We start from the raw sequence: 144179 nt of genomic DNA on the forward strand, positions 1-144179 counted from the left end.
CTAAAATGGCAGCCAAATGGGTACCCCAGCTTCCGAACTGCTACTTTTTCAGTTTCACAGATCTCAGAATCTGAGCTCTGCCCCCAACAGGGTGCCTCAGCTCACCAGGTGGCAACGCACATCGTCAGCTTGCCAGCAACCTCTTCTGAATTACTGAGTTTCAGTATAATGTTGGTTGGTACAGGTTTCACTCAACCTACCAATTGTGTCCAGCCATTCTCATAATGAATGCTACCCTTCTCTCTTAAATGTTCCTTCTCCAGCCTCCATCTCCACTTAGTAAAAAAAAGTGATAAATAGAAACTATTCCTAAGGATGAAACTTTCCCTTCTCATCTCCGTTTCCCATAAATGGACCGCCAGATTCATCTGACAAAGAAAGCAGTCTCCCACCCCACAAAAAAAAAACTTGCCTCCTCTCCATCTTTCCCGGTACCTGTCTCCTTCCCCAGTCTTCAACTTTCTTGTGGACACAGGTCAAGAAAACTATTACTCCAGAAAACCAAGAATGGCCTTAGCTAATAATTCCTTTTCAAAAGAAAACGTTTGGGGCCCGCGGAGCACTGCGGCGCAGCGGACTGAGTGTCCTGCCTTGCCCGGGGCTGCAGGGGTGCCCTGGACGGTGCGCTAGACAGTGGTTGTGCGGGCGCAGACCCAGCCCTGGAGAGGGAGCCCAGCCGCCTGTTCCGGGGGCGCGGGAGTCCGCAGTGCAGCCACACCTTCCCGACTCGCGGAGGAGGAAACCAAGGCCACGACCCACCCTCCCAGTGCGACGCCCGGGGCAGCCCTTTGTCCAGCCCGGCTTCCTGCTCCCGGCCCCGCGCGCTCCCGCCCGCCCGCGCGCGCTGCTGACGCGGCCGGGAGGAATGCGTTTCCGCAGGGAGCGGGCGGCGGGGCGGGGCGGAGAGGCCGGCTAGGGTCGCTGGCGGCGGGAGGCGGCTCCGGCCCGCGAGTCCCCGCCCCGCCATGGAGGAGGAGGAGCTGCCGCGCCCGAGACCGGAGGCCCGGCTCCCGCGGAGAACCGAGCGGAGCGCGGAGGAGCAGGCCCGAGCCAGCTCGGCCCGGAGCCACGGGGAAGGTAGGGCCGGGGCCGGGGCCGGCGCGGGCGGGCGGCGGGCCTCGGTCGGGGGCGGGTGGGCTGCAGCCGGAGGGGCGGAAATGCGGGCCGCCCGCGCTCTCGGAAGGTCCCCGCCGCCTCCACGCCCCGCAGTGGCCGCCAGGGGAGGGTCGGTTCCGGGTGCCTCCCCTCGGGGCCGGGACTGGGTGCGGGGACCGGGGCGCCCGCCGGTCCGAGTGGTCGCGTTGCCGCGTGGCCCCGCTCCCCGCGCGGCTGTGGGCGCGCCGGCGGGAGCCAGTGGAGGCCGCTCCAGACCGGCGGCCCCCGGCGGTGCACTTCCCCGGTCGAGGAGTTGTCCGCGTGTCCTGCGCGCGGCGGCGGCGCGGCTCTCGCCCGCGGGAAGTGCGGGCCCGGCGGCGGGCGGTGCAGGCGCGGCCCAATGCTCTCGCCCTCCGGGTGGGGAGCCGCGCTCAGTTCCCGGCCCTACGCTCCGGGCGCGTTCTCACGGGGCGCCCCTTCCCTTTCCGACGCCCTGGGCCGGTTCACTATGTGTCATTTCTTAGGCTTCATGATGACCAGTGCTGTTTGAAGCAGGACCAGTGTTTAATCGCTAAGCAGTTTTTATTGGATCAAATTTGTGCTTTTGAGTCAAAACCTAGCCCAAGTTTGTGTGATCACTGGTAAATGATACTTTGGGCTTCCGTTTTCTCGTCTCCAAAATGGGAACAAGACTACCTACACCAACAACAAAAGTAATAATTGTTGTAATAACGACAGTGAGGACTTTCCTTAGCTCTGTGCGCTTTATCGGTGTTCTCATGTAATCTTGAAACCGATCCAATGCGGCAGGATCTGTTTCATCCCCATTTGTAAAATGGGGAAACTGAGGCACAGGGATCATAAGTAAACAATTTACATGTGGTCGTCCCGCTGGTGAATATAGAAGCCATAGCATGTAGCCAAGAGCCCGTGTTTGAGTCACAGGTCACTTTTGGTAACTGCAGTACAGTTGTGAAGATCAAATGTAGAAACTGTAAAACACTTAGATTCGATGCTTAAGAGTTGATTCCTCATCCCTTCTTGGTATATTGCAAAGGTTTTTAAAACTCAATTACATAGCATGTAATTAATAACCTCATTGGTAAGTTTTTGTCGGGTCTGCATCCACATACATACTTAGTTTACAAAATTGCTGGATGGTTTTGACTTCAGATGGCACAGAAATAACATGCTAAAAGGATTTTGATTAGGCATCGTTTTTCAACAACACACCACCTTTAATGTAGATTGTACAGTTGACCACTTTTACGAGTGATTAAGGAATTTTAACTTAAGTTACCTGGTCTACATTTGGGGTCATCATGGTCCAGAGTGGGCAAGACTCATCGGAGAGTCCCACTATAATGTTCATGTTTTTAAATAATTTTGGCTCAGTGATCAATATTAAATGAGTGACTGAAGATGAAATGATAAAGAGAAAACATATGAACCAAAGTGGTATTTTGGTCACAGTCATTTGAGAAGAAAGCCATTTTACTTACCCTAAAATTTGGTATAAAATGGAAGGTGTTGTTAGAATGCTAGTTTAAAAGACGGGATGTGGTTAATACTTCTATACATAGAAAGCAAATAAACTAACAAGTCATCTGTGTTGACTTCACAGATCTAAATTTTTAAGTTTTTATTGTATTAAGATTGTTTTCTAAATCTCCCTCAACTTTCTGCCCATGAAAAGTATAGAATCAACAATGCTGAAAATTCTGGGTTTAGTAATATTAACAAGCTTTCTTCTTAACTTGCTGGTTGCTAATTAAAATCTGCCCCTATTTGCCACCATTGAGTGAATATGCAGTTCTATATTCATAACAATAAATTCCGAACTCTAGGAGCGACTCTGGGGAAGGACATCTGGTTGCTTTATAAAATGAAAATTAACCAAATAGTTTAACATGGTGCAGGTTTCCATGGAATGCTCGGCACTTTATTACTCGCCACTTTGTATCTTTATTGTTTGGCCTCTTGACAAATAAGTAGTGGCTCACAGCATGGGACCGCAGCATTATAGTCTATCTAAAGAAAGTTTTTCTTTAATATCCTGTCAGTACACTGGCTAACTCTTAACTGCACTGCTAGAGTGATGAGATCAAACACCTAACTGCTAAATATTTCAGCACTTTGAGGTCTGAGAATTTCAATTTCTGAATGTGTAACCAGCTGAACTTATCTGAGGATTCACACTGGCTGTAGTTGGAAAGTTAGGATCGGTCAGGTTGTGAGTACACCATAGAGGATTATATAGTTAAAATATGTAAATGTCTCTTACATTAGTAGGTCTGTTCTGATTTTGGTTATATACTGTGGGATTTTTCTCTTTTGTGTTGTTGCAGAGGTGGGAGTCTTCTTGGGTAGGGAGGATGCATTGACAGGGATAAAGGTGGGAATCTAAAAGGTCATGAAATAGCAGTATCTACAGATGTAGAAAGTTGACAACTGTTACAGTGTGCACCTCAGTTAAAGGCAGTGCAGTGCACAGCCTTAGACCAGCGGTTCTCAACCTGTGGGTCGCGACGAACGACCAAAACACAGGGGTCTTAGACTATTTCAGTTGGTAAGTGAAAAGAATGTGACTTTTCAGGGGCTGTGTGCAAAGGGGTCCAAACCATACTTGGTAAATTCTCATCTTTTTAAAGATGGCTCATTCTAAGACTTTTACACAGTTTATTTTTATTAATGGAATAATAAAGTGTGGGTTTTTAGAAGTCAATTACCTTTAAACTTTTTTTTGTGACTTTAGAAGATAAGGTTAACTGTTTAGCAATATGCTAAAATTCATGCGTATACCATCTCATCGTGAAATACGTGTGGGCTAGGTCTGGGTAGATGCAAAGGAGTCTAAAAAAGCATTTCCCTTCCCCAGGTTCTAATTTCTTTGTGTGACAGTTCAGTGAGTGATTTAAGTGTTTGTGGGTTTTCCCTTTGATTGGCATGCATGAGGTTGAAGCCAGACCTGGTAGTCTTCTAAGACAATTCGAGGAGCAGTTTGATGCAGTCAAGGTTTCTTGATTGAGAGGTGGAAAACCTGGCTTTCATGCAAGCACCACCATTGCCTTTCTCTGGAAGCTTAGTGAAAACATTTCACCCCATGGTTTCTGTGTCTACACCAGAAAGTAGTGGTCTCTGTCTCCCTCATTCTGTGAGCAGAAGGCTACCTCCTGCTTAGCTTGAGCAGTGCAGAGAGTAGCTCTTCTCTGTCCCCCACGAAGACCATTTTCTTGTGTCCTCACCAGAGATGGGGAGGAGCTGTGCCTAGTGATCATCTAGAGAACACCTGACAGTGCTAACCAGGCAAATCCAGTACTGTCAGCTCTTTGTGGGGACATGGCTCTGTGATCCATTGCATTTTAACCTGTATATTGAGTGGCTGTTACCCAGAAAATGCCAAGCTGAATGGGTGAACAAGAGGTTTGACATGGGCATTGCTGTTATGTATATTGTGGAGTTGGGACAAGTTGTGTGCCATCGAAGGAGACATAACAAATACCAAAGAATATTTTATACAGTGTGCCATATCAAATAATATTCTCTAATAGGTTTGGAGAAAACTATCAGCCCTGGGGGAAGTGGTGAGGGGAAGGCGTTGTAGTGGAGCTTGCCATGGTGAGAGCAAAGCTAGGGATGACGGATGGGTCTCTAAGGACAGTGTGGTTACAAAGCAGAACCCAGTCTGATTTAGCAAATATTGTGTGACTACTTTTACAATTGAAGACCTAGATTCTTGCCCTCCAGCCATGGTGTAGTGAGGTTCACAGCCGCACACAGTTAGCTACAGTAGAAGTTTATGATAGAATTAAAATAACACTCTTACTGAGCATCACTAAAGATCTGTTGTTTACTGGACTAGGCACTATGAAGATGTTTTTTGACCACAAAGAAAGGAATAGTTAATTCTGCTTATTGTGGTTGGTGAAGAGGTGAAGAGATGAAGAGCCAATGAAGGCCAAAAAACCCCCCAAAAAACCAGAAAGGTAGAAGAAAAATTAGTATTTAAGTTTGTTGTAGGGAATGTAATTTCAGTGGAGTGATGAGGAAAGTACTTACATGAAAAAAAATTTTTGGAATGTACCATATGAAGTATGCATGTCACAGGCCAGTGTACATATTTATTGAATGAATATGGAAGTAACTTAGCTTTCATATTCTATGAAATAGGGGTAGTAATTTATTAGCTGTCCAGTGTTTTCTAGCTTATGTATGATTTATTTCATAGTATGATTTTAATGCTTCTTTAGAGAGGTGCTGGTGGGTCATACTTGATTATTGCAGGAGGAGGTTGTAGTTTGTAAAAGTGCATTTAATGTTATGTTACAGTAGGAAAACACAACAGAAACAATAGGAGATGGATGTGTGCTTATTAAAGAAGCATGGGTTTGAAAAGATTAGGAACCATTTATTAGCTAGTCACTTAGGTTCTTCTGTTTGGAGGCCTACGACCTGTGAATGAGTTGAAAACTAAGAAGAAAATTCAATTAATCAAGTAAACTGGTCTGTACATCACTATAGAGACATTTGTTGCTAAGAGCATTTATATTCATGGTCATATTTTATTCTTACAACAATTCTGAGGTAGATATTATTCCCAGCTTAATGCTTCGTAAAATGAGAAAAAGTTATTTCTCCCTATGTTTAGTTAAGTTTTAAAACATTATACATTTAGGCCCTGGCCGGTTGGCTCAGTGATAGAGCGTCGGCCTGGCGTGCAGAAGTCCCGGGTTTGATTCCCGGCCAGGGCACACAGGAGAAGCGCCCATCTGCTTCTCCACCCCTTCCCCTCTCCTTCCTCTCTCTCTCTCTCTCTCTCTCTCTCTCTCTCTCTCTCTCTCTCTCTCTCTTCCCCTCCCTCAGCGAGGCTCCATTGGAGCAAAGACGCCCCGGGCGCTGGGGATGGCTCCTTGGCCTCCGCCCCAGGCGCTAGAGTGGCTCTGGTCGCAACAGAGTGAAGCCCGGGAGGGGCAGAGCATGGCCCCCTGGTGGGCGTGCCGGGTGGATCCCGGTCGGGCGCATGCGGGAGTCTGTCTGACTGTCTCTCCCCGTTTCCAGCTTCAGAAAAATACAAAAATAAATAAATAAATAAAACATTATACATTTAAATTATACCCAGTGCTGCTTTTTCTCCTCCACTGCAGGGCAGAGGGGAGATATGGCAAATGATGTCAGCATTTATTAAAGTTTTGGTCAAGTAAGAATTTTGGGGTGATCTACCTAAAGGGAGGCTAAAACGACACAATCTGGGATTGTAGCTTCTCACTCTCCTTGTTTGAAATTATGTAGGAGAATCTTGCTTTCAAGTGCTTACTGATTGATACCACTAATCTAATATGGATGGATAACTGATTTTGCTAGTTCCATTCACAATTATTTTTGTAAATTTCCTCAAAGTAAAATATCCTAACTGTAAGAAGAGTCACTAAGTTTTTCTTTTCCCCTCACAGGGAAAGGCAGGCTCTACAGACACAGCAAGTGTAGAAGGAACAGCTGTCAAGGCTGGTTGGAAGCAAGTTGTTTGCTTGGTAATGTCTTAACTTTTTTGAGTGGAAGGAGGAGCTGGGAAGAATTGAGTTCAGGCAACTTTTCGTGCTGGGTTTGCATCAGCCCTTAATAAAATGACTTATCGTTTTGTTTAAGTTTATTTTTCTGCTTGTGTTTAAAGTCTGTCCTTCTGCAGTCTTGGAGTTTACTTTGTGCCCCTTCACCAATTTTGTTTTTTAATTTAATACTTTTCCCACTCCTTACACAAGGTTATCCATTTTCTGAGCGTTGTGGTGGTATACCAGTTGTCCACAGTGGTAGTCAACCTGGTCCCTACCGCCCACTAGTGGGCGTTCCAGCTTTCATGGTGGGCGGTAGCGGAGCAACCAAAGTATAAATAAAAAGATAGATTTAACTAATGTAAGTTGTTTTATAAAGATTTATTCTGCCAAACTTAGCGAAAATCCGACATAAAGTACTTGGTAAGTAATTATTATTATATGCTTTAACATGCTGTAACTCTGCTTTATAAATTTTATAAAGTTAAGTTACTTCCCTACTTTATAAATCAGCATTACTGTGGAACGGGTGGGTGGTTAGAAAATTTTACTGACAGAGACACAAAAGTGGGAGGTAGGTGTAAAAGGGTTGACTACCCCTGGTTAGATCACCATGGATTGTATCAAAATGTATCTAGTTGTTTTGTGTTAGTTTAAATTCTGTGAGGCTTTTCCTGTCTCTTTGATTCTGTTCCTTGTGTTGATAAGCTCTATAGAGCATTTCAGCGTAAATTTCTGTCCTTAGCTCTGCACTTTCCTTACAGTTTTTGATCACTGTTAGATCTACTTGAGATCATAAATTCATCTAGATTTTTCTCCTATTTTCAGAAAAGATTCTTCACTTCCTTTAACTTTTTGACCTGACAGTTTTTCCTAGTTCAGTTTTATGCCCTTCTCTCCCTGCACTTTCCATGTACTTACCTTGGAGGCGTTATACTTGCCCACATGCAGTATATCCATTCAGGCGTACCTTTCCCTGGCACATTGTGGGCTGGGTGCTGGGTGGTGATGATTGATCTTCCTCCCATGTGTTCATTTTCCTGGGGAAGTTGGGTATGCTGTCTTCAGTTGCTGTTCTGTCATTTCCTTAGGTAGTAGCCCTGTTAAGAGCTATTTTTAGGCCTGACCAGGCGGTGGCGCAGTGGATAGAGCGTCGGACTGGGATGCAGAGGACCCAGGTTCGAGACCCTGAGGTCGCCAGCTTGAGCTGGGCTCATCTGGTTTGAGCAAAAGTCTACCAGCTTGAACCCAAGGTCGCTGGGTCCAACAAGGGGTTACTCAGTCTGCTGAAGGCCCATGGTCAAGGCACATATGAGAAAGCAATCAATGAACAACGAAGGTGTTGCAAGCGCAATGAAAAACTAATGATTGATGCTTCTCATTTCTCTCCGTTCCTGTCTGTCTGTCTCTGTCTATCCCTTGCTCTGACTCACTCTCTGTCTCTGTAATAAATAAATAAATAAATAAATAAGAAATAACGACTTAAAAAAAATACTTTAAAGAGCTATTTTTAGGTTTCACATTCCTTTAGGAACCTGTAGCTTTGGAGCAGTGAAACCTCTGTTGTTGGCAGCCTCAGGCTGGTGTTACCATCGGCTAAGAAGGGGTCTGCTCAGAAAAACTTCTTGTTTTCTGGGTGAGAGTAATGAAGTTCAGGAAGTTTTCCAGGTAAGGTACTGTTCTTGTCACCCACGGAGGGTGGAAAGAGCGTCACCGGAGCTGTCAGTTGCATCTTTGACTTGGAGTACTTATCCTCTCCTTTTTCCTGGTCTCTAGTTTTTCCTTCCTTCTTCATCCCTTCTTCTAAGTTTTTGTTAATCATTAATTCTTACTTAATATTTGGGCCATAAACATTTCTATGATTACCTCCACATACCTTTTCCTATCAGACAAGGGAGAACAGTTTGGGTTTTGCACTTCCTGTGAGGAGAAAGGTGCTCTCCCTCCCGGCTCTCACCCTCTCTTTTGGGGCGTATGTAGCTGGAGGTCAGCAGGGTTTCTCAGATATAGGCGTCCCCCATGGCTCTCCGCGTGGGGGAAGCAGGGTGCACACAGCCCTCCAGCCCCGGTCAGGGCCTCAGGTAAATTGCAGCCCAGATGATGGCTTGACTGCAACCTGAAAGAGACCCTGGGCCAGAGCTACCCAGCTAAGATTCCCCTGGATTCCTGACTCAGAAACTGAAACACAGTAAATGTTTCAAGCTGCTAAATTTGGGGTTCCTTTGTTATGGAACAGTAGATAACTAGAACAGAGGCATTGTCCACAAAGTAAGGGAGATTAACAGTTGCACCTGGAAATGATAGTCGATTCGCAGGTTAGAGCCAGGAGTGCCCCTGGCTACCTGTGCTTTTGTTGACGGTGTTCTGAGAGGCTGAGCAATGGCAGAGCTTCCCAAACAGCTTTGCTCATTGGAAACCTACTTAACGGAGAAAGCATGGGCATTTATTTGAAGCAGATGGGGTAGATATCCCAGCTCTGTTACTTATACAGGATGGGGCAAAAGCAGCTTTACAATTGTGAGTACATGACGGAGTTGATTCTTGTATTATTATTTATTCTTGTGTTACATATTTTTATATGAACAACTGTAAACCTACTTTTGCCCACCCTTGTATGCCGGGCACATGGTAGATATGCAGTAAATACTTATTGACTTGAATTTAATTAGTTATATTGAATAAAAATATGTCCTTGTGCAGATATTTTTATGAGCAGAACTCTTTTGCAGATGACTCCTTTTTATATGAGTTGGCTTCTGGGCACCTTATTTTAAACCTTGAGATAAATGTAATTTACCACATTTTCCTAAAGTAATTTTTCTCTAAAGGGTGATTGTTTAATTTCTACAAATATAGTGCATGTAAAGTTTTTACAGATTTTAATCTGTAAATGTAAAAGGAAATGCCAAATGAGTTATTTGTGACATCATTAAACACATTAATAAATAATAAATATGTACTAAGAGTTTGAATGGGACATAAAACCATACTTAACCTTGAAGAAATGAGGTGAGTTTATAGCAGGGATTAAAAAACAATTAGGTACAATTTTTGCCAGTGTGAACACTTGCACATATTTGTGGGTGTTAACCACTAAAATGAGATTATTTGGGGGAGATGCTTAAGATTCTTTATTATTCAAAGAATGAATTCTGACTCCTTAGATAAAATTGAATATGGTAGAATAGGATATTAGGATGAACTGCTTTTGTAGGAATGAGACATACTGTAAAACCTATCAGAGTATACTCATGAAATTTAAGAATTAAAATAACTTTTGTTAACCTGACCAGGTGGTGGCGCAGTGGATAGAGTGTCGGACTGGGACCCAGAAGACCCAGGTTCAAAACCCTGAGGTTGCCGTCTTGAGTGCAGGCTCATCTGGTTTGAGCATAGCTCACCAGCTCGAACCCAAAGTCACTGGCTTGAGCAAGGGGTCACTCGGTCTGCTGCAGCCCCCCAGTCAGGGCACATATGAGAAAGCAGTATTTGAACAACTGAGGTGCTGCAACTAAGAATTGATGCTTCTCATCTTTCTCCCTCCCTTTCTGTCTGTCCCTATATGTCCCTCTCTCTATCTCTCTGTCACACACACACACAAATAACTTTTGTTAGCCTCCATTCACTTTGAAGGCCTAAGAAATAAACTCATCAAACGTTTTTTAGGTCCTTTTCATTTTTGTGTTCTGAGTCAGTTTTAGCACTGGAAGGATGTTCTTTCCTTTAAAATAGTGACTAAGTTGGCTGTCAGAAAATTACTGTATTTCCCTATGTATAAGATGCACCTTAATATTGGGGCCCGAAATTTGAAAATAAAGTTATTGAATTCAAATTTATTCATCATAAAATTCATACAACTCCTCATCTATGTCAAAACTCCCATCCATTAGCTTGTCCTCATCTGTGTCTTATGATGAATCACTGTCTTCATTATTGCCTCGTCCTCAGTTCCATCTATGGCATTTGGAATGCCACACTTCTTAAATGACTTGATAACAGTCTCAATCTTGATATTATCCCAGGATCTTTACACCCAGATACAAACTTCTCCTATAGTTGGTTTCTTCACTTGTCCTGCTGGTGTCAAATTGTCCCCAGAAGACTTGATCCATTGGTTTCATTTGTCTCTCATGGCAGCTTTGAAGGGTTTGTTAATGCTGACATCAAGTGGTTGGAGATGGGATGTCAAGCCTCCAGGTATGACGGCAAATTTTGTTTTTGGCTCTGCAGCAATCTTCTTTGTGTTTGTTGTTAGAAAGCACATTAGATAGAATATTCCTACTTAGGTGTGGAACTTAAAATAAGTATCTAATTATACTTGTTAAAATAATTAGCATCTAATTAATATAATAATTAGCATTGGATTAAACTTTATTATTTGATATTGTATCAAAATAAGTACTGTATGAGTGGCAACATTGTTTACAGTTTTATTTTTGACCCTTATATCTTGTCCTTTCTAACATATCTTGTGTCTCCCTTAGGGTACATCAGTCCAAAGTTTTCTGGTTTTAATTATGATTGAAAAAAGCTAACCATTCAAACATAGTTACTTTCTTATTCAATCAAGTTTGTTGTTGAACACCAGCCATAATATGTATTAATGATAACAGCAGTACTTAGGCAGTGCTTACAGTGTGCCAAAACTTGCTTTTAATTTATCAACTTATTTAAACTTCAGGTAACCCTTATAATGCAAGGACTGTTGTCTCTAGAGGAAACCAAAGTATAGATTAAATAATTTGCCATTATCTCCTACTTAGGTAGTAGCTGATCAGAGATTTGAATTCATGCATCTGCTTCCACAGTCTAACCAGCAATTTTCAGCCTTTTTCATTGCATGACACACATAACTAATTACTAAAATTCTGCAGCACACCAAAATTTTTATTTTTTGCCGATCTGACAAAAAAAAATAGTTATAAATGGACTCACTCACACTGGACAGTTATTGTGTTGTCTGTTGTTATTTTTTTTTTTATTTGACAATCTAAGGAGAAAGAGATCAGTGCCCCTGACTAAATAGGTAGTATATGTTTTAACAATTCTTAAGCACACCAGCTGAAAATCTGCACTCATAGCTCTTTGTCATGAATTGTCACGTAGTGGTGGTTACAATACATTGCTTGCCCGTGTTAAGCTTACTGTTTGTTTGGTTTTTTTTGAGACTTCTGCATATTTTCCAGTTACCCATATCTATAGTTCCCTCATTTATTAAATATTAAGATGCTGTGCTAGATAAAGGAGACATGAAGAAATAACTTAGATGGCAGCTGCTAAGGCACAGCTGTGGTACACATCTACAGTAGGTAGGGAAGAGCTACATGTGTCTTAAATACTAAATCTTTTAAGCCAAGCTGCTTTATACTTGTTTTACTCTATGTATATGTGTTTAGAGGGGACTCACCTGGTATAAATCAGCCTCCAATTCTTTTCATCTTTAGGGGCTCAGTAATGTCTTCAGCGACACTTCTCCTACTCTGGCCTACCAGTTTTTCCGACCCAGTCCAGTCCAGTGGCCTCTGTGTACTGTGTTAGAAACCTGTTCTGGTCTCTCGCACCTGGCCACCACTCTGGCCTTGCTGCTGGGAGCAGCTCTGTGACTCACTTCTGGCTCACTGCATCGTGCCTCCAGCGCTTCCCTTAGCCCCTGGGGCTTCCCTGGCAAGCTCCTGGCTGTGGCCTTCTGCAGCAGCCTTCTAGGCAGGTGCACTGTTGTTCTTAGAAGTGTGGGGGTTAATGTCCCTTGGGGCAAGCTTAGCATTTGGGACTGTAATTGCTAAAAACCCACTTTTGCATGTGCTTCTCCAGTGGAAAGACTTTATACACTTCTCAAAACTTCTCAGCAAGGTCAGGCCCCTAGGCACCTCCTGCAAGTAAGTCAGGTATCCTGGGGTTGGCTTTTTCTCTTTTCTGGGTTCTCTGTCTTGGTACCTCTCTCCTGGGGTCACCTTCTGAATACATTGCCCGCCTGGACTCCTGTTCTTGTCTCAGGCTTTGCTTTCGGGAAGAACCCTGCCTAAAACAAGTAGCCCCTGTAACTACAGTTTCTCTTAGCCCTTCTTACCCAAGCCTGCCTATCTGAACATTAGAGCCTCTGCTTACCTCCCAGCTTTTCCCCTCGTGTCATGTGAGCCCCGCCTCTCAGCTGCCCGGTGTGTGCACTTGAGCCCCGCCTCTCAGCTTCCCGGTGTGTGCACGTGAGCCCCGCCTCTCAGCTGCCCGGTGTGTGCACGACAGCCTCGCCTCTCAGCTTCCCGGTGTGTGCACGTGAGCCCCGCATCTCAGCTTCCCGGTGTGTGCACGTGAGCCCCGCCTCTCAGCTGCCCGGTGTGTGCACGACAGCCTCGCCTCTCAGCTTCCCGGTGTGTGCACGTGAGCCCCGCATCTCAGCTTCCCGGTGTGTGCACGTGAGCCCCGCCTCTCAGCTGCCCGGTGTGTGCACTTGAGCCCCGCCTCTCAGCTGCCCGGTGTGTGCACGGCAGCCCCGCCTCTCAGCTGTCTGGCATGGTCTCGAGGCCTTTGACTTTGTCCTCCTCTTTGTGTTAACTGTCAGTCCGCTCCCTGGTGCACCCCTTCTGCACTTGCTCTGTACACTGGGGGGTTGAGTCAGTGATTTCTAGTGGTGGTCTGAGAACCTGTGGGAGGTTGTCTCAGTAATCTGAGCATTTCTACACAATTTCTAAATATAATTTTGTGCATTTGTGCCAACAATTATAATAATAAACAACATGTGGATGGTACTGAGTAATTATTTCAGTGCCTGTGTTTGTATTTGCTGTTATGTGTAAGTTAATTTTGGTTCATAGAGTATAAGAACTGGGAGCTTGAGACTTTTTATATCTAGCTTTAAGTTGGCTTATACATACTTAAATGAATTGAAAATTGTTATCACTAGGGTATCCATAGTAACCCTTTACTATTAAAAGAGGGTCTGCAACCTCACTAATCTGAGAAACTCCTCTTTCCTGGGCTTCTGAGTGATGCCGGAGAGAAGAAATGTTGTGCAGTTTAATATACCGTATTTTTCGCTCCATAAGATGCACTTTTCCCCCCCAAAAGTGGAGGAGAAAATGCCCGTGTGTCTTATGGAGCAAAAAATACAGTATTTTGTTAAATATTTTAACATACCATTTGGTTCAGAATATTTTTTTTTCTTATTTTCCTCCTTAAAATGATAGGTGTGTCTTATGGTCATGGAGTGAAAAATACGGTAGTCAGGCAACAGTATTAGAGCATAGACTTGGTTCCAATCACTTCAAGGTATGGTACATGAGGAAGACTTCAAGGCCCTGTCTCCTTGGGGCCTAGAGCCCATTGGGGAGATGAGTATTAACAAGTCATTTCAAGTGAAACGAGTGTTACAGTTGTCCCTTTATGAATTAGAGTGCCATTACCTGCTGGGTTCTTGGCACTGCTCTGTAACTCTGTTGCGCTGTCCTGCTGTCTGCCCCCTCCTGGCACTGCGCTGTCCTGATGTCTGCCCCCTCCTCCTGGCACTGCGCTGTCCTGCTGTCTGCCCCTTCCTGGCACTGCGCTGTCCTGATGTCTGCCCCCTCCTCCTGGCACTGCGCTGTCCTGATGTCTGCCCCCTCCTCCTGGCACTGCGCTGTCCTGATGTCTGCCCCCTCCTCCTGGCACTGCGCTGTCCTGATGTCTGCCCCCTCCTGGCACTGCCCTGTCCTGATGTCTGCCCCCTCCTCCTGGCACTGCGCTGTCCTGATGTCTGCCCCCTCCTCTTGGCACTGCGCTGTCCTGATGTCTGCCCCCTCCTCCTGGCACTGCGCTGTCCTGATGTCTGCCCCCTCCTCCTGGCACTGCGCTGTCCTGATGTCTGCCCCCTCCTGGCACTGCCCTGTCCTGATGTCTGCCCCCTCCTCCTGGCACTGCGCTGTCCTGATGTCTGCCCCCTCCTCCTGGCACTGCGCTGTCCTGATGTCTGCCCCCTCCTGGCACTGCCCTGTCCTGATGTCTGCCCCCTCCTCCTGGCACTGCGCTGTCCTGCTGTCTGCCCCCTCCTGGCACTGCGCTGTCCTGATGTCTGCCCCCTCCTCCTGGCATTGCGCTGTCCTGCTGTCTGCCCCTTCCTGGCACTGCGCTGTCCTGATGTCTGCCCCCTCCTCCTGGCACTGCGCTGTCCTGATGTCTGCCCCCTCCTGGCACTGCCCTGTCCTGCTGTCTGCCCCCTCCTCCTGGCACTGCGCTGTCCTGATGTCTGCCCCCTCCTCCTGGCACTGCGCTGTCCTGATGTCTGCCCCCTCCTCCTGGCACTGCGCTGTCCTGATGTCTGCCCCCTCCTCCTGGCACTGCCCTGTCCTGCTGTCTGCCCCCTCCTGGCACTGCGCTGTCCTGATGTCTGCCCCCTCCTCCTGGCACAGTCCTTACTTTCTATTTCAGGAGCACCGCTGGGTGTGACCTGGAGTCTTCGCAATCTCTCTCCCATGCCCTGACTTAGTGAGGAGCCAGCCCGTAAGGCCAGTACTAGCGGCCGTCACAGCCACCATTCAGGTGCAGGTTTACATTAGATTCAGATAGATGGTAATGAAACTGTGGAGCAGAAAACTTGTGGGCCATTCCTTTTACTCTAGTCTCGCACCGGGCAGGTTAGTAAACACAAACACACAGGGCTCCAAAACTCACTCATTCAGTGCTCACAAAGCTACTGACACATCCGGGTTTTTCTAGAATCAAAGGCCCCTACCAGCTCAGTCCCCTCTGGTTCCCCATCTTCTCTCTCCACAAACTGGCTTCTTCAGCACCCCGCCATCTTGGCTGCCTCTCTGCAAAAATGGCTTCCTCTTCCTTAACCAACTTTTCTTGGCACGAAAACCCCTCCTCCAGCACACTTTACCATAACCAAGCCCTTCCGAAGCAGGAAGGTAATCAGCCATTTTACGTGGGCAGTGGCCATTTTTAACAATAAAAGTGAGCAAAGTCAAATAACACTAATTTTACAAAATTATTTGCCCAACACAGCCCAACTACAGAGGATGGAGGCTCGTGCCCCGGAGGACACCTGTCTGCCCAGGGAGGCCTGGCCCTCAGTTGCTTTTACTGTCTTCCCTGTGTCTGCCCCTCTTCAGGCGTGCTCTCAGCTCCCGTCTCTTCCTAAGAATTCTTTCGTTCCTGTACGGCCAGGAGCCATTGCTGTGGCCTTCAGGGTCAGGGTGGACTTGGACAGATGGTACAGGAACTGTGGAGTTGGAAAATTGTGGGCCATCCTCCTGCCAATGCAAAATACAAGTGAGCAAACCTAAACACATTTTACAAACTTATTTGCCCAACACTTCCTAATCTCATTCATTTTCCTAATTTCAGCTGCCACCTGTCTCGTGACAGCTGTGGTGTATCTCCTGAGACCCAGAACCCTGACACACAGTCCACATCCCTAAAACAGCAGTTGTCATCTCCCTAAAACAGCAGTTGTCATTTCCCGACTTCATTCTTCTGTCTTTGTTTGAAAGGGAAGATTCCCCCCCTTCCTGTCTAACAATATAGCTCCTACTCTGCTACCTCCTCATCGCTCAGTCGTCTATCCCTCCCGTCTGAATTCGGACATTATCACCTTTTGAGCCTTGGCCATCAGTGTTGGATTTGTCATGGGGATCCGATCCTCTCTTGCCCTCCTGTCCTCCACCCACTAATTTCCTGCTGTGTATGTGCTGTTACATCCCTGCCTGGCCCCGGGCTCCTCAGGGTCCTCCTAACAACGAAGTCTGACCTCTTGAGTGGGACTGTGCAAGCCTTTGTCCCAGCTCCTCCTGCCCTGCTGGCCTCTTTCTCTTGTCTCCCACTTGTAATTTAAGCCTCAGAAACAGTTAAGGACTTTAAGATTCTTTTTAGCCTTGATGATGTTTTAAAATTTTAACATAATTGATACTTAATGTAGAAAATTACAGGGATTAAATGATCACTCATTTCACCTACCAGATTTAACTACAAATAACACATAAATATATATATTTTTGCTGGTCTTTCCTCTAAAGACAGAAAGAGGGAGACCATTCCATTAGTGGGTCGGTAGTCACCCCAACGTATACTGTGTTGAGAAACGAGATAGAAGGCGCCCTTGTGCTTGCCTAGAGCGCTTGTACTCATTGGGCAACCATTTCCTGAGCGTCTGTGTCACAGCCGGCATGCTGTCACGGGAAGCCTGTGTCACCTGGCCAGTCGTGGGTCCTCTGTGTCCTTGTTCTTATCTCCGCTGCAGACACCACAGCATCATGTCGTAACTGTTTGAATTTTTGTCTTTGAACTGGAAACTCCTTGAGATTGTGACCTTTGTATATCTAGAGAGGACACAGAACCTGACTTGGCTGTTTGAGGGAGAGAAACCAGTCATCTGGGCGGGCTGAGTGGAGGTTTCAGGAGACTGGTGGAATGTCTTAAATGTTGCTTTGTGTGAATTTTATTGGTGGTAAACTGCTGGGACTCCCCAGGGCATTTTGTGGGTGGTTGGATTTTTGAATGAATGAATGCATGCAGAGAGTAAGGTAAGGCCTGGGAAGATTTCTTTTGCAGGAGCAGTTTTACACGCATGGGAGCAAGTGGACACCCCTATTAGCCAGTGAGGAAGTAGCAGGAGGCTGTGAAGTGGAGACCAGTGTATTCTAGACCTTTGATTATGAGGAGGAGACAGGCAGTGGGGTTAGGAAAACACCTGAAGGCACTACACCCTGTTGGCCCTGCCTGTAAGCTGTTCTGTGTGAGGTGTTACTGCTGGGAAACTCCTCAGAGCAGCTGTTCTCTGTGTAAGAATTTCTGGGAGCCCAGCACAGTCCCCCCACCCATTCAGACTGTGTGTTTAGGCCTCAGGTGGGCCCCCAGGTATATCTGATGAGGGTGTTCCCCTAGGCCAGTGGTCCTCAACCTTTTTTGGGCCATGGACCAGTTTAATGTCAGAAAATATTTTCACGGAATGGCCTTTAGGGTGGGATGGATAAGTGCACAAAATAAAATTATGCGACCTGCGTGAAAACTGGTTATTTTTAAATATAATTGTCAAACTTACGAGACAAGCATCAGGAGTGAGTCTGGTCATTTTTTAAAAATAAAACATTGTTCAGACTTAAATATAAATAAAACGGAAATAATGTAAGTTATTTATTCTTTCTCTGCGGACCAGTACCAAATGGCCCACGGACGTAAAGGTCCGCGGCCCCGGGGGTTGGGACCACTGCCCTAGGCCACACTTGAGAAGTGCTGCCTTAGGAGGGTTGAAGTAGAGGCAGCTGCGGGTGGTTCCATTCTTCCCTGCCTGCATGCACAAGTGTCCCGTGCCTGTGAAGGCTGCAGGGCTGTGTGGGGAGCCTTCTGGGCCTCTCTCCCCTCCCCTTCACTGTCCAGCTCTGCCCTGACTCCAGCCTGCTGTCTACACCGTCTCTGCCCTGACTCCAGCCTGCTGTCTACACCGTCTCTGCCCTGACTCCAGCCTGCTGTCTACACCGTCTCTGCCCTGACTCCAGCCTGCTGTCTACACTGTCTTGTCCTCCTAGCTCTTCTTTCTGCTCCCTTGCTGTCTTCTGTCTCCCACGAGAAGCTTGGCCTTCCTCTCGTAGCTGGTGACCGTGCCTTTTTCCGCTGACCTGGCCTGCGTGGCTCCCGCGGCTGTCCTGTTCCCTTGGCCGCCCTCAGCGCCCCAGCCACGACTCGCCTGCCTGCTGCTGGGTTTGGAGCTCTTCCGGAAGCCTGAGGGTTTAGAAAGGCTGGGTTTTGGCTTGACTTGGTTTACAGAAGGACAAAGGCATTTCAAATAATACTTTAAAACCATGTAACCTAAGAATGTTAGGAAACATTTTCTGTTACCTAGTAACTTCATCTTAGTGGTGATTCTCTGAATTGTATAATACTTTAAGGGGTTTCTCAAGGTGGTCCAGTGGTCCTTGACATAGCCTAGCAAATACCCTGAAGAAACATGGACAGTCCATGTATGGCCTTTGTGCTGAAACTGCCCTCGATGCCCTGTTTGTCAGAGGCACATATTTCCTGGGGAATCTTAATGTTCCGGGTCCTTTTAGTCACAGCTTTGGAACTGGTAGCATTGAGTTGCCTAGAATTATGGTCTATGTGTGAATTTATTACACATCACACCTCTTAGGCAGCCTTAAAAGGTGAACTGTCGGGCATTTCACAGGGATGTGTAAGCAGAACTGGAAGCTGCCCACATCACAGGGCTGGCTGGGCTGCACGCAGTCGCAGTGTCAGTGTCAGGCCGTGCCCGTGGCCTGGCTGTCCTCTGGGAGCAGGCAGAGGCCGGCGCTAGTCCCCCACTGGAAAGGCGGGTTCCCCAGCCGGAAGGGCGGCATCCAGCACTCTGACAGGCGCAGAAGAAGCTCTCTGGGAGCTGGGGGATTGCATCCAGGAACGCAAGCGCTGAAGACGGAGGCTTTTAAAGTAAATATTTTTACTCAATGAAGGAAATTTACCAAGTAAACAGTTTGCACAGTTACCCTGTCATAATTGTTTTTATTAAAGAAGCAAAAAGAGGAAAAGACTGACAGTTTAAAAACCAGTAAACCCATTGTCTATGTCAGGGGTCCCCAAACTTTTTACACAGAGGGCCAGTTCACTGTCCCTCAGACCATTGGAGGGCCGCCACATACAGTGCTCCTCTCACTGACCACCAATGAAAGAGGTGGCCCTTCTGGAAGTGCGGTGGGGGGCCGGATAAATGGCCTCAGGGGGCCGCAGTTTGGGGACGCCTGGTCTATGTTATGCTTATGACTTTGTCATCTCCAGATCTGTTTGGTTACTCTATACACTGTTACAGTTGCAAATGTGCCATCTTAATGTGTACCTTGCACCCAAAATTATTCTGTAAACCTCTTTTGTTTTTTGGGGTTTTTTTAGAGAGAGAGAGAGACAGGAAGAGCAAGACATGAGAAGCATTAACTCCTAGTTGTGTCATTTTAGTTACTCATTGATTGCTTCTCTATGTGCCTTGACAGGGGCAGGGCTTGGTCAGGGGAGCTCCAGCTGAGCCAGGAACCCCTTCCTCAAGCCAGCAACTATGGGGCCATGTCGATGACCCCACGCTCAAGCCAGCGACCTTCAGGTTTTGAATCTGGGTCCTCAGCGTCTTAGATCATCGCTCTATCCACTGCACCACCACCAGTCAGGCAGTTCTGTAAACCTTTTGATATTACTTGAGTAATATCTTAGGACTCTAATAGATCCCATTAAGTTGTAGTTGGCTGTTTCCTTGTTTAGGGATACAAGATGTTTGCACTTTTTCCTATTCTAAATATACAGGCTGGGCAAAGTAGGTTTACTGTTTTAAGTACATGAACAGTTTATTTCTGTGTCATTGTTTATCAATTATTGTATTAATTTTCATACAAACAGCGGTAAGCCTGCTGTTGCTGACCCAAGTTCTGTACTAAATGTGAGTGTGCATATGTGTCCCCTTCTATGGTTTCAGTTACTTCCTTCTTCAGAGGGATTCCCAGTAGTTAGGTTACTAAGTCAGAGAAGCACTGTTTTTCATGGGTTTTGATGCAGGTTGTTAACTTATTTCTTCCCCAAATTATACTCATTTACAGAGCCATGTCTGGTGTGTCTCAGCCTTCTGCAGCAAGTTTTGTTGAGTATTTTTTTAAAAACCCCTTTTTTTGCTTGCTAGTTCACCTTCTGTTGTTTTAATTTTTACTTGTTTGGTAACAAGTAAAATTCCCCCCCACCTTTTTTTGGTCTGTATTTGTTTTGTTTTATATTTGGGAGGGGCAGATATTTATGCATGATTAATTAGCTGCTAGTCCAAAGCCATGAGGAGTTACAGGGTAGGGTCAGCGACCTGTGGCTGCAGCCGTCCTTGACCAACTCTGGAAAGTCACAGATAATAGAGTGAGCGCTTGAGTTCACCAGACTGTTAGTAATTTTTCTTTAGAGATTCTGGAAGACACTCAGACCTCTTTTGCCTCTTATACGCTCCCACCTTTTTTAAACTCTAGTTTGTAGATCTGGAAGTCTTAGGGAGTTAGAACTAAGTAGCTTATGAATTCCATGCATAAAAGTTCATTTTCTTAAAAAAGAGAAATAATTATAAAAGATAAAAAAATTGAGTCAGGGCATTTGGTCTTAGCCTTAGGAGAAATAAAAAACTGTTGAAAAATTGTAAGAGGATGAAACAGTCAGGATTTTGACAAGTTCACTCAAACTAACATTCAGTGTGGAAGCGCCGGGCATCAGTGCTCCTGTGTGGACTGCAGGAACCACTGCTGATAACAGGTGGAGGTCTCCCTGCACAAAGACTGTTAATGGCTTTTCTGGTGTTAGGGGGTACTTGACACTGGTTGTTTTTGAGGCATGGTTAATTAAATGTTGGAATATATTTGATTTGGATAAAAGCAAAAACGGATTTTGGGGATCAGGAATGAAAGTGATTTTAGTTGGAGGTGGGAGATGTACTTGGGAAGGAAAAGTAGGTGATGGAGTGGAGAGAGAGAAAGGTTGGAGAAAAAATGACATGTGAAATACTGTGTTTTTAAAATCAGTGGAAGATAAGGTGGGTGGGAATGTTTATGTTTAATGTATTTTTTAATATAATGTGCATTTTATATTTCAGATGAATTTACAACTGATTTTCTGGGTTGGACTGATCAGTCCTGTTTGCCATGTGTTTGGCCAAGCAGGTAAGAAAGAACCCTATTTGTCTTCTCATTTCAGTGTCTTGTGTTGCTTTTTGACCAGCTATATTCTGGAGAACCTAAATGAGGTCCTGCAGATCCATCTGACAGGCCTGCGGTCCTATCACTCAGAGGGCAGGGTAGGGTCCTTACAGTGGCTGCCAGGCTTCACAGCGCCCTCACCTCTGCCCCCCACCCATGATGAGACACTACAGCAGGGGTCCCCAAACTACAGCCCGTGGGCCGCATGCGGCCCCCTGAGGCCATTTATCTGGCCCCCGTCACACTTCTGGAAGGGGCACCTCATTCATTGGTGGTCATTGAGAGGAGGAGTACTGTATGTGGCGGCACCGCAAAGCGCAGCATTGCTCACGTACAGCACTACTTCCAGTGACGCAGGATGCACGTGTCACAGCTCCAGAAGCGCGTCATATCACTTGTTACGGCTAGCAGTGACAAATATGGAATTGGACATTGACCATCTCATTAGCCAAAAGCAGACCCATATTCCCATTGAAATACTGGTCAGTTTGTTGATTTAAATTTGCTTGTTCTTTATTTTAAATATTGTATTTGTTCCCGTTTTGTTTTTTTACTTTAAAATAAGGTATGTGCAGTGTGCATAGGGATTTGTTCATAGTTTTTTTTTATAGTCTGGCCCTCCAATGGTCTGAGGGACAGTGAACTGGCCCCCTGTGTAAAAAGTTTGGGGACCCCTGCACTACAGTGATAGAAATAAATGCAGTACAAGAAACACCTTCTGAGAATGTAATGGAGTGTTTGAGTGTAGGAAAAGCAAAGACATGTAATATACTTAGAGGAAAGATAGTGAAAGTGTAGAATGGTGGACTATGGACTATCCATTATAGCCTTAAAAAATGAAACCAGGAACAACCAACTTTCTAGAAGATGTCCTACCCTTTGATCAAAAAGTTTTGCAAAATGTGGGCATCGTTAGAAGAATGGAAAATAAAGCCAAATCCAAAACTGTTTTTAATTATAAACTGTGGTGCATCCACATCTGAAGTAATAGAATATCCAATTCTATTCTCCAAATCTTAAAAACACACCACATAGAATAATTACTTGATCTTGGGATGGGAAGGACTTAGAACACAGAAAAATGAAGAAACCATAAAAAAGAAATAATTGATAAATTTGAATTTTATAAAACTAACAACATACAAATCCCAAAACATATGTCAAAACACCATCAACAGTAAGACACTAAACAAAGGTTTAATTTCATTATCATGTGTAGAGATCCAGTAAAAACAGATGAACATAATAGAAAACTTTGCAAAAGACAAAATAGAAAATTTACAAAAGATGTGGTCAGTACAGGTATGAAAAAATGAAACCTTAAATAACTGACAGTTGAATCAATATTCTTGTAATTTATACCTGTTAAACGAGTAAAAAAAAATCTGTATTAAAAAAGTACTCAGTGCTGTTGAAGGTGTAATGAAATGGTATTTATTTACTGCTTGTCATAGTAGTAGTTTGGGGTAGAAGTTAGTGTGTACTAAGAATTTAAAAGCATTAATGCTCTTCAGTTTGGTGTTTTTAAGAATTGATGTTAGAGAAGCAGAGTTGTGCATTATAAGAATGGTCATCAGAGTGGGTGCGTCTGAGTGTGAGTGGGTTTTAGGGGCTCATGCTGCATGTGAGAGCCAAGCTTGTGTGAACATAATGAAATATATTAAAAGCCATATTTTTGAAGAATTTATAATGAAACACGATAAATTATAAAAAGTAGTATGCAAAATGTATATTCTCAATTTCATTGAAATAATGTCTGTATAGTCATGCCTCCTTGCTATTTTTTATCTGTATAAAAAGGCCGGAAAGAAGGACAAAACTACTTTAGATTTTAATAGTTCACTGCTCACAAAAATTAAGGGATATTTTAACGCTTCATTTTTGAAATATCCCCTAATTTTTGTGAGCAGTGTAGTTTGAGCAGATTTGTGGGTGATTTTTAGGGTTTTTTAAAAATATATTTTGATGTATTTTTCAATTATTATTATTTTTTTTGTATTTTTCCGAAGTTGGAAACGGGGAGGCAGTCAGACAGACTCCCACATGCGCCCCACCGGGATCCACCCGGCACGCTCACCAGGGGGCGATGCTCTGCCCATCTTGGGGCTTCGCTCTGCCGCAATCAGAGCTATTCTAGCACCTGAGGCAGAGGCCACAGAGCCATCCTCAGCGCCTGGGCAAACTTTGCTCCAATGGAGCCTTGGCTGCGGGAGGGGAAGAGAGAGACAGAGAGGAAGGAGAAGGGGAGGGGTGGAGAAGCAGATGGGCGCTTCTCCTGTGTGCCCTGGCCGGGAATCGAACCCGAGAGTCCCACACGCCAGGCTGACGCTCTACCACTGAGCCAACCGGCCAGGGCCCAAATTTTCTATGATGATAATAATCAGAAAAGACACATTGGAAACCATACCCGTGCTTCCCACATGTAAGGCATGCTGATACATTTTCTACGATAGATTTAAAGAAATGTAAGACATGCTTTGAACACAGAGCCTGAAAACTGTGGGATTGTGGATTGGATGAATACAGACTTCTCAAGTATTTGTGTAATAAAAACGAAGGGAAACCCGCTCAAGGTACATGGTTGTGGTAGCGTGAGTTCAGTAAAAACAAATAATACTTTGTCCAGTTGTAAGAAAACTGACAAGTATAACTACCTGGGATGATAGACCCTGAAGCTGTGCCTTTGACAAAAAGGAAAAATGCATATGTGGATTAATGGTACCTGGTCCTTGCTATGGAAGACAAGAAAGGTCACTGTGTTTTTATGGCTCTGTGTCAAGGTAATCGGAATCACCTGTCTTTGGGACAGGTCTGGGTCATAGTATTCAGTTAACATTCATGTATATTGCCTTATTTGTCATTGTGATGCTGATTTTTCATTATTTTCTCTCTTGAAACATCAAGCAAAGTGGTCTATTCTTTTTTCTCCTGACAGATGAAAATAGATGTTTAAAAGCAAATGCCAAATCCTGTGGAGAATGTATACAAGCGGGGCCAAACTGTGGGTGGTGTACAAATTCAGTAAGTACGATCACACACACTATCACACACACGTCCTCCTTTCGTTCTCTCACCCTGAGGAGAGCCAGATACGAATTTGCACTTAAGTCAGTGTTCACTGAACAAGTGTCAGCGCTGCGTGGGGCCTGTGTGAGGTCTCGAGTTGGGCGTTCCCGCAGTAGCATCTGGGCACGGGACTCCACACTTGATGTGGGTACTTGAAATCGAGGGTTGCTTAAGCTTCAGTAAATACCAAAGTTTGAAGACTTAATGATTTTAAAAATTATTAATGTTAAAATGCTAATATTTTATATATATATAGTTAATTTCCCATTTCTTTTTATTTCCTTTATGTAATTACTTAACAGTTCAAAAATGCTTACACGCTCATGTTTGTGGAATGTATTGTATTTCTGTTGGATGGTTTCCCCCAAAATGCTATCTATTTAATTTGATTATTTTGGACATTCTTCCCTTTTACTGATGGGAGAAGTATAAATTAAACTTTTTAATTTTATTTGAGTTAAACTAATGTGGGATTGATACGCATCCTAATAAAAGCCCAGGGAGGTTAGGCTTTAACTGTCATTCCCTTTTGTCATCTCCGCATATTACTTAACATAGTACCTTCCACAAAGCTTACTGAGTGTTCAGTGACGGAATGAACAACTGGATTGGTTAGTTAGAACAGGAGGTGAAGGAGACTCATTTTGAAGATACATGATTTATTCACAGAGTGAACAGTATCAGAAGGTTAGCAACTTGTTTATCTTCAGGCATTTGATCCCCACATTTCCAGTACTTGTTTTGTAGACATAACTGGTCAGATATGGTCTGACCATGTGAAAGACAAAATTAGGGTTTTTTGTTTTGTTATTTCAAAAGTTTTTAAGGGTGCTTTCTGTTAAGTTGGAGACAGTGGAGGAAGCAAGGAGTGTGTGTCAGGCTAGGCTTACTGAACTAAAACTAGTTTTATCATCTGGAAAATGAGCATGGTAATGGCAGCTCTGTCTGTGTTTGACAAGAATTTGAATTGATTGACCTTAATGCATTTTCACTTAGAATATTCTAAATGAGTCGTAGCTGTTATTATCAATGACCATACCCATTTTTGTTAGGTTATCGTTTATCTGGAGTTGAGGTTTATTCTACTCAAACTATTTTAAAATACTTTAGCCTTCCGGTCTGTGGCACAATTCTTAAATTATAAAAGGCTCTTTTGGAATATGTGCAGTGAAATTTTACTTGTGCATTACGATTTTAAAGTTTTCTGGATTGGCAATAATGTACGAGGCGGTACTTTTTGTAGTCGGATAACAACAAAGTTTAGGGTCTGGTAAATCATGAATGCAGAGCAGCCCAGAACCATCTAACCCGTGACCTTCTTTTCCAGTTGTTTCTCTAATTACATAAATGCTGTCATGTAGGATTATGTTTCCCTGTAAAAGTAATGGATCAAAAACTACTGTGTTTTTCGTATTTAAGTGTTCTCTCCTCCTGTATACTACCCCCCAAAATTGGTAGATAATCAAGTGCCATATAAAAGTGAACAGAAGTGACCCCAAATGAAAGGCATTCTCTCATCTTCCCAATGTGAAGGCTAAAAATATATTGGCCAACTAAATATAAGATTTTTAGGGGTATGTGTCAAATGCCTACTGTATTAATTGGTTTAGTTACATGTACACATTTTTAAATGATAACGTATGTATGTATGTATGTATGTATGTATGTATGTATAACCCGAGCCACAAGTACCATTTATATACCATTAGGACTGTTTTTATTTTTTATCTTTTAAATTCACCCTATGGAAATATATTTATAACCCCTGCCAGATAATCACTTACTGTATTGTTTTCAAAATACGTTTTAAAAGTCTTGTTTACAGGAATAGCCAATACTTGACATTTTTCAAGCCTCTTGGAATACTAAATCTGTGCTCAATTTTTTGATCTTTTTAAAAATAAAGTCATTAATGGAGATGCTTTTAGGACATCATGGTTTCCTTAAGCATTGAATTGTTCAAGATATTGTGATGGAGACTGCTACATAACATGAGAGGCTTTTAAAGATTTTTCTGCGCAGTGGATAAAGCTTTGACCTGAAACACTGAGGTCGCCTGTTTGAATCCCTGGACTTGCCCAGTCAAGGCACATACAGGAAGCAACCACCAGGAGTAGATGCTTTCCGCTTCTCCTCTCCTCTTTTCCAGTTTCCCTCTCTCTCCCTCTCCCTGCCTGCTCCAAAAAATCAATAAATAAAATCTTAAAAAAAAATTATTCTAAGGGAAATTTTAGGGAAAATATTTGCTATGGGGTATCTGTACATTCTTAGTGGCTGTTAACCACGCTGAATAAATGATTTCACTGATGAAATTTCTTTGATTAGATACTCTGAATACATAGAGGTTAAAATGTACATTTAAGTCAGCCGTAAGTATTATTAAAATAATACATTACAGCCCTGGCTGGTTGGCTCAGTGGTAGAGCATCGGCCCTAGCATGTGGATATCCTGGGTTCAATGCCCGGTCAGGGCACATAGGAAAAGCGACTATCTGCTTCTCTACCCCCTTCTCTCCCCCTTCTCTTTCCTTCTCTCACTCACCTGCAGCTATGGCTCAGTTAGTTCAACTATATCAGCCCCAGGTGCTGTGGATGGCTGGCTCCGTGGAGTCTCCACCTCAGGTGCTAAAAATAGCTCGGTTGTGAGCAACGGCCCAAGATGGGCAGAGCATAGCCCCTTTGTGGGCTTGCTGGGTGGATTCTGGTCAGGGTGCATGCATGAGTCTGTCTTTCTGCTTCCCTGCCTCTGACTTAATAAATAATAATAATAAATTACTACTAATATATTAGTAAAAAAAGTATTACATCCAAGAAAAATATTTTGTTTATAACAAAAGCACTTATTATAGTTTGGATAAAAAAAAAACATTTAAAAACTAGAAATTAAGTACTTTAGATGTATCGCCTGATTTTTATAATTTTAACTCTAACTCTATGATTTACGTAAATACGTATGATTATGGAAAAGGTTTGACCATCATACTTCTTATCTCTGTTTTTCACTTGTCGTTTAGACATTCTTACAGGAAGGAATGCCCACTTCTGCACGGTGTGATGACTTAGAAGCGTTAAAGAAGAAAGGCTGCCACCCAGATGACATAGAGAACCCCAGAGGGTCCAAAGACATAAAGAAAAACAAAAATGTGACCAACCGCAGCAGAGGCACAGCGGAGAAGCTGCAACCAGAAGACATCACGCAGGTCCAGCCGCAGCAGCTGGCTCTGCAGCTGCGCTCAGGTACGCTGACTGCACTTGGGCGTCTGCTCGAGCCCCCTCACGGCAGCTGTGCAGTGTGGAATACAGTAAATTTTAGAAATTTTTTTCAGATGTAACAATTTGTAACATACACTTGAAATAGTAATAATAAGTGTTGCCTAATGTTCAAAGTAAATTCTGTTAAAGATTGAGAAAGTATTAGACCTAATGGGTGTTAAAAATAAAAATGTCCATCCTCTGGTATAATTACATAATATAAAGACATTGTAACCTGTATTTTTCCTTAGTGTTTTAGTATTATTAAAATATTAAGGTTTTTGTAAGAATCTGTTACAGTCTTGTATCTAAAACACAATAACAAAAAGAAAACAAGTCCTCTTCCTACTCCTTCCAGTCCTGTCCCCTTTCCCTCACCAGCCCACGTCTGGTGTCCCTGCTGTCCGTCTGGTGTCCCTGCTGTCTGGCGTCCACGGGCCCCTCCCCTCCTCAGCTCTGCTCTCATGACTGTGCTGGCAAACGCCCATCACTCTGAGTCTCCAAGCCTGGTGCGCCTTTGTCGGGACACAGCGTGCCTTCTAACCTTTCTGTGCTGAGTGCTGACTTTGTAGTGGCTTGAAATGCTCTTTCTCCTGGCTTCTGTAATGTCACTCAATTTTTCTTCTTATGTCTTAACATTGCTTTCTAATCTCTTTTGTGTGTGTGTCTTGTTGCAAGCCAGTACGACTCGACTCATAATTTTGCAGTCTCAAGTGGGAATGTGGGAACAGAGGGATGAGGATTAGAAAATAAACACAGAAAGAAAAAGGATGAGATGGGGGGGTCCTCCTGCCAAGCTGATGGCTTGCAAGAACTATTCTCCACCCCCAAAACCCTTTAGTTATAGAGCAGAGAGCAAAGCTATTTGCAAAACAGAGCTCAGATACAAAGTCACATTTCTGAGGCAAACCAAGAATTCTCCCAAGTTGCAGAAGACCCGCCACCATGCATAACATTTTAACTTCAAAAAACAAAGGGTGAAAAGAAAACTGCCTCCAGTCTCTTTGAGGGACATAGAGGGTGGGAGGAGTAGAAACAATTAGCATCACAGCTAACATGGAGGTGTGAGGAAGGGCATATAAACTGCCTAGATCAACCTAATCAAACAAGGTTGTGAGGAAGAGCGTAGCCCTTTGGCTTAAGCCTTAAACTGCCAGGACTTTTGTCAGCTTGCAGTCTCCCAGTGTCTTTTTCTCTTTCCAGTCCACTTAACTGTTAGCTTCCTCTCTTAGCTTTAAGACCATTGTATTCTGTCACACCATTTTCTCTTACACATCAAACCTGTTTATAGAACTGCCTACTAGAAATCTATATGGAGATAACCTACAAGTTAAAAGTTTAATGATTTTTTTCATCCAGACGTTGTCTTTCTCATGTATTATTACCTGTATGAATCACACCTACCTCTTCTTACACGTCTCTCCTCTCCTTCCTCATTGTTTCTTTTTAGATCTTCATTGTCTTCTTAGATTTCTGCTTTAGTTTCTTAACAAGTCTCTTTGTATAAGTTTCTTTAAAACTTTTTACCAGGTTTTCAAAAAGTAAAAATCAGATTGTTATTTGCATATAGGATCCTATAAAACAGAATTTGGCTTAGAACTTCACTCTTAACAAGCCAGGCACACCCTGCAAGGCGCGCTCCCTCCCACCGAGTCTCACTTGCTGCCTACCTCCTTCTCTGCCTACCTCCTTGTCTTCTCTGCTGGCTACAACTTGACTACTTCTGTGTCTTGTTCCCGGTGCTTTGGGGGTGTTGTCTTCTCCACCTTGCATCCCCAGGGCCTGGCATTGTAAGTGTTTGTGAATGAAATTGAATACAAACCCATTGCATTATCCATAGAATTTACATAGGTTTTGTAAAAACTATGGGAATAATAGATTTTACTTTATGATGTTTACCTTATTAATATTGTAAGAATGAGATGGCACTCCATCACCAGATGTGCAGGCTTTATTAGAGGAGAAAGACCTGCCAGGGCACTCCTCCAGGAGAAGTGCACCGGGTTACAGACAAGGGGCGAGTTATATAGTGTTTGGGAGAGCCTGAGGGGATACTGAGGCAAAAGTCCTGGTATGTCCGGAATGCTCCTCCTTGGGGGCTTGGAGCATGTGGGTGTTAAATCAAAAGTCCTGGTGTGTCTGGAGCCCCTCCTTGCGGTGGCTTCTCAGCTTTTCGGAATTCCTTTGTCTCAGGGGCGATAGTCCAGTAAGGGTGAGGTCTGACAGATAAGCGAGACATCAAGAGGGCAGTTCGGAATTTACATATCTATCAAATATAATTTATTTGGTTTTCCTTATTGCTTTTTATTGCTGACAAGTTAATCTTGTTCTTTAGGGGAGCCACAGACCTTCACATTAAAATTCAAGAGAGCTGAAGACTATCCCATCGACCTCTACTACCTGATGGATCTTTCCTACTCTATGAAGGATGACCTGGAGAACGTAAAAAGTCTGGGAACTGATCTGATGAATGAAATGAAGAGGATTACTTCAGACTTCCGAATAGGTGGGAGTATTGAGAAAAAGGAATAATTTCCATTTCTGTCCATTTTGGTGGTGGTGTTCTTCACCTTGTACTTTGAGATAACTAGGCAGGTTAAGTTAGCCTTTTCTTTCAGAGAGGACTGGTGATTCTTATCACACATCTGATCACTTTTCTTCCTCCTTGATCCTCTGTTATGTATGCTACCATGTTGTTTGACACAGATTACAGTAGTCCCTCGTATCCACAAGGGATTGGTTCCACGACCTTTTGTGGATTCAGACTCCGTGGATGCTAAGTCCCTCACAGAATGTTGTTCCCATTTAGGCCTCAGCAGGGTCTGCCACATACCACGTTATTCACGGGGATTCATTGTAGTGCTTGGGACGTGGCAAATTCAAGTTTTGTTCACTGGAATGTTCTGAGAAATTTTTTTTTTAGTATTTTCAATCTGAAGTTGATTGAATCTGTGAATACAAGACCCGTGGATGTGGAAAGCTGACAGTCTACCAAATAGATAATGAAACACATGCTTGTGGTCATAGGAATTTATTCTTTGTTTTGTTGATTTATTTTCTAAACATGTTGAGTATGCAGATTTTATTTCATTACTATTTAACGTGACTGCACCAGCCAGTACCACCTAGTGTCACTTCAGACCTCGAGTTTTCATATTACAATGATTTCCTTTCCAAACTTGATTATTTCCTATTAAGGGAAAAGATTGACTTACATGTGGTAAAGTTCTTGATATATATTTTTTAATGCAAGTTTACCATCCACCTACCCACTATCCACCCACCATCCACCTACCTACCACTTATCCATCCATCTATCCACCTACCCACCATCCATCCATCCACCCACCCATATACCATCTACCCACCCACCATCCATCCACTTACCTATCATCCATCCACATACCCATCCATCCACCCACCCATTCACCCATCATCCACCCTCCACCCATCCATCCACCCATCCATCCATCCACCCATCCACCCATCCATCCATCCATCCATCCATCCATCCATCCCTTCCATCCATCCATCCATTCCTTCCATCCATCCATCCATCCATCCATCCATCCATCCATCCATCTATCTCTCTTCATCTTTTCTGCACAGGGTTTGGCTCATTTGTGGAGAAAACTGTGATGCCTTACATCAGCACGACACCAGCTAAGCTCAGGAACCCTTGCACAAGTGAGCAGAACTGCACCAGTCCGTTTAGCTACAAAAATGTACTCAGTCTGACTGATAAAGGGGAAGTGTTTAATGAGCTGGTTGGCAAACAGCGTATATCTGGAAATTTGGATTCCCCAGAAGGTGGCTTCGATGCAATCATGCAAGTCGCAGTTTGTGGGGTAAGTGCATTCCTTTTCTACAAAGGGATGCTATTTGTATGAATGTTAAGTGTGATTTTACTATCAGAAGGTAGAAAAAAATTACCTTTATTACCATATTGTACCTCAGTATTTTCATAGAAGTTACAGGATTTAATCCCCTAAATTCCCTCCAACTGCAGGTGCGTTATAAAAGCACACATAGTCCCTGTGTCTGTCTCAGAAGCAGGCACTTAATTTATACAGGGTTTGAAAAATAGAATGCTCCCAGTTGAAAGAGTGGGGCATGTCAGCTGTGTTCTGGGTTTTAGAAAAGGCCCAGGTGTCCTGACTCCCGACTGTGCTGTAGATGGAGTGAGGTTGTCGGAGGTCCTGCAGGTCTCACAGGGGCACTCCTAGTGTTCAGATGCAGCAGTGTCTCAGATGTCAATTGCTTTTGGACTCTTCTGCTATCATCTTTAAAATATGCCTTTCCCTTTGTCTTATTAATTCAAAGAGAAAGAACTTTTTTTGAGAGAGAGACAGGAACACCGAGCTGCTCCTGGATGTGTCCTGACTGGGGAATTGAGCCAGCAACCTCTGTGCTCCGGGAGGACACTCCAACCAATCCTGATATTCAACCAGGGCTTAATTTTTTTATTTATTGATTGATATTTAGAGAGACAGAGAGAGGAAGGGAGAGAGACAGGAGAGGGAAGAGAAGGACTCATCTGTTGTTCCACTCAGTCATGCATTCATTGGTTTTTCCTGTATGTGCCCTGACCAGGATTTGAACCTGCAACCTTGTTTTTTTTGTTTTAAATTAATTAATTTATTATTATTATTAAATTTAATGCAGTGACATTGATAAATCAGGGTATATATGTTGAGAGAAAACATCTCCAGATTATTTTGACATTTGATTATGCTGTATACCCCTCACCCAAAGTCAAATTGTCTTACATCACCTTCTATCTGGTTTCCTTTGTGCCCCTCCCCTCCCCCAACCCCTCTCTCCTTCCTCGCCCCATCCCCCCATACACTCCCCCCCCCCCCCCCCCCCCCGTTACCATCACATTCTTGTCTATGTCTCTGAGTCTCATTTTTATGTCCCATCTATGTATGGATTCATATAGTTCTTAGTTTTTCTGATTTACTTATTTCACTCTGTATAATGTTAACAAGGTCCATCCATGTTACTGTAAATGATCCAATGTCATCATTTCTTATGGCTGAGTAGTATTCCATAGTATATACGTACAAAAGCTTTTTAATCTACTTGTCCACCGACAGACACTTGGGCTGTTTCCAGATCTTCGTTATTGTGAACAATGCTGCCACAAAAATGGGGGTGCATTTCTCTGTCTGGAACCGTTCTATGGTGTTCTTGGGGTATATTTCTAAAAGTGGGGTGGCTGGGTCAAAAGGCAGTTCGATTTTCAATTTTTTGAGGAGTCTCCATACTGTTTTCCACAGAGGCTGCACCAGTCTGCATTCCCACCAGCAGTGTAGGAAGGTTCCCTTTTCTCCACATCCTTGCCAGCACTTATTTTGTGTTGTTTTGTTGATGAGCGCCATTCTGACTGGTGTGAGGTGATACCTCACTGTGGTTTTAATTTGGATTTCTCTAATGATTAATGATGTTGAGCATTTTTTCATATGTCTATTGGCCATCTGTATGTCTTCTTTGGAGACATGTCTATTCATTTCTTTTTCCCATTTTTTGATTGGATTGTTTGTTTTCCTGATGTTGAGATTTACAAGTTCTTTATAGATTTTGGTTATTAACCCCTTATCAGATGTATTGTCGAATATGTTCCCCATTGTGTAGTTTGTCTTTTTATTCTGTTCTTATTGTCTTTAGCTGCACAAAAGCTTTTTAGTTTGATATAGTCTCATTTCTTTATCCTATCTTTTATTTCGCTTCCCCGTGGAGATAAATCAGCAAATATGTTGCTCCGAGAGACGTCAGAGAGCTTACTGCCTGTGTTTTCTTCTAAGATGCTTATGGTTTTATGGCTTACATTTAAGTCTTTTATCCATTTTGAGTTGATTTTTGTGAATGGTGTAAGTTGATGGTCTAGTTTCATTTTTTTGCAGGTAGCTGTCCAATTTTCCCAACACCATTTTCTTTACTCCATTGTATTTCCTTACCTCCTTTGTCAAATATCAGTTGTCCATAGAGCTGTGGGTTTATTTCTGGGTTCTCTGTTCTGTTCCATTGATCTATATGACTGTTCTTATTCCAGTACCAGGCTGTTTTGAATACAGTGGCCTTGTAGTATAATTTGATATCAGGAAGTGTGATACCTCCCCCTTTATTCATCTTTTTTAAGATTGCTGAGGCTATTTGTGTTCTTTTTTGGTTCTGTATAAATTTTTGGAATACGTGATCTATATCTTTTAAGTATGTCATTGGTATTTCAATTGGTATTACATTGAATTTATAGATTGCCTTGGGTAATTTAGACATTTTAATGATGTTTATTCTTCCTAACCATGACCACGGTATATGCTTTCACTTGTTTGTATCTTTCTTGATTTTTTTATCAACGTTTTATAATTTTCCGAGTACAAGTCTTTAATTTCCTTGGTTAAATTTACTATTAGATACTTTATTTTTTTGGTTGTAATAGTGAAGGGGATTGTTTCCTTAATTTCTCTTTCTGACTGTTCATTGTTGGTGTATAAAAATGCCTCTGATTTCTGAGTATGAATTTTATATCCTGCAACTTTGCTGAATTCGTTTATCAAGTCCAGTAGTTTTTTGACTGAGACTTTAGGGTTTTCTATATACAATATCATATATCTGCAAAAAATGATAGTTTTAATTCTTCTTTTCCAACTTGAATGACTTTTATTCCTTCTTCTTGTCTGATTGCTATAGCTAGGACTTCCAGGACTATGTTGAATAAGAGTGGTGAAAGGGGGCACCCCTATCTTGTTCCTGATCTTAAGGGGATTGCTTTTAATTTTTGCCGATTGAGTATGATGTTGGCTGTGGGTTTGTCATAGATGGTTTTTATCATGTTGATGTATGTTCCCTGTATTCCCACTTTGTTGAGAGTTTTGATCATGAACGAGTGCTGGATTTTATCAAATGCTTTTTCTGCATCTATTGAAATTATCATGTGGTTTTTCTCCTTCCTTTTGTTTATGTGATGAATCACATTGATATGCAAATATTGTACCACCCTTGCTTCCCCAGAATAAATCCCACTTGATCATGGTGTATGATTTTTTCCATATAATGTTGGATCTGGTTTGCTAATATTTTGTTGAGGATTTTAGTATCTAAGTTCATCAGGGATATTGGCCTGTAATTTTCTTTCTTTGTGTTGTCTTTGCCTGGTTTTGGAATCAGAATTATGCTCGCCTCATAAAAGGAGCTTGGAAGTCTTCCTTCCTCTTGAATTTTTTGAAATAGCTTGAGAAGGATAGGAGTTAGTTCTTCTTTGAATATTTGGTAGAATTCAGTTGTGAAGCCATCAGGCCCTGGACTTTTATTTGTTGGGAGTTTTTTGATAACTGTTTTGATCTCATTTGGTGTTATTGGTCTGTTTAGGTTTTCTGATTCTTCCAGATTGATTTTTGGACGATTGGATGTTTCAAGGAATTTGTCCATTTCATCTAAGTTGTCTAGTATTTTGGCATACAGTTCTTCATAGTATTTTCTTACAGTATTTTGTATTTCTGTTGTGTCAGTTATTTCTCCACTCTCATTTCTAATTTTATTCTTTTTTTTTTTTTTTTTTTTTTTTGTATTTTTCCAAAGCTGGAAACGGGGAGAGACAGTCAGACAGACTCCCGCTTGCGCCCGACTGGGATCCACCCGGCATGTCCACCAGGGGGCGACGCTCTGCCCACCAGGGGGCGATGCTCTGCCCCTCCGGGGCGTTGCGACCAGAGCCACTCCAGCGCCTGGGGCAGAGGCCAAGGAGCCATCCCCAGCGCCCGGGCCATCTTTGCTCCAGTGGAGCCTTGGCTGCCGGAGGGGAAGAGAGAGACAGAGAGGAAGGAGAAGGGGAGGGGTGGAGAAGCAGATGGGCGCCTCTCCTGTGTGCCCTGTCTGGGAATCAAACCCGGGACTTCTGCACGCCAGGCCGACGCTCTACCACTGAGCCAGCCAGCCAGGGTCATTTCCAATTTTATTTATTTGAGTCCTTTCTTTTTTTCTCGGTGAGTCTAGTTAAAGGTTCATTGATCTTGTTTACCTTTACAAAGAAACAGCTCTTAGTTTCATTGATCCTCTGGATTGTTTCTTTAGCCTCTATATCATTTATTTCTGCTCCGATCTTTATTATTTCCTTCCTTCTACTACATTTGGGCTTTCCTTGCTGTTCTTTCTCTAGTTCTTTTAGATGTAGGGTTAAGTTGTTTATTTGAGCTTTTTCTAGTTTCTTAGAGTGTGCCGGTAGTGCTATGAACTTCCCTCTCAGTACTGCTTTTGCTGTGTGCCATAAATTTTGAGTTGTTGTATGCTCATTGTCATTCGTTTCTAGGAATTCTTTTAAATTTCTTCTTTGATCTCATTCTTAATCCATTCGTTATTTAACAACCTGCTATTTAGTTTCTATGTGTTTGAGAAGTTTTGAGCTTTTGTGTTGTGGTTCATTTCTAGTTTCATGCCATTGTGGTCAGAGAAAGTACTTGATATGATTTTAATCTTTTTAAATTAGTTGATACCATTTTTGTGCCCTAACATGTGGTCTGTCCTAGAGAATGTACCATGAGCACTTGAAAAGAATGTATATTCTGCTGCTTTAGGGTGAAAGGTTTTGAAGATATTTATTAAATCGAGTTGATCTAGTGTGTCCTTTAAGTCTGCTGTTTCTTTACTTTTTTTTCTTGATGATCTATCTAGTGATGTTAGTGGGTTATTGAAATCCCCTACTATTATAGTATTGCTGTTGATCTTGCCCTTTATATCCATCAAAGTCTGCTTTATATATTTAGGTGCTCCTATATTAGGTGCATAGATATTTATAATAGTTATATCTTCCTTTTGGATTACTCCCTTTATCATTATGTGGTGGCCTTCTTTATCTCTTACTATATCCTTTGTTTTAAAGTCCAATTTGTCTGATATAAGTATTGCTACCCCAGCTTTTTTTTCATTTTCATTTGCATGAAATGGTTTTTTCCATCCTTTTACCTTCAATCTATGTGTATCTTTTGTTCTAAGGTGTGTCTCTTGTAGACAACATATGTACGGGTCCTGTTTTCTTATCCACGCAGCTACCCTATGTCTTTTGATTGGATCATTTAATCCATTTACATTTAAGGTTATTATTGATATGTAGTTGTTTATTGCCATTTTCTTCTTTAAAGGTGTATTCCTTTTTTGCTATATTCTTTTCCCACTTTGATCTGTTTACAATAGGCCCCTTAACATTTCCTGCAGCATTGGTTTGGTTGTAATGAATTCCTTGAGTTTTTTTTTTTGTCTGGGAAGCTTTTTATTTCTCCTTCGATTTTAAATGATAGCCTTGCTGGATAAAGTAGTGTTGGTTGTAGGTTCTTGTTCTGCATTACTTTGAATATTTCTTGCCATTCTCTTCTGGCCTCAAGTGTTTCTGTTGAGAAGTCTGACGTCATCCTTATGGGATCTCCTTTGTAGGTGATAGCCTTTTTTTCTCTCGCAGCTTTTAATATTTTCTCTTTATCACTTAGCTTTGGTATTTTAATTATGATGTGTCCTGGTGTAGGTTTCTTTGGGTTTCTCTTTAATGGAGTCCTCTGTGCTTCCTGAACTTGTGAGAGTTTCTCCTGCATTAATTGAGGGAAGTTTTCAGCTATGATATGATTGAACAAAGTCTTTATCCCTTGTTCTTTCTCTTCTTCAGGAACCCCTATGATGCGGATGTTATTTCTCTTTATGTTGTCACAGAGCTCTCTAAGAGTTTCCTCAGACTTTTTGAGTCTTTTCTTTTTTCTTCTCTGCTTTCATGCCTTCATTCCAGTTGTCCTCCAACTCACTGATTCAATCCTCAGCTCTATCCATCCTGTTTTTAATTCCTTCCATTTTGGTCTTCATTTCTGATATTGTATTTGTCATCTCCGACCGATTCTCTTTTAATATTTCAATTTCCTTTTTTATACTTGCTATTTCTTTATTTAGGTGTTCGTAATGACCATCCATTGTTGTTCTAAGGTCCCTAAGCATCCTTACGTAATGACCATCCATTGTTGTTCTAAGGTCCCTAAGCATCCTTACAATCATTATTTTGAACTCCGCATCTGGAAGTTTGATTATTTCCATATCACTCAGATCATCTCCTGAAGTTTTCTCTTGTGGTTTCATTTGGATTGCACTTCTTTGTTTTCTCATTATGTCTGTTTTTGGGTGTTTTGTTTGTAGAGGTGGTTGAGTCTAAGCTTGGTGTTTTCTGCCTCCAGTTTTCAATTGTGTTATTTCTAGGTCTTCTTGGTTTGGCATCAGCTATTATTTGTAATCCACTTTTGGATTGGGCCTCTTTTAAGTCTTGAACTGTTTGTTTTTTTAACGGGTGATAGCCTTGTTTACTGATCTCAGCAGGGGGCTTCCTTGAAACTGTATCCAGGAATGTGGTGGGTGTAACCTGAGACTCTAAAGGCCTCTTCTACCTTCTAGTTAATCTCTCTGGGGGCAGGGTGTTTTCTCAACTTCAGTAGGGGGAGGTGTACTGCCCCTCCTCCCCAGTTCTTGTTTTCAGTTGTGTCTTGTTGTGCTGATTGGAACTGGAGAGGTGTCTGGAGATCTGTGATCTGGAAGTAATTTAGTCTTGTTTTGTGTAAGGATCAGTCCCTCCCCCAGCTATGGCCGCCTCTAGCACTGGATGAGTCAGTTTAGGTCGTCTCCTGCATTCCTCTGCCCCTCACCGTCTGTCCCTCTCTCTCTCCCCTTTCCACTTGGAAGATAAGCCGGTTCTTTCAACACACCCCATTCCCTGGTCACCGGGCAAGTGGCTGTTAGCTGTATTTTCTGCTCTTTTCCTTGGAGTGAGATCCCCTCTGGGCTCTCAGCCTCACCCCCCCCCCCCCTCAGTTCATGTAAGCAGGGGATATTCAAGTGCTCCCTACCAGGTTTGTTGTGGCTTCTTCTTTGCTCCTTGGTTTTTGAGAGCTGTTCTTGTAGTCCAGAGTTGGTTTTTCACGCTGATTGTTCCTTATTTGATTTGTATTCCAGTTTGGTGGTGAGAGTTGGGCGTCTGTACGTCTGCGTACTCTGCTGCCATCTTCAGGTCTCCTTCCTGCAACCTTGTTTTAAGACAACACTCTTCACTAACTGAGCTAACTAGCTAGGGTCAAGAAAAAACTTTTAAAGCCCTAATTTGTAAGCCAGGAACATGTATTTTGAGAAGACATAATATTTGTCATTTTAATTGTAAGATTTTCAATAGTAGCAAGCTCATTCCCATTGGACTAGTGAGTAGGATTTTATGCTCCATCTACCAGCTGAAGATTTTGGAATGACCTTAGGATGATATAGCTGAGGTGGAAACTTGATGAGGTGGATAAAGTCTGTCCTTTTTTTTTTTTTCAAACACAGCGTACATTCACAATTATTCTGTGTTAGTTTCAGACGTACAGCATAGTAGAGTGGGTAGAGTGGTCCTCTGATATTTCATGTATCCACTTGGCCTCTTCAGTGTTATTGACTGTATTCCCTTTACTGTGATGTACTTTACATCCTGTGGCTACTCTGTAACAACCAGTCTGTACTTGTCAGTCCCTTCCCTTCACCTTTTTCACTCAGTCATAACCCTCACCCCTTTGCCAGACGTCAATCTGTTCTCTGTATCTGGAGTCTGTCTCTATTTTGTTTGCGTATTTTGTTCATTAGGTTCCACATACAAGTGAGATCATATGGTAGTTGTCTTTCTCTGACTGACTAGTTCACTTAGCCTGATACCCTCTGGCTCCACCCATGCTGTTGCACATGGTAAAATTTCATTCTTTTTTATGGTCAAGTAGTAGTCTATTGTGCAAATGTACCACAGCTTTTTTATCCACTCACCTACTGATGGGCACTTGGGTATACTTTGTCTTAAGTTACTATTGCCCCCCTTCTTTTCCTTGTAGTACCCCTATTTCCTAGAAGTTCTTCCTTGATTTCAGATGCTACTTAATGGTACTCTTCAACCAGTTTTTGCCAGATAATAATGTGGTATAACACTGGTATTAGTGGTGAAGGGAACAGGCTTTAAGACTCTTAGGATATGGCTTTTTATTTTCCCATCACCCCTGATCTTAGGCAGTTTACTTAGCCCTCTAGAGGGCTGCTTCCTTCTCCTTAAGGGATAAAAATGGACATGCCTCCCAGGGCTGTTATAAAGTTTAAGTATAGTAATCCATATACAGTGCACTTGGCAAATATTAACTGCTATATTATTGCTACTTTTGACTTCTCTCTGGGTAGTTGCAATTTAAGGAGAGTCTCCTTTTTAAGGGGAAGAAAGAGTAATATTGTAGGTAGTGCCTACCCTGACATCCGTTCTTTCCAGCCATCCCTTTGTGATCCCGTTAGCATCTCACAGGGAGGAAACACTCTCTGGGTGGCCACGGCCACTGCTGTGCTGACCCTTACACTGCCCGAGAGTACCGGCTTCACTTACCTCTCTATATGCAGCAAGACATGCTCCTGGGCCTCGTCAACATCCCATAAACTTAATTCCTGCCTTCCAGGAATTTACAGTCCTTTGAGGATGTAAACAGATTTGTTGAGTAAATTTAGACAAATAATTACAAAGTTACTGAGAGAGGATTTTACTGCTCTAGTAAATTCTTTGTTGAATAAGGTGGAGAAGAAAATAAAGAATAAATAATACTGATTGATGTGTTAGATTAAGCAGGTAAGTCTTTGATAAAGATAATTTTTTTCTCTAATTCAAAAAGGAAGGCCTAATATGGAGTGCCAAAAAAGGGGTTGCGTGCACAGGAGGTAGGCGGGGATGGAGGCTGGGAGGGAACAGACTGCCGTGGGGGACAGGAGGGGCGGGTGAAGCGGTTCATTTCCCAGCAGGCACCCGGAGCACCAGGGGGAGGGGAGCACCAGTCTGTGCTGAGCACTGTGCTCACTGTTGCAGGTAGAAGATGAGAAAAGCCAGATGGGGTCCCTGCCACCCATGGAGTTAGTTAGCTTACCTACTTAGTGGGGAGGCAGACATCAATTTGAAAAAAGAGCTGAGAGAATTGGACAGCCAGGCAAGATGCAGTGTTATGGTGGATGGAGGAGGTCTCTCCTGTGGGCTGTGTCTTCGTCAGCGAGTGCAGCGTTAGCCTTGTGCAGGGAGAAGCAAAGAGAAGGTGCAGAATAAGGTTAAAAGTGCCCTGTAGCCTGTACAAATCACTGAATTATTTTAACTAATCTCTATTTTTTTTGTAAGATTTTATTTATTCATTTTAGCGGTGGGGGGTGGGGGGGTGGGAAGCATCCGCTTGCAGTGGTTGCTTCTGTACGTGCCTTGATTGGGCAAGCCCCGGCCTTCAAAATGGTGACCTCAGGGCTCCAGGTCAGTGCTTTGTTCACTGCACCACGTAGCTCTCGCTCATGAGTTACTATGAGGAGTATTTTAAAATTAAAATCCTGTTCTTTTCAAGTCATTGATTGGCTGGAGGAATGTTACACGGCTGCTGGTGTTTTCCACGGACGCCGGGTTTCACTTTGCTGGTGATGGGAAGCTTGGTGGCATTGTTCTACCAAACGATGGACAGTGTCACCTGGAAAACGATGTGTACACAATGAGCCATTATTATGTAAGTGCTTAACTCCTTACACATTGGATGGATTCATGCTGAATTTTAGTGCTTAATACTAAGAGTGTGTGGGTGACAGGCTTGTTGGTGTTTCAGGGTTTGGGGTTTGTTATTTGGTAAGTATAGGCCTGACCCAATGTGCAGAAACGCTAGTACAGCGGCACCTTGAGATACGAGTTTAATTCGTTCTGTAACGAAGCTCGTAAATCAGTCAACTCGTGTATCAAACAAATTTCTCCCATTTAAAATAACTGAAATAGATTTAATCCATTCCAACCCTGTGAAACATCTTCAAACCATCCTAAATTATAAAAAAGACATTTTTAATTAAGAAACACACATGTATACTTTACCAATGCATAACAAAATATATGAAATAAAAGAAAAAAGTGTTATTTAGTACTGTTTTCTTACCTTGGAGACAGACGAGTGGGGCTAACGGAGGTGAAGGGTGGTGGAGGAGGGAGGGAGGAGGGGATGCAGACACTGTAGACACGTAAACTAAAACTGCACTTTGTTAACACTAAATGTAAACTGAAACTGCATTTTCTTTACTTTAAACAAAACTAAAACTGCACTTTCTTTACTTAAAATGAAACCACAAAAACTTAATTGTAAAAAAATGCACTTTCTTAATTTTAAACTTAACCTAAGCTTAACATTATGTATTTTTTATTTAATTATCACCTGTTTTTGCCTTTTTGGCTGCATTTTCAGCACTTTCACTTGCAGGGCTTTTGAATAAAAATCTATCCAAAGAGGTTTGCTTTTGCCTGCCTTTTAAAATGTTACGGAAATGTGACAAACAAGTGTCATTAAAAAGTGCTGAAACACTACCAGTTGAAAATTTTTTGGGGTGTTTCTTTTCAGTGAAACTTGAAAGCTTCTCCCACATTGCCAGTATGTCTTTCATTTCACTTGTAGAAATCACTTCCTCCGACTCTACCTCCTCCTCACTACTAATCTCTTGCAGAAGCTCCATTTGTTGCATCATCTGTAGCTCCTTCTACTCCTCAGTTGAGAGTTCCTCCTCATGTTCCTCTATGAGCTCATTTACCTCACCCTCATCTACCTCCAGACCCATCGACTTTCCGAGGGACACAATCTCCTCCAACGCTTCTACCTCAGTCTCGGTCTCTGGTTCAAATCCTTCAAAGTCCCTGTCTGCAACAACATCAGGCCATAACTTTTTCCATTCCGAGTTCAAGGTTCTTCTTGTAACCTCTTGCCATGCCAAGTCAATAATGTGTAAACATATCATGATGTTGTAGTGATCTTTTCAAAACTCTCAAAGGGTTAGATTTGTATTCTCAGTCACCTCAAATCAACGGCAGAACAAGTGCTTTTAGTAAAGCTTTTTAAAGTTGGAAATAACCTGCTGATCCATAGGTTGCAAGATGGAAGTCGTGTTGGGTGGGAGGTGGAGGACTTTCACGAATTTGAACTCGAGAATGTCATCTTCAAGACCAGGTGGGTGGGCTGGAGCATTTTCAAGGATTAGTAATGCTTTCATCAACAGTTTATTTTCTTGAAGATATTTCTTCACTGAAGGACCAAAGATAAGATTTACCCATTCAATAAAAAACTGCCACATAACCCATGCACCATATGCATTGGCGCTGCATAACCTGCAGTTTTTAAGAATCTTGTGAGTCTTAAAGGCTCGAGGATTTTCAAAATGATACACTAGCAGTGGCTTTACTTTACAGTCACTGCTAGCATTTGCACACAATGCAAGGGTCAGACGGTTCTTCATGGGTTTATGGCCTGGCAGCTTCTTCTCCTCTGCGGTGATGAAAGTCCTCCGGGGCATTTTTTTCCAAAACAATCCTGTTTCGTCACAGTTGAACACTTGTTGGGATGTAGCCTTCCTTTGCTATAAGCGCAGCAAAACGTGCGATGTACTCCTCAGCTGCCTTAACGTCAGCACTCGCAGCTTCACCATGCCTCACCACCGAGTGGATGCCAGATCTCTTCTTGAAATTTTCAAACCAGCATGACTTGCCTTAAACGTATCTTCTGTTGCCTCTTTTGAGGTTGATGGTTCTTTCTTCTTCAAGTCACTGTAAATAATATGTGTTTTTTCACATATTACAGTCTCCATCCCTGTATCTCCTGCCAGCTCTTTCTCTTTCACCCACACCAGCAGAAGCTTCTCCATTTCTTCATGGATATTTGTCCTTAATTGGGACAGAATTGTAGTTCCTTTCACTGGATTTGCGCTTTTGATGGCATCCTTTTGTTTAAGGATGTTACAAATTGTAGATGTATTGTGGTCGTACAGCTTTGCCAGTTCAATCACTCGTACACCACACTCATGTTTTTCTACTATTTCTTACTTTACTTCTATCGACATCATTCTCTTCTTCTTCTCACCACTGTCCTTTACACTCACTTTCTTTGGCTCCATGATAGCACACAAAAAATGTTAGTAAAAAATGCAAAAATGATGCAAGAACAAGTAGAGCACATGAGATTCGACTTGATTCTGCGGGTAAAACGTGAGAAAGAACAAGATGCTGGTGTTGTGCTGCCGATACTGGACCCGTGCGCCAACTAGCATCAGCTTCCCGTATCACTACTCCTATCTTGGAATTTTGCTCAAATCTTGAACAAAAATATGGACAGAGTTGCAGCTCGTATCTTAAAAAAAAAAAAAAAGTATGTTGGTCTGCTCGTATCTCAAGGTACCATGTACTGCTGTTTGTGATAGCGTGGCTTGCGCTGGTTTCCTTCCTCTTGGACGGGCCTCCGCGGGTGTGTAAGGTGCTGTGCGGACACACTTCCTCCAGGCCTCACCGTGAATCTCCTCTTACACACGTGCAGCATTTGTTAGCACATTTGATATTACTTCTAAACAAGTAATTTATGTAGTTTTAACACCCCATATCTTATTTACATGTGAGTTACAAAATAGGCACCTCACTGTTACTAAAAATAAAGATTGCCAATTATTTAGGACCTGGAAGAAATATAAACCTTAGTGAATGTTAACTTTTTTTTTAAGAGATAGTATAATTGTTAATTACTGGCAATTCTTTTTTTTTTTTTTTTTTTTTTTTCCATTTTTCTGAAGCTGGAAACAGGGAGAGACAGTCAGACAGACTCCCGCATGCGCCCGACCGGGATCCACCCGGCACGCCCACCAGGGGCGACGCTCTGCCCACCAGGGGGCGATGCTCTGCCCATCCTGGGCGTCGCCATATTGCGACCAGAGCCACTCTAGCGCCTGAGGCAGAGGCCACAGAGCCAGCCCCAGCGCCCGGGCCATCTTTGCTCCAATGGAGCCTCGGCTGCGGGAGGGGAAGAGAGAGACAGAGAGGAAAGCGCGGCGGAGGGGTGGAGAAGCAAATGGGCGCTTCTCCTATGTGCCCTGGCCGGGAATCGAACCCGGGTCCTCCGCACGCTAGGCCGACGCTAATTACTGGCAATTCTTTAATTTCATTGTTTTGACATTTAATACACATAGATAATCTTGCTTTATAAAACCTTTTTATTATGAAATACTTACACACACCTAAAGAGAGAAGAGGGTTAGAAACCCACATTTAACTCCGCGCACTTCAACAATTCCTTGCGTTGTTTCAAGGACTGTTGTGTAAGTGATGTAGTTAGATGTGCACATCTTTGTGATTTTTAGAAAGGACTGAGAAAGGTATTGATTGGATGTAGTTAATACTAGATTTTATTGCTTGATTTCTTAGGATTATCCTTCTATTGCTCACCTTGTCCAGAAACTAAGTGAAAATAACATTCAGACGATTTTTGCAGTAACCGAGGAATTTCAGCCTGTTTACAAGGTAAATATAGATGTGTGACGTAAGAGGAACAAATTTCTAGACCCTTTTTGTTTCTTCACTAGAGGCAAAATCATACGCCTGAATTCAAGTGTGGAAAAATGTCACCAGCTAGACAGATTGGATTTTACAAAAGTGGTTTATATTAATTTTTTTAATTAATTATTTTATTGTTATTTTTAGAGAGAGAAAAAGGGGGAGAGAGACATACAGACAGCGCTCTAACCAACTGAGCTGTTTGACTTGGTTGGTTTAATACATCTTATAAAGAGCTAGTTGTTTTTTCTCAGGTCTGACTTCTTATGTTATTTAGAAAATGTATAGGGAACTGGTATTTAAAAATAGTAGTTGGTACTCCTGTTGGTGTTTTCTGGTTGAATGTACCGCATTTGTATTTTACATGTTTATTTTTCAATTGCAGGAACTGAAAAATTTGATCCCTAAGTCAGCAGTGGGAACGTTATCAGCAAACTCCAGCAATGTCATTCAGTTGATCATTGATGCATACAATGTGAGTACTTTTTAAATAAGATGTATTTGGACAATATTCTGTTAATACTTTGCTCAAAGAAGGCAAAACTCCCTTTCTACTCAATTTAGCAAAAACCCCGAGGGCAACATAAAGTTTAGATTCTGTATATCTGGAGGGAGATCTCACCATAGTCTCTTACAAAAGTGTAATTATTTACATAGTTTAAACAAAACAAAAATATGGTAAAGGCATGTGTGGAAAATGTCTTTTTTAACATCATTAAGCAGTAAGTCCCTTGTTGGAAAGCAGATGGGAACCTCCCTCACTCAGATGTGTAGGACTGCCTCCGCTCTCTTTTTCCTCCCCAGGATCTTCTATAGACTCCTCTCTTTTGATGAATTGTACCAGAAAAGTTTTTTGCCGTTCTTTTCTAACTGTATTCAGCAGATGTAGTTCTCTGTTCTCAGGAGGCACATAAACATTTATATATACGCATGCCGTATGTATTTACAGGTACAGATGTAAATATCTACAACTTTTCTATTTTAAAAAGATTTTTAATATTTTCCCCCCACACATAAAAGGAAGTTGAATTGAAATTAAAGAGGAATTGTTTGCTCTACCTAGAACTTAATTCAGAGTACCTTTAGTGTAATACTCGTTAAGTATGGCTACTAATCATTTTAAGTAATCTGAAGGCATTTGTAACACCATGGTGAGCATTGTGTATATATACCCCACCTCTCCGCGTGACAGGTTGAATTTCAGGTATCTTTTTTTTTTTTTTTTAGTTTGTGTTAGGGGTTCTCAAAATTTTTTAGGAAGACCCCATTCAAAAAAAGAGAGAGAGGTTTTTACAAAGATTTCTGTTTTTCATATTCTTCTACATAGTAGTTCCCCATCTTACCAGCACAAATACACGTCCGTGTGGGGTGTGAACAGCAATAGCTTGCTGCTGCCTTTCGCATTTGTCCTGCACACTCTGATACTCTAAAAAGAATTAGCTGGAACCCTCTTAACCAGTGGTCCCCAACCTTTTTTGGGCCATGGACCGGTTTAATGTCAGAAAATATTTTCACGGGCCAGCCTTTAGGGTGGGACAGATAAATGCAAAAAATAAAATTATGCAACCGGAGTGAAAACTGGTATTTTTAAATATAATTGTCGAACTTACGAGACAAGCGTCAAGAGTGAGTCTTAGATGGATGTAACAGAGGGAGTCTGGTAATTTTTAAAAAATAAAACATCGTTCAGACTTAATATAAATAAAACAAATAATGTAAGTTATTTATTCTTTCTCTGTGGACTAGTACCAAATGGCCCACGGACTGGTACCGGTCTGTGGCCCAGGGGTTGGGGACCATTGCTCTTAACTGTAGGTTTTCTTTTGGCCATAGTTTCTAAGCAGATTTGTTCCCAGACTTTAGAGTAAACTGTTCACTTTAGGCCCAGGAGAGCTGAAGTCCAGGGCTATGTTGCCAGTGGAAGAGAAGATGTCGCTTCTGAGTTCTTAGGATGCCTCCTAATTAATATCAGGCTTATTAATATTTTAACTTGGTATTAAAACAAATACTGTTACTGTATTATCAAATCATGTACATTATTGTGAAGAATTCCTCTTTATTAATTAGAGCCTGTTTCTCTTGGTTCTATGTTTTCTAGACACTCAGGATTTGGCTTTAAATATTTTATTTAAATGATACTGTTTTCTTATTGTTTTATTTGTACCCATTGGTTTTATGTATTCAACTTACTTTATAGTAGCATTTTGTAATTAGTCTCTGTTTAGTCCCTTTCCTCAGAAGTGATTTTAGAAAACAGCAAACTGCCAGAAGGAGTAACAATAAATTATAAGTCTTACTGCAAGAATGGGGTGAATGGAACAGGGGAAAATGGAAGAAAATGCTCTAATATCTCCATTGGGGATGAGGTAGGTTTTCTGAAGAAAAGAAAAAATTGCTTGTTTATATAAGCTGTCTAGTTTACAATTTGAGAATAAAATAGATGAGTAGCTTTTTGGAATATTTTTTAGTAGATTTAAATTGCTTAGTTGTTAACCTAAAACTTAATCTTGGTTTTTTGTTGTTGTTGTTTTTTGTTTGTTTGGTTTTTTTTTTTGGTTTTTTTTGCTTTAAGGTTCAATTTGAAATTAGCATCACTTCAAATAAATGTCCAAATAAGAATTCTGAAACCATTAAAATTAAGCCCCTGGGCTTTACTGAGGAAGTGGAGATCATCCTTCAGTTCATCTGCGAGTGTGAGTGCCAGAGTGAGGGCATCCCCAGCAGCCCCAGGTGCCACGAGGGCAACGGCACGTTTGAGTGTGGGGCGTGCAGGTGAGCTGCCGGCGGCAGGAGGGGGGGGGGGGCGCCGGTCCTGACCGGTCTGGAACGTTACAGCTGTGTCTGGGACATCCACAGAAAATCTCTCTCTATGGAGCAGATACGTTTTTTGTCCCAACCACAGTTGCTCACCAGAAGGTCAGTTTTATGACCTTGTTTGTGATATTTATAGAACGTTCTTTCTTGCCTTTTTTTTTTTTCCCTTAAGACTGCTTCTTAAAGTAAAATCTTTTCTAGACACCCAAGAGGTATATTAACAAACTGTTATGGTAGCATTTGGGTTTTCCCCTTCAAGAGTAATAGGTGGGAGGATATCTGATTAAATGTCAGCTCCAAATGACTAGGCTCTTAAGAGTTTTAGTCATGAGAAAAATAAATGGCTGTATTTCACCATCACTTATTTAACTGTCTATACTTAAATAGCAGTTAAAATACTAGATTTTTATTTTTCATGTCATATCCTGAGTCATGTTGATCCACTTTTAGTAAAAATATCATTTAACTAAAAAGATTAGCTTGAAAATGTTTTGCCTTCTTTCCCTTTCTATATTTATCAGCTACAGAATTAGCGTGTAAGCATTCAGTGTTTCAGAAATACACAGTGTGTCTCAAAGTCTGGACCTGCAGAACACATTTATTTTCAAACAGTCCATTTCTTGTATTTTGAAGTGATATGCTCAATGTTTTTCTTCAACTTCCATGTGCTTTGGGGTGTGTTTATTGTACTTTTTAAGATTAACAATTGGACTGTTGCTTTAAATTTAGAGATAATTCACCTATAATAGCAAATGTAATAGGATATCATTTGAAAATATAATAAACTCTTTAAAAAATAAATTTATCCTGTTTCCAAATGTTTTGTTTACCTGTATTTCTAGATTATATTTTCATCTTAAGTAAAATGGTTATTCTCCTGAAGAAAGGTTTTCCCTTGACCCTAGCATCTATTCCGTGTGAATGCCAGTGCTGCTACGTGTGCATGCGGACGCTTTTTGAACACGAATACTGCAATGTACTATAATTGTAGTTTAAAGACGTGATCAACAGTCTTATGTCCTCGCACATGTAACTTATTAGTTGCTTATTTCTTTTATGATTGAAATGTTGGGACTCTTCTTTAGGTGCAATGAAGGGCGTGTTGGCAGACACTGTGAATGTAGCACGGATGAAGTAAACAGTGAGGACATGGATGCCTACTGCAGGAAGGAGAACAGTTCAGAAATCTGCAGCAACAACGGAGAGTGTGTCTGTGGGCAGTGTGTTTGTAGGAAGAGGGATAATACAGATGAAATTTATTCTGGCAAATTCTGCGAGTGTGATAATTTCAACTGCGATAGATCCAATGGCCTAATTTGTGGAGGTGAGAAAGGGGTCAGAAAATAGTTTTCAAATGGGATTCCCATCTCATCCAATAAAAATGTTCAGAGTTCAGTAAATAAAGAGAAAAAGGACAGCACCGAGGGTCTGTTCATTCCTTAGATACACTTTCTTCCACATTGCTAATTTTTACTTTTAAATCAATGTGATTTTTGTATGTTTTATCATTGTTAAGAAAAACAATATTATTAATTGCAGGAAATGGTGTTTGCAAGTGTCGCGTGTGCGAATGCAACCCCAACTACACGGGCAGTGCTTGTGACTGCTCTCTGGACACGAGCTCGTGCATGGCCACCAATGGGCAGATCTGCAACGGCCGAGGGGTCTGTGAGTGTGGCGCCTGCAAGTGCACAGATCCCAAGTTCCAGGGGCCGACGTGCGAGATGTGTCAGACCTGCCTTGGTGTCTGTGCTGAGCACAAGTAGGTATTTTCTGAGTGCTTAAAGCAGTTGATATGTGTGGTCTGTGCCCTACTGGTGTATCGTCTATCACCAGCCTGGAACACCACTGTAGTAAATTACTCTCTGAATGAAGTATCTGCCACAGGACTCCCACCTTTAACTCATATTCTTTCTCAATGGCTAGTGTTGGTCACAGGGTATTGGAATGTGTCATATGAGAGTGGTGCTATTATTTTTATTTGAATTTCTTACGTAATTAAGTCCATATGGTAACCTTTGTTAAAACAGCATTATCGATCGCTTGAATACTGTCTTTTGAGTAAGCAGAATTCAGGGTTTTGCTCCTTGAGGAGCAAACACATTATTTAAATTATTTTGGTTTTATGTTACATATTTAATATCTGATAGGGCTAGTTTTACTTTACTATTTTTTTTTTTAGGATTTTAATTTGAACTGTAATAAAGTGTAATTTCACTTGGGAAACTAGTATCTTTATATTTAGTTTCTCGTGGAGAAATGTTGCATGCCTCTCCATTCAGATCATCATTTATAGCTTTTGGTTGAGTTTCCTCAAATTTTGAGTCTAGCTCTTGAAATAATCATTAAGCAAATATTTATTTTAAATAATACATTTTGAACGTAATGATCTGTGTTTAACAGAGAATGTGTTCAGTGCCGAGCCTTCAGTAAAGGAGAGAAGAAGGACTCCTGTGCACAGGAGTGTTCTCACTTCAACATCACCAAGGTCGAGAGCCGGGACAAGCTGCCCCAGCCGGGCCAGGTGGACCCCCTGTCCCACTGCAAGGAGAAGGACGTGGATGACTGCTGGTTCTATTTCACGTACTCAGTGAACGGGAACAACGAGGCCATTGTCCACGTGGTGGAGACTCCAGGTAGAAATATGATCATTTCAAAAGTCCTTTTTTCTTTTCCTGTTATATCTTGTTTCTAGTACTTAAGATTATTGGCAGTTTTTCTAACATCCAGAATGGCGTCCAGCTTGATTATTTTAGGTTCAAGTTGGGACATTTTTAATCTCAAAGTTTAAAATACTACTTACTTGACCAGGTGGTGGCGCAGTGGATAAGAGAGTTGGCCTGGGATGCTGAGGACCCAGGTTCAAAATTCTTAGGTCGCTGGCTTGAGCGCTGGATCATAGACCCCGTGGTCACTGGCTTGAAGCCCAAGGTTGCTGACTTGAGCAAGGGGTCACTGACTTGGCTGTAGCCCCCTAGTCAAGGCATGTATGAGAATGCAGTCAGTGAACAATAAAGGTGCCATAACTATGAGTTGAAACTGCTTATCTTTCTCCCTTCCTATCTGTCTCTCTTGCTTAAAAAGAAAAAGAATAGTACTTAATTAACTAAATAAAACAATGAGGAGGAGAGAAGCCCCGGCCCAGGTAGCTCGGTCAGTTAGAACATCCTCCGATTCAGCAAGGTTGTGGGTTCAGTCTCCGCTCAGGACACATACAAGAGTCAGTAAAGGAATGCATAAGTAAGTGGAACAACAAATTGATGTTTCTCTCTCTCTAAAATCAATAAATTTAAAATAAAAAAGTTGCCTGACCTGTGGTGGCACAGTGGATAGAGCATCAACCTGGAACGCTGATGATGCAGGTTTGCAACGCCAGGTTTGCCTGGTCAAGGAACATACACTAAGCAACTACTGTGAGTTGATGCCTCCCGTTCCCTCCCGCTCTTCTCTCTCTCCTCTCTCTAAAATCAATAAGTAAAATCATTCAAGAGAAAAAGAGAAGGCAAGTTTTAAGTTTTGCGAGTGGAGAGTTTGCAGGTGAAGTGCAGTGAGCCACACAGAGCTGACGCCGCCACAGTTCTAGCACCTGGCAGGGACTCGTACTGAGTCCGAGTTAAGCTGGGACACTGGAAAGACACTGTTGAGGGACGATATACCGTGTGAGTTTGTTCACCTCAGAAGGGGAAACACTTTATATTTTGGTGTTTCTCTGTGCATTTTTTTGGGTGGGGGGTGGAAGGTAACTTTCCATTTCTCTTGGATAAATATTAAGAATGGATTTGGGCATAGGGTGTGCATGTTTATAAGGAGCCAAACTGTTTTTTACAGGCTCTACATGGTTTTGCCTCTTCAGATTTGGATTTTTGTTTTGCAGTAGTGTCTCCCAGTCTTTTCCTCCTTGTTTTTTCACTTCTATTTTTTTTAATAGAGAGGAAGGGAGATAGAGACAGACTCCTGCATGTGCTCCAACTGGGGTTCACCCTGCAATCCCAGTCCGGGGAAGATGCTGGAATCAACCAAGCTGTCCTCGGCACCCAAGGCTGATGCTTGGACCAGTTGGGCCACTGGTTGTGGGAGGGGAAGAGAGAGAAAGAGAAGGGGGAGAGAAGCAGATGGGCGCTTCTCCTGTGTGCCCTGAGTGGGAATTGAACCCGGGACTCCTGCACGCCAGGCCAATGCTCTATCCACTCAGTCAACCAGCCAGGGTGTCTTTTTATTTTCTTAACAGGATTTTTGAAGACCAGAAGCTTTCATTTCAATTGAACTAAAATTTATCAAGTTTTTCTTTTGTGTCTTGCTTTTCTTATTTTACCTGAGAACTCTGCCTAACTCAAGTTCGTAAGGATTTTTCTCTTGTGTTTTCTTCTAGAAGTTTTATAGTTACAGTTTCTCATTAGGTCTAGACCCCTTTTGATTTAATCTTAGTATATGGAGTGAGATTTGTTTTTTTACATAAGAATGTCCAGTAGTTCTAGCACCATTTGTAAAAAAGACCGTCCTTTGTTGAAAATGAGATAACCTTGTATGCATGAGCTTGTTTCTGACTCGATTCTGTTCCATTAATCTGTGCAGCTGTCTATGCTTAATGCCACACTGTCTCAATCCCTGTCGCTTTATGCTGCTCTTGAGGTCTGGGAGATGTGGCAATGTGAGTTGTCCAGCTTTGTTTTTTCCCAAGTGTTTTTTAAACACTTTCTTAGTTCTCTGCCTGCCTTGTAAATTTTAGAGTTAACTTGCTGATATCTATGAAGATCCTGCCAGGATTTTGATTAGGATTATATTGGTCAAATTAGAGGAGAATTGATATTTTAACAATATTGTGTTTTTTAATCTATGAACATAGAATGATTTCTTTCATCAATGTTTAGTAATTTTTAGCATGCAAATCTTGTTGGTTAATAAATAACTATTTCATAACCTTTGAAGATACATAGAAGATACTAATGTAAAATTCAATTTCCAATATGTAAAGTAAGTTTTTATATAATATGTAGTACAATTTGTGGCCTATGGCCTAACTCACACATTAGTTCTGGTGTCTTTTTTATGGACTCCGGGAGCATCTCCATTTGCGTGGCTCTGGAGGGGCCTGCCCAGTGCTCCTGTGCTGGCTGCCTCGGCCGCGTCAGTCCCTGCTGCTCTGGAGGGGTGGAGGGGTCTGCCCAGTGCTCCTGTGCTGGCTGCCTCGCCCGAGTCAGTCCCTGCTGCTCTGGAGGGGTGGAGGGGTCTGCCCAGTGCTCCTGTGCTGGCTGCCTCGCCCGAGTCAGTCCCTGCTGCTCTGGAGGGGTCTGCCCAGTGCTCCTGTGCTGGCTGCCTCGCCCGAGTCAGTCCCTGCTGCTCTGGAGGGGTCTGCCCAGTGCTCCTGTGCTGGCTGCCTCTCCTGCGTCAGTCCCTGCTGCTCTGGAGGGGTGGAGGGGTCTGCCCAGTGCTCCTGTGCTGGCTGCCTCTCCCGCGTCAGTCCCTGCTGCTCTGGAGGGGTGGAGGGGTCTGCCCAGTGCTCCTGTGCTGGCTGCCTCTCCCACGTCAGTCCCTGCTGCTCTGGAGGGGTGGAGGGGTCTGCCCAGTGCTCCTGTGCTGGCTGCCTCTCCCGCGTCAGTCCCTGCCGCTCTGGAGGGGTCTGCCCAGTGCTCCTGTGCTGGCTGCCTCTCCCGCGTCAGTCCGAGTCAGTCCCTGCCGCTCTGGAGGGGTGGAGGGGCCTGCCCAGTGCTCCTGTGCTGGCTGCCTCGGCCACGTTAGTCCCTGCTGCTTATTAGTCTTCTCTCCGCACTTACAGAGTGCCCCACTGGTCCAGACATCATCCCAATTGTCGCTGGTGTGGTTGCCGGAATTGTTCTGATTGGCTTGGCCTTGCTGCTGATTTGGAAGCTTTTAATGATAATTCATGACAGAAGGGAATTTGCCAAATTTGAAAAGGAAAAAATGAATGCCAAATGGGACACGGTAAGTTGCAAAACATCCAAAATAGTAAGGTGGGTTGTACAGTAATGTAACACTTCTGAGACTTGTTTATTAACTCTAAAATGGATGATTAAAGTACTCATTACATGTTTTATTCCTCCATAAGCTCATTATTCAGAGAACTTACATTTAGTGAAAAACAAAACATCCTAAATACATTTCATTAAAACTAAATAGCATAAGAATGTATCTTCTAGTTATTTTGGTCAGTTTTTTCATTTCCTTAATAATTTTGATCTCAAATCTGCTCTTCTGCCCTTTTGTCTCCTATAACGCAGAGTCCTATTCAGTGGAATGATTTTTCTCTCTCATATTTTATTCCTCCCAACAAAAAACCTTAAGTGGAAAGCAGCCAGACTCACAAGGCTATAATTATATGTAAATGATTCTATTTATATGACATTCTGGAAAAGACAAACAGTTGTAGGGTCCATGGTTTCCCCGGGGCTGGGTAGGGGTAAAGGTCAGGAGGATGTTCTTGGGATGACCTTGACTCTAGGTGTGTTTATATAGTTGAGAGTTCATGGAACTGTACTTAACAAGAATATATGAACTCTACAAATTATAACTCAATAAACCTTGCTTTATAAAAAAAGTTAAAAGCTATTAGTGGCCATGAGTTTGTGCTAGCATTCAGGGTGTGGTTGTGTGGAGCCCGCAGGGCAGGGTGGGAGAGGGGAGGGGAGGGGAGGGGGCAGGCACTGGCCCCTGTGCATTTGTCTTTTGATGCAGAAAGGCTGTAGCTATTTTCACTATTTTTAAATTATACATAAATTTTAGTCATGCGCATGTTAGTACAATTTGCATGGTTTTTTAAAAAATAATTTCAGAAATATAAAAATAGTAAAATAGTAAAAATTCTCTTTTATAGTGTTAAAACACTATATGTCAGTTTTTTCTGATGAAATCCTTAGAAAATGTTTCTTTTACTTTAGCAAGAAAACCCGATTTACAAGAGTCCTATTAATAATTTCAAGAATCCAAACTATGGACGTAAAGCTGGTCTCTAAGTTGCCGTTGGTATTTGCTTTCATTTCCAGTCTTTGCATGTGAACATGTCCCCTTTCTGACTGCACTGTGTGTCCCCTATTACTGTTTTCACTTTCTGAAAGTCTGGCTTTTATTGATATGATGACATGATGGCTTTCCTCTCTGTGTGTTAATTTAGAGCGATTGTTAAAAGTGCTTTAAGCTAACGGCCTGGAAGCGTGGGCGCACAGTGGTGGGAAGGGCACGCGGGCTGTGGTTGGGCTGACCTGGGTGAGGTCCTAGTTCCCACTGAGTGGGTCCAGTAGGGCTGGGCTGCTCGCTTTCCAGAGCTGTATTTTTCGTGTTTTTACACAGGAATCAGTAATAATGTCTTTAGCGTGGCGTGGTAGTTTTTGGTCAACACAGTATCAGCATGTTGGCTGTAATCCTCACTACAGACCAGTGCTTTAGATAGTTATCCTTACAGAAAAAATCATGCTATGTAATTTTTAGGGGGAAATAGTGAAATATGATTGTGAAATCTAAATTGCAAAATAGAAAAAAATAAATGGAACCTTGCATAGCATTTATTGTTTCTATAACTACTTTGAAAGTCTTTATTCTTGACTGTAACTTAAAATTCTTTTAAAAACTAGACTTTTTATTTATGTATACACATAAATAAGTGTTAATGACTGAATTTGAGTGTTAGATATAATATTGAAATCACAGAATTTTTAAAAAAGCTAACAAAGGCTTTAAAGGAAAAAGCCCTATTATAATTATAAATGTTGAAAATTTCATAGTTGCAATAGGCTTGCTTACCCTCCCCTCTAAGCAAGGGCAGTCTATTTTGGTGACTGTGTTTTACCTGGATGACAAGTTTATCATGGTCACTTACCAGTAGTGGGCAGGATTCTTCCTTGTATCTGAATTTGCATGACATGCTTCCTGCCTATTTTAGTATAGGCCCCTAAAACTTTGTACAAAAGATTGTGATTAGAACACATTATCCTGTCTAGTGATCCAGAATTATTCTTTCCTCTCCTAACTAATTTTATTCTTATTTCACACATGAGGACACTGAGGCACGAGGAGAATTGGGTGACTTGCCCCAGTTCACATGTCTGGTTGGTGGGATGGCTGAAACTCAGAGCCTGTGGCTGGGCTCCAGGCCCAGGTTGTCCTCAGTATTGTTCCAGCAGCAGTCACATGCCTGGGGGTTGGGGTGGCACCTGGTTAGGACAACTTACTCTTTATAGAGAATTACAGCTCTTTGACATTTCATAACTTAAGGGTAACAAACACTTCTGTGTTGGGCAAGCATTGGATCAGGGAAATCACTTTATTACACAGAAACCAGCACTATAGTTTTGCTTATAAAATAATAACAAATACGGTCTCATTATAGGATTGTTTAATATTTTTAGACCTGTAGGAAAAACATCAGTAATATTAGAAACCAAGCCTGACCAGGCGGTGACGCAGTAGATAGAGTATCGGACTGGGATGTGGAGGACCCAGGTTCAAGACCCTGAGGTCGCCAGCTTGAGCACGGGCTCATCTGGTTTGAGCAAAGCTCACCAGCTTGGACCTAAGGTCACTGGCTCGAGCAAGGGGTTACTCCGTCTACTGAAGGCCCGCGGTCAAGGCACATATGAGAAAGCAATCAATGAACAACTAAGGTGTCACAACGAAAAACTGATGATTGATGTTTCTCATCTCTAGGTTTATGTCTGTCTGTCCCTATCTATCCCTTTCTCTGACTCTCTGTCACTGTAAAAACAAAACAAAACATAAAAACCAACACTGGTCTGATTTTTCTTTTCTTAGTAGATTTTAAGATTTTTGAAATGGCAAAGTTCAACTTAATGGCAATAAATTATAGTCAGATTCATATATGGGCAGGTTGCTCCATTTTCATATTAGTCTGAGACTTGCCACTTTCTTATCTAATACTTTCCAGAAAGTTACTTTTAGAAGGAAACATTTGCTTGGTTTTCTTTCTTTTTTGTAGTAGGTCTCAAACAGTTGAATACTGACAATTTCTTATGGTTACTTCTCATAGGTAAAAAAATTCTCTATGTCCTACTGAAAAGTGAAATTTTCACCTTTGCTGTATGTTAAGTTGTACTTTGAAAGAAGTTACCAATAACAGTGAAATTTAATGTTTGTATTACTAATATAATTTTTGGCTAAAATGTTACTGCTTCAGCCAAAATAAGCATTTTGGGTAATTTAAGAAGCAAAAGTAAAAATGTCTCTATTCATTAGTGAAACCCAGAATAACAGCTGCAGATTCTTCTGAGTTGCTTTTTCAAGAAAAGTTCAAGTAGAAATAAAAAATAGAAATTCATGAATGAACATCAAGAAATGAAAATAAATCATGGTATGTTTCTGATACGGGACGAAGTCTGCCAGTCAGTTATGTTGTCATATTAATTGGCCCCTGTGATTATTTCAGCACATAAGACGCTCTTGTAGGGACATGAGAAAAATCAAATTGCCAATTTTATAATAGTTAAAGTGGATTAAAAAAATTGTCTAGTGTTTCGTCCCTGCTGTTATGGAAAATAAATGGGTCCCTAGTCTCAGAGCAGCGCATCGTGTATCTAGTGTGGTTCACGGAGGTGCTTCTGTCGCCACCGTCAGCCCCCAGAGCGGCACAGAGGCAGCGTTGCTGAGCTGACATTTCCTGTCTGAATCTAGCCCTGTGCTCTAGATTTACAGCCTTTGCTTTTTACTGGGAGAAGGGTGGCTCTGCATTCTGAACGATGAACACTAATCTGAATTATTTTGGTTTACTTCCATTTAAAATGATGCCTAATGCAGATAGTTTCATTTTATCTCTAACCTTGCATGCTGAATTTTGTTTGAGTGGACTTTGAATAATAAATATAAATGTTTGTATATATGAAAAGGCAAGCTTTTCTTCAGAGGTAAGTTCTGCCATATAAATTATACTTTGGACTCATCAGTAACAGTGTTTTTTTGTGTGTGTGTTTTTTTTATTTCTGGAGTATTTTATGTACCTCTTTATAATTCTTAAGTATTAAAAATTAGATTTACCTAATGCAGTATTTTAAATAAACTTAAGTAAATGGTAATTTATTTTCCTAGCATTTGAAAGAGTGGGCAGTGCTGACATGTGCGGATTGGAAGACAGAAATAACAAGTGTGTCTTACCTGTGCTGTATAATTTAAGAATGCAGTTGCTAGATCCAGTTTCCTGGCTCCACGCGAAATGTCTGCTGTAATGTGTATATGACAATACATTAGCTCCAGTTGGGATGAAGCTCAGAATTTGGTATCTTACGTGATTTTTATCATCCAGATTATCTAATGTCTGTGAGCGATCCTGAGTTCCTCCATCTTTCTGAAAAGATGACCTATCAGGTTGTGTTTTGCTCTCTGGGAGGATATGCTGTCCTGTTCTCATTCTCTGACTCGCTTCTGAGCTGAAGTCATGGTGTCTCTCAGGACCCAGCCCTGACACACCCGCTTCCCCCTCGACGATCTTCTGTCTACAGGGGGAAATCCCAACATGTTAGCATGCATCCAGGATCTTCTCTGACTGGGCACTGTCTTCTTTCTTGTCCATTCTCCACTTTCCGGCTGCAAAACATGCACTCACCCACACACCCTGAAACTTCTGAGCTGTGGCTATTTTCTACATAAATGTGCTGTTCCTTTTCCTACACCTGACTTTGCAGATGGTTCTGTTTGCCTTTCGACGTCTTACCTGTACTCAGTCCCTTTTTATACCGTTCCTTTATTATCCATGTAATTCTATTTTGCAGTATATCAAAGGGACTTAATTTATTTTCATATTTACCATCCACCAGACTGTATTCTCCTCTAGAGGGCAGGAATTTTTGGTAATGAAAGCCAGATCCAAATATACTCTGTAGTGAAGTGTGAATAAAATTTAAAAGCAAAAATTACTGTTTAGATGCTTTCCATAAATATTTTTTTTTAAATTATTGCAAATAGTTCTATAGTGAGATAAAAAACTAAACCATATTTTAAAATCTTAATTTTTGTCTAAAACCTCAGTATTTTAAGTTTTTTAATATTTGATTTGTACTCACTGTAATTTTCTCTAATAGAGAATTATATGGCTGTACTTCTCACTTGGCTTTCAAGCCTACTTTCAGTTTATAAGAACTAGAAAGAAAATACTACAGCAGGTATTTGAATGTATCAATTAGCATCAGAAATTTTTAGGAAAATGGTGCTGTGAGGTTGTATGTTATTTTCCTTTTATTTTTATTTTTCTTAACCTGAGCTGCCCGTCATGAATTTTCTCTTTTTACTTTTATTTTTTTTAACTTTTCCATTGATTTTTTGGGGGGTGGGGTGGGGAGAAGCATCAACTTGTTCCACTTAGTTGCTCCATTTAGTTGTGCACTCACTGCTGGCTTCTCATCCGTGCCCTGATTGGAGATCTGATCTGCAACCTCAGTGTGCCAGGAAGCGCTTTGTCCACTGAGCCACCCCGGCCAGGGCCTTTCTTGTTACTTAAAATAATTTTTTTCTTAGTTATTTTCCTACTTAAAACATCACTCAATATATTGTAGCATCTTGAAGGATCTCTCGTGTTTATATGGTTTGGAGTCATTTACTGGACTTGACTTTCAATACTCTTTATTAAATTATAGTAGTGCAATAAAAATAATTTCAGCAGTACAATATTAAAGAATAACACTTATTTTATGAAGAATGGAAATTATGTTTGTTAACATTCCAAGCGTATTGGGCAGCGTGGTGACTGGGTGGAGGCCCAGTGGTGCCCTCAGGGCCACTGACAGCCTCGTCCGGAACATTCGTTATAGGTCTGACTGTGAAGCACCACCCTCTCCCTCTTTCCCTCCCAGGATTGAAAGCCAAGGATTCCTGTTAATTATCAGCACCTCCATGCACACTGAAAGGGTTAAGAATTAGGCAGTTGATGAAAACAGAGTTACTGTATTTCCTCATGTATAAGTTGCACCCTTCTCCAAAAAATTCTGACGCTCAGTTTTTACTGGGTGTGTCTTACACAGTGTTGTAGATTTTTTTACTTGCATTTCCTTTTTCACATTTGTCTTCGAGCTCATTGTTTCGTACTTGTAACCGGTATATTACGGTAGGTTATGTCTTGCCATGTTCTGCCCAGAAATGGATCAGAAAAGATTTTAATAGAGTGCCGAATTCAAATTAAAAGTGATCCAGTTTGCAAAAGTGAATGGAAATTGTGCTGCTGAATGTAAGTTTGGTCCTCCTCCAACTGAGAGATCAATCCGACACTGGCTGTGGGAAGAAGAAACCCTACTGGAAACGCCACAGCAGAAGGTCATAAGAGGCAAGTCTGCAAAATGGCCTGACTTAGAGAGGGAATTGAAGATATGGATTGAAAAGCAAAGGGCAGTTGGAATTCCTGTGTCCACAAAGATGGTTCAGCATGAGGCAAGAAGAATTGCTGATGAAAAAGAAGTCAAAGATCTCAAAGGAGGACACAGTTGGTGCTTCAGGTTCATGAAACAGAATGGACTGAACATGCGTACACACACCAGACTTGCCCAAAAGTACCTGAAAGCTGTGAGCTGAAGGTCCTTGAATTTCATCGTTTTGTCATTCATTGTCGGAAGACACATTAGTTTGAGTTGGGACAGATTGCAAATGTGGACAAAGTCCCCCTTCAATTTGACGTCCCAAGTAACAGAACTGTTGATAAGAAGGGGACGGAAACTGTAACTGTGAAGACAAGTGGACATGAAAAGAGCCATTATCCAGTTGTTCTAGCTTGTTGTGCTGACAGAACCAAGCTGCCCTCTATGCTGATTTTCAAACACAAAACAATGCCAAAAGAAGACATTCCTTGAAGAGTGATTGTCCACGTTCATGACAAGGGTTGGAGGGATCAGGATGGGATGAAGATCTGGTTTGAGAAAGTCTGGAGGAGACCAGGTGAGCTCTTACACAAACCTGCCCTATTGGTGCTTGATCAGTTCAGGGCACACATAACAACAAACACAAAGAAGATTGCTGCAGAGCCAAAAACAAAATTTGCCGTCATACCTGGAGACTTGACATCCCAGCTCCAACCACTTGATGTCAGCATTAACAAACCCTTCAAAGCTGCCATGAGTCACGAAAGGAACCAATGGATGACGTCTTCTGGGGACAATACGACACCAGCAGGAAGAGTGAAGAAACCAACTATAGGAGAAGTGTGTACCTTGGTGAAAAGATCCTGGGATAGTATCAAGATTGAGATCGTTGCCAAGTCATTTAAGAAGTGTGGCATTTCAAATGCCATAGATGGAACTGAGGATGAGGCAATATATGAAGACAGTGATTCATCATCAGATACAGATGAGGACAAGCTAATGAATGGGAGTTTTTTGGTTTTTTTTATAAATAAATTTTCATTTTAATGGGGCGACATCAATAAATCAGGGTACATATATTCAGAGAAAACATGTCCAGGTTATCTTGTCATTCAATTCTGTTGCATACCCATCACCCAAAGAGAGATTGTCCTCCGTCACCTTCTATCTAGTTTTCTTTGTACCCCTCCCCCTCTCCCTCTCCCTCTCCCTCTCCCTCCTTCCCTCCTCCCCACCCCCCGTAACCACCACACTCTTGTCCATGTCTCTTAGTCTCGTTTTTATGTCCCACCAATGTATGGAATCCTGCAGTTCTTGTTTTTTTCTGATTTACTTGTTTCACTCTGTATAATGTTAACAGGATCCCACCATTTTGTTGTAAGTGATCCGATGTCATCATTTCTTATGGCTGAATAGTATACCATGGTGTATATGTGCCACATCTTCTTTATCTAGTCTTCTATTTTTTTTTTTCTACAATGATTAAAGCCTTTAAGCAAACTCTTGGCCAATACAGCAAGAATCCATAAAAGAGTAGTGTCCTTAACATGTTCACCAAGTCCAAATTGGCCCCATCACCATGCCAAATCCCTGAAAAATGCAACCCAACCCCAGTTCAGTCTGTTAGGAGCTGTCACAAGGAGCAGGAGTCCAGGAAAAGTCCACATCCAGGAAAAGTCCGCATGGCACTGGAATTGTCACAATTCTATACTTTGCAGCTCACGTCCAAGTCCCAATGACCGGTGCTTCTAGCTGGTAATGATTCAGGTAGACTGGAAAAGCCATCTGCAGCATGTGTGGAGATGGAGCTTATGTTCTCCTCTGCCTGGAGAGATGAGACCAGGTTGCTTTTCCCTGGAGCTCTGTGAATGTGGCGTGGTAAAGAGAACCTTGGGATACACTAAGCTGAATGGATAGTTTGACAGTGATGAGGAGTTGTATGAATTTTATGATGAATAAAACTTGAGTTCAATAACTATGTAATACACTTTTTTTCCCAAATTTCAGGCCCCAAAATTAAGGTGTGCCTTATACGTGGGGCCGTCTTATACATTATATGGGGAAATATGGTAATTCTTTCTTAAGACAGGGATTCAAAACTAACTAAAGAGAGCAAGTGGAACAGCCTCCCCTCCTCACTCCACCCCTCTGGACTTCGCCAGCCTGCTCCGCAGCCGGGGAGGGCCCACAGGGGAGCACGCCTGGCCAGGGGCAGTGTTCATTGCTTTCATAGTTGTGTGGTTTTATGAATACCTTTTTAAATAATTGAGCATGATATCTGGGTTGATAAAACAGAAGTGACTTCTGAAAATGACTGTAGCTTTTAATATTGTTTTATAAAATAATACTACATGATTTCAGTACAGTAACTGACCATTTTCTCACTTTTTTTTTTAGGGTGAAAATCCTATTTATAAGAGCGCCGTGACAACTGTTGTCAATCCGAAGTATGAGGGAAAGTGAGCACTGCCTTGCAGACCAGGCAGCGCTGAATGCAGGGTAGTGACTCTCAGCTAAGATTGCCCAGGCAGTGTCACCATGTGTCTTGCTCATTTGCAGGTTTTGAAAATGTACAATATGTATAATTTAAATTTTTTTTGTTATTTTGAAAACAATGTTATAATCAATGCCAGGGACTAACACAAAGGCATGCGACAGGATTGTTATCCTTGTCAGCTAAGGTCACGTGGTGCCTTTTTGACCTTTTCTCCTGGACTATTCAGTCAGGCTCTTATTGGATTAAGTGATATTTTAGAATAACTGAAACAGCAATAGTTAAGTAGTGGGTATGAGAGTTTAGTCATCAAGTATGCAAATTGATTTTTAGTTTTATAGATATGTCAGTTTTCAGTTTAAAAAATCCAAAGTAAATGTCTTACTAACTAGCTTAGAATTGTTTCAGAAATATTTTTTTCTGAAATATTTGCCTATTAGACACGACTGGAGACACATCTGAAAGATGAGAGTATGTTAATTGTGTAAAATAGTTTTGAAATATTGGATATACAAAGGTCATGGGAAAATGTCAGTTAGGAAGGGAAAACAGCTTTAAAAACCTTTGTGCTATTGTAAGAGTTACTTAATTTTGGTAACTTTTATGCCTTCTCTATAAATTCCAACCTTGGATAAAGTATTGGGAAATTTTCTGCAAAAAATCCCCTTAATTTAGCACTATTTACATAAAGTCCTTAATTTACGTCATTTTTTGTTTGAACTGGGGACCTTCGGGCAAGTTTATTTTATTTTGTTTAAAACCTGGTGCTTTTTATCACCACTGCTAATCATTTAATGTGTTTGCAATCTGAGGGTAAATTTTTTTTAAACAGTACTTTCTTTTCCGTGTTTCCACTGTAAACCCGCCTGTGTATGAGCATGTGCAACGGTACTGTGGCCTGCGCTGTCGCTGCCCAAGTGCCAGCCCCACTTTAGTGCTAATGACAGACCACTGTACATCTGCTTCTTGCTGTTTGGCCATTTAGTTTCAGATTAGTCACGTTCTTATTGTAACTGCCTTTTAATTTTAACAGTTCACTTTTTACAATGCTGTTTACTGAAGTTATTTATTAAATAAAAATGCCAAAAATAATTTAAATTGGGTATTTTTACTTTGCAGTGATACATTTTGTCAGGTTGTTTGCACGACAGCTTTATACCTTAAAGAAGTTGATGTAAAACATTTTCGGTTGCTGGGTATTTCACTTAAGAAGCTAAAACAGGCCTTGGCCAAGCGGCTCCGTTGTTGGTTAGAGCATCATCCTGAAGCATAGGTTGCTGGTTTGATCCCCCGACAGAGCACATACAGGAACAGATTGAAGTTCCTATCTCTGTCTTTCCCTCTCTCCTTCCCTCCCTTCCTCTCTTCCTCTCTAAAATCAATAAAATATACGTTCAAAAAATTCTTTTTTAATTAATAAAAAAAGAAGCTAGAACAGTCCCCAGCTGGGTGGTTCAGTGGTTACAGCATCATCCCGCTGTGCTCAGGTTATGGGTTGGTTTGATCCCTGATAAGAGCACACACAAGAATCCACCAGTAAAGGCATGAATATGTGCAACAACAAATGTTCTTCCTTTCTCTCTCCATCTTTTCATCTCTCCATCTCTCTCTAAAAATCAACAACGCTAAAACAATCCTTTTAAAAAAAGAAGAGTATGTATGTGCTAGGAACATAAGTAAAATGGGAAAATAGACTTTCAGATTTTTATTTCATTAAGATTTCAAGTAGATAAGAAACCAAAGTATTAATAATTATAAATATTAGAACTATAAAATATTCTAGAAATAAATTTTTGAATCCTCATATAAAAAGAAGGGGCACGTGACTAGGTGATGATAATAAGGAAAAGCCCCCAATCTTGGAGCCAGAGAAGAAAACGACAACATAAGACACTAGACCACCGACTTTCCAAGTTTTTCCTCTTGCTGTTTTCAGTGCCCCTTTTAATTCTAGTGTCAAACTTGATATTTATTAATAACATTCCCATGCAAAATAAATTCATTGAGTTTTTAAATATATTTCATACTTCAGCTATTGCTGCTACTGAGATTTATTCTCTCACTGGCTTTAATGAATGTTACATAAATAAGACTTCTGAAGATCTCTTCAAAGAATTTTTCATTTCAATGTGACAAAAACAAGCAAGATCTTTTCGAAATTCCATTTCTTTACCTGGAATTTTAAGAAATATATGAAAGTCACTTTATAGTATCATGCAGAATAGATTTGCAAGTAATATGACACTTAAATGATCAGGACATTATCAAAGCAGGCAGAGCACAAATTTGATTTAATTGCTTTTACACACCAGAAGGCATTACAGGGACATTGGTGACTAGAAGCAAGCTGTAACTTCAACACAGTTAGTCCTTAATGCCAGCAACCAAGAGGCTTTCATCTTAAGTTTCAGATTTGTTCCAGATAGTACAGAAGAGTTCTGAAAATAAACCAAGTAATTGTAACTTTTATGAAATTCAGCCTCTAATATATACACACAAAAGAATTTGTAAAACTTTGTTTTGTGCATTTCTTCTTATTACAATATATTTTATACCAGCCATTTTCAGCTTTTTTCATCTCATGGCACATTAATTAAATTCTCTGACACCAAAAAATACATTTTTTGCTGATCTGACCAAAAAAAAAATAGGTATAATTTTGATTCATTCACCCTGAATGGCTACTGCTGTGTTGGTTGTTGTCATTTTTTTTATTTGACAATCTTTAGGGAAAAGAGGTCAGTGCCCCTTACTAAATAGTCAGGTTTTGTGTGTTTTAAAAATTCTTGTGGCTCACCAGTTGAAAATCGCCATTTTATACAAATGTTACGGCATTTTTCAAAATATTATCTAAAGCTTTGGTTTTCAAAATCAATGATCTTTCAATGCTAGAAAGTCTGTTTTAGCTGTATGTTGACAAAGACTCCCTCCTTAGCAAACTAGGTGGACTTTTTTAGAAGCTCATTTTCGATCAGACTCACTGGAAGCAAGAACACCTTTTGGCCACCATGGTGCACACCCCTCCCCTTGCTGCCTTCCTGTTACTCATTTTGCATCCTCACTGCTCATTGGCTGTAAGTCCCCAGCTTGCTTTCCTGTATGTGAAGTTGAGGTCAGTCTCCCTACCCTATTACAACACTTGTATAAATTCTTCATTACCATTTTTAACAAATGCCAGGTTTTTAAAAGCAACATTGTGAGGCTGGCTCTTAGGGATTTGGCCTGGTGGTGGGATGTACACTAAAGTTAAGTCCTGGACTGTAGAGTCCATTGTATAGGTTCCCACCTTTTACCTGCTGCTTTTGTACTGTATGGCCTTGAGTGATTAAGGAGAACCTGTGTCCTTGATCCTTAGATGATCCACATATGCTCTGAAATATTTGACTTAACTATAAGAATGTAGTCATATGTGAGAACCTGTCTACATAGTTTCTACCACTGTGAACTCTTCCCAAATGGAAGGGCCTGAGGGTTCTGTATTTCTAGGTTAGGAATTACTCTTCTATTTTGGGGGGTGGAGGCGTTTAGACCATGGGCATCAAGCCTGCAGACTTATCCTCTGCAACTCGGGCACCTGACTAGCTGTTCAGGCAGGTGATAGAAGGGTAGAAAAAGGACAAGAGGACAACTACAGTATTTTTACTCTTCCCTCCCAGTCTGGATTCAGCAGCAGATTATGTTTCAGTGGAACTGGGCTGCGCATTCTGCCGTTAGTTTAAAGTAGTGATAGAGTGTTAGGCAGCTCATGAACCAGAATCTCACTCACCTAGAAGATATTAATCCCCTGCACTCTAGTGACCAATCCTCATTTCTTACTGAGCCATTTCTGTTGAAAATTCATGTCCTTTAAGTCAGTGTTTTTGAACCGCGGTCTGCCTGTGGTTGACAGCCACTGCTGTAAGTAACAGTTACTGCCCACAACCTGTTAAAGATTTTATTTTATTTGCCACCCCAGTACTCATTGATTTAGATAAGAGCACAAGATCCTGAGGATTATTTTCTAAATAGAAGACAAGTGCATATTGCCCCTGCATGATGAATCAACTGGTACCCAAGAACCTCCAAGTGAATACCACGAAACCACGACCCTGTGCAAAAAGTTAGCCACTAACACTTAGAGGGAGAAAATAAGTTTCTCTACTCCCCTAATTCCCCCACTCCAAGTAATCACATGTTCTTGAGGAAAATTAAAAGGATTTTTTTGTCTTAAAAAATACTAAGGTATCGCATGATCATTACCTCTGACATTTTGGATGTTTAGGACACCACACATTTTATTTCAATTAGATACAGTGACAAATGGAAAGCAATATTAGAGGCACTCTGCCAACTGAATAAGCCTCAGCAGCATGAATGAGCTCATAATTTTTAATGAACAAAAAATTATTCCACTACCTTCTGGACAGAGCGTGTTGAAAAAGACATTCTAATTTATATACCAAAGCAGACTTCACGGGAAGCTTCAGCTCAGGTAGTCACATCAGTTGTTAGCAGTACCACTGTTAGAACAATCAGTAAAAATCTATTCAAAAGATGAGAAAAATACTCCCTGGACCTTTTTCCATTTACTTAAAGCATTCATCTGATAAGCAGCAAGTTTTTACCTTTTGAGTGACTCATAATAGAAACAAAGAAATCTGAATTTCTAGGGTTCATCAGATACTTATTTTCATATCTATATAATACCATTTTCTGACCTCTTCAAGGTGTATGGGATTTGCCTTATCTTGGATGGCAGTCAAAGCCTTCCAAAAGCTGTAGATTTTAATCACTTTGACCTAATTTGAAGTATGGGGAGTTCTTGGTTGAAACAAATCAGCCGCCCAATAGTAAGGGCCATTATGCTATCCTAAGAAGCTTAACATCTTGCCCAACAGTTTTGCTGAAATCTGCGCCTGCTTTGACATCTCCAGCTGGTTTCAGTTGTACCAGTCTAGCCAGCAAACAGCTTTCCTGGATATCCTTCCAACAGCTCACCATTTCCAGGTTCTCTCTGGCTATTGGATAACTGATCATTCTTGAGTGTTCTGACCAATATAGGAACCACATACCACATATAGCTACTTTGATTTAATTAAAATGAAATAAAATTAGACATCTAGGTTTCTAGGTACACTAGCCACAGTCCAAGAGCTCAGTAGTCACATGGCCCGTAGTGCCTGCACTGGAGAGCAGAGATGTAGAACATTACCATTATTACAGGAGCTTGTATAGGGGAGTGCCAGGGAGAAGTGATTGCCATAAAAGAGATGGTCTGGAAGGCGTAGCTTAAGTCAACACAGATGGAATCTGTTCACTGGCCCCCTCTACCAGTAGGTATGGGATCTAGATGAAAGGATATGGCACAGAATGGTGGAGTAGGTAGAAGTTGCATGCCCCTCTCCCCTTGACCACACCAAAATTACAGCTATACTCTAGGAGACCTGGGGAACCATCTAAAAACTGGCAGAATAGAGTCTTGTAAGGCCATACAGAAGAAGCTACGTCAAGACTGGTGGGAAGGGCGGGGGCAGGAAACAGTCTGCCCTAACAGCTCCATGTGACAGTTGATAATCTGGAGGGGTATCTCAACTGCAAATATCCCTCCTGAGGAATGTGGGGTCTCAATCCCATCCCGGGATACCCAGTGCAGAGCACAAGTGTCGGAAGAGGAGCCCACGTAAGATCAGCTATGAAAATCAGCAGGAGCCCTGGCCTGTTGCCTCAGTGGTAGAGCATGCAGCCCGCATGGGGATGTCCCAGGTTTGATATCTGGGCAGAGCACACAGGAGAAGCACCCATCTGCTTCTCCACCCCTCCCCCTCTCACTTCTCTGTCTGTCTATCTCCCTCTCCTGCAGCCACGGCTCGATTGGAGTGAGTTGGCCCCAGGAGCTGAGGATGGCTCCATGTCCTCTGCCTCAGGCGCTAAGCAGAGCATGGTTGGAGCAATGGAGCAATGCCTCAGATGGGCAGGTGAAGCCTGGTGGGGCCTCTGCCTCCCCTCCTCTTACTGAAAAAAAAAAAAAAAAAAGCAAGAATTCCATCTGCCCTCATGGAAGGCTACTGGAAACTCACTTCTTAAACAGCCAACACAAAAAAATTTTTTTAGGGACAGACAGGAGGGAGAGAGATGAGAATCATCAACGCAGAGCTGTGGCACCTTTGTTGTTCATTGATTGCTTTCTCATATGTGCCTTGACTGAGGGGCTCCAGCTGAGCTAGTGACCCCTTGCTCAAGCCAGTGACCTTGGGCTCAAGCCAGTGACGTTGGAGTTAAAGGCAGTGGCCTTTGGGCATACACCAGCAACCTTTGGGCTCAAGCCAGCGACTATGAGGTTATTATATCTGTGATTCCCACACTCAAGCCAGCAACCCCGTGCTCAAGCTGGATGAGCCTGCACGCAAGCCAGCGACCTCAGAGTTTCAAACCTGAGTCCTCAGCATCTAAGGTTGACGCTCTATCTACTGTACCACCACCTGGTCAGGTCCAACACACAAACTCTTTCTTCCTTGTAAGCACTCACTCAGGGCTCTAGGGGAGGGATGGTGGTTTGGAGGGTGCCAGAGTCATACAGGAAGAGACTGAGGAGTGTGGCTTTGGAGAGAGAGGGTTGGAGGGACAGACATCAATGATCTTGTGTTGTATCCTGCACCATCCACAGATGCTGTCTTTCCTAGATCAAGCACAACCCCCTCAGAGCATTAGCCTAGAAAACTACACTAGCCCCATGTGATGACTCCCAGAGGCCCCTCTTCCCAGTCACCTTGTTCACTGCTTGAACCTCTGCCCACAGCAGCCAGGCTGGGCCCAAATTGCAGTCTTTCTTTAAAAAGTCTGGAGAAATTCTGGGCAAGCTTGGGGGGAGAATGTGCAGAGACACACAGGAAGAAACTGAGTTGTTTGGCTTTAGGGAGAAGGACATGACCCCAAATTCTCGACAGATACCCCTCTGCTGTGTTAAGCCCTTCTGCCACAAAGCCAAATATTAATCTGCTTTAGCCTGATGAGCTCTACTAGCTCTATCCTGACGACTGCCTGAGATCCTGCCACATTGCAAGGATACACTGGTGGGCTCCAGACAGGTGGTACCTGGCCTAGGTGAACCCTGAGACTTGTTGAGTGGCCTCAGACCAGCACTGATGCCAAATTTGAATCCATATTAACCTGGTGAGCACCACTCTCTCCACACTGGTGACCCCTGAGAACCTGCTCCTGTAACTCATGCACACCAGAGGCTCCTTCAGTGACTGAGTCTAACAGGAAGCTAGCAGGCAATGGGGGTCTCCGGTACTTGGGCCTTTGGCCAAACGGTCCCAGGACTAGTACTGGCGGCAGCCAGCCTTGATGTATGTGCAGCTTGGCCCATCCCACATGCACCCAGGCCCAGCACAGGCTGCTAACAATGTGGATCACTGTAGCTCTTTTTTCTAATTTTTATTGATTTTAATTTATTGTGTTTACATAGATTAAAGTATCTCCCCCCACTCCGTGTCCCCCTCGACACCCCTCTTGCCTGCTTCCCCCAACACCTTCCCACATTCCCTCCAGGATTTGCTGTCCTGTTCTCTATAACACTCTGTGATGTGTATATAATTTCACTAATCTCTTTCCCTTCTCTGATCCTATCCTCTCATCCCCTTTCCCTCTGTCCACTTTCTCTCTGGTCCCTTTGATCCCGCCTCTGTCTCTATTCCATTCCTCAGTTCACATGGTTCATTAGATTCCTCAAAAGAATGAGGTCATATGATATTTTTATTTCTCTGCCTGGCTTATTTCACTTAGCATAATAGTTTCCAGGTCCATCCATGTTGTCGAAGAAAGGTAAGATTTCCTTCTTTTTCACAGCTGCATAGTATTCCATTGTATATATGTACCACCACTTTTTAATCCACTTGTCCACTGACAAACGGGCTGTTTCCAGATTTTGGCTAAACAATGCTGCAATAAACATGGGGATGCATTTCTTCTATTGAATCAGTGATTTGGTGTTCTTGGGATATATTCCTAAAAGTAGGATGGTTGGGTCAAATGGCAGTTCCATTTTTAATTTTTGAGGAATCTCCATACTGTTACACAGTGGCTGCACCAGTCTGCATTCCCACCAGCACTGCAGGAGGGTTCCCTTTTCTCCACATCCTCACCAGCACTTATTATGTGTTGTTTTGTTAATGAGCGCCATGTTACTGATGTTGAACATTTTTTCTTATGCTTATTGGCCATCTGTATGTCCTCTTTGGAGAAGTGTCTATTCATTTCTTTTGCCCATTTTTGATTGGATTATTTACCTTCCTGGTGTTGAGTTTTGTAAGTTCTTTATAAATTTTAGTTATTAACCTCTTATCAGACCTATTGTCAAATATGTTCTGCCATTGCCTTTCTATTTTGTTCATATTGTATTTAGCTGTGCAAAAGCTTTTTAGTTTGATATAGTCCCATTTGTTCATCCTGTCCTTTATTCCACTTGCCCGTGGAGATAAATCAGCAAAATATATTGCTGTGAGAGATATCAGAGAGCTTACTGCCTCTGTTTTCTTCCAAGATTATTATGGTTTCATGACTTAAATTTAAGTCTTTTATCCATTTTGAGTTTATTTTTGTGAATGGTGTAAGTTGGTCTAGTTTCATTTTTTTTGCAACTACCTGTTCAATTTTCCCAACACCATTTGGCAAAGACTGTTTTTAATCCATTGTATGCTCTTACCTCCTTTGTCAAATATCAATTGTCTATAATAAAGGTGTGGGTTTGTTTTTGAGTTCTCTGTTCTGTTCCATTGATCTATATGCCTGTTCTTATGCTAGTACCAAGATGTTTTGTGTACAATGGCCTTATAGTATAATTTGATATCAGTAAATGTGAAATCACCCATTTTATTCTTCTTTTTCAAGATTGTTGAGGCTATTTGGGTTCTTTTTTGTTCCATAAAAATTTTTGGAATGTTTGCTCTATATCTGTGAAGTATGATATTGGTATTTTAATAGGAATTGCAATGAATTTATAGATTGCTTTGGGTAGTATAGACATTTTAATGATGTTTATTCTTCCTATTCATGAACACGGTGTAGGCTTCCACTTGTATCTTTCTTGATTTCTTTGATCAATGTTTTATAATTTTCTGAGTATAGGTCTTTAACCTCCTTGGATAAATTTACTCCTAAGTACTTTATCTTTTTTGTTGCAGTAGTGAAGGGAATTGTTTTCTTAATTTCTCTTTCAGACAGTACATTGTTGGTGTATAAAAATGCCAGTGATTGCTGAATATTAATTTTATATCCTGCCACCTTGTGGAATTCATTTATCAAGTCCAGTAGTTTTTTGACTGAGACATTACAGTTTTCTTTGTACAGTATTATGTCGTAAGCAAATAATGATAGTTTTACTTCTTCTTTTCCAATTTGGATGCATTTTATTTCTTCTTCTTGTCTGATTGCTGTGGCTAGGACTTCCAGAATGATGTTGAATAAGAGTGGTGAAAGGGGGTACTCCTGCCTTGTTCCTGATCTTAAGGGGATTGCTTTTAATTTTTGCCCATTGAGTATGATGTTGGCTGTGGGTTTGTCATAGATGGCTTTTATCATGTTGAGGTATGTTCCCTGTATTCTGACATTGCTGAGAGTTTTGATCATAAATTGGTGCTGGATTTTATCAAATGCTTTTTCTGTATCTATTGATATTATTATGTGATTTTTCTCCTTCTTTTTGTTTATTTGATAAATCATGATTGATTTGCAAATATTGTACCAGTCTTGCCTTCCCAGAATAAATCTCTCTTGATCATGTTGTGTGATTTTTTTTCATGTATTGCTGGATCCAGTTTGCTAGTATTTTGTTGAGAATTTTAGCATCTAAGTTCATCAGGGACATTGGCCTATAGATTTCTTTCTTTGTAGTGTCTTTGCCTAGTTTTGGAATGTGGATTATGGCTGCCTCAAAAAAGGAGCTGGAAGTCTTCCTTCCTCTTGAGTTTTTTGAAATAGCTTGAGAAGGATAGGAGTTAGTTTTCCTTTGAATATTTGGTAGAATTCACCTGTGAAGCCATCTGGCCCAGGGCTTTTCTTTGTTGGGAGTTTTTTGATAACTGTTTCAATCTCATTTGTTGTATTTGGTCTGTTTATCTTTTCTGATTCTTCCAGATTGCTTTTTGAAAGATTGTATGTTTCAAGGTATTTGTCCATTTCACCTAGGTTTTCTAATTTTTTGGCATACAGTTCTTCATAGTATACAGTTCTTCCATAGTATTTTCTTACAATCCTTTGTATTTCTGCTGTGTCAGTTGGTACTTCTCCACTTTCATTTCTAATTTTATTTATTTGAGTCCTCTCTTTTTTTTTTTTTTTTTTTGGTGAGTCTGGTTAAAGGTTCATCAATTTTGTTTACCTTTGCAAAGAACCAGCTCTTCGTCTCATTGATCTTCTGTATTGTTTTTTTCAGCCTCTATGTCATTTATTTTCACTCTGATCTTTATTATTTCCTTCTATTTCCTCTGGGCTTTATTTGCTATTCTTCTTCTAGTTCTTATAGATGCAGGGTTAAGTTGTTTATTTGAGCTTTTTCTTACTTCTCAAAGTGTGCCTGTAATGCTATGAACATCCCTCAGAACTGCTTTTCCTGACTCTCATTAAATTTTGAGTTGTTGTATGTTCATTTTTCATTTGTTTCAAGGAAATTTTTTATTTCTTCCTTGATCTCATTGTTAACGCATTCATTTTTTTTTAATAACATGCTCTTTAGTCTCCAAGTGTTTGAGTGTTTTTCAGTTTTTTTTATTGTAGCTGATTTCTAGTTTTATGCTATTGTGATCATAGAAGATGCTTGATAGGATTTCAATCTTGTTAAATTTATTGAGGCTCATTTTGTGTCCTAACATGTGGTCTATCCAAGAGAATGTACCATGAACACTTGAAAAGAATGTATATTTTGCTGCTTTAGGGTGAAAGGTTCAGAATATATCTATTAAATCCAGTTGATCCAGTGTGACTTTTAGGCTGCTCTTTCTTTGTTAAATTTCTGTCTTGAGGATCTATCCATTGATGTTAGTGGGGTATTAATATCCCCTACTATTATAGTATTGCTGTTGATCTTGCCATTATGTCCATCAAAATTTGCTTTATATAGCCCTGGCCGGTTGGCTCAGTGGTAGAGCGTCGGCCTGGCGTGCAGGAGTCCCGGATTCGATTCCTGGCCAAGGCACACAGGAGAAGCGCCCATCTGCTTCTCCACCCCTCCCCCTCTCCTTCCTCTCTGTCTCTTCTCCTCTCGCAGCCAAGGCTCCATTGGAGCAAAGTTGGCCTGGGCGCTGAGGATGGCTCTATGGCCTCTGCCTCAGGTGCTAGAATGGCTCTGGTTGCAACAGAGCGACGCCCCAGATGGGCAGAGCATTGCCCCCTAGTGGGCATGCCAGGTGGATCCCGGTCAGGTGCATGTGGGAATCTGTCTGACTGCCTCCCCGTTTCCAACTTCAGAAAAATACAAAAAAAAATTGCTTTGTATATGTGGGTGCTCCTATTTTAGGCGCAGAGATATTTATATTGGTTATATCTTTCTGTTGGAGTGCTCCATTTATCATTATGTAGTGACTTTCTTTTTCCTTTACTCTAGCCTTTGTTTTAAAGTCTATTTTGTCAGATATAAGTATTGCTACCCCAGCTTTTTTTTCATTTCCATTTGGATGAAATATTTTTTTATCTCTTTAGTTTCATTCTATGTGTCTCTTTTGTTTTGAGGTATGTCTCCTGTAGACAGCATATGTATGAGTCCTGTTTTCTTATCCACCCAGCTAGACTATGTCTTTTATTTGGAGCATTTAATCCATTTACATTTAAGGGTATTATTGATATTGTAGTTGTTTATTGCCATTTTATTCTTTAAATCTACATTCCTCTTTTTTTAGATTTTTATCCCCTTTGCTCTGTTTACAACAGGCCCCTTAACATTTCTTGCTACATTGGTTTAGTTTTAATGAATACCTTTGGGGTTTTTTTGTTTGGAAAGCTTTTTATTTCTCTTTCAATTTTGAACTATAGCCTTGCTGGATAAAGAAGTCTTGGTTGTAGGCTCTTGTTTTGCAATACTTAGAATATTTCTTGCCATTCCATTCTGACCTCAAATGTTTCTGTTGAAAAGTCAGATTTCATTCTTATGGGGGCTCTTTTGAGTTGATTGATTGCTTTTCTCTTGCAATTTTTAGTATTCTTTCTTTATCTCTTAGCTTTGGTGTTTTAATTATGATGTGTCTTGAAGTAGATTTCTTTGGGTTTCTCTTTAATGGAATTCTCTGTTCTTCTTGAACTTGTGTGACTTTTTCCTTCATCCATTTAGGTAAGTTTTCAGCTATGATTTTTAAAATCAGGTTCTCTATCCCTTGTTCTTTCTCTTCTCCTTCAGGAAGCCCTATGATGTGGATGTTGTTTCTCTTTATGTTGTCACAGGGCTCTCCTAGAGTTTCTTCAGACTTTTTGAGCTTCTTTTCTTTTTGCTGTTCTGCTTTTGTGCTTTCATTTATCTTTTCCTCTAAATTGCTGATTCAATCCTGTGCTTCATTCTGCCTGTTGTTAATTTCTTCTAATGTAGTCTCAATTTCTGATATTGTATTTGTCATTTCTGGGTGATTCTTTTTTATTATTTCAATGTCCTTTTTGATGCTTGCTTTCTGTTTATTTAGGTGCTCATCATGTCCATCCATTGTTGCACTAAGATCCTTGAGCATCCTAACAATCATTATTTTAAATTCTGCATTCAGTAAATTGGTTATTTCCATTTCATTCAGTTCTATTTCTGGGGATTTCTCTTGTTGATTCATTTGGATTGCATTTCTCTGTCTTTCCATTTTGTCTGTATATAGACCACTCATTTGAGTGTGCTATTTGTGTAGCTAGCTGAGTACAGGGTTGGTGTTGTCTGCCTCCAGCTTCTGGTTGTGTTGTTTCTAGATCTTCATGGGTTGGCATGAGCTGTTGTTTGTAATCTGCTGTGGGCTATTTGTCTGCTGCTACTGCTCTTTTTGCTTTTTGTGTCAACTTTTTCTATGCCTTAGCTGGGTCAGGTGTGAGGAGCCCTTTCTTTCTTTCTTTTTTTTTTTCTGAAGCTAGAAACAGGGGAGAGACAGTCAGACAGACTCCCGCATGCGCCCGACTGGGATCCACCCAGCACGCCCACCAGGGGGCGACGCTCTGCCCACCAAGGGGTGATGCTCTGCCCCTCTGGGGCGTCGCTCTGTCACAACCAGAGCCACTCTAGCGCCTGGGGTAGAGGCCAAGGAGCCATCCCCAGTGCCCGGGCCATCCTTGCTCCAATGGAGCCCCGGCTGAGGGAGGGGAAGAGAAAGACAGAGAGGAAGGAGAGGGGGAGTGGCGGAGAAGCAGATGGGCGCTTCTCCTGTGTGCCCTGGCCGGGAATCAAACCCGGGACTTCTGCACGCCAGGCCGACACTCTACCACTGAGCCAACCGGCCAGGGCCGAGCCCTTTCTTAAGATATCACTCTAACAAGGGTTGTTAGGTCCTGAGCTGATGCTCTCTGTATCTGGTGTTGGATGTGCCAGCTGTGGACCTCCCTGGCTGGAACCTGGTGCAGACCAGTGGGGGTCACTGCTTATGACTGTCTGTTAGTAACCTTCTTGGAGCTACAGACGATCCAGAATTTGTGGCTGCCTCTTCTGGGCCCAGGTTCCATTGTAAATATCAGCTGCACTCCTAGGCTTTATTTTATCTACTCTTAGCCAGTGGGTGTTGCCTCTGTGTTCCCAAGGTGTGATCTGCCCGCTGGCTGACTGCCATCATCACCTCCTCCTCCTCAGACATTTGGGCATGAGCACCACCAGGTGTGTGGGTGCACGGCCACCTCACAGGCCGCCACTGCAGGCTGCCTCATGAATATGCATGCTGGGTGCCACCCTCACCACCGTGAGTATGCCACCGCCTCCACCACAGCGGGCCCACGTGCCTTTGGGGGATACTCAGCAGCATGTGGGGGCAGTGTAGTCCAGACTTCAGCACTCAAACCTGTTTACCTGACTCACCCCCTGCTTTTAAGTGACTCTTTGTTCTGACTGGAGTAGGAGATGGGGTAATTCCTTCTCTTTGCTTGTGTTGCTTCTTCCAGAAAAAAATGGCCACTTTTGATTTTGGAAGTGACTCAGTCCAGGGGTTAGGGTGGTTGTCTCCCAGAATGTCTCTCCCTGTGCCTCCATGACTACCCTCTCCTCTCGCAACTCCAATCCTCTCGGCGCTCCCCGCTCCCAGAGCCCCAGGTAAGTGGCTTGAACTAGGTTTTCTGTGTGGCCCTTTTAAGAAGGAGCCTGGGTCTGAGAGTTTTGTCTCCCTCTCACAAACAGTAACCCAGCTCTTCTTGCAGCTAAGTAGTGTCTGTACTCTTCTCCTAGTTTCTGGGGCTCTAGGCTGGTGATCCAGTCCTGGGGCTGAGCACCCACAATTCTCCGCACAACTTTCCCCACCGGGATGCTGCTTGCTCCTGGGAGCAGGACAGCCCTTTCTATGTCTCTGTCCTTCCTACCAGTCTCAGTTTGGTTTCTTCGGTGATCCTTGATTATAGATTCCTCTTAGTTTAGTCCAAAGTTGGTTTTTCAAGATGATTGTTCCCAAGTTAAATTGTAAACCACTTTGGTTCTGGGAGGTGGGTCTTGGAATGTCCTCCTACTATGTCGCCATCTTCTTGCTCTCCCCTGTAGCTCTTATCTTCTTCTTTTTTTTCTTTTCTTTCTTTCTTTCTTTCTTTCTTTCTTTCTTTCTTTCTTTCTTTCTTTCTTTCTTTCTTTCTTTCTTTCTTTCTTTTTTTCTTCTTTTTGCAAAGACAAAGAGTGAGTCAGAGGGAGGGATAGATAGGGACAGACAGACAGGAATGGAGAGATGAGAAGCATCAATCATTAGTTTTTCATTATGTGTTGCAACACCTTAGTTGTTCATTGATTGCTTTCTCATATGTGCCTTGATTGCAGGCCTTCAGCAGACCAAGTAACCCCTTGCTTGAGACAGTGACCTTGGGTCCAAGCTGGTGAGCTTTTTTGCTCAAACCAGATGAGCCCACCTCAAGCTGGTAACCTCAGGGTCTCGAACCTGGGTCCTCCACATCCCAGTCCAGCACTCTATCCACTGCATCACTGCCTGGTCAGGCTCCCCCGTAGCTCTTAATAGGTAGCCCAGAATGGGTCACAGGCAGCATCTGACATTGACCTGCACTGAGTCCCTCCCAAGAAGCCCCAAAACTAACACACTCAGTGGCTGGCCTCAGACCACAACAGAACAAGACCTGATTAGCTCCAAAAGAGGCATATCCAAAGGGAGATCTCAGGCACTAGACCCTGCTGGAGTGAATTCTACCTTGTGGGGTCACCACTTGCTCAGCAGCTTGTACACTGTGGTAATGGTCAGTCCTCACACCCAGCCAGCCTGAGGGTTAACCTCATCCATGGAAAAGCCAACAACAATCAAAGCTCAACTACAAGAGCTGGGCATACACAACCCACACAAGAGACACTCCATGAGCACCTGGCTCAGGTGATCAGAGAGTATGACAACTGGGCCCCATAGGACACCTATTGCCATCAGGCTATGCTGAAAAAACTGAGAGACACAGTAGATCTACCTGAGACACAAACACAGAGAGGCAGTCAAAATGGGAGACCAAGAAACATCCCAAATGAAAGAACAGGAGAAACCTCCGGAAAAACAACTAAATGAAATGGAGGCAAGCAATCTATCAGAGACAGAATTCAAAACACTGGTTATAGGGATGCTCAAGGAGCTTAAGGGAAAAATAGATTAACTCAGTGAGAACTCAGCAAAGAGACAGGAAGCTGTAATTCTTCTGGCTGAGGCAAGGCAGGTTCACATTGGGTACCAGGAGATGGTGGAGGAACTGCAGAGCCAGAAAGTATCGGGCCATTTCCGTTTACTAGAGTCCTGCAATTACAAACAAGCAAACAAGAAGGGGAAAACCTCTTTTCAAGCAAAGGAACAGCAAAATTGCCCCTCACAGTGGTGGGCAGATAATCCGCAATCCACACTGAGGGCAAGCACCTATAGCCTTACATAGACTATGCACACGTGGTGTTGCCATGTGCTCATGTACTAATCAGGCAAAGCACAAGCAAGCAAGCCTAACACAGCTGTTTTCCCAACAAAACATCATAAAAAAAAGGATATAGAAACCACAAAAAGGAACCAGTCAGAACAGGAGAATTTAATAACCCAAATGAAGACTACATTGGAAGGAACCATGGCAGATTAGATGAAACAGAGAACTGAATCAGTGATTTGGTAGACAAAGTAGCAGAAACACACAATCAGAGCAGGAGGGGAGGAAAAGGATAATTTCTTTATCAGTTTTATTATACTCTACTGCATTTTTCTCAACTTCCATTCATGCAGTATTAAACTACACATTAATTTTAAATATACCTTTTTCCACCCCAACCACTTTCTTTTATAACCTCCTAATTTATTTTTTAAATGCATTCTATAAATATATATAGGTGTATATATATTTAAAATATATTTATATATATTTCTTTTTAAATTTTATTTACACAATTAATTTTAACAGGGTGACATTGATCAATTAGAGTACATAGATTCAGAGAACACATCTCCAGATCATTTTGATATTTGATTATGTTGTATACCCATTACCCAAAGTCAAATTGTCTTCCGTCACCTTTTATTTGGTTTTCTTTATGCCTTTCCCCTCCGCCCAACACCTCCTTTTCCTCCCTTCCCCTCCCCTTGGTAACCACTGCACTTTTATCCATTTCCACGAGTCTCAATTTTGTGTCTCACCTATGTATGGAATCATACAGTTCTTAGTTTTTTTTTTATTTACTTATTTCATTCAGTATAATGTTATCAAGGTCTATCCATGTTGTTGTAAATGATCCAATGTCTTCATTTCTTATGGCTGAGTAATAGTCCATAGTGCATATGTACTATATCTTCTTTATCCAATTATCTATTGAAGGGCTTTTTGGTTGTTTCCATGTCCTGGCCACTGTGAACAATGCTGTAACGAACATGGGGCTGCATGTGTTTTTACATACCAATGTTTTTGAGTTTTGGGGGTATATACCCAGTTGAGGGATTGCTGGGTCATATGGTAGTTCTATTCTTAATTTTTTTTCTATTCTTAATTTTTTGAGGAACCACTATACTTTCTTTCATAATGGTTGTACTACTTTACATTCCCACTAACAGTGAATAAGGGTTCCTTTTTCTCCACAGCCTCTCCAACAGTTGTTTTTACCTGTCTTGTTGATAATAGCTAATCTAACAGGTGTGAGGTGGTATCTCATTGTAGTTTTGATTTGCATTTCTCTAATAGCTAGTGAAGATGAGCATTCTTTTATTATATCGTTTGGACATTTATATTATTTCCTGGGAGAATTGTCTTTTCATATCCTCTTCCCATTTTTTTTTATTGGATTGCTTGCTTGTTTATTGTTAAGTTTTGTGAGTTCTTTGTATATTTTGGATATTAGGTCCTTATCTGAGCTGTTGTTTGAAAATATCATCTCCCATTTACTTGGCTGTCTGTTTGTTTTGTTATCAGTTTCTTTTGCTGTGCAGAGCTTCATTCATTTATCTTTGCTTTCACTTTCCTTGCCTTTGGAGTCAAATTCATACAATGCTCTTTATGGCCAATGTCCATGACTTTAGTACCTATATTTTCTTCTATGTAATTTATTGTTTCCGGTCTTATATTTAGGTCTTTGATCCATTTTGAACTAATTTTAGTACAAGGGGACAAACTGTAGTCAAGTTTTCTTCTTTTGCACGTGGCTTTCCAGTTTTCTCAGCACCATTTATTGAAGAGGCTTTCTTTTCTCCATTGTGTGATTTTGGCTCTGTTATCAAAGATGATTTGACCATATATATGTGGTTTTATTTCTAGACTCTCTAGTCTGTTCCATTGGTCTGAGTGTCTGTTTTTCTGCCAATACCATACTGCTTTGATTATCATGGCTATATAACATAACTTGAAGTCAAGTATTGTAATGCCCCCAGCTTTGTTCATTTTCCTTAGGATTACTTTGGCTATTTGAAGTTCTTTATAGTTCCATATAAACCTGATGATTTTTTTGTTACATTTCTTTAAAAAATAACATTGGAATTTTGATTGGAATTGAATTAAATTTGTATATTGCTTTGGGTAATGTAGTCAATAACTATATTTATTCTTCCTATCCAAGAACAAGGAATATTTTTCCATTTCATTGTATTTTTTTCGATTTCCCTTAACAATGCTTTGTAGTTTTCAATATAGGTCCTTTACATTCTTTGTTATGTTTATTTCTAGGTATTTTATTTTTTTGTTGTCATCACTGTAAAAGGGATTTTTTTTTTTTAGTTCATTTTCTGAAGTTTCATTGTTGGCCTATAGAAAGGCAATAAACTTCTGTATATTAATTTTGTATCCTATGATGTTACCGTATTGGTTTATTGTTTCTAATAGTCTTTTTTTGGAGTCTTTGGGGTTTTTGGTGTACAAGATGATATCATCTGCAAAAAATGAAACCTTTACTTCTTCTTTCACAATATAAATGCCTTTTACTTCTTTCTCTTCTCTGATTGCTCTGGGTAGAACTTCCAGCAACTTCTACATTGAATAAGAGTGGAGAGAGTGGGCAGCCCTGTCTTGTTCCTGATTTTAGAGAAAAAGTTTTCAGATTTTTCCATTTAATATGATGTTAGCTGATGGTTTGTCATAAATGGCTTTCATTATATTGAGATATTTTCCTTCTATACCTATTTTGTTGAGTATTTTAATCATAAAATTATGTTGTATTTTATTGATAGCCTTTTCTGCATCTATTGATAGGGTCATATGGTTTTTGTTCTTTGTTTTGTTCATATGGTGTATTACGTGAACTGTTTTACATATTTTGAACCATTCTTGTGGTTCTGGGATGAGTCTCACTTGATCATGATGAATTATTCTTTTAATGTGTTGTATTCGATTTTCTAGTATTTTGTTTATGATTTTCACTTATGTATTCATTAGAGATATTGTTCTGTAATTTTGTTTTGTTTTGGTTTTGTCCTTGCCAGGTTTTGGTATGAAGGTTACCTTGGCCTTATAAAATCTGTTTAGAAGTATTGCTTTTTCTTCAATTTTTTGGAAGATTTTGAGTAGAATAGGAACCAAGTCTTCTTTAAATGTTTGATAAAATTCACTAGTATAGCGTCTGGTCTGGCCCGGGACTTTTATTTTTTGGGAGGTTTTTGATAGTTGTTTCTATTTTCTCCCTGCTTATAGGTCTGTTTAGGCTTTCTGCTTCTTCGTGACTCAGTCTAGGAAGATTGTAGTGTTCTAGGAACTTATCAATTTCTTCTAGATTGTTAAATTTGGTGGCATATAGTTTTTCATAGTATTCTACAATAATTCTTTGTATATCTATGGTATCTGTGGTGATTTCTCTTCTTTCATTTTGGATTTTGTTTATTTGAGTCCTTTCTCTTTTTTCCTTAGTGAGTCTAGCCAAGGGTTTGTCAATATTGTTGATCTTTTGAAAGAACTAGCTCCTTATTTTATTGATTTTTCTATAGTTTTTCTGTTCTCTATTTCATTTATTTCTGCTCTGATTTTTATTATTTCCTTTCTTCTGCTGGTTCTGGGTTGCATTTGTTCTTTTCTTTCTACTTCCTTAAAATGTGAAGTTAAGTTGTTTACTTGGGCTCTCTCTTGTTTGTTCATATAGGTGTGTAGTGATATGAACTTCCCTCTAATTGCTGCTGTTGCTGCATCTCACAGATTCTGATATGTCGTATTGTCATTTTTGTTTGTCTGTATATATCTTTTGATATCTGCCTTTATTTATTTTTTTGACCCACTCAATTATTAGAAGTATGTTGTTTAATATCCACATTTTTGTGGGTTTGTTTACCTCTTTTTTGGAGTTAAATTCTAGTTCAAAGCTTTATGGTCAGAGAATATGCTTGGTAAAATTTCAATCTTTCTGAATTTTTTGATATTAATTTTGTTTCCCAACATATGGTCAATTATTGAGATTGTTCCATGTACACTCTGGCGTTTTGGGATGAAATATCTTGTAGAGCTCTATCATATCCAGTTGTTCTAGTGCAGGGATCCCCAAACTATGGCCCGTGGGCCGCATGCGGCCCCCTGAGGCCATTTATTTGGCCCCTGCTGCACTTCCGGAAGGGGCATCTCTTTCATTGCTGGTCAATGAGAGGAGCACAGGATGCGGATGCATCTGTAACTATGTCCGATTACATAGGATGCACGCGTCACGACTCCAGAAGCACGTCATATCACTTGTTACGGCTAGCAGTGACAAATATGAAACCAGACATTGACCATCTCATTAGCAAAAACAGGCCCATAGTTCCCATTGAAATACTGGTCAGTTTGTTGATTTAAATTTACTTGTTCTTTATTTTAAATATTGTATTTGTTCCCCTTTTGTTTTTTTACTTTAAAATAAGATATGTGCAATGTGCATAGGGATTTGTTCATAGTTTTTTTTTATAGTCCAGCCCTCCAACGGTCTGAGGGACAATGAACTGGCCCCCTGTGTAAAAAGTTTGGGGACTCCTGTTCTAGTGTTTTGTTTAAGGCCCATATTTCTTTATTGATTTTCTGTTTGGCTGAATGATCTAGTGCCATCAGTGGTCTAGAAGTATTGAGGTCTCAAAGTATGATTTTATTTTTGTCAGTTTTTATTTTTAGATCATTAAATAGATGTCTTATATACTTTGGTGATCCTTGGTTTGGTGCATATATATTAAGAAGTGTTATGTCTTCCTGATTCAGTTTCCCCTGTATAATTATGAAATGACCATCTTTTACTTTTACTGTCTTGTAGTCAGCATTGTTAGATATGAGTATGGCTACACCTGCTTTTCTTTGGATGTTATTTGCTTGGAGAATCGTTTTCCAACCTTTCACTTTGAATTTGTTTTTATCCTTGTAGTCTAGATGTGTTTCTTGTAGGCAGCATACAGTTGGATTTTCTTTTTTGATCCACTCTGCTACTCTGTATCTTTTTATTTGTCAGTTCAATCCATTTACATTTAACGTAATTATTGACAGTTGATGGTTTTTTATTGCCATTTTATATATTGCCTTCTGATAGCTCTGTAACTTGTTTGGGTCTTCTCTTTTATTTTTCTGTCATTTGGTTTTTTTGGTTGTATTCCATACTTCTTTCCTCTGTTTCTTTTTTTTTAAGCCATTTGTTTCTGTAGTGTTTTTTTCAGGGGTGGTTACCATTAGGTAATAAAAAGGATATATATCATATTCATTGTAGTACATTATCTCATGAGTGCTTGTGCACTCCATTCTCCTTTGCTACTGTTAATCTTTGTCCTCTCCCCTTTTTTGTTTTTAATCTTGTTTTTATTGTGATCTTGTTGGAGCTTTTACTTGTAATTTTGTTTTGTTTTGATCTTTTATCTGGTTGGATAACCCCCTTTAATATTTCCTGAAGTGGGGGTTTTCTGGTGATAAAGTCCCTCATCTTTTCTATATCTGTGAATGTTTTTATTTCTCCTTTGTATTTAAAGGATAACTTTGATGGATATAGCATTCTTGGCTGGAAGTTCCTCTCTCTCAGTACTTTAAATATTGGGGTCCACTCTCTTCTGGCTTGTATAGTTTCTGCTGAGAAATATGATGATAGCCTTATGGGCCTTCCTTTATATGTTGTATTTTTCTTTTCCCTGTCTGCCTTGAGAATTTTTTCTTTGTCATTGGTTTGTGATAATTTCATTATGATGTGCCTTGGAGAAGGTCTGTTTGGACTAAGGTAACTCGGTGTTCTATTTGCTTCTTGGATTAAAGGTCCTAATTCTTTTCATGGCTTGGGAAGTTCTCATCAATATTTGTTTGAATATGTTCTCCATTCCATTTTTTCTCTCTTCTCTTTCTGATATACACATTATTCTTATGTTGCTCTTTCTTGATGGAGTCAGACAATTCCTGTAGGGCTTTGTCATTTTTTTTATATTTGTGAGTCTTTCTCTTCTCTCTGTAGTACCTCCAGTTGCCTGTCTTCTGTGTCACTAATTCTCTTGTCTATCTTCCCTGTCCTATAGCTAAGCTTGTTACCTCATTTTTCAGTTCATGTATTGAGGTTTTCATATCTGTTTGCTTCTTTTTTATAGTTTAAATTTCCTAGGTGAATTATTCTTTTTTGTACATTAAATTGTGTTTTGAGTTCTCTAAATTGTTTTTCCATGCTTTCTTGTATTTCCTTGAGTATTTTTAGGATTTCAATTTTTAATTCTCTGTCATTTAACTCCAAGGTTTCTAAGCAATTGAAATTTTTTTCTAGAGATTTTTCATCTACTATCTGAACTACTTCACTGTCTTTTGTATCTGTGATATTTTACTTCTTTTTTCTTAATGGATTTTGACAGTGGTATTGTTAATATCAATAATAAGAGATAATTTTAAAAAATAAAATAAGAATTGAAAAGATACATTGCAAAAATGAAAATTTTATAATGAGAAGTGGAATAAAAACTGCAGATAACAAGGAGCAAGAACTGAGGAAAAATGACAAAGGAGAGAAAAAATGAAGTAAAAAATATGCAAAATGGCACAAGAAAAATATGAATCCAAAATACAATAATTTGTTGATAAATGATGAGAGACCCTCAAATGAGAGAATAAGAAAAAGAAAAAAGAAAATAAAAAGTAAAGGTTTTTGAAATGAAACACTCATAATAAAACAAGAATGCACCACCATTTCCAACCCTCACACTTATATGGGTATGTCCTATGATTGTTCTGACTTTCTGCCAGGTGGCACTCGATGGGCCATGGCAAAAGGAGGGAAAACTCTAGGAGAGTATTGTGTTTTCCTGAGTTTTGAAATTAAAGTTTTACTTAGATTTTACAAAAGAAAAGATTGCTGGACTGGAAATCATAGCAACAGAAAGTGTTCAAATTATAGTATAGGGAGAAAAAGGGATAAAAAAAACAAGAATGAAAAATATAACAATTTTGGATAATGAAGTTCAAAAAGAAATGGAAAGAATAAACAGGAAAGAAGATAAAATTACCAAAATGGAAAAAAAAAGTTATAAAAATGTAATTTTTTCTTGGTTTTGAGAGGTAGCGTCTTCCTTCTTTTTTTTTTTTCCAGGTAGTATACAGGTTTTGCTCCTGTGGGGTTCTTAAGCTGACGTTTGCTGTTGTGTTGCTTTGGCAATCATGTAGGCTGGGCCTCAGTCCCGTTGGTATGCAGGGCTTGTTAGGGCTTGCAGGCTCTGACAATGGGAGTCTCAGTTTTCCAGGTGCCTCTCCCCAGTTCTCTCCCTCCTGAACTAGCAGCCTGGAGGTTGCCCCAGCCACTGCTTGCACAGCAAGAGGCTCTAAGAGCAGCCAGGTCCTTCCTCCAGCACTGCTCAAAGCACACTTCTGGGTAAGGCTGTGCCAACCAGAGCTGCCAGCGAGAGTAGGCAGGTCTGGGAGCCGATTGCTGATCACGCACCTTTCTAAGGGCTCCTGGGGATGTCTAGTTTGCCTCAGTGCTCCATGGTTCTAATCTCCACAGGCTTCTCCCTGTGCACTGTTTGGTAGCCTGCAGCAAGACACATGCACATCCAGCCCCTAAAACTTTAGGAGGGTACATGGAGGTTTGCACTCACCCACTTTGGCACACAGCACCTGTGATCTCTGTCAGAGATCCAGGAATGCAGGAATGTGCTTTGAAGCCTGTATCAGCCCGTGGAGGTGCTATGCTCAGGCAGTGCAGGCCCATTGATCCCGGGCCCTTGTGCACTTCCTGTGCTGGTGGTCGTGGAGCTGGGAATGTACAAAGACACTGGCAACAGCCCACGCAGATGCCTATCACTGATAATCTCAGGCTAAGCCTTCCAACCCATGAATGTGCCCCCTCTGGTGGAGCCACCTGCACATTGCTCGTGGTCATGGAGCTGGGAGCACACAAAGTTCTGATGCTGGTGCCAGCTCTCATGGGTACCCCAGCCTGGTAACCTTAGTTGGAGCCTGCCGCACATGCTCGCCCCAAATCCGCGACCTCAGGCAGAGCTAGAGTGTTCTTTCTTCTGCTTAATCATCCGCCCTCACCCAGCTTCTTCCCTCTGCCACAGACCCTCTGCTTCTCTTGGCTTCAGATGAATTTGGCCCTTCCTCAGATCAGTGAGGGAAGCGGAATACCCTGTTCTCCGTCTTATTTCCTTCAGAGTGGATTTTATATTCAGCCACCTTTTCGTCCAATCATACCTTTGTCTGGTTTGTGTATATTTCAAGTGCTCCTGAGATTTTTTTCCTCTGTCTTTAGTTGTTGAATTTGTTGAAATTTCAAGTGGGGATATCAGGAGCACCCCTCACGGTGCCATTTCTCTGATGTCGGGTCTATTTATATATTTTATATAAAAAATATGGCCCTGGCCGGTTGGCTCAGTGGTAGAGCGTCGGCCTGGTGTGCAGAAGTCCTGGGTTCGATTCCTGGCCAGGGCACACAGGAGAAGCGTCCATGTGCTTCTCTACCCCTCCCCCTCTCCTTCCTCTCTGTCTCTCTCTTCCCCTTCCGCAGCCGAGGCTCCATTGGAGCAAAGATGGCCCGGGCACTGGGGATGGCTCCTTGGCCTCTGCCCCAGGTGCTAGAGTGGCTCTGGTTGCAACAGAGCGATGCCCTGGAGGGGCAAAGCATCGGCCCCTGGTGGGCAGAGCATCGCCCCTGGTGGGCGTGCCAGGTGGATCCTTGTCGGGCACATGCGGGAGTCTGTCTGACTGTCTCTCCCCGTTTCCAGCTTCAGAAAAATACAAAAAAAAAAATATATATATATATATATATATAAACAATATATTAAATATATTTCAAATATATATACTATTTTGTGTTATTTTATCTATTTTATTTTATTTATTTTATTTTATTTTTTAGTGAGAGGAGGGGAGGCAGATACAGACTCCTGCATGCGCCCAATGGGGGGTCCACCCGACAAGCCCACTAGGGGGAGATGCTCTGCTCATCTGGGGCCCTTGCTGGGTTACAACCAGAGCCACTTTTTAGCGCCTGAGGTGGAGGCCACAGATCCATCCTCAGCACCTGGGACCAATTTGCTCTAATTGAGCTTTGGCTGCAGGAGGAGAGGTGGAGGAGGAGAGAGGGGAGGGGAGGAGATAGCAAGGGGGAGGGTTGGAGAAGCAGATGGGCTCTTCTGTGTGCCATGACTGGGAATTGAACCCAGGACATTCACACATGGGGACGGCTCCAGGCCTAAATATACATACATTTAAAAAGATCAGTTGCAATAATTTGTATATGGGCTTGGATATTAATTGATTTCCCTTATATCATCAAACAATAGGCACCATGCTTTCTAGCTCTGGCTGCATGTGTGAATTATCTATGGAGAATGTAGTTTAATTGATCTGGGTATGGGGGCAGAGAATTAGGGCTTTTTAAAAGCACACCAATTAGATCATATTCTGTAGAAAAGTCTTGAGTAGCACTAAGTACATAATATTAGCTCATTTGATCAAAAAGACCACATGATTAATATATAAGTAACACAGTTACCTAGGTAGCTCATGGGAGCAAACAGAAACGAGATTGGTCCCAGTTTAGATAATATTGGCAGTGCGGGCAGGCTGCTACACTCAACTGAACTTTAAGTCATGAGGGACTTATGTTTGCTTCCTTTTTTTTTGTGACAGAGACAGAATGTCAGAGAGAGGGACAGTTAGGGACAAATAGGAAGGGAGAGAGATGAGAAGTATCAATTCTTCATTGTGGCACCTTAGTTGTTCATTGATTGCTTTCCCATATGTGCCTTGACTGGGGGGCTACAGCAGACTGAATGACCCCTTGCTCAAGCCAGGGACCTTGGGCTCAAGCTAGTTAGCCTTGCTCAAATCAGATGAGCCTGTGCTCAAGCTGGTGACTCAGGATCTTGAACCTGGGTCCTCCCCGTTCCAGTCCAATGCTCTATCCACTGTGCCACCGCCAAGTCAGGCACTTCCTTTCCTTTTTGAAATAGATTGTGCAGTGTTCAAGCATTTTGAATTCACCCTATTTTGAATAGAGTGAATATATTCATCACTCGTCATTTAAAAATAATTTTTTGTTTTAAAAAAAAGAGAAAGCAATTTAAACATTCAAACTCACCTGCTGTGGAAGAAGACGCTCTTGACCAGACAAAGCCTTCCCTATTTATCAGGTGACCTCCCACTGCTGTTCCACAGGCACTGTCCACTCAGTCGGTGGGGTTTCCTTAAGGCTCTCACACTTGCACTCTTCATTGCTGTCTCCATGGATTTGCATATGTTGTTTTGCTTGCCCAAAATGCATTTAATTCTCAAGACTAAGGGAGGGTTGAAGGTTTTCCAGTACTGGTTTGTGGCACTTAAAGAAAAGGTGTGTGATTTTTAAAAATCTTTTTCCTTAATTGCAGTGTAGTTGATATAATTTTCATTACATGTGGCATTATGGAAAACAATATTACTATATATTAATGCTAGTAATAATGGACATGGAAATGCAGCACATAAATCTAACTACCTATGTTTCTATAGAAATAATACTGGGGCACCCTTAACTTAGAACAGTATAGATATGGTACAATGGGACTCCAAGTTCAGCCTGCATCAGCTCACCCAAAGGACTTGTTAAAACAAATTGCTGAACTCAAGCCCCACAGCTCCAGATTAAGTCAGTTTGCATCAGGGTCCAAGAATTTGTATTTCTAATCACTTTCCAGTTAAGGCACAGGCTGCTGGACCACAGATACACAGATCACACTTGGAGAAGCATTAATAGAGAAACTTTAAAGATTCAAGTTTTCTGGAATATTGTTTTTTGGAATAAATAAAATGTGAATGCTTAATATATCCATGGTTCTTCTTCAAAGATAAAAAGAGTCTGTTTTAAATGAAAGGCCAATTTGTGAACCGAATACATAAAATATGTATGCTTAATATATCTATGGTTCTTCAAAAAAAATAGTTTTGAATGAAAGGCCAATTTGTGAACTAAAAGAAAGAGATCAAAAGAAATCAGGGTCACGGAGAAAGGAGCAGTAATTTCTTTTACTACAGACTCATCTAGAGCTAATGGAAATCAAGACTGGATTATAAAACATTGGTTGATTCCAAGATGTGTGCTGCAACATTGTTTGTTATGGAGAAAAAACTGGAAAGAATCTCAGCATCCATGTAACAGAGGCCTAGTTAATAGACTACAGTAGCCCAACCATAAAGGACTTAAAAAGAATTAGATAGATTCGGATGTGCTGATGTGGAAAGATTTAGAAGATTTGTTATTTATGCTTTAAAAAATATAGGAACAGAAAGATTATAATTTCTTTGAATAAATAATATTAGAAGTGACATCAAGAAGATGGAGGGCTAGGAGTGCAGTCTCCCCCACAAACAACAAAAACAGTAAACAAACCACTAAAACAGCTCTGGGAAACCTCAGCCCCACAAAGAAAAAGCAGCAGGAATCTTGAGGAGCTCATAGCAAAGATGGAGGCCTAAAGAGGCGCGGCCTTGCCATACAGCCTAGGGCAGCCAGGAGGGGCCCCTGGAGGGACCCCCTGTCCCCAGGGGAAGAATAGCAATGTGGACATTTGCAGTGTGCACCAATGCTGATCTCACACTGCTTTCATTACTGTAGCTTTGTAGTAAGCTCTGGAATTATGAAATGTGAGTCCTCCAACTTTGTTCTTTTTCAAGATTATTTTGACTATTCAGGGGTCCTTAGAATTCCATATAAAATTTAGGATGGATTTTTTAATTTTTTAAAAAACATCATGGAGATTTTGATGGGGATTGCACTGAATCTATATCAATCTGGGTATATTGATATCTTAACAATATTGTTTTTCAATTTATAAGTCTAGTGCTGGCTAAGATGCTGGGGAACAGCCCTTCTTGAATTACCTAGAAGAATGATTAAAATCATTTGGAAAGTAATTTGTCAATACCTATTAAAATAAAGACATACATATCTTTTACTACAGCAATCCCACTTCACATGCTCTATAGAGATACAATTGCCACAATATAAAATATATGCACAATATTTATTGCACCATTGCTTGTAGTAGTAAAAACAATTTGATAAAAATGTAAATATCATTCAATACTATGCAGCAACTTCAAGTTGTGAAAGATAAAAAAAATCTATATCAGTATACCTGGATCGGAGTTGAGGAGTATCCATGCATATGATCCTATTATTGTATAAGTGGAAAACATACACGTTTGAAGATAGGTTTGGAAAAGTATATCTGGCTCATAAGATTTGTTGTTTGGGGAGGGAGACCATAGATTTGAAGTGATTGGTAAACAGAGACAATGAAAACATAGTATAACATTCTATTTCATATATCTTTGGATAGTAGTAATTCTTTTACCTTTATAGATAACTTTTCTTCCTTTAAAGATTGTAGGAGGCAGAATATTTGTCATTTCAACATTTATTGAGTTTATGATTGAAGTTCTTGGATGCCCTAAAAAAATGAAAATAGTGTTATTAAATCACTCTAGATATTACCTGATTTTAACTTCTAAAAATTTAAAAATAAATCTTAATCCACTCCTTAAATCTTAAAGTACAACTTCCTATATATATATTTATAGCAATTTTGATAAAGCAACTTTATTAACACCAATGTTTTCTTTCTGGTTTTTCTTGCTGGGTATTTGATATTTATGAATATAAACAGTAAGAGCACAAATCAATAAAAAGAAATGCTAGAGAAATGTCAGAAAAAGAGCCTTTTTTATATATATATATAGCAGAACAATAAAAATCTTTAATAAATAAATTCTCAGATGAAGTTTTTAATCTCTATATGCAACAGCATGGCCTTATTTAAAAGGTTTGCATTCCAACAGTAAAAAAAAAAATCTAGTGCTAGAATGGAGGGAGAGATACTTAAAAAATGCTATTATAAAATACATATTTTGAGCATTATTAAAAACAAAACTATGCCATAATAAAAATTATTACAACATGCTCATTTAGAGAAAAACTCTAAAAAAAAATTGAACATTTAGATGGTTCTTTTTCTTTTTTTTTTCTTTTTTTATTTTATTTTTCTGAAGTTGGAAACGGGAGGCAGTCAGACAGACTCCTGCATGTGCCTGACCGGGATCCACTCGGCATGCCCACCAGGGGGCGATACTCTGCTCATCTGGGGTGTTGCTCTGTTGTGACCAGAGCCATTCTAGCACCTGAGGCAGAGGCTATGGAGCCATCCTCAGCACCCGGGCCATCTTTGCTCCAATGGAGCCTTGGCTGCGGGAGGGGAAGAGAGAGACAGAGAGGAAGGAGAGGGGGAGGGGTGGAGAAGCAGATAGGCGCTTCTCCTGTGTGCTCTGGTCGGGAATTGAACCTGGGACTCCTGCACACCACCAGGCCGATGCTCTACCACTGAGCCAACCAGCCAGGGCTAGATGGTGCTTTTTCAAAGTTAGTGTGAAAAGTGTACATTGATGTGTTTAATTTCTATAATGCATGTCTTGCAAAGAAAAAAAATATTCAACACTTCTATTTTTAAGACAATATTTATTTTAAAAATGTCATTATTTTTAGACTAAAAGGCTTATGATGGAAAATAGAAACAAATATGCAGCATCATTTTATTCAATCCATAAAAGAAGACTATTACTATTGTTTTCTAATTATGGAATAAAAATTTAATGAATTATTTGTTCTTACTCTCTTCCTCTTTGTTGTTTCTAGGCAGTATTACTGCTTATAATTAATATCTCCTTCAAAGTGAAGGCTTAGAAAAGAAAACCAAAATTATAGGTAAAACTAGGAGCTATATAAATGAGAGCAGTATTGTAAGTGATATAAAGTGGCTGGTGAATCTAAAATCAGTCACATTTTTCTGAAATAGGCTGATCTGAAAGATTCTGATCTCACTGTCTGACAGTTGGAAGAAAGAAAGATATATAGCCTGTTTGAACATAAAGGGCATACAGCATTATAATTAATTTTGGTTTTGCAGGTTTATTTGCCTATTACATCTCTCTTCAGTTAACAACCAACTGTATCTTATCTCTGAATTACACATATATCCACAGAATGGTAAGATGTAGGCAATAGACATGATAAGAGAAAAAGATACAGATTTAGAATGAAAAACTGGCAAAAGTATTGATAGCATATATATGATTATTTAAGGTTTTAGAGAACATAATAAATCAAAGAAAAATCATCTACATTTAAAAAAAAAGTTCAACCTCAATCTCTGTAGGAAATGTATTAAGGTAATGATTATATATATAAACATATATATTTAACTGCTCACAAAAATTAGGGGACATTTCAAAATCAATATGAAGCAATAAAAAAAGAAGCATTTTTTATTTATTAAACAAGAACATCAGAAAATCAAAGGACAAGTCAAAGAAAGTTGTTCAATTATGCAAATGAGATTCAAAACCAACTTTTATTTCCTTGGTGAAAATGCACTATACAAAGGCTTCAAGTACTGGAATATCTGCATGTTCCCTGATCTTAAAAGTGCATTTAAAAATATTCTCTAATTTTTCTCTCTCCCTCTCTGTCTCTCTCTCTCCTCTCTAAAAATGAACAAAATAAAATAAAAATTTAAAGGGCCTGACCTGTGGTGGCGCAGTGGATAAAGCATCAACCTGGAAATGCTGAGGTCGCCGGTTCAAAACCCTGGGCTTGCCTGGTCAAGGCACATATGGGAGTTGATGCTTTCAGCTCCTCCCCCCTTCTCTCTCTCTGTCTCTCTCTCCTCTCTCTCCCTCTCTGTCTCTGTCTCTCCTCTCTAAAAATGAATAAATAAAATAAAATAAAAATATTCTCTAATTTTTGTGAGAAATATATATTGCCTCTGGAGCAATGAATAAGAAATAGAGTCTGTAAATTAGTTCTTAGATATTAGTGGATTAGATGGCTGAGAAAATGGTAATGAAGGGAATGGGAAAAATCAATATAATGTTTATTTTCTTTCCCACCAGTCCTCATGTTAAGTCTTTCTATTGCCAATCATATCTTGGATTGGACAAAAGCCAAACATATGAGGAAAAGGATTATGAAATGGGTTTATCTCAGTCATCTGCAAGATCTATCATAGTGCAAGAAAGGAAGGGTGAGGAAAAAAATGGAATTCCAATTTAGTGGCAGTGGGAAAAGAAGAGCCCTGCTAGGGACACTAGTCATAAATGCATGTATACTAGATAAACTTAATTCATCATTTACATTCACTTATGTTTTTGTTAAACTGGGAATATGACCAAGGCTAATAAAATCTAATTATTTTTATACAATTAATACTTTCTAAATTTAAAAAGCCACATTTTATATTTTATCAGTGGCATTAAACTGGAAAAATTTGTTGGTACATGGTAATCATTAAAAGTATGTCAACTTAGCCTGACCAGGTGGTGGTGCTGTGGATAGAGCGTTGGACTGGGATGTGGAGGACCCAGGTTCGAGACCCTGAGGTTGCCAGCTTGAGCGCGGGCTCATCTGGTTTGAGCAAAAAAGCTCACCAGCTTGGGCCCAAGGTCACTGGCTTGAGCAAGGGATCACTCGGTCTGCTGAAGGCCCGTGATCAAGGCACATATGAGAAAGCAATCAGTGAACAACTAAGGTGTTGCAACGAAAAACTGGTGATTGATGCTTCTCATCTCTCCATTCCTGTCTATCTGTCCCTATCTATCCCTCTCTCTGACTCTCTGTTTCTGTAAAAAAAAAAAAAAAGTATGTCAACTTCAATTTTATTATTTTTAAAGTTCTTTAATACCTCTTATTGCCCTATAATGGACCTCCCCCACTACTCTCTGAAGACCTTTGCATGAAGTGCTGGAAACCTCAAAAAAAGTAAATAGCAAATACCCTGTCACAATCTCTGGCACACTCTGCATTTATATTTATCATTCTTTTTTCTTTTTCTTTCTTTCTTTTTTTTTCTTCTCATAAGTGATAGGAGAGGAGGTAGAGAGGTAGACTCCTGCATGAGCCCCTCAGGATCTATTCAGCAACCCCTGTCTGGGGCTGACGCTGAAATCAACTGAACTATCCTCAGCACCTGGGGCTGACGCTTGGACCAACTGAGCCACTGGCTGCAGGAGGGGAAGAGAGAGAGAAAGGGGAGAGGAAGGGGGAGAAGCAGTTGAATACTTCTCCTATGTGCTCTGACTGGGAATTGAACCCACAGCATCCATATTCTGGGCAGAGAGCAAACCAGCCAGGGCCTGTATTTATTTATCATTCTTAAGTGACCTCATCACTGTTTTTTTCTCTTTCATTTTCTCCTCCAGTTTGTTCAATGTTAAACATTTTACAAAGGAAACAGTAAAGTTGAATTTAGATCTTATTGAATTATTAGGCTGGAATAGGGAGACACAAGACTAAAAAGTACTGGTCAACTAGTAAAATGCAGGTCTTGTAACATGAACTATAATATTTCAGAATGAAGATAAATAGTCAGAGCTTTTTAGTTGCTAGATAAAATGAGCAGTAAGCTGTTGTTAATTAAATAATTAAACATTTTTTTGGAAAGTCTAATAAAATAAATAAACTCACATTTTACCCTAAGAATATTATTACCTAGCAAATGCTGGAGAGGCTGTGGAGAAAAAGGAACCATCATTCACTGTTGGTGGGAATGTAAAGTAGTGCAACCATTACAGAAGAAAGTATGGTGGTTCCTCAAAAAACTGAAAATACAACTACCATATGACCCAGCAATCCCTCTACTGGGTATATACCCCAAAACTCAGAAACATTGATACGTAAAGACACACGTAGCCCCATGTTCATTGCAGCATTGTTCACAGTGGCCAAGACATGGAAACAACCAAAAAGCCCTTCAATAGAAGACTGGATAAAGAAGATGTGGCACATATACACTATGGAATACTACTCAGCCATAAGAAATGATGACATCGGATCTTTTACAACAAAATGATGGGATCTTGATAACATTATACGGAGTGAAATAAGTAAATCAGAAAAAACCAAGAACTACATGATTCCATACATTGGTGGGACATAAAAACGAGACTAAGAGACATGGACAAGAGTGTGGTGGTTACTGGGAGTTGGGGGGGGGGCGCGGGAGGGAAGGAGGAGAGGGGGAGGGGAGGGGGAGGGGCACAAAGAAAACTAGATAAAAGGTGATGGAGGACAATCTGACTTTGGGTGATGGGTATGCAACATAATTGAATGACAAGATAATCTGGACATGTTTTCTTTGAATATATGTACCCTGATTTATTGATGTCACCCCATTAACATTAATAAAGATTTATATATAAAAAAGAATATTATTACCTGAAGGTTCATTATCTAGTGCAGGAAATTGGATGGTTTTATAAATGCTTGACCCAGCCCTAGATGTTCTGCTTAGTGCTTTTGAAGGGTCAGTCACTTGAGGTGAGATGTCCTCATATTTGCCTAGAAATATGTAGAAAATATGTTAGATATAAAATGAATTACATTTATAACTTCTAAATACAGAGTGAGTTAGTTGCCAATAGCAATACAATGTTTTAAAATTGGAGGTACAAGAGGACAGGAGGGCAATAGCTAAGGAGTATGGACAGTTTTTTTTTTCACATAATGAAAATTTTCCAAAGTTGAATGTGGTGATGAAAGCACAACTGTGTCCTAAAAGCCACTGAATTGTACACTTCAAATGAATATATAGTATGATACATGAATTATATCTCAATACAGCTATTAAAAAGACTAACATCTGAGTTATCATCACAAACAATGGAGGACAGAAGGCAGAAGAATGACATATTCAAAGTGCTAAAAAAATAATTCAGAACCAAGAATTTTATACCCAGAAAATTATTATTAAAAATTAAGATGTCCTATGGTCACTGGCCTGAAGCCCAAGACCTCTGGCTAAAGCCCAAAGTCACTGGCTTCAGCAAGTGGTCAGTAGCTCAGCTGGAGTCCCCACCCCACCCCTTTAAGGCACGAATGAGAAGCAATCAATAAACAACTAAAATGAGAAGCAATCAATAAATAACTAAAGGTGCCACAACTATGAGTTGATGGTTTTCATCTCTCTCTCTTATATCCTCTTGCTGGGTTGCTCTCCTTATCACTATGTAGTGTCCTTCTTTGTCTCTTTCTAGAACCTTTGTTTTAAAGTCTGTTTTGTCAGATGTAAGTATTGCTACCCCAGCTTTTTCTTTATTTGTAATTGCATAAAAGGTATTTTTTCATCCATTTACTTTTAGTCTTTGTGTCTTTCATGCTGAGGTGGGATTCGGTAGACAGTATACATCTTCTTGCTTTCTTATCCATTCAGCTACTCTATGTCTTTTGATTGGAGCATGTAGGCCATTTAATTTTAAAGTGATTATTGATAAGTATTATTTATTGTCATTTTATTCTTTTAACTCTGTTCCTCTGTTAGTTTGCTTTTTGCTTTTTTATCTCTTTGTTCTTCTTCTTCAAGCTGACCCAGTAACATTTCTTGTAATACTGGTTTGGTAGTAACAAACTCCATTAACTTTTCTTCTCTGGGAAGCTCTTTAATTCTTCTTCAATATTAAATGATAGCCTTGCTGGAAGTAGTCTTGGTTTTAGGTCCTTGCTTTTCATTGAGTAGTTCATGCTGATCCCTTCTGGCCTGAAATGTTTCTTTGAGAAATCAGCTGACAGTTTTATGAGAGCTCCCTTGTATGTAACTAACTGTTTTATCTTGCAAGATTTAAGATTCTCTCTTTGTATTTAACATGTCATTTTAATTAAGGTTTGCCTTGGTGTAAGCCTCTATGGGTCTTTCATGTTTGAATGCTCTGCACTTGTTGGACAGTGTGACTATTTCCTTCACTAGGTTGGGGAATTTTTTTGTCATGTCTTCAAAAAGGTTCTCAATCCCTTGCTTTCTCTCTTCTCCTTCTGGTACCCCTATGATACAAATGTTATTATGCCTCGTGTTGTCCCAAAGGCCCCTTAAACTATTCTCATTCTTTTAAATTCTTTTTGCTTTTTTTGCTACTCTGATTGGGTGTTTTTTCTAACTTGTCTTCCAAATCACTGATTTGATCCTCTGCTTCATCCAACCTATTCTTTATTCTTTCCAGTCTATTGTTATATTGACTTTTTAAAAAATATTTTATTTTATTTTAAAATTATTTTTATTTATTCATTTTAGAGAAGAGAGAAAGAGAGAGAGAGAGAGAGAGAGAGAGAGAGAGAGAGAGAAAGTGGGGAGGAGCAGGAAGCATCAACTCCCACATTTGTCTTGACCGGGCATGCCCAGGATTTCAAACCAGCGACCTCAGCATTCCAGGTCGACGCTTTATCCTCTGTGCCACCACAGGTCAGGCATCCATTGTATTCTTTATGTCAGTTATTGTATTCTTCACTTCTGACTGTCCCTTTTTATGGTTTCTATATTTCTTTTCATGTTTTTTATAGCTATTTGTTGAAGTTCTCACAGTGTTGCTTGATCATTTTTATAACCATTTTTTGAACTTTATATCTGGTAAATTGCTTACCTCCATTTTGTTTAGATCTTTTTTTCTGGAGATTTCTCCTGTTTCTTCATTTGGGACTTCTTTTTTGTCCCCCATTTTGGCTTCCTCTTTATGTTTCTTTCTATGTATTACATAGATCTGCTATTACTCCCAGTAGGATGACCATAAATAGTAGGTGCTCTGGGGTACAGTCTCCTTGATCACCTGAACTGGGTGCTACAGGAATGTCCCTTGTGTGGGCCCTCTTGTTGTAATCGTGTCTTGATTTCTATTGTGCCATTGTGCATGGGATTGGCCTTTAGTATCCTGACTGTAAGGCTCTGCCCCAACCAAACCATGTGAGCTCCTCTGCAGGTACAGGAAGTAGAATTTGCCTCTGCTGGGTTTGGTGCTGACCAGATCTCCCTTTAGATATGCAGTTTGTGTAACATATTGGATCCTGTTCTGAAGTTGTGTGAATCTGGTCAGTGGGTGTGTTTGTTCTGGGCTTCTTGGGAGGGACTGTGGTGCAGGCCAAAGTAAGACACAGCCCATTACTTGCTCTTGGCAACCTGTTTGGAATTACAAACAATCCACAGTTTGTGGCTGTCTCCTGGTCCTGTGTATACCCTGGAAGGACCAAGCTGCACACCAAGGCCAGTTTATACCAGCACCAGGCCTGGGGGCAGGTCAGTACAAGTTCCAAGTTCCAAGGCACCCCAAGATCTACCTCCAGCTACCTGTTAGACTCATCCTCTGAAAGAGCCTCTGGGCTCTTTAATGGGATTAGTGGCTCTCTCATGGAGTGGAGGTGCTGGTCAGGCTTCAGGAAAGGAGGTGGGAGTTACTCCCACCTCTGAGCTTCAAGACTTAGTCTGTTCTGGATTTTGCCCCTACCTTAGCTGGAAGGAGCCACTAGAAGCTGGACATGTGGGGCCTTTGGAGCCATAAGGGTGGTTTTAGTGAATCATTTGTTAGGGGAAAGCACCAGTCAGATTCATGTGACACTTACCCTCTGGCCAAGGAAGCTGACTTAACAGGGCCTACTATCTTCAGGATAGAGGAAGAGGGAGTCCAGAGGGTGAGGCAATTGCTTTCCTTTAAGCTGATGTCTCACAGAATGGAATGCTCCACCCAAGAAAGTTAGTGTCTAAGGTGTGGGAGAAAAATTTAGTATAGGGATCCTCCAGAGCCACATATTCTACTCTTTTCACACAACTCTAGTCCTCTCAGCCCTCCCTTTGCCAAAGCCCAGGGTAAGTGTCTGCAAATGAAATTTTGTGCATTGGCCGTTTAAGAGTGTGCCTACATCTCTTCTCTTTCTGGGAGACAGAAACTTTGCTGCTTTTCACAGCCACATGTTATGTGGGCATCGTTTTCCCAGATCTGGTGTTCTGAGATGGGGAGCCCGGCTTGGGGATAGGCCCCATACTTTTCAGAGGGAACAGCTCTACAAGTGAGATATCCCTCTGGAACTCAGCTGCTGCTTGTGGGAGCAGGGCCAGCCCTTTTCACATCTCTGCGTTCCTACCAGTGTAGCTTCTGTGAATCTTTGGCTATAAGAGTCTTCTTCATTTAGTTAGTTATTTAGAATGATTAGTCTTAAAAATTTACTGTATTTTTCGCCCATAAGACTCACATTTTTCCCCCAAAAGTGGAGGGAAAAATTCTGATGTATCTTATGGAGCGAAAAATATGGTATTTTATTAAATATTTTAACACACCATTCGGTTCAGAATATTTTTTTTTCTTATTTTCCTCCTTAAAACCCTAGGTGTGTCTTATGGTCAGGCGCACCTTATGAAGCAAAAAATATGGTAGTTGTAACTCCAGTTTGGTTATGGGAACAGGTGAGTACAATATCTACCTACTCTGCTGCCATCTTGCATCTCCCCTTACCTTCAACTTTAAATGATAGCCTTGCTGGGTAGAATAGTCTTGCTTGTAGCTTTTTCCTTTTCATCACTTTGACTATTTTGTGTCACTTTCTTCTGGCCTGAAAAGTTTCTATTGAGAAATTTTCTGACAGTCTTATGGGAGCTCCCTTGTTGCTAAGTGTCCTTCTCTTGCTGCTTTTAAGATTCTTTGTTTTTAACATTTGCCATTTAAATTAGATGTGTTTTGGTATGAGCCTCTTTGGGTTTATCTTTTTAAAAATTCTCTGCGCTTCCTGGACTTGTGTGTATTTTTTCACCAGGTTAGGAAAGTTTTCAGTCATTATTCTTCAAGTAAGTTCTTGATCCCTTGCTCTCTCTCTTCTTCTGGTCCCCTTATGATACAGGTGATGTTATGCTTCATGTTTTCCCTTCATTTTTTTAATTCTTTTTTTCTTTTTGCTGCTCTGCATGTGTGTTTTTGGCTACCTTGTTTTTCAAATCACTGATTCAATCCTCTGCTTCATCCAATCTGCTGTTGATTAGATGAAGAAATGTGCATTCTTCATTTCATATATGGTATTCTTCATTTGAATGTTTTTGTGCACTCTGTGTTATTTTTATACTTATATCGCTTCATTGAAGTTCTTACCAAGTTTATCTTCTCTTCACCTGAGTTCCTTGAGCATCCTTATAACCATTATTTTGAACGCTGTATCTGTTAACTTGCTTATCACCATTTTATTAAGTTCTTTTCCTGTGGATTTTTTCTGTTCTTTTGCCTGGATGGTTTCTTTTTTACCCCATTTTGGCTCTCTTTGTTTTTGTTTTGGTGTACTAGGTAGATCTGCTGTCTTTCAGTTTTGGTGTGTTTTTCTAATGTAGTAGGTGTTTTGTGGGACTCAGTTACATAGCCTCCTGATCACTTGGACTAGGTGCTCTAAGAACATCCCTTGTGTAGTTTATGTGAGCCCTCTTGTTTGTTAACTTTTGATTGCTGTTCGCCTATACATGGTTAGGGTTGTCCCTCAGGCTGTCTGACTATGAGGGCTGACCCCAGTCACAGTGTAAGAGTTGCTGTGTGGGAGCATTGACCCCACAAAGCAGAATTTTCCCTAGTATGGTCTAGAGACTACCAAGATGCCTCTTTTGGTGTGACATTTAGGCTAATTGGGTTGTGCTCTGATGTGAATTGAAGTCTGCCACTAGGTGTCTTGGGTCTGTAGCCTCCTGGAAGGGTCTCTGGCAATGATCAGTGTCAAGACACCATTACAATAGGAGTGCTCACCAAAGGGACATTCATGGTATACCCAGTTCAGGATGACTGGCCCTATGCTACCTGTTTGGAGCTACAATGTGACCCAAGTATGTGTCTGTTTTTTCTTGGCCCATGATTTGCTGGGTGGACCAAGCTTAACGCCTGACTAGCTTTAACTAGCACTAAGCCCAGGGGCAGGTATGCAACAGGCCTAAAAACTCTGAGGTCCACTTTTGCCTGCTGGCTGCTCTGTGACACTTTGCATCTTCCTAGGCCTCTTCAAGGGCCTATGAAGCATGTCTTCACAAGTAGGCCCTGGCTAGCTATAGCCAGCCATCTCCTTCGTAAGATATGCACTCAGTTGGGCAAGAGTTGGGATTGTGGAGCTAATGAATACCCCAAAAGGGGTTGGCACTGGTGGGGTGGGAAAAGGGACAGTCCCCATCTCAGAGCATCAATACTCAGGTTCTTCCTGTGCCCATCTTTGACATTCCCTGAGATTTCCCAGACCTCAAGAGCTCTCTCCAAGGAAGTCTGCACTGCAAGTCCAGGCTGCTTTCAGCCAGCATACTCCTCTACAAGTAAGGAGCTTAGCAGGGTTGGGCACCAGGAGGCAGGGGTGGAACTAGTGGATCTCCCATAAGGAGACACCACTGTCCAGCATGTGGGTAGGAAAATGGCCTCCACTCAGGAGCTTCACAGCTCAGTCTCTCTCAGTTCTCATCTTTAACAATCTCTGAGACTAATGGACCTCCTCAAGAGCTCTTCAAGAAAGTCTACACCACAGGCCAAATCTGGCAGTAAACTCCTCCATAGGGCCTGAGTTTGGCAGGGTCAGTATCATAAAGAATCTTAATAGAAGCTACAGGAGAATAATGGTAGTGTGAGATATACCCTTGCTCTCTCTCCTTGAAATTTCAACAAACTGAACAGTTATAACTCAGCATAGGAATCCCAGCTGGGCTCAAAGGCCTGCCTGGAGGGTCCATGCACCCAACTGACTAAAAGTAAGAAGGGTAAAACACAGGGGGTTGGGCTGAGGGTGGAAAATAAGAAGCACTCACGGTCAGGCTCTGGAAAAGGTAGAGTCTTGGATGGTCTGGACTTTCGTCTGTTGGAGCTCCAGGGAGAAGAAGTACCTGGAGTGACTGGGTCTTCTTCTTCTGGGGGGAGTGGAGATATTGGGGAAAATTTGGTGTGATGCTGAACCAAAGCAGCACAGTGTGAGGAGTGGGGGGTCACCACCAGTGTTCCCATGATATGCTTGCAGCCCGCACTTGGATAAAGACATAAAAATACAAAGTGTGACCCCCAAGACTCCCAAATACCACCACCATTCCATCATGGGTATGGAGAGTAGCAGCGACATATACCCCACAGCAGAAGAACAGAGGTGCTCTGTGTCTTAACTCCGCTCTGCTGGGACATAGAAGTTCCCAGAAGCCTGAGATCACCATTGCTAAAGCTGTAATGCCCTCACAAGTCCCACCCATCATTGAAACTACAGACCTGTCACCACCTTTATAATAGCATCTTCTCAGCAGAGTTCAGCCTGGGATTTTATAAAGCTAAAGCTTGTAATCCAGTGCCACTTACTGGAAAAAAATAAAGAAAACCTCACGGAAATTTTTTCTTCTAATTTCTTGTTCCTCTTTAGTTTTTGTTGTTGTTTTTATTAGTTTTTCATTACTGTATATTTTGGGTTTTTTTGGCTTCTGTGCTCTTTCTATTTAACTTATTAGTATTTAATTTTACTTTATTATTAAATTTATTTTTATCTTTATTTTCATTGTTTTTTGCTTAATTTCTTAACAATATTACTCTCAAATGTCCTCAAGGCAAAAAAAACCCACCATGACTACCCAAGGACACAGTTCAGAAAGAAAGAGTATTTTCCAGAAAGCAACCTCAATCACATGGAAACCTTGGAGTTAAACAGTAGAGAATTCAAAATTAAAGTAAAAATACTCAACAAGATATGAAAAAACACAGACAGGCAACTTAATGAGCTCAGAAAAAAAAATGAGTACCTCACATGGAGACTGAATCTTTAAAAACAGAGATGAAAATTCAACACATGAATTGAAAAATGAGCTAGTAATTTTAGCTAATAGAACAGGTTAGACAGAAGAAAGAATCAGTGATGTCAAAGACAGGCAACTAGAGATGATATAGAAAGAAAAAGAAACTCAAGAATTAAAAAAAAATGAGAGAGCTCTACAAGAATTGTCTGACTCCATCAAAAAGAGCAACATAAGAATAGTGGGTATTTCAGAAGAAGAAAGGCAGAAGGAATAGAAAGCCTATTCAAACAAATAATTGTTGAGAAGTTACCAAGCCTATGGAAAGAGATAGATCCTCGAATCCAAGAAGCAAACAAAATGCTAAGTTACCTCAACCCAAACAGGCTTTATCCAAGGCACATTGTAATAAAACTGTCAAAAATGAATGACAAGAGACCTAGAAATAATACAACTGAAAACTAGAGGCAGACAACACCAAGCCTAGACTTAACCATCTCTATAAGCAAAACACTCAAACACAGTCATAATGAGAAGACAAAAAAGTGCAAACCAAATGAAACCCCAAGAGACACCTTCAGGAGATGAAATGAGTGATATGGAAATAATCAAACTTCCAGATGCGGAGTTCAAAATAATGATTGTAAGGATGCTTAGGGATCTTAGAACAACAATGATGGTCATTATAAACACCTAAATAAATAAATAGCAAGTATAAAAAAGAATCAGTCAGAGATGACAAATACAATACCAGAAATAAAGACCACAATGGAAGGAATTAAAAACGGGATAGATAGAGCTGAGGATCGAATCAGCGAGTTGGAGGACAACTGGAATGAAGGCATGAAAGCAGAGAAGAAAAAAGAAAAGAGACTCAAAAAGTCTGAGGAAACTCTTAGAGAGCTCTGTGACAACATAAAGAGAAATAACATCCGCATCATAGGGGTTCCTGAAAAAGAAGAAAAAGAACAAAGGATAGGGACTTTGTTCAATCATATCATAGCTGAAAACTTCCCTAAATTAATGCAAGAGAAACTCTCACAACTCCAAGAAGCACAGAGGACTCCATTAAAGAGAAACCCAAAGAAACTTACACCAAGACACACCATAATTAAAATACCAAAGCTAAGCGATAAAGAGAAAATATTAAAAGCTGCAAGAGAAAAAAAAGCTATCACCTACAAAGGAGCCCCATAAGGATGACATCCGACTTCTCAACAGAAACACTTGAGGCCAGAAGAGAATGGCAAGAAATATTCAAAGTAATGCAGAACAAGAACCTACAACCAAGACTACTTTCACCAGCAAGGATATCATTTAAAATCGAAGGAGAAATAAAAAGCTTCCCAGACAAAAAACAACTCAAGGAATTCATTACAACTAAACCAATGCTGCAGGAAATGTTAAGGGGCCTGTTCTAAACAGATCAAAGTAGAAAAGAATATAGAAAAAAAAGAATACAACTTTAAAGAATAAAATGGCAATAAACAACTACATATCAATAATAACATTAAATGTAAATGGATTAAATAATCCAATCAAAAGACATAGGGTAGCTGCGTGGATAAGAAAACAGGACCCGTACATATGCTGTCTACAAGAGACACACCTTAGAACAAAAGATACACATAGATTGAAGGTAAAAGGATGGAAAAAAACATTTCATGCAAATGGAAATGAAAAAAAAGCTGGGGTAACAATATTTATATCAAACAAATTGGACTTTAAAACAAAGGATATAGTAAGAGATAAAGAAGGCTACTACATAATGATAAAAGGAGTAATCCAACAGGAAGAAATAATTATTATAAATATCTATGCACCTAATATATGAGCACCTAAATATATAAAGCAGACTTTGATGGATTTAAAGGGCAAGATCAACAGAAATACTATAATAGTAGGGGATTTCAATACCCCACTAACATCACTAGATAGATCCTCAAGAAAGAAAATTAACAAAGGAACAGCAGACTTATTGGACACACTAGATCAACTCGATTTAATAGATATCTTCAGAACCTTTCACCCTAAAGCAGCAGAATATACATTCTTTTCAAGTGCTCATGGTACATTCTCTAGGATAGACCACATGTTAGGGCACAAAAGTGGTATCAACTAATTTAAGAAAACGGAAATAATATCAAGCACTTTCTCTGATCACAACGGCATGAAACTAGAAATGAACCACAACAGAAAAGCTCAAACATTCTCATACATATGGAAACTAAATAGCAGGTTGTTAAATAATGAATGGATTAAGAATGAGATCAAAGAAGAAATAAAAAAATTCCTAGAAACGAATGACAATGAGCATACATCAAGTCAAAATTTATGGGACACAGCAAAAGCAGTACTGAGAGGGAAGTTCATAGCACTACAGGCACCCTTTAAGAAGCTACAAAAAGCTCAAATAAATAACCTAACTCTGCATCTAAAAGAACTAGAAAAAGAACAGCAAGTAAAACCCAAATGTAGTAGAAGGAAGGAAATAATAAAGATCAGAGCAGAAATAAATGACATAGAGGCTAAAGAAACAATACAGAGGATCAATGAAACTAGGAGCTGGTTCTTTGAAAAGGTAAACAAGATTGATGAACCTTTAACTAGACTCACCAAGAAAAAGAGAGAGAGGACTCAAATAAATAAAATTAGAAATGTGAGTGGAGAAATAACAACTGACACAACAGAAACACAAAATATTGTAAGAAAATACTATGAAGAACTGTATGCCAAAAAACTAGACAACTTAGATGAAATGGACAAATTCCTTGAAACATACAATCTTCCAAAAATCAATCTGGAAGAATCAGAAAACCTAAACAGACTGATTATACCAAATGAGAGTGAAACAGTTATCAAAAAACTCCCAACAAATAAAAGTCCGGGGCCTGATGGCTTCACAACTGAATTCTACCAAATATTCAAAGAAGAACTAACTCCTATCCTTCTCAAACTATTTCAAAAAATTCAAGAGGAAGGATGATTTCCAAGCTTCTTTTATGAGGTGAGCATAATTCTGATTCCAAAACCAGGCAAAGACAACACAAAGAAAGAAAATTATAGGCCAATATCTCTGATGAATACAGATGCTAAAATCTTCAACAAAATATTAGCAAACTGGATCCAATAATATATGGAAAAAATCATACACCATGATCAAGTGGGCTTTATTCTGGGGAGGCAAGGCTGGTACAATATTCGCAAATCAATCAATTTGATTCATCACATAAACAAAAAGAAGGAGAAAACCATATGATAATTTCAATAGATGCAGAAAAAGCATTTGATAAAATCCGCCACCCATTCATGATCAAAACTCTCAGCAAAGTGGGAATACAGGGAACATACCTCAACATGATAAAAGCCATTTATGAAAAACCCACAGACAACATCATACTCAATGGGAAAAAATTAAAAGCAATCCCCTTAAGATCAGGAACAAGGCAGGGGTGCCCCCTTTCACCACTCTTATTTAACAAAGTCCTGGAAGTCCTAGCCACAGCAATCAGACAAGAAGAACAAATAAACGGCATTCAAATTGGAAAAGAAGAAGTAAAACTATCATTATTTGCAGATGATATGATATTGTATATAGAAAACCCTAAAGTCTCAGTCAAAAAACTACTAGACCTGATAAATGAATTCATCAAAGTGGCAGGATATAAAATCAATACTCAGAAATCAGAGGCATATTTATATACCAACAATGAACAGTCAGAAAGAGAAATTAAGGAAACAATCCCCTTCACTATTACAACCAAAAAAATAAAGTACCTAGGAGTAAACTTAACCAAGGAGACTAAAGACTTGTACTCGGAAAATTACAAAGCATTGATAAAAGAAATCAAGGAAGATACAAACAAGTAGAAGCATATTCCATGCTCATGGTTAGGGAGAATAAACATCATTAAAATGTCTATATTACCCAAAGCAATCTATAAATTCAATGCAATACCAATTAAAATACCAATGACATACTTCAAAGATATAGATCACATATTCCAAAAATTTATATGTAACCAAAAAAGAACACGAATAGCCTCAGCAATCTTAAAAAAGAAGAAGAAAGTGGGAGGTATCACACTTCCTGATATCAAGTTATACTACAAGGCCATTGTACTCAAAGCAGCCTGGTACTGGCATAAGAACAGGCATATAGATCAATGGAACAGAACAGAGAACCCAGAAATAAACCCACAGCTCTATGGACAACTGATATTTGACAAAGGAGGTAAGGAAATACAATGGAGTAAAGACATCTTCTTTAATAAATGGTGTTGGGAAAATTGGACAGCTACCTGCAAAAAAATGAAACTAGATCACCAGCTTACACCACTAACAAAAAGAAACTCAAAATGGATAAAAGACTTAAATGTAGGCCGTAAAACCATAAGCATCTTAGAAGAAAACATAGGCAGTAAGCTCTCCAACATCTCTCGGAGCAATATATTTGATGATTTATCTCCACGGGGAAGTGAATTAAAAGACAGGATAAACAAATGGGACTATATCAAACTAAAAAGTTTTGCACAGCTAAAGACAATAAGAACAGAATAAAAAGACAAACTACACAATGGGAGAACATATTTGACAATACATCTGATAAGGGGTTAATAACCAAAATTTATAAAACAGTTGTAAATCTCAACACTAGGAAGACAAACAATCCAATCAAAAAATGGGAAAAAAATGAGTAGACACTTCTCCAAAGAGGACATACAGATGACCAATAGGCATATGATAAAATGCTCATCACTAATCATTAGAGAAATGCAAATTAAAACCACAATGAGATATCACCTCACACCAGCCAGAATGGCGCTCATCAACAAAACAACACAGAATAAGTGCTGGCGAGGATGTGGAGAAAGGGGTACCCTCCTGCACTGCTGGTGGGAATGCAGACTGGTGCAGCCACTATGGAAAACAGTATGGAGATTCCTCAAAAAACTGAAAAATGAACTGCCTATTGACCCAGCTATCCCACTTTTAGGAATATACCCCAAGAACACCATAGAACGGCTCCAAAATGAGAAATGCACCCCCATGTTTATAGCAGCATTGTTCACAATAGCGAAGGTCTGGAAACAGCCCAAGTATCTGTCAGAGGATGAGTGGATTAAAAAGCTTTGGTACATATATACTATGGAGTACTACTCAGCCATAAGAAATGATGACATCGGATCCTTTACAATAACATGGATGGATCTTGATAACATTATACGGAGTGAAATAAGTAAATCAGAAAAAAACCAAGAACTATATGAATGCATACATAGATGGGACATAAAAATGAGACTCAGAGACATGAACAAGAATGTGATCGCAATGGGGGTGGGAGGTGGGGGGAGGGGGGATGGGGCGAGGAAGGAGAGAGGGGCTGAGGGTTGGGAGGGGCACAAAGAAAACCAGATAGAAGGTGACAGAAGACAATTTGACTTTGGGGGAGGGGTATACAGCACAATTAAATGTCAAAATAATCTGGAGATGTTTTCTCTCAACATATGTACCCTGATTTATCAATGTCACTGCATTAAATTTAATAATAATAAAAAAAATGAAAAAAAATGAATGACAAAAAAAGAATTCTCAAAGAAGCTAAGGAAAAAAAGAACATAGCATATAAAGGAAGGCCCATCAGGTTATCATCAGACTTCTCAGCAGAAACTCTACAAGTCAGAAGAGAGAGGACCCAAACTTTCAAAGTACTGAAAGAGAAGAATTACCAGCCAAGAAGACTATATCCATCAAAGTTATTCTTAAAATATAAAGGAGAAATACGCACTTTTTCAGACATGCAGAAGCTAAGGGTATTTATCATCAGAAAACCTCCACTGCAGGAAATACTCAAGGGGGTTATTCTTTTGTATACAAAGAACAAACAACACAAAACTACAAGTAAAAGCTCCAACAAGGTTACAATATAAACAAGTATTATCTGTGACAACAAAATATAAAAGGGGAAAGGATAAAGGTTTGACATAGCAAAGGAACAATAGAGTTCATAAGCACTGATAAGACAAAGGATTCATATATATATGAAACTTTTTTCTCAATAATCTAAAGGTAATGACCCATGAAAGAACCCAAACTGAAATATTGATACATAGCTTATAAAAAGAGGAAAAAGCATGGAATACCACTAAACAAAAACAACAGAGAGAAACACAAAGGAAAAGAACCAAAGGAGACGCAAAACTACCAGAAAAAAAAATACAACAGCTATAGAAAATTTGCATTTGTCAATAATTACCCCCCCACACACACATGTATTGAACTCACCAATAAAGAGGCACAGAGTAGCAGATGGAATCATAAAGCAAAACCCAAATATATGCTGCCTTCAGGAGACACACCTAACATGCATGAACGAAAGTGAACTCAAAGTGAAAGATTGAAAAATGATTCTATAAGTAGAAATACTATCTGACAATACCGAATGCAAGAAAACAAAGGTAACAAGAGACAAAGGTGGACATTTCATAATGATAAAGAGGACACTATATCAAGAAGCTATAACACTTCTTAATATATATGTACTGAACAAGGCAGCACCAAAATACATAGAGCATCTACTAACAGATCTAAAAATAAACAAAACTGCAATAATAGTTGGATATTTCAATACACCATTGATGGTTTTAGATAGATCCTCCAAACAGAAAATAAAGAAATACTAGTCTTATATGACACACTAGACCAAAAAGACATAATAGACATTTACAGGACATTTCATTCCAGAACATCAGGATTATACATTCTTTTCCAGTGTGCATGGATCATTCTCAAGGATAGATCATCTCTTGGGCTAAAAAACTAACTTCAACAAATTCAAGAAATTTAAAATTACACTATGCATGTTCTCTGACCATAGGGCTTTGAAATTAGGATATACCTGCAAAAAGGAAGTAAAGAAACTCACTAAAATGTGGAAATTAATCAGCATACTTCTAAAAATGACTAGATCAAAGAAGAAATAAAAGCAGAGATCAAAAGATATATACAGACAAATGAGAATGACAACATGACACAGCAAATCTTCTGGGAGGCAGCAAAAGCAGTAGTAAGAAGGAAGTTTATATCATTACAGGCTTACATCAAGAAACAAGAGAAATCTCAACTAAACAATCTAACATCACATCTTAAAAAACTAGAAAAAGAAGAACAAAGGCCACCCAAATTCAGCAGAAGAAAGGAAACAGTAAAAATTTGAGCAGAAATAAATGAAAGAGGGAACAGAAAAGTTATAGAAAAAATTAATACAACAAAGATCTGTTTCTTTGAAAAGATCAATAAAGTTGACAAACACTGACTAGTCTCAATATGAAATAAAAGAGAAAGAACTCATATAAATAAAATATGAAATGAAAGAGAAAAAATTACCACAGATATCATAGATAGAAAAGGGATCACATTAAAATATGATGAAAGACTATGTGCCACCAAATTCAACAATCTAGAAGAAATAGATACATTTCTAGAACTATACAATCTTCCTAGCTTGAGTCACAAAGAACTGGAAAACCTAAATAGACCTGTAAGCAGGGAGAAAATAGAAACAATTATCAAAACTCTCCCCCAAACAAAGTTCCATGACAAGATGCCTACACTAGTGAATTCTGCCAAACATTCAAAGAATATCTGGTACCTATTCTTCTCAAAGTCTTCTAAAAAATTGAAGAAAAAGCCATACTCCCTAACACATTTTATGGGGCCAACATAATTCTGATACCAAACACAGATAAAGACAATACAAAAAAAGAAAAGTACAGATCAATATCTCTAATGAATATGGATACAAAAATCCTAAATAAAATACTAGCAAATCAAAAACAACAATACATTAAAAAAACAACAACAAAATATCACCACCAAATGAGATTCATTCCAGAAGCACAAGGGTCTTTCAACACATGCAAATCAATCAATGTAATATGTCACATCAACAAAACAAAGGAAAAAATAGTGATTCTCTCAATAGATTCAGAAAAGGCATTCAAAAGCTAAAACATCCATTTATGTTTAAAACACTCAATAAAATGAGTGTATAAGAAAAGTAACTCAACATAATAAAGACCATATATGACAAACCATCAGCCAATATCATACTAAATGGTGAGAAACTGAAAGCTTTTCCTCTAAAATCAGGAACAAACAATGATGTCCACTTTCTTCACTCTTATTCAACATAGTTCTGGAAGTCTTAGCCAGCACAATTAGTCAAGAAAAAGAAATAAGGCATCCATATGGGGAAAGAAAAAGTAAAGGTATTACTTTTTGCAGATGACATAATCCTGTATATAGAAAACCCCAAAGACTCCACTGAAAAAACATTAGAAACAATAAACCAATACACTAAAGTCACAGGATACAAAATCAATATACAAAAGTCTACTACTTTCCTATACACCAACAATGAAACTTCAGAAAATAAGTTGAAAATAAATTCTTTGGAGATTCCAAGATGGTGCCAGAGTAGGCGGACGTTTCAACTGCCACCTCCCAAAACCAAACTGGACTACAACTTAAGAACAATCATCATGAAAAACCAACTTTGGACTAAATGAAGAGGAGTCTATAACCAAGGATCACAGAAGAAGCCACACTGAAACTGGTAGGAAAGGCGGAATGCAGAGGGAACTGCCCACTCCCAGGAGTGAGTGGTGGCTGAGGGTCTGGAGGGACTCTCACTGTGGGAAGGATCGCTCTGAGAGGTATGAGTCCTCTGCTCCAGGCTCACAGCCCCAGTCTAGAGCTCCAGAGCCTAGAAGAGGTACCCACACAGTATTTGGAGGTGAAAAGCACCAGGTTTCTGTCTGCAAGAGACAAAGATCTCAAAGATGCAGGCTCCATCTTTAAGGGCCCACACAGAAAATCTTGTTCACAGCCACTTACCTAGGGCTCTGGTGGAGAGAGAGCTGAGAGGACTAGAGTTGCATGAGGAGAGTGTAAAGTTGGAGGCCCAGGGAGAGACACTGTGGGGGACGGCAACCAGAACCCCTGTGCTGAGTCATTCTCCAGTACTGCAGTCACCATCTTTCCTGGGTGGAGCAGTCCCCTCTGAGCACCATCAGCTTGGGGAAAAGCAACTGCTCCATCCTTGAGAGTCTCTCCTGCTCCAATCATGTGACTGGGTCTTTCTGAGAAGCCAGGAATCAGGGGAGCAGCAGGGACACAGTTTTCTGGTGTTGAGGCTGGAGCTTCCCCTCGACCCCCAAATTCCCCAGTCTAAGACTGATAATTCCACCTCAATGGAGACTCAGTAGAAACTGTCTAGAATGCAGGCAGACCACATCCTTGGGTCTCAGAGGCCACACCCACTGGACTCTTTGGGCCACACCCTCCTGAGGTCCATGAAAAAACTCTGGAAAGACTGACACCTGGGTCTGGGCCAACCCACAACACTTTCTAATCCCTGAATTGCTGCAGGCTCTAGACTCTACCAGAGGTTTTTCAGTGGCCAAGCCCAACAAGCAGCCAGCAAGCAGACAGAAGCTGCAGGAGGCAGGACTCAGAGAACCTTCCCCCAGAACCAATGTGGGTAAAAGCCAACCTAGGTGGGCAGCTTGGTGTTTACATGTTTACCTGGGCCCAGCAGAGGCAGCCACAAACTCTGGATTGCTTGTAACTCCAAGAAGGTTGCTGAGAGCCAGTCACAGGCAGTGTCTCCCACTGGTCTGCATTTGATGCTAAATCCCACAATTCCCACAAAGGCAATTTTGTTTATGGGTGGATGCCTAGTTTTTGTTGTTGGCTGGCAGACAAAAACAAGGAGTGTCTTATGCCATTGTGGTACTGATACATTTGTAACAGTCAGTTCCACATGTCCTAGTCTGCACTGCATTCTCTGATCTCCTCAAATCCTATTATTTGCTTTTGCATTTATATTTTATGGAAAAATATAGAATTGAATTAAAATATAATATAATTAAAGGATGGAAAGAATACCTACATGTATGGACCATTGGCTGCTATGTACCTATTTCCTTTCTACCATGTGGAAGAGTTCCTACTGTGGCACCTGCCCGTCTTGCTATTGTATTGTCTAGTGAGTGTGTGTGTGTGTGTGTTTTATGGGAAGTCACATTATAGAATCTGCCTTTGAAAATGATTATAGATCACAAGATTGTGGTCTTTGACCACAATGCTAAATTTAAATGAGAATTTGTGAGATTGTGGGAAGAGCACATGTGTTTTGCATGTGGGCAGGTCAGGAATATTTGCAACCAGAGGGAACACTAGTGGATTGCTTTCAATAGTGGTCTCAATGTCTTCTTGACTACTTGTATTCATGTCCCCAACACAACCCTGGTCTTGGCTATATGACTTTAGTGAATGGAACAAAAGCAAAGAAATGCAAGCAGAAACTTCAAAAGTGCTTGTACATTGATGCTCCAGATGTCACTCTTAGAACCTAAGGTTACACCATGATGGCTCCTGAGCTAATCAGCTCAATGATGAGTGACATGTAGCTAGGTCACCTTCAGGGCCACTTGAAAAGTTAACTTTTTCTAACCTCCCAAGCCACTCATCTATACTCTGCTTTGTGGTACTTAATCTGGGACTCTGAAGACCACATCTTTGCTCTATTAGGTAGCTCTAAGTTAGGCAGTGAAACAGGGCATGCTAGTGGGAGACGGAGTTTACAGAAGAATCATGGGATTTGTTTCACCTATTTGGTTACCTGAGAGCTTGATGCTTCTTTTCAGTTTCTGTGAAACTGAATGATTTCCAGCAATTTTTCTTTATTCCAGGAACAGAAGTTCTTTGCGTGACATAAATTGTTTGCATTTTTTCAACATTTGCAGAATCAGTTTTATTCAAACTCTCACTACCTGAGACACTAGCAAGTGTCCCATCTTCAAAGATATCTGAGTCCCCTTCTGAAAAATTAGACACAGCACCAGCCAAGCTACATGCTCTACTCAGAGGTCTCCTGTAGCCACAGGGTTGGCAACAGTTTCCTGAAATTGCTTCCTCCATGTTACCTTCCATATTTTACACTTCCTAGTTAAAATTACCTAGTTAACAAATTTATACAGTTAACTAGTTTTTTCCACTTTTTCTCTTTGTTCAAACAACTATGAAATTTCTATTGCTGGAACCCACTGTCCCAAATAACAGCCAGCTAATTGCCGGATATGTGGGGGACATTACAGACCACAAGCTGACCAAAGATGTGTAAGTTAATCCAAACCAGTCTACACTCCCACTGCTAAATCATGAACTATAAATTGTTACTCTTATAAGCTAGATAGTTTGGGGTAGTTATGCAGCAAAAGAATAACTAACAAATATGGAATAAAATAAAATAAGACTGAGATATGATTTAAAAACTATCATAGGAGCATACATAAAAACACAAACACACACCCCACCAACCTGCATGGCTGATGACTATACAGGGAAAAGTATTTTTCCCCCAAGGTTGCTGGTAAAAATAATCATTTTAATAGCCTTAGCAATTTAATAGCATTTAGTAATGCAGTCTGAAACTGTCTTTTAAAATTAAAAATCTATCTATGCTTTAGTAATATCAATCCTGAGACCCTACCAAAAGAGATAAAAGCACGCATATATAGGAATATGTTTATATGTTCATAAACATATTTAGTAGTGGCAAAAAGCCAAGCAAAGCAAACCAAAACTTAATTCCCCTTAATAAAAAAATTATAGAGTTCATAAAGATAAAGCCATTTCATCTCAGGCTTGCAAGGATTTAACTAAAGTATTTTGATAAAAAATAATATGCAAAATGAGCAAAATGAAGAATAATACTATAATTATATATGTACTTTATGTTGTATTTATATAAAATTTTTTACCTTTAGTGTCAAAGGGTGATAAATTGGCTTTTTTTCTTGGAGATTTACTTGGTGTGGTATGCCTGGTAAAGAAATCTTGATGATATGAGGACATATTTTTGTTTTTAAATAATTTCATACCTAAAATAAAATTTAAAAAGAAAATTACATGAAGAGTGAATATTCACACTACTCCCCAAAATCCATGCCATCAGTTATGGATATATAATGTTTTCTTCCCATATCGTTATTACTCTACGTCTTTGTTATTCTAGTTTCTATAAATTATTTCATGATTTTTTCTTCCTTGTCTTTATTTTGTGTTCCTTAATAGCATCTTATTGTAAGCTTCATCAAGGTAAACTTTTATACAAAATTTTGCACTTATTTAATTTATATATTTTGATGTTTGAACATATGCATACACTCGTAATACCATCACCACTCTTAAGATAATAAACACATTCATCATCTTCAAAAGATGTCTTGCACTTCCCTGTAGTAAGAACATAGTACATGCATTCATCTTTTAACAATTTTAAGTTCACAGCACTGTATTGTTAATTATTATATAAATACAATGCTATACACAAGATCTCTACACCTTATTCATCTAGTATAACTGTAAATTTATGCTCATTGAATGACTATCCATTTCTCCCTAACCCAGCGCCTGGAAACCACCATTTTTTTCTGGTGTCTGTGAATTTGACTATTTTACATCTCATATAAATGGAATTATGCAGTAATTCACTTCAGTAACTGGCTTATTTTACTTAGCATTATTGTCTTCCAGATTCATCCATGTTGTTGCATATGGAAAAATTTCCTGTTTTTAATAAAACCAAATAATAGTCCATTTTATATCTTATACTAAATTTCATTTCTTTACCCCCACCTTTGCTGAGATATAATTGACACATAATATTGTATAAGTGTAAGGTGTACAACAATGATTAATTGATACATGTATATATCATGAAAGGATTGCCACAATAGTGTTAGTTAAAACCTCCATCACCACATATAAGTACCTTTTTAAAATTTGTGGTAATAGAATTGAGTATCTACTTTCCAAGCAACTTTCAAGTATATAGTATAGTGTTGTTAAATATAGTCATCACACTGTACATTAAATCCTAGAACTGATTCATCTTTTAACTAAAAGCTTGTACTCTGACCAACATCTTCCCATTTCTTCTACCCCATAGCTCTTGGTAACCATCATTCTACTCTGTTTCAATGAGTTAAGTTTTTAAAATTCCAAATATAAGTGAGACTATACAGTTTTTTTCTCTGTCCCACTTCACATATATAATATAATGACCTCAAACTCCATTCATATTGTCACAAATACCAGGATTTCCTTTTTTATGGCTCAATAATACTCCATTGTATATGTTATATCAAATTTTCTTTATTTTGTCATTTGTATACAGACATTTAGGATGTTTCCATATCTTGGCTATTGTAATGCTGCAATGAACAGGGGAGTGCAGATATCTCTTTAAAATAGTAATTTCATTTTCTTTTATATATGTATTCAGATGCAAGATTGCTAAATCATATGGCAGTTCTATTTTTAATTTTTGGAGGAACATGTTGCCCATAGTGACTGTACCAATTTACAATTCTACCAACAGTGTACAAGGGTTCCATTTTCCCCACATCCTCACCAACGCATCTTGTGTCTTACTTGATAATCATCCAAATAGGTATGAGATAATATTTCATTGTGATTTTGTTAAGCATTTCTTTAATTAGTATTGTTCAATACCTTTTTATGTACCTGTTGACTGTATGTCTTCTTGGAAAATTATCTATTCAGACCTCTACCCATTTATAATTGCATTGTTTTGTTTGTTTGTATTGCTATTGAGTTGTATGAATTCCTTACATAATTTGGATATCAACCTCTTATCAGGCAGATAGCTTGCAAATATTTTATCTCCTTCTGTAGGTTGGCTTTTCATTTTGCTGATGGATTCTTTTGTTGTTCATAAGCTTTTTAGTTTGATGTTATCCCACCTGTTGATTTTTGCATTTATTGCTTGTGCTTTTGATGGAAGGTCCAAAATATTGTCACCAGGACTAATGTCAAGGAGATTTTTCTCTTATTTTCTTGTAGAAATATTAAGGTTTTAGATCTCCCATTTAAGTCTTTAATCCATTTCAAGTTAAACTTTGTTAATGATATAAGATATAGGTTCAATTTTATCCTTGCATGTGGACATCCAATCTTCCAAAGCCATTTATTGAAGAGACTATCATTTCCTCATTGAGTATTCCTCTTTTTCAATTTTTTAGCATTTTTATTGACATGTTGACAAAAATTGACTCATACTTAAAGTGTACCATCTGAAATATTTGACATATTTATATAGCTATAATACTCACTATAATGAAGATAAAGAACATATCCTTCACTTCTCTAAACTTTCCTCATACTCCTTTGTAATCCCTCCCTATTTCTGCCTCCATTTTCCCCCAGCCAAACACTGGTTTGCTTTCCATCAAAATACATCAGACTCGTTTTTTGTTCTTTTTAAAAGAATTTACTATAAATGGAACTTTGAGGATCATCTATTTTGTTGCACTATACATTTAAGCATATACAGGTATATGCCCATATACAATGAATAAATAGTCCATTCCTTTTTATTGCTGAGTAGTGTTCCATGCTATAGATATACAACATTTTATTCACTTACATCACTGTTGGTGAATATTGGAATTCTTTCCTCTTTTTGAATGTTACATAAAAAACTGCTATGAATATTTGTGTACAAGTATTTGTAAGAACATGTGGTTTTTGTTCTTTTGGGTAAAAACTAGACTAGAATGGTCGAATCATGTAGGTATATTTTTAAACTTTTAAAAATAAACTAATTTTAATTGATTGTGTTGACATTGTTTTGAGTTTCCCACTCAATATAATGCCCTCAACCCTGCACCATGTCCCTCATGCTCTATGCAAAGTCTCTTTCCATTCCCATTTTATTCTCTTTGCCCCCTATTCTTCCCCCTTTCCCCCTTTCTCCCTGGAACTTGCTGCCCTGTTTTCTGTATCTCTGTGTTATGTATATATAATTAGGCTAATTCCTTCATCTTCTTTGATCCAATTCCTTCATCCTCCTTCCTTCTGACAGCTGTTTTTCTGTTCCTTGTGACCCTGCCTGTTTCTATTTTGTTCCTCAGTTTATAGTGTTCATTTGTTGTGAACCAGCACGACTAGTATTTTCAGATCCCGAGCGAGAACAGTGTGGAATTAAGAAAATACACTTAAAGAATTAAAAGATGGGTTCTGGAGGGCTCTGCAATTACTGCTAGCAGAAACAGACCTCCCTCAAAAACTTCAACTTCCTTTATTTTATAGGGCAAAGTGGCTATTAGCAAATCAATGACTTTTCTGATTACAGTTTCCAAGGCAACCCAAGAATTCTACCAGGTGCAGAAAACCCCCACCTTACATGGAGGTGTGGGGAAGGGCTCAGTCTTTTGCAACCTAATCAGGCAAGCGAGGTGGGGGGTTGGGCAGACTGTCAGCTTAAGCCAGTTCCCCACACCTCTGTCCCCCAGAAATCCAAACTCTAAAAACCCCGTTGATTTTTCGTCCCTACATTCATTAGATTCCACATATAAGTGAGATCATATGATATTTGTCTTTGTCTGGCTTATTTCACTTAGCATAATAATCTCCAGATCCATTCGTGCTATCATGAAAGGTAAAATTTCCTTCTTTTTCATGGCTGCATAGTATTGCTTTGTGTATACATACCACAGCTTTTTTTTTTATCCACTTGTCTACTGTCAGACGCTTGGCTGTTTCCAGATCTTGGATATTGTAAATAATGCTGCAATGAACATAGGGGTGCATATATTCTTTCAAATTAATATTTTGGGTTTCTTCAAATAAATTCCCAGAAGTGGAATCACTGGGTCATAGGCTGTCCCATTTCTAATTTTTTGAGTTAACTCCACACTGCTTTCCACAGTGACCACACCAATCTGCATTCCCATCAACAGTATATGAAGGTTCCCTTTTCTCCAAACCCTCGCTAACTCTTGTTTATTTATTGATGATAACAATTCTGATGGGTCTGATGTGGTATCTCACTGTGGCTTTAATTTGCATTTCTCTGATGATTAGTGACATTGAGCATCTTTTCATAGGTCCATTGGTCATCTGTATGTCCTCTTTAGACAAGTGTCTGTTCAAGTTCTTTGCCCATTTTTTAATTGGATATTTTTTGGTGTTGAATTTTATAAATTCTTTATAAATTTTGGTATTAATCCCTTATTAGATATAACATTGGTGAATATGTTCTAATGGCTTACATTTTTCTTTGTATGGATATATGTATAACTTTATATATGGATTGTTTTTTTAATTCTCTACTCTGTGTCTTATTTTTGGTGAGTTTATCCATTTATATTTAAGGTGATTACTGATGTATGAGTATTTTCTACAGCCATTTCATCTTTTGTTTTCTGGTAACTCTGTCTCTATTCTTTCTTTTTCCTTGTGTTTCTGTTTGTTGTTTTAAATTTATGGTATCCTATACATTTTCCCTCTGGTTTTTTTAAAGTGATGTTTCTGTTTTATGATTTTTGTGTGTGTGTGTGTGTGTGGTTTCAATGAGGTTTATAAAAAAAGGGTATTTTTAAAAATATATATAAGGTAGTATATATAAAAAATATATAAGGTAATTCTAAATGTATCTTATCTTCATCTCTCTTTGGTAATTCAGACATATATCCCCTCCCCTTTTATATTTTTTGCTGTCGAAAATTATCCATATTTATACTGGAAGTTCATTTCTGAGTTGTCATAGCTATTGTCTTCTTTTTCTCTCTTTTTAGATATTTTACTTCCTTTAACCTTTATGTGATATTTAAGTGTATAGTACCCTATATCCTGAAAAGGTGTTATAATATCTTGCTTGTCTGCTTGTTGGTGACTTTTTTCATAGTTTTATATCCATTTGTCATTTCAGCTATAATAACCCCTTTAAGTATTTTTGTCATGGAGGTCTTCTGGTAGTAAATTTTCTCAGCTTCTGTATGTATGGAAATTTATTTCTCCTTCATTTCTAAAGGATAACTTTGCTGGAAATATTATTCTTGGCTGGTAATTTCTCTCTTTCAATAGTTTGAATATTTTATTTCACTCTTTCCTAGCTTGTAGGGTTTCTTCAGAGAAATTTGATGATACTCTAATGGGATTTCCTTTATAGGTTATCTTCTTTTCCCTGGCTGCCTTGAGAATTATTTGTCATTAATTTTTTTTGTCATTAATTTTTGACAGTTTAAAAACAATGTGACTTGGATAAAGGTATTTTTGTATTGAAATGATTAGATGTTCTATTTGATTCTTGAGTTTGAGGATACGGCTCTTTTTATAGGTCTGGGAAGTTCTCATCAACTATTTGAATAAACCCTCTGTTTCCTTTGCTCTCTCTTCATCTGGTATGCCTATTATTCTTATATTAATCTGTCTGGTAGAGTAATATAGTTCTCACAGAGCTTTCATTGTTTTACGCTCAAGTCTCTCCCTTCTTCCAACAGCATCATTTCTGGATTTCTATCTTCAATACCACTAATCCTTTCCTTCATCTGCTCAGCTCTCTGTTTAAGCTCAGTAGTTTACTTATTTCTGTTATTGAGTTCATCTTCAAAATTTCTAAATGGTTCTTTTGTTAAAGTTTCAATCTCTTTGGTAAAATACTCATTTTGTTCATTGATTTTATTTCTGAATTCATTAAACTGCCTATCCATGTTTTTCTTGTATCTCATTGGCTTTTTTTCACCCCCTGAACTGCAACCTTGAATTCTGTCATTTAAACTACATATTTCCATGTCTCTAAGTTTATTTTCTGGAGATTCCTCATTTTCTTTCAAGTTTCTTGTTGCATTCTTATTCATGGTATTTGATGAATTCTTTCTCTGTCGAGTATCTGTGTATGAGTGGCATTTCTCTAATAGATTGATAAGTCTTTTTTTTTTTTTTTGTATTTTTTCTGAAGCTGGAAATGGGGAAGCAGTCAGACAGACTCCCGTATGCACCTGACCGGGATGCACCCGGCACGCCCACCAGGGGGCGATGCTCTGCCCATCTGGGGTGTCGCTTTGTCACGACCAGAGCCACTCTAGCGCCTGGGGCAGAGGCCAAGGAGCCATCCCCAGCACCCGGGCCATCTTTTTGCTCCAATGGAGCCTCGGCTGTGGGAGGGGAAGAGAGAGACAGAGAGGAAGAAGAGGGGGAGGGGTGGAGAAGCAGATAGGCGCCTCTCCTGTGTGCCCTGGCCGGGAATCAAACCCGGGACTTCCGCACGCCAGGCCGACGCTCTACCACTGAGCTAACAGGCCAGGGCCGATTGATAAGTCTTTTTATTACTTTCTAGTCAGTAGTGCTGAAGCATAAGTTTGTTTTTTGTTTTTGTTTTTATTTTAGTTTCTCTTGCACTGAACTGGCTTTTCAGATCTGAGCAGGGTTATGGAAGATGTACTATGTTTCTTGGGAAGGTGGTTGTCTTCCCAAGGACCTGTCTGTGATCAGGTCAACTTGGTCTCAAGGCACCAACACCATGGGGGAATATAATGGGTGATGAGGTTCCAAACCCTTCAAATCCCAGTACTGCCCTATAAAGCCAGATCTGTTGGCAGTGCAGCTGCAATGAGTGGGAGTGGCATGAACTAGGGAAGGCTGGCTGGTGCCTTTGTTCTCCCAGTAATAGTGACTGGCAATCTTCAGCAACCTTTCTTCTACATTTCCACCCATCTCTAGGATTAGCCGATGAGCTTGCTTGTCACTCAGGAAAAGAATATTTCCATAATTCCAATTCTTAGGTTGGCAGCTAATGTGCACTACAACCCAACACTTACTACTACAGCTACTTCTGAAACCTGCATCTAGCTCTGGGAGAGTGAGAGAACATGACCAGGCTCTACTGGTTTTGTCCTTCTGTCTCATGATGGTGCCTACTGAGAAACTGTAGCTTCCTCTCTGTGCTTTTTCCCTGCCCAGGGTCCTGGTTACAGCCACAGCACATACTGACCACTCCTGCATGAGTGCTCACTGTATCTCTCTGCTCTTCCTGGCTGAAGCATAAGCCAGCAGCAACTTGATTCTTCCCCTCTCTGGGCTGAGCCATACAATGAGATCAAGGCTGCAGATTAGTTCTCTCTGGGGTGGGGGTAAGATTGGTTCTCTCTGGGGTGGGGGTAAGATGGTAGAAAACCCCTACTGATGTTCACTGTAATCTTCCTTCTCTCTTGCCAAATATTCTTCAGGAAATGTCACTTACTGTCTTGGTTCTCTAATATGTCAAATTCGTCAAAATTCATGAACAGTTTTCTCCCTTCTGGTTGAGCAAGTTTCTTTTGTAACATTTTGATGGAGTAGTATCTTTAATATATGCAAAGCCGTCACTGTTTTTTCTTTTTTTATTTACCTGATATGAAGGACAGCATATGGCTTTTGTCTGATGGAAAAAATATCTATTCTCAGCACCTTCCTTAATTTTGAATCTTAACCCAACTCATTTTAATTTAAACCAAAGTATTTATTTCTGTACTTTATCTGTACTCTATATTTAGAAAAATACAGTTATAGTGATAGTTTTGTAGATCAGAGCTGCATGCATAAATCACTAGTTTTCTCCCACTAGCTTTCCTCCCATTCATTCAATGTTTATTAGAATTATTTTTCATAAGACTGTTTGTTACAAAAGTGACATGTGCTGTTATAGAACACTTTCATTTAAATAAATAATTGCAAACTACATATTATTTTATCATTAACTAGAGATTAAACTGTAGCCATGGGCTGAGAAATTTAGTAAGGCAGAAAATAAAATATTGTCTACACAATTTATTTCAGAAGCCATGACTCTAAGCTCACTCTTCACATTTGTCAAATAAGAGAAAAAGCTGCAGAGATTTTTAAGTCATTAAAAATCGCATGTTGGTGTAATGGCCCCTTCTTGTTAAACTTACTTTTATTCTTGATATTATCTTCATGAAAGCATGAAGTCTAGATGGTTTGCATGAAGATATTTTGCTACATCTTGGTATTTAAAATTGAATATGTTTTTGGATACAAATGACATAAAAGACTAGCTATCTAAATGACCAGCCTAATTCCAGTAACTAAACTGCTAGATTTGTATTTAAAGAGTATTGCTGAGTTACCAAAAAAGTACTCTAGAGAACAAAAAGGAAATAAAAGTATTTAAGTTAGGATTTATGCCAAAAAATTGATGTGTGTATACACTTTTTAAATAAAATTAATTGACTTGGAGTAAGTTGTATTGTGGGGGAGAAAACAAAGTGGGGAATCCCACAAAAAGAAAAAATAGTAGATGACGTCAGAGTAATGGCGGAGTAGGAAGCGATACCGATAAATCTCCCCCAAAACTCAACAAGATCTTCAACCAGAAACAGAAAAACCTATCCTTGGAGCCTTCAGATGTTTCGTAATACACCCGAATGTATGGTCGAGCGAAAAATTGGCTAAATATATAACCAAACCCTGAAGGAAATAGGGAGTAAGAAATGCTCCGCCTTCCTCACTAACCTAAACAGGGCGGCTTTCACTGGGAACTGAGAATATAGAAACTAAGGTGGGCAAAGGGGGTGAATACATCCAGGCCACGGCACAAACGGCCGAGCCAGGCTGTGGCACGGAGAACCAAGCCGAGGAAAAACTGTGCCTGTGGCAACCCAGGCAATACAAGCTAACACTCGCGCCAAACCCAGATAAAGAAAGACAAGTGGGGCAGCCATTTTCCCCAATCCCCTGGTCGGCGCATGCAGATAGTGGGCGAGAGATTCCTCTGAGTGCCTCGGCAGTGTGCGCCCGTGTTATCCCACAGAAGGGCAGAGTCAGGGGCCTTTGTGTTGGCCCAAAGCAGAATCTTGGACCGCCCCATTGCCTTGAAAAAGCTGCGTGGGGGGGGGGGACGGAGCGAGAGCCAATTCCAACGCTAGAACTTTTCCGTGCGGGTGGGGGTTTCACTCAGAGGGTGAGACTTCCGGCCCGATATCCTGGTGCAGATAGTGAGCAACAGTTTCCTACAAGCGAGTGGTGCCTGCCTGTGTTACCGGACAGAGTGGCAGAGCCAGAGGTCTTTGTGTGAGTGGAAGCCCCGCCTGATTATGCTAGCAGCTCTGACTGATTGAGCCTTACCAGAGCCCTGTGCTGAGTGGGAATAGAGTGGGGAGTTGCCAGCTCTTTGAGCCTCTTACTATCCAGGCAGAGGCAGCAGCAACCCCATAGCTGGATTATCAGGCTACTAATTGAGGAAGGAAAGACTAGGAGAAAGGCTCCAGGAACATGGACTCTCTCACTGGCGGAGCCTATAAATGCTAATAAGCCTCAACTGCCAACGAGACTGAAGCACAATTCATGACATCGCCATAGAGACTTATCAACTGCAAACCTCTACCTGGGTGTGCCAAAGGGGCAGAACCCGGGGTACAGAGTCACCGACCAGGAAGAGAAAGAGAAAAGAAAAAGCAAGAAGATAACCTCTCAAAATCAAGAATAATCCGCAGACTTTATAACCTATCCCATTTTATTATTTTTGTTCGTTTGTTTCTCTTATCTTCATTCTTGATATATATTTTTTCCTCCTCCAATTTGGTCGATTAACTCTCTGCCGGTCTTACCCTCTCCTCTCCTTGAACTACACTACCCATAAGTGTTACATCTCCCATTATCTTTTCTCTCCTCTTCCTTTCTCTCTATGAGGGTTGCACTCCAAAACCATTAACTTTCTCTCTCTCTCTCTCTCCTCTTTTTTCTTTTTTCTTCTTTTAATGGTTCCCTCTTTTTCTCTCTCTCTCTCGCTCTTTCTTTTCTCCCTCTATATTAGTTTCTTCCTTTCTCCTTTACTTCGTCTCTCATTCAAACCTCAATAACGAACAAATTATCTTATCTGGGACTCAAACTTATGTTTGTGGCATTTTGGGGGGTTTTTACTTCACCTTTTTAACTCACTAGCAGTGCTCCCATCCCTGGCTCTCCATTTTATCTAGTTCTTGCTCCACTAAATACAACAGTAATTTTTTAATGTGTCCCCCCATTTTCCTGTTTCCCTCTTATTCCTCTCATCATAACTCTTAGTCAACCAACACCTAAAAGCAAATCATTTTATTCTTGACCCAAATTTTTTCCTTATTTGCTTTTTGTGGGTCCATACCCCTTCTTTTTTCTTTTTTTTCCCCCCCTTTATTACTTTTCCCCAATTCAGGCCCTCCATTACAGGCATTGTTTGTTCTATTTAATACAATATAATTAACAGTTCACCACAAGATTTTCTCAAGAAAGAGGGGAGAGGAGAGGAGAGGAAAAAAGGAGGGGGGGGGGATAATTTCCTTTTTTAAAATCTTTATTTTATTTTATTTTTCTTTATTTCATTATTAATTTTTTTAAAAAAAACAACTCTTTTTGATTTTTTATTTTTTTTAACTTTTTATTCTTTATTAAATCTTATTAATACTATCAACAAAACCACCCTCAGATGCCATTAAGGAAGAGAAAATTGAATATCATGGATACAAAAGAAAGAGAGGTAACACAGAGAGATGAGGAAAAATCTATGGAGAAAAAATTTAATATATTGGAAACCTTGGGGCTAAATGACAGAGAATTTAAGATAGAAATCCTAAAAATCCTCTGAGATATACAAGAAAACACAGAAAAGCAATTTAGGGAGCTCAGAAAACAACTCAATGAACACAAAGAATATATTTCCAAGGAAATTGAAACTATAAAAACAAATCAAACAAAGATGAAAAACTCAATTCACGAGCTGAAAAACGAGGTAACAAGCTTAGCTAATAGAACAGGACAGATAGAAGAGAGGATTAGTTAAATAGAAGACAAGCAACTTGAGACACAACAGAGAGAAGAAGAAAGAGACTCAAAAATTAAAAAAAATGAGATAGCCCTACCAGAATTATCTGACTCCATCAAAAAGAATAACATAAGAATAATAGGTATATCAGAGGGAGAAGAGAGAGAAAATGGAATGGAGAACATACTCAAACAAATAATAGATTAGAACTTCCCAAGCCTATGGAAAGAACTAAAACCTGAAATTCAAGAAGCAAACAAAACTCCGAGTTTTCTTAATCGCAACAAACCTACTCCAAGGCACATCATAATGAAATTGGCACAAACCAACGGCAAAGAAAAAATTCTCAAGGCAGCCAGGGAAAAGAAGAATACAACATATAAAGAAAGGCCCATTAGATTATTATCAGATTTCTCAGCAGAAACTCTACAAGCTAGAAGAGAGTGGACCCCAATATTTAAAGTCCTGAAAGAGAGGAACTTTCAGCCATGAATACTATACCCATCAAAGCAAAGCTATCCTTCAAATATGAAGGAGAAATAAAAACATTCACAGATACAGAAAAGATGAGGGAATTTGTAATCAGAAGACCCCCACTCCAGGAATTACTAAAGGGGGTTCTCCAATCAGATACAAAAAACAAAAAACAAAAACAAAGCCACAAGTGAAAGCTCAAAGAAGAACACAATAAAACCAAATTTAAACTGTGACAACAACAAAAAGAAAGGGGGGAGAGGATGGAGATTGACAGTAGCAAAGGAAGATGAAGTGCAAAAGTACTCACAAAATAGTGCGCTACAATGAACAGGGTAGGAACCCTTTTCATTACTTAAAGGTAACCACCATTGAAAAAACCACCACAGAAGCACATGAGATAAAAAAGATAGCAACAGAAGAAAGATGTATGGAATACAAACAAATAAAAAAAAAAAGATAGAAAAACGAAAGAGAAGGATCAAACGAGACACAAAACTAACAGAAAGCAATATATAACATGGCAATAGGGAACTCCAAGTGTCAATAATTACACTAAATGTAAACGGATTAAACTCACCAATAAAAAGGCACAGAGTAGCAGAATGGATTAAAAAAGAAAATCCAACTGTATGCTGCCTACAAGAAACTCATCTAAGTAACAAGGATAAAAACAAATTCAAAGTGAAAGGCTGGAAAACAATACTCCAAGCAAATAACATCCAAAAAAAAAGCAGGCGTAGCAAAACTCATATCTGATAATGCTGACTACAAGATAGCAAAAGTATTCAGAGGCAAAAATGGCCATTTCATAATGTCTAAGGGGACACTGAATCATGAAGACATAACAATTCTTAATATATATGCACCAAACCAAGGAGGACCAAAATACATAAGACAGCTACTTATTGACCTTAAAACAAAAACTGACAAAAATACCATCATACTTGGAGACCTCAATACACTGCTGACGGCTCTAGATCGGTCATCCAAACAGAGAATCAACAAAGATATAGTGGCCTTAAACAAAACACTAGAGCACCTGGATATAATAGACATCTACAGGACATTTTATCCCAAAGTGACTGAGTATACCTTTTTCCCCAGTGTACATGGATCATTCTCAAGAATTGACCATATGTTGTGCCACAAAAACAACATCAGCAAATTCAGAAAAATTGAAGTTGTACCAAGGATATTTTCTGATCATAAAGCCTTGAAACTAAAATTCAACTGCAAAAAAGAATTAAAAATCCCACAAAAATGTGGAAACTAAAAAACATACTTTTAAAAAATGAATGGATCAAAGAAGAAATAAGTGCAGAGATCAAAAGATATATACAGACAAATGAAAATGACAACACGACATATCAGAATCTATGGAATGCAGCAAAAGCAGTGATAAGAGGGAAGTTCATATCACTTCAGGCATATATGAACAAACAAGAGAGAGCCCAAGTGAACCACTTAACTTCACACCTTAAGGAACTAGAAAAAGAACAAAGACAACCCAAAACCAGCTGAAGAAAGGAGATAATATAAATCAGAGCAGAAATAAATGAAATAGAGAACAGAAAAAACTATAGAAAAAATTAATAGAACAAGGAGCTGGTTCCTTGAAAAGATTAACAAAATTGATAAACCTTTGGCAAGACTTACCAAGGAAAAAAGAGAAAGAACTCATATAAACAAAATCCAAAATGAAAGAGGAGAAAACACCACAGACACTGTAGATATACAAAGAATTATTGTAGAATACTATGAAAAACTTTATGCCACTAAATTCAACAACCTAGAAGAAATGGATAAATTCCTAGAACAATATAACCTTCCTAGACTGAGTCAAGAAGAAGCAGAAAGCCTAAACAGACCTATTAGTAGAGAAGAAATATAAAAAATCATTAAAAACCTCCCCCCAAATAAAAGCCCAGGCCCTGACGGCTATACCAGCGAATTTTATCAAACATTCAAAGAAGATTTGGTTTCTATTCTACTGAAAGTCTTCCAAAAAATTCAAGAAGAAGCAATACTTCCAAACACATTTTATGAGGCCAACATAACCCTCATACCAAAACCAGGCAAGAATGGCACAAAAAAAGAAAACTACAGACCATTATCTCTAATGAATACAGATGCTAAAATACTAAACAAAATACTAGCAAATCAAATACAACAACATATTAAAAAAATAATACATCATGTTCAAGTGGGATTCATCCCAGAATCTCAAGGATGGTTCAACATACGTAAAACGGTTAACGTAATACACCATATCAACAAAACAAAGAACAAAAACCACATGATCTTATCAATAGATGCAGAAAAGGCTTCAATAAAATACAACACAATTTTATGTTTAAGACTCTCAACAAAATTGGGTATAGAAGGAAAATATCTCAACATGATAAAGGCCATATATGATAAACCATCAGCTAACATCATATTAAATGCACAAAACTGGAAGGCTTTCCCCCTTAAATCAGGAAGAAGACAGGGTTTGTCCACTCTCTCCACTCTTATTTAATGTGGTACTAGAGGTTCTAGCCAGAGCAATCAGACAAGACAAAGAAATAAAAGGCATCCATATCGGAAAAGAAGAAGTAAAGGTATCACTTTTTGCAGATGATATGATCCTATACATCGAAAACCTCAAAGACTTCACAAAAAGACTACTAGAAACAATAAGCCAATACAGTAAGGTCTCAGGATACAAAATTAACATACAGAAGTCAATAGCCTTTCTATATCTCAACAATGAAACAACTGAGAACAAACTCAAAAGAATAATCCCCTTCACGATTGAAACAAAAAAAATAAAATACTTAGGAATAAATATAACAAAGAATGTAATGGACTTATATAATGAAAACTATAAACCATTGTTAAGGGAAATCAAAAAAGATATAATGAGATGGAAGAATATACCTTGTTCTTGGTTAGGAAGAATAAATATAATCAAGATGGCCATATTACCCAAAGCAATATACAAATTTAATGCAATTCCCATCAAAATTCCAATGACATTTTTTAAAGAAATAGAGCAAAAAATCATCAGATTTATATGGAACTATAAAAATCCCCGAATAGCCAAAGCAATCCTAAAGAAAAAGAATGCAGCTGGGGGCATTACAATACCTGACTTCAAACTCTATTATAGGGCCACAACAATCAAAACAGCATGGTATTGGCAGAAAAATAGAAACTCAGACCAATGGAACAGAATAGAAAGTCCAGAAATAAAACCACATATATATAGTCAAATAATTTTTAATAAAGGGGCCAACAACACACAATGGAGAAAAGAAAGCCTCTTCAACAAATGGTCCTGGGAAAATTGGAAAGCCACATGCAAAAGAATGAAACTGGACTACAGTTTGTCCCCCTGTACTAAAATTAACTCAAAATGGATCAAAGATCTAAACATAAGACCTGAAACAATTAAGTACATAGAAGAAGACATAGGTACTCAACTCATGGACCTGGGTTTTAAAGAGCATTTTATGAATTTGACTCCAAAGGCAAGAGAAGTGAAGGCAAAAATTAATGAATGGGACTACATCAGACTAAGAAGTTTTTGCTCAGCAAGAGAAACTGATAACAAAATAAACAGAAAGCCAACTAAATGGGAAATGATATTTTCAAACAACAGCTCAGATAAGGTCCTAATATCCAAAATATACAAAGAACTCATAAAACTCAACAACAAACAAACAAACAATCCAACAAAAAAATGGGAAGAGGACATGAACAGACACTTCTCCCAGGAAGAAATATAAATGGCCAACAGATATATGAAAAGATGCTCATCTTCTTTAGTTCTTAGAGAAATGCAAATCAAAACTGCAATGAGATACCACCTCACACCTGTTAGATTAGCTATTATTAACAAGACAGGTAATAGCAAATGTTGGAGAGGCTGTGGAGAAAAAGGAACCCTCATCCACTGTTGGTGGGAATGTAAAGTAGTACAACCATTATGGAAGAAAGTATGGTGGTTCCTCAAAAAACTGAAAATAGAACTACCTTATGACCCAGCAATCCCTCTACTGGGTATGTACCCCCAAAACTCAGAAATATTGATACATAAAGACACATGCAGCCCCATGTTCATTGCAGCATTGTTCACAGTGGCCAGGACATGGAAACAACCAAAAAGCCCATCAATAGATGACTGGATAAAGAAGATGTGGCACATATACACTATGGAATACTACTCAGCCATAAGAAATGATGACATCGGATCATTTACAGCAAAATGGTGGGATCTTGATAACATTATACGAAGTGAAATAAGTAAATCATAAAAAACCAGGAACTGCATTATTCCATACATAGGTGGGACATAAAAGTGAAACTAAGAGACATTGATAAGAGTGGGGAAAGGGAGAGGGAAAGGGGGAGGGGGAGGGGCACAAAGAAAACTAGATAGAAGGTGATAGAGGACAATCTGACTTTGGTTGATGGGTATGCAACATAATTGAATGACAAGATAACCTGGACTTGTTTTCTTTGAATATATGTATCCTGATTTATTGATGTCACCCCATTAAAAAAAATAAAATTATTTAAAAAAAATAAATAAAAAAAGTAAAGAGCACAATACATTATTTTGAAAAATTCCTGTATAGAACACCATAACACATAATTTATGAATATATATGATAAAAACTGAGAAAGCAGGTAATAAAATTTTAATGACTAAGAAAGGAAATCATTAGAATTCAGTATTTTTTAATATGTTTTATATTTTATGAACATTTTAAATATTTTATAAAGAGTAAAATAAAAAAGCATACCACGAAATATATCCTGAACAAATAGATACTTATTGTTATATGTTATTTTTTACCTTGATTGTCAAAGGGTGAAAAATTAATGACATTTGTTGCAAATTTACTTGGTGAAATAGGCTTGGTAAAAACATCTTGATGTTGTGTGGGCATATCTCTGCTTTTAAACAAATTCACACCTAAAATAAAATTAAAACCTTTTTTTACAAAGATATTATGACTATTTGCATAATAGTTTACAACTTATCCACATATATTAGTTTTTATTTCTGCAACTGTAATTTTTTATTACCATGTTTAAATGGCCATTTATCTATAACTCAAATTTCTATAAACTAAATGTTAATTTTATATTCATTTTCTTTGTTTTGGTTTCTTAGATATAGCTTCATTAATTCTGACCTTTAAATAAACTCCATTTTTATCTTAAACAAGAAAATTTATTTTTATATTTGATCTGTAGTCTCCTTTCAACTTTTTTCCACTTGGCAATTTTGATCTCATGAATACTGTTTAGAGCTTTTAATCATAAATTCACTATTAATAAATAAATATAAATTAAGAAACTAATTTAATTCCATTCTTAAAAGGCATGAAGACCAAGATGGCAGTGGAATAGGTAGGAGTTACACTTACCTTTTTCCAAAACCAAACTGTAATTACAAATAAATTATACAGATCATCCTGAATAACCAAATGAAGAATAGATGAAGAGAAGACTTAAAACCAAGAATTTACAGGAAAGCCACATCCAGATTGGTAGGAAGGGCAGAGACAAGAAAAGGGCTGGCCTCATTTCAAAAGGTGATGGCTGAAGCTCTGGAGAGGTATTTCAGCTGCAGGCAGTTCTCCCTGAGAAGCATGAGGTTTAAACCCCAGTTGGCCTCCCAGCCCAGAGCACCAGAGCTGGGAAAAGGTGCCCACATAACATCAAACTGTGAAAGCAGTGAAGTTTCTGTTCACCAGTGAGAGACAGGAGTCCATAGAGATTCAGGCAGACTCCTAAAGGGCCAGTGTACAGAATTTCATTTGTAGCTGTTCACCCTGGGCTCCAGCAGAGGAAAGGAAGAGCAGACTAGAGTTGCATAAAGAAAGTCTAAGGTTTATGGTTCTGGGGATACCGATAAAAACACAGCTGCCAGGTTCTCTGTGCTGAGTCATTCTCCCACATTGTAGATGTCATCTTTCTTGGTGGAGCACTCCCCTCCATGTAGCATGAGCTTAAGAGAAAGCGATAGCCCCACAGTCTGGACTCACTCTTGCCCCACCCTATGCCCTGTTGAGGAGTAACTCCAGAGGCTCTTTGAAGTGACTGAACCTAACAGGCAGCCAGGATGCAGTGACAGTGGTAGGAAAGCAGAAGCAGACTGTGGATGCCTTGAAACATCTGTAAACAAGTCCTTGGCCCTAGTGGGGGAAAATCCAACCTAGGTGCACACACTGATTCTTCCCATGTACATCCAGGCCCAGCAGTGGTAGCCACAAACTGTCGATCACTTGTAGCTTCAAACATGTTGCCAAGGAACAGGCACAGGCAGTGTCTTACATTGGCTTGCACTAGAGTCCCTCCGAAGAGGCCTAGAACCAACACATCCAGTGGCCAGCTTCAGACAGCATCAGAGTAAGATCCAATAAGCTTTATAGGCAGCATATCCAAAGGTAGATCTCGTTGGCATCAAACTCTGGCGTGGTGAATTCCACTTCATGAGGTCAGTACTAGCATAGCACCTATCACACTGTGGTTGAGGCTGAGCTTCACAGTCAGCTAGTCTGAGAACTGATCCTATGCATAAACAGGCCAATAGTGATCAAGACTCAATTGCAACAGGAGGGTGAACATACTATGCAAGGGACATTCCTGGAGCACTCAGTTTAAGTGATAAAGAGACATCACCACTGGTCCCCAGAGGACACCAACTACAATTTGCCACATCACAAACATTAGGAGTCATAGCAGATATATCTAACACATAGAAACAAACACAAAGAGACAGCCAAAATGAAGGGACAAAGAAATAGAACCAAATGAAAGAACAAGAAAAATCTCCAGAAAAGAGCTAAATGAAATGGAGACAATCAAATGATCAGATCTTGAGTCCAACACAATGGCTATAAAAATGCAGAAGAAACATAGTGAGAACTGTAATAGCATGAAAAGGGTATAGAAACAATAAAAAGGACCATTCAGAAATGAAGAGTACCCTGAAGAAGTAGACAGTAGGCTGGATAAAGCTGAGGATTGATGAGCAATTTGGAAGAGAAGGTAGGAAAAGCACCCAACCACCTAAACATGTAAAGCAAATCTTGATAGACATAAAGGAAGAGATTGACAGGAACACAATCATTATTAAGGGATTTTAACACCCCATTGACATCAATGTATAAATCTTCAAGAAAGAAAATCAACAAGAAAATGTCAGTCTTAACTGATACACCATATCATATGGATTTCATTGATACTTTCAGAACATTTCACCCTGCAACAGTAGAATGTACTTTCATTTCAAGTGTATATAAAACATTTTCAAGGACAGTTCACATGTTAGGACATAAAATAAGTCTCAATAAATTTAAAAAGACTGAAATAAAATTAAGTATTTTCTCTGACCATAATTGCATGAAACTAAACATCAATCACAAGGGGAAAAAAAAGCTGAAAAACACACAAAGACATGGAAGCTAAATAACATGTTACTAAAAATGAATGGATTAACGAGACCAAGGAAGATATCAAAAGATATCTTGGGCCTTGGCAGTTGACTCAGTGGTAGAGCATCAGCCTGGTGTGTGGATGTCCTGGGTTCAATTCTCATCCAGGGCACATAGGAGAAGTGCCCACCTGCTTCTCCACCCTTCCCCTTCTCCTTTCTCTCTGTCTCTTCTCCTCTTACAGCCAAGGCTCCATTGGAGCAAAGTTGGCTCAAGTGCTGAGGATGGCTCCAAGGCCTCCACCTCAGGTGCTGGAATGGCTCCATTTGCATTGCAGTGATGCCCCAGATGGGCAGAGCATCGCCCCCTAGTGGGCAAGAGGATGAATCCTGGTTGGACACATGCGGGAGTCTCTCTCTCTGCCTTACTATTTCTCACTTCAAAAAATACAAAAAAAAGATATGTTGAAACAAATGAAAATGAGAACATAACAACCCAAGCAATGAGGCACAGTGAAAGCAGTCCTAAAAGGGAAATTCATAGCATTATGGGCTTATTTCAAGAAACAAGAAAAAACCACAACTTTACACATAAAGTAACAAACAAAAACAACAAACAAAGACCAAAGTGATTAGAAGGTAGAAAACAATAAAGATCAGAACACAGATAAACAAAATAGAGTCTAAAAAAATACAGAAGAGCAATAAAACAGAGTTGTTTCTTTGAAAATATAATCAAGATCGACAAATCTTCAGCCAGACTCATCAATAAAAAGGAGAGGACTCAAATAATAATATCAGAAATGAAAGGAAAAGTTACAACTGATACCAGAGAAATACAAAGTATTATAAGAAAATATTATGAACTATATGCCAACAAATTGGACAATATGGAAAAAAAATGATAAATTTCTAGAAACATACAATATTCCAAAACTAAATCAGAAAGAATCAGAGACTCCAAATAGACAGGTTATAACTAGAAAAACTGAAGCAGTAAAGCAGTAATAATAAAAAAAAGAACTCCCAACAAACAAAAGTCTTGTACCAAATGACTTCACAGGTGAATTTTACCAAACATTCAAAGAAGTACTAAAATCTATCTTTCTCAAACATTCCAAAGCATTCAAGAGAAAGAAAGACTCCCAAGCTCATTTCCAAAGGCCAGCGTTATCCTAATTCCAAAAGCAGATAAAGACACTACAAAGAAAGAGAATTATAGGCCAATGTCCTGACCATGAATGCTAAAATTCTCAACAAAATATCATCAAACTAGGCCCAGTAATACATTAAGAAAATCATATACCATAATCAAGTGGCATTTATTCTGAGAATGCAAGTTTGGCATAATATCCACAAATCAATAAATGCAATACACCACATAAACAAATAAAGGATAAAAACCACATGATCATATCAATATACACAGAAAAAAACATTTAATAAAATTCATCATGCATTTATGATAAAAACTCAGCAAAGTGGGAATACAGAGACTATACCTCAATGTGAGAAAAGCCATATATGACAAATCCACAGCCACCATCATACTCAATGGGCAAAAACTACAGTTCTTTCCCTTCAGATTGGGAACAAGCCAAGGATGTTGGTTTTCACAACTCTTATTTAACATAGTGCTGAAAATCTGAGTCAAAGCAATCAGACAAGAAGTAAAAGGCATTCAAATTGAAAAGGAAGAAGTAAAGTAGTTAATATTTGTAGATGATACTGTATATATAAAACCTTAAACGTCTCACCAAAATAACTACTAGACTTGATAAAGAAATTCAATTTAGTAGTAGGACATAAAATAAGTATCCAGAAATCAGTTTTATTTTAATATACCAATAACGAACTATCAGAAAGGGAAACTAAAAACAACCTCATTCACAATTGCTTCGAAAGAATAAAATACCTAGGAATAAATCTAATCAAGGATGTAAAAGATCTGTACTCAGGAAATTATAAAACACTGAGGAAAATAATTGAAAAGGATACAAATAAGTGAAAGCATATACTGTGTTCATGGATAAGAAGAATTAACATCATTAAACTGTTCATACATACTACCTAAAGCATTCTACAGATGATATAAAGATACTCATAATATATTTCATAAAATGAGAACAGATAGTTCAAAAATTTATAAGGAACCCCAAAAGATTCCTAACAGCAATAGCAATCTTGAGAAAGAAGAAATAAGTTGGAGGAATCATGCTACCTGGCATTAAACTATACTACAGGTTATAGTAATTAAACCAGTGTGGTACTGGCATGAAAACAGACATATACCATCAAGGAACAGAATAGAGAGCCCAGAAATCAACCAATGTCTGTATGGTCAACCTTTGTTTGATAAAGGAAGCAAAAACATACAATGGCATAAAGATAGTTGATTCAATAAATCATGTGGGTAATATAGACAGATACATGCTCAAAAATGAAACTGGACCGCCTTCTTACACCATACACAAGAATAGACTCAAAATGAATTAAAGACTTAAATGTTAAATATGAAACCATAAAAATCCTAGAAGAAAACAGAGGCAGTACAATCTCAGACATTTCTCATAACAATAATTTTTCTGATATATCTCCTTGGGAATAAATAAATAAATGGGACTATATGAAATGAAAAAGTTTTTGTACTACAAAGAAAACCATGAACAAAATGAATATCAACCTATTGAATGATGCATCTGATAGGGGTTAATCTCCAAAATTTAAAAAGAATTTATAAAATTCAACATCAAAAAAATTAACAGTCCAATTAATAAAAGGGTAAAGGACTTCTATAGATATCTCTTCGAAGAAAGCATACAGATAGCCAATAGACTTATCAAAAGACAACTCTAATTATCAAAGAAATGCAAATTAAAATCACAATGAGATGTGTTTCTATCACCTCACACCTGTCAGAATGTAGAGAAAGGTGAACCTTCATGCACTGTTGGTGGGAATGCAGATTGGTGCAGCCAATGTGAAAAACAGTGCAGATTTACCTCAAAAATTAAAAGTGAAACTGCCTTATGAACCTTATTTTTTCTTCTGGAAATTTATCCAAAAAATTCAAAACACTAATGTAAAAGAACATTTGTACCCCTATGTTCATCACAGTGTTATTTACAATAACCAAGATTTTGAAGCAGCCCGAGTGCCCACTAGTAAATGAGTGGATAAAAAAGCTGTAGTACATTTACACAATGGAATATTATTTGTCCATAAAAAAGAAGGAAATCTTACCATTTGTGATGGCATGGGTGGACCTGGAGGGTAGTATGCTAAGTGAAATAAAATAGTCAGTAAAAGACAAGCACCATATGATCTCACTCATATGTGGAATCTAATGAACAAAATGAACAAGCAAAACAAAGACAGACACATACATAGGCTGACAGCTGTTAGTGGGATGGTGCTGAGAGGGTAGAGGGATTGGGTAAGAAAGAAAAAAAGAGAAAAACTAATGGACAATAACAATATGATGATTGCTGGGAGTGATAGTGGAGGTTGGAGGAGGGAATACATTTAATGGTCAGAGACGTGACTTGGGGGTGTGAACACACAGTACAATGTACAGAGATGTGTTGTAGAATTGAACACCTGAAACCTGTATAATTTTGTTAACCAGTGTCACAACAATAAAATCAATAAAATGAAAAAATAAGCCATTTGAGTAAATCATTTATATTTGGTTAATTCGTAAAAAATGCTTTTTTAGGAGTAAAAATATAAACATAAAATAAATATAACGTTAAAAGCAAAGTTTCAGAAATATTGCTTTAATCTTAAATTTCACGAGAACACATATTTCATGCTTTTTAAAACTTAATTTTAATTTATTGTGTTAACATGGATTCAAGTGTCCCACTCAATATAACACCTCCACCCCCTACCCTTGTGTCCCTCATTATATCCCCTTTGTCCCCCCAACTACCTACCCCCTTCCCTCTGGTATTTGCTGTCTTGTTATCTGTATCTCTCTGTTATGTATATATAATTTCACTAATCCCTTCACCTTCTCTGATCCCATCCCCCAATCCCCCTTCCCTCTGACAGCTGTCCCTCTGCTCCCTGTGACCCCGCCTCTGCCTCTATTCCATCCCTTTGTTCATTAGATTCCACATACAAGTGAGATCATATGATATTTGTCTTTCTTTACCTGGTTTATTTCACATAACATAATAATCTCCAGGTTCATCCATGCCATTGTAAAAGGTAAGATTTTTTTCTTTAACATGGCTGCATAGTATTCCATTGTGTATACATACCACAGCTTCTTAGTCCACTCGTCCACTGACAGACACTTGTGCTCTTTCCAGATCTTGGCTATTGTAAACAATGCTGTCATAAACATGGGGGGTGCATAATCTTCTTTTGAACCAGTGTTTTGATATTCTTAGGATATATTCCTAAAAGTGGGATAGCTGGGTCAAAAGGCAGTTCCATTTCTAATTTTTTAAGGAAAGTCCATACTGTTTTCCACAGCGGCAGCGCAAAGTCTGCATTCCCACCAGCAGTGAAGGAGGGTTCCCTTTGTTCTACACCCTCTCAGCACTTACTGTGTTGATTTGTTAATGAGTGCCATTCTGACAGGCATGAGGTGGTATCTCATTGTGGTTTTAATTTGCATGTCTCTGATGATTAGTGATGTTGAGCATTTTTTCATCTGCCTATTGGCCATCTGTATGTCCTCTTTGGAGAAGTGTCTATTCAGTTCTTTTGCCCTTTTTAAATTTTTAAATTTTGTCGTTTATTTCACTTGCCCATGGAGCTATATCAGCAAAAATATTGGTACAAGAGATATCGGAGAGTTTACTGCCTATATTTTCTTCCCAGATGTTTATGGTTTTGCAACTTACATTGTCTTTTATCCACTTTGAGTTTATTTTTGTAAATGGTGCAAGTTGGTAGTTTAACTTCATTTTTTGCATGTACCTGTCCAATTTTTCCAACACCATCTGTTAAAGAAACTGTCTTTACTCCATTACTTCTGCCTCCTTTGTCAAATATCAATTGACCATAAGGCATGGGTTTATTTCTGGGTTCTCTCTTCTATTCCATTATCTGTAGGCCAGTTCTTTTGCTAGTACCAAGCTGTTTTGATTACTGTGGCCTTGTGGTATAACTTGATATCAGGAAGTGTGATACCACCCACTTTATTCTTCATTTTCAAGATTGCTGAGGCTATTTGTGTTCTTTTTTTGTTCCATATAAATTTTTGGAATATTTGTTCTATATATTTGAAGTATGCCATTGGTATTTTAATAAGAATTGCATTGAATTTATAAATCACTTTGGGTAGCATAGGCATATTAATGATTGTTAGTCTTCCTATTCATAAACACAGTACATGCTTCCACTTCTTTGTATCTTTCTTGATTTGTTTTTTCATTGTCTTATAATTCCCTGAGTACAAGTCTTTTACCTCCTTGGTTAAATTTATTCCTAGGTACTTTATTACTTTGTTGTTGTTGTTGCAATAGTGAAGGAGATTGTTTCCTTAATTTCTTTTTCTGATAGTTCATTGTTGGTGTATAAAAATGCCACTAATTTCTGAATATTAATTTTATATCCTGCAACCCTGCCAAATTTATTTATAAGGTCTAGCAGTTTTTTGACTGAGACTTTAGGGTTTTCTATGTACAGTATCATGTCATCAGCAAATAATGATAGTTTTATATTAGAGACTGCAAGCTGACAGGGTCCTTGTGATTTATATTTTGGGGGGAAAGAGGAGTGAAAGACTGGCAGTAAACTTACAGTCTGCCCACCACTCACCTCACTTGCTTACCTAAGTTGCTAAAGGCTAAGTTTTTCCTCATACCTCTCTGTTAGCTGTGATGCTAGATTGTTTCTACTAGTCCTATCCCCCATGATCCTCTGAGAGACTGAAGGCAGTTTTCTTTTTATCCTGTTTTGTGAAGTTAAGATGTTATGCAGGGTGGAGGGTTTTCTGCACTTGGGAGAATTTTTGGGTGGCCTTGGAAATGTGACTTTGTATCAGAGATCTCTAGGATTTGCTAATGACTTTGCTCTGCTCTATAAATAAAGCGGTTTGGGGGTGAAGACTCGCTCTTGCAAGCTAAGGGCTGCAAAGAGGCCTCCCAATCCCCTCCTTTTTCTCTTTGAGTTTACTTCTTCATTCTGCACCATTCTCACTCAGGACCTGGACAATTACTAGCCACACTGGTCCATGGCGGTTTTACTTCTTTTCCAATTTGGATGCCTTTTACTTCTTCTTCTTGTCCGATTGCTGTGTCCAGGACTTTCAGAAATATTTTTAGTAAGAGTGGTGAAAGTGGCACCTGCCTTGTTCCTTATCTTAAAAGGATTGTTTTTAATTTTTGCCCATTAATTATAATGTTGGCTGTGGGTTTGTCATAGATGGCCTTTATTATGTTGAGGTATGTTTTCTGTATTCCCACTTTGCTGAGAATTTTGATTATAAATGGGTACTGGATTTTATCAAATGCTTTTTCTGCATCTATTGATATAATCATATTATTTTTATCCTTCCTTTTGTTTATGTGATGAATCACATTGATTGATTTGCGAATATTGTACCAGCCTTGGCTCCCTGGAATAAATCCCACTTGACTATGATACATGATCTTTTTCATGTATTGCTGGATCTGGTTTGCTAATATTTTGTTGAGAATTTTAGCATCTATGTTCATCAGGAATATTTTTTTATTTGTAGTATTATTACCTTGTTTTGGAATAATGCTTGCCTCATAAAAGGAGCTTGGAAGTCTACCCTCCTCTTGAATTTTTTGAAATAGCTTGAGAAGGATAGGGTTAGTTCTTCTTTGTATGTTTGGTAAAATTCACCTGTGAAGCCACCTGGTCCAGGGTTTTGCTTGTTGGGAGATTTTTGATAATTGTTTTAATATCACTTATTGTAATCAGTCTGTTTAGGTTTTCTGATTCTTCCAGATTGAGTTTTGCAAGATTGTATGTTTCTAAAAATTTATACATTTTGCCTAGGTTGTTCAAATTTTTGGCATATTGATCTTCATAGCATTTTCTTACAATCCTTTGCATTCCTGCAATGTCAATTGTTACTTCTCCACGTTCATTTCTAATTTTTTTTATTTGAGCCTTCTCTCTTTTTTTCATGATGAGTCTGGTTAAAGGTTTGTCAATCTTGTTTACCTTTTCAATGAAACAGCTCTTGGTTTCACTGATCTTTTGTAATTTTTTTTTTTGTCTCTATGTCATTTATTTCCTCTCTGATCTTTATTATTTCTTTCTTTCTGCTTCCTTTGGGCTTTATTTGTTGTTCTTTTTCTAGTTCTTTTAGGTAAAGAGTTAAGTTATTTCTCTGAGCTTTTTCTTCTTAAGATATGCCTGTAATGCTATGAACTTCTCTCTCAGGACTGCTTTTACTGTGTCCCATAAATTTTGAGTAGTTGTATGTTTATTTTTATTTCTTTCAAGGAAATTTTTTATTTCTTCTTTGATCTCATTGTTAACCCATTTGTTATTTAATAACATGCTCTTTAGCCTCCAAATGTTTGAATGTTTTTCAGTTTTTCTATTGTAGTTGATTTCTAATTTCATTGCATTGTGATCAGAGAAGATGCTTGATAGGATTTCAATCTTCTTAAATTTATTGAGACTTCTTTGGTGTCTTAACATGTGGTCTATCCTAGAGAATGTACATGAACACTTGAAAATAATGTTTACCCTGCTGCTTTGGGTGAAAATTTCTGAAAATATCAATGAAAGCCAGTTGATCTAGTGTGTCATTTAAAGCTGCTGTTTCTTTGTTAATTTTCTGTCTCAAGGATCTATCCATTGATATTAGTGGGATATTAAAATCCCCTACTATTATAGTATTGCTGTCAATCATGCCCTTTATGTCCATCATAATCATAATATTTAGGTGCTCCAATATTAGGTTCAAAAATATTTATAATGGTTATATCTTCTGATTAGATTGCTCCCTTTATCATTATGTGGTGCCCTTCTTTATCCTTTACTATAATATAGTCTTTGTTTTAAAGGATATTTTGTCAGATATAAGTATTGCTACCCCAGCTTTTTTTCATTTCCATTTGCGTGAAATACTTTTTTCCATCCCTTCACTTTCAGTCTATGTGTATCTTTTGTTCTGAGGTGTGTCTCTTGTAGACACGACATGTATGGGTCCTGTTTTCTTATCCATGCAGCTACCCTATGTCTTTTGATTGGAGCATTTAATTCATTTACATTCAAGGTTATTATTGATATGTACTTATTTATTGACATTTTATTCTTTAAATCTACAATCCCTTTTTTCTTGATTTCCTTTTTCATTAGCTCTTTTTTTCAGCAGACCCCTTAACATTCTTTGTAGTACTGGTTTGGTTGTAATGAATTCCTCGAGTCTTTTTTTGGTCTGGGACACTTTTTATTTTTTCTTTAATTTTAAATGATAGTCTTGCTCGATAATGTAGTCTTGGCTTCAGGTTCTTGTTTTGCATCACTTTGAGTATTTCTTGCCTATTTCTTCTGGCCTCAAGTGTTTCTATTGAGAAGTCAGATGTCATCCTTATGGGGGCTTCTCTGTAGGTAATTAACTGCTTTTCTCTTGCATCTTTTAGTATTCTTTCTTTGTCTTTTAACTTTGGCATTTTAATTATGATGTGTCTTGTGTCTTGGTATAGGCCTCTTTGGGTTCCTCTTTAATGGGACTCTCTGGGCTTCTTGAACTTGTGTGACTTTTTTCTTCATCAATTTAGGGAAATTTTCAGCAATGATTTCTTCGGTTTTTCTATTTCTTGTTCATTCTCTTCTCCTTCAGAAACCCCTATGATGTGGATGTTGTTTTTCTTCATGTTGTCACAGAACTCTCTTAGAATTTCCACAGTCTTTTTGTGCCTGTTTTTGTTTTGCTGCTCTGCTTCTGTGCTTTCATTTGACTTGTCTTCTAAATCCCTGATTCAATCCTCTGCTTCATCCTGCCTGCTGTTGATTCTTTCTAGTTCAGTCTTCGTTTCTGATATTGTATTTGTCTTTTCAGACTAGTTCTTTTTTATGATTTCATTGTCCTTTTTGATGCTTGCTATCTCTTTATTTAGGTGCTTATTATGACTGTCCATTGTTGCTCTGAGATCCTTGTGCATCCTAATAATCATTATGTTAAACTCTGCATCTGGTAGTTTGGTTACTTCCATTTCACTTAGTTCTTTATCTGGGGATTTTTCTTGTTATTCATTTGGGTCATACTTTGTTGTCTGTCCATTTTGTCTGTGTATTAGGTAGAGCTGTCTGACTTTGAAATTTGTTGTGGTGTCTTTATGAGAAGGATGGGCTCATTGGTACTGACCTCCAGGCCTCCTGATTTCCTTGCTCTAGGAATGCTTCTTGAGTAGAGTATTTTATCTCCCATTGTTTGTGAGTATTGAATGCCACTGGTCCTTTCATGGGTGCATTTATCCCTTCAAGGTAGCTGCTTGTAGCAGTCAACCTTGATAATGTGTATTAGACACTGTGCAGTGTCTTTCCTGTTGGGCTTAATTATTTTCTGCTGTGTCTGGTGTCTGTTGGACTCCTCCTTTGTGTGTGCTGCTTCTGTAGTTATCTGAGTCTAGGGTTGGTGCTGTTTGTCACCCAATAATGGTTGTGTGGGTTCAGGGTTTTCTTGGGTTTGCATCAGCCATTCTTTGTAATGTACTGTGGGCTACATCTCTGGAGCTATTGCTCTCTTCACTGTTTGTGTCTGCATTTCTGTGCCTGGGTAGTGTGGGAGGGGCCAACTTGTCTATAAGGATCAGTTTCCTTCTGCTTATAGATGACAGTGGCTCTGTAAAAGCCTCAAGCTCCATAAGATTTGACTCCACTTTTCAGCTTTTCCACTTCCTCTTACAGCTGCCTGGTCTTCCCACAGAGTTTTCCATCTTGGTTTCACTTCTTGTGTGATCCTTGGTTATTGACTCCTCTTCCTAGATATTGAATTCTTGAGGTATGTGTCTCTCATGCTCAAAAGCAGAGCTTCCCTGTCCCCTGGGAGAACATCATGTGTTGGGTAACTAGTAATTCTGCTGATCTTTTATCTGAATATTTATCTACTTCCAAATCTAGTTTCTATCTCAATACTGCAAAGAACTTAATAACCACAGTATTTCTTGCATCAAATAGAATGTATCCAGGTTTTGTGAACCCAAGTCATCCTAATAAATTCAATTGATAAAACAAATAACAAAAAGATTAAAAAGAGAAATGTATCTAACACTATTACTCTGGGACTAAAATCATAGTGTAATTAGTGAATTATATAACACTGGTAGAGAACACTAGTCTAGTATAGAGATAATTTTACATGCAACTTAATTATGTGAAGAAATTGTTATGCAATGTGATAACCGTCTTCTGTTTCTCTTATAACACTCACTGAGTAGTCTTAGCTTTTGCAAATTCAGATCGATTTTTCTTTCTAAAGCAAC

At 39.6% G+C, this 144179-nt stretch overlaps 1 protein-coding gene across 3 annotated transcripts; it reads left to right on the top strand.

Moving 5' to 3' along the window:
* The first annotated feature begins 922 nt into the window (after positions 1 to 922).
* On the top strand, positions 923 to 63701 carry ITGB1 (integrin subunit beta 1). 3 transcript variants are annotated; one of them, XM_066384513.1, is made up of 17 exons: positions 923 to 1077; positions 21205 to 21271; positions 24243 to 24328; positions 27388 to 27610; positions 29961 to 30131; positions 31235 to 31473; positions 41014 to 41169; positions 44874 to 44969; positions 45388 to 45477; positions 47228 to 47368; positions 47575 to 47774; positions 48902 to 49140; positions 49356 to 49578; positions 50220 to 50452; positions 53590 to 53756; positions 54710 to 54794; positions 62513 to 63701. In XM_066384513.1, the coding sequence occupies exons 2-16, from the start codon at positions 21205 to 21207 to the stop codon at positions 54782 to 54784; spliced, it is 2406 nt and encodes an 801-aa protein (XP_066240610.1). In that variant the 5' UTR covers positions 923 to 1077; the 3' UTR covers positions 54785 to 54794; positions 62513 to 63701. The 3 variants fall into 3 exon arrangements, with proteins under 3 accessions (XP_066240610.1, XP_066240611.1, XP_066240612.1); XM_066384514.1 differs by having other exon boundaries at positions 54710 to 54790; XM_066384515.1 differs by lacking the exon at positions 54710 to 54794.
* The last annotated feature ends 80478 nt before the right edge of the window (positions 63702 to 144179 follow it).

The sequence above is a fragment of the Saccopteryx leptura genome, chromosome 5 (genome assembly GCF_036850995.1).
Source record: "Saccopteryx leptura isolate mSacLep1 chromosome 5, mSacLep1_pri_phased_curated, whole genome shotgun sequence".
NCBI classification, from domain to species: domain Eukaryota; kingdom Metazoa; phylum Chordata; class Mammalia; order Chiroptera; family Emballonuridae; genus Saccopteryx; species Saccopteryx leptura.

Bases quoted from the DNA above. Each gene is read 5' to 3' on its own strand.
- ITGB1 (XM_066384513.1), top strand. From the start codon at position 21,205: ATGAATTTACAACTGATTTTCTGGGTTGGACTGATCAGTCCTGTTTGC. The intron at 21,272-24,242 runs GTAAGAAAGAAC...TTCTCCTGACAG, and splicing joins CCATGTGTTTGGCCAAGCAG to ATGAAAATAGATGTTTAAAA. The intron at 53,757-54,709 runs GTAAGTTGCAAA...CTTTTACTTTAG, and splicing joins TGAATGCCAAATGGGACACG to CAAGAAAACCCGATTTACAA.